At 45.1% G+C, this 140,915-nt stretch overlaps 4 protein-coding genes and 2 long non-coding RNA genes across 18 annotated transcripts in view; 4 read left to right on the top strand and 2 right to left on the bottom strand.

Moving 5' to 3' along the window:
• BCAS3 (BCAS3 microtubule associated cell migration factor) overlaps positions 1-1,743 on the bottom strand; it is a 293,578-nt gene extending 291,835 nt beyond the window's left edge. For 4 of the 8 annotated variants that reach the window (XM_050981767.1, XM_050981769.1, XM_050981768.1 and 1 more), the window contains exons 1-2: positions 1,546-1,688; positions 60-146 (exon numbers count right to left, since the gene is read on the bottom strand). In XM_050981767.1, coding sequence (XP_050837724.1) covers positions 60-130 — 71 coding nt within the window. In that variant the 5' untranslated portion in view covers positions 131-146; positions 1,546-1,688. Of the gene's footprint in view, positions 1-59; positions 216-1,545 lie in introns of all 8 variants that reach the window. The other 4 variants (XM_030232183.2, XM_030232185.2, XM_030232182.2 and 1 more) reach the window with 3 other exon arrangements.
• Positions 1,744-1,932: 189 nt separating this feature from the next.
• Positions 1,933-4,308, top strand: LOC108962727 (uncharacterized). Its single transcript, XR_001991420.3, has 2 exons — positions 1,933-2,265; positions 2,424-4,308. It is a non-coding gene; the product is annotated as an uncharacterized LOC108962727 (long non-coding RNA).
• Positions 3,801-23,144, bottom strand: PPM1D (protein phosphatase, Mg2+/Mn2+ dependent 1D). The gene is made up of 6 exons (XM_030232476.2): positions 22,545-23,144; positions 18,159-18,387; positions 15,485-15,609; positions 9,402-9,592; positions 8,280-8,519; positions 3,801-5,240 (listed from the first exon to the last, which is right to left on the bottom strand). Exons 1-6 carry the CDS (start codon positions 22,981-22,983, stop codon positions 4,695-4,697), a joined length of 1,770 nt encoding a protein of 589 aa, XP_030088336.2. The 5' UTR covers positions 22,984-23,144; the 3' UTR covers positions 3,801-4,694.
• Positions 23,145-31,099: 7,955 nt separating this feature from the next.
• On the top strand, positions 31,100-53,844 carry APPBP2 (amyloid beta precursor protein binding protein 2). The gene is made up of 13 exons (XM_009094821.4): positions 31,100-31,272; positions 39,935-40,023; positions 40,718-40,869; positions 41,397-41,520; positions 45,582-45,750; positions 46,412-46,501; positions 46,953-47,020; positions 47,100-47,205; positions 47,495-47,619; positions 47,714-47,799; positions 48,142-48,332; positions 48,728-48,893; positions 49,081-53,844. The coding sequence occupies exons 1-13, from the start codon at positions 31,132-31,134 to the stop codon at positions 49,332-49,334; spliced, it is 1,761 nt and encodes a 586-aa protein (XP_009093069.1). The 5' UTR covers positions 31,100-31,131; the 3' UTR covers positions 49,335-53,844.
• A 19,004-nt stretch (positions 53,845-72,848) lies between these two features.
• USP32 (ubiquitin specific peptidase 32) lies at positions 72,849-136,016 on the top strand. 5 transcript variants are annotated; one of them, XM_050981765.1, is made up of 34 exons: positions 72,849-72,968; positions 92,009-92,136; positions 95,630-95,735; positions 96,243-96,361; positions 99,253-99,412; positions 106,591-106,722; positions 107,975-108,082; positions 108,836-108,951; positions 109,747-109,809; positions 111,279-111,362; positions 113,741-113,802; positions 113,913-114,015; positions 115,288-115,333; positions 116,915-117,090; positions 117,786-117,926; positions 119,586-119,745; positions 121,928-122,082; positions 123,340-123,421; positions 123,912-123,986; positions 124,493-124,631; positions 124,890-124,995; positions 125,392-125,565; positions 126,042-126,216; positions 126,835-126,986; positions 127,528-127,684; positions 127,882-128,093; positions 128,392-128,576; positions 128,928-129,014; positions 129,937-130,057; positions 130,730-130,921; positions 131,472-131,763; positions 132,184-132,593; positions 132,890-132,982; positions 133,627-136,016. In XM_050981765.1, the coding sequence occupies exons 1-34, from the start codon at positions 72,911-72,913 to the stop codon at positions 133,798-133,800; spliced, it is 4,743 nt and encodes a 1,580-aa protein (XP_050837722.1). In that variant the 5' UTR covers positions 72,849-72,910; the 3' UTR covers positions 133,801-136,016. The 5 variants fall into 5 exon arrangements, with proteins under 5 accessions (XP_050837722.1, XP_030087797.1, XP_050837721.1 ...); XM_030231937.2 differs by having other exon boundaries at positions 115,288-115,480; positions 119,586-119,703; positions 127,573-127,684; XM_050981764.1 differs by having other exon boundaries at positions 115,288-115,480; positions 119,586-119,703.
• Positions 122,089-122,570, top strand: LOC127060270 (uncharacterized). Of its 2 annotated transcripts, none has more exons than XR_007779086.1 (3): positions 122,089-122,204; positions 122,267-122,327; positions 122,510-122,570. It is a non-coding gene; the product is annotated as an uncharacterized LOC127060270 (long non-coding RNA). The 2 variants fall into 2 exon arrangements; XR_007779087.1 differs by lacking the exon at positions 122,510-122,570 and adding an exon at positions 122,388-122,448.
• Positions 136,017-140,915: the final 4,899 nt, after the last annotated feature.

Below are 140,915 nucleotides of genomic sequence, written 5' to 3'. Positions count from 1 at the left end.
TCTTCCCCAAGAAAACCAAACCCTTTTCAGTAAGGGCTGCTCTTCTAGAAGGTTCTTACGTGGCAGCTTGAGGGCGAACCACCACTCCTCCAGTGCAGCGGCTGGGGCGGCGCGGGGACTCCGTGGCCATCGTTCCGGGCACACACCTGCAGCAAACACAGCACTCTCACTAAAACTGCCACAGCACTGGTTACTCCACAAGTTCTTCGTGTATCCTTCAGGGTGGTAAAAGAGAAATTTCACTTACACAGACCTGCAGGACTCTTTACAGCACTTTTTATAATGAGAAAAAGAAAATCACGCATCAAGCGGGCAACTCATTTAATCGCTACAGCTCCTGGAATGTTTGGGAAAATAAAAAAACAAACCCCACAGAGCTGCATGATAAAGTGGATAATTATCTCAAACTGTACTAGATGATCTTTAAGGAGCCCTCCCACCCAAGCCATCCTATGATTCCATGACTAAAGATAGTGGTACAGGTACACAGCTGTCATCAGCATTACACAAACCCACTATTTCCTAATGGGCTGCTGTCTCAGAAACAATTACATAAAAATAACGTGCAATCAGAATTGCAGCACACTGTACTCTTGAAAACATGGGTTACATTGCAGCTCACACGTTCTACTGCTTTATGTCAGCTTTTTGTGCCATCCTCAGGCTTTCCTTCATGCTTCTGTCCTCCAGGGGAAATTTCTGTGTGACATTCCTAAAGGCAGAAAGCACTTGAGGAGCACCCCAGATCCCAGCCAGCTCTTCAGGGAACCCCCTCAGCTGCTCTGTGGTGTCCCCCCACCCCAAACCTGTTCACAAAGTAAAAGAAAAAGCCAAATCCCCAAGGTGGTATCAGTTATCAGCATCATTTCACGGCAGGCCAGACTCTGCAAGGGCCAGCCCATTAAGGGAGGGAGGATAACCACTCGGAAATCAGCCGCAAAATAGTAATTAGTAACAAAACGTTCAGCAACACAACAGCAGCCTGACACACGCGCCGAGGAACCCTGAAAGGCGAAATGTCACGGAAGGGATGAAATCACCCCACGGACACCCGCCCCTGGAGTGCCCTGAGTGCCAACACCTTGTGCCACCCCAGCCCGAGGGGAAGCGAGCACCGGGACAGTTTCAGCTCCGGGTCTGGGCCTCGGCACGGCCGCGCCTCAGCTCGGGGCACCCGCGGGGCCGCCCGACCCTCCGGAGCCGGGACAGCGGCCGGGCCGGCCTGGGCACCCTCCGCCGCCGCTATTGAGCAACTCCGCACCAAACACCGCGACCTGCCCGGCCTCTCTCCCGCCGCCGCCCGGTGAGCGGGGCCGCGGCCTCCCGGAGCGCGCCCACCCCGTCGGCCGCCCCTCGCTCCGCACCCCGCGCCCTCCGCCCGCAGCTGCCGGGGGTCCCCCAGGCCTCAGGGGCGGGCCTGCCCTGCCCGCCGCCCCCCGCTCCGGCCGCTGCCCGGCCTGGCCTCCCCGCGGGGCCGCTCCGAGCCGCCGCGGAGCTGCCCCGAGCGCGGCCCCGCCGCACGCCCCCTGCCCGGGCCGCCCTCACCTGCCGGGCTCCCGGCGCCACTGACACTGTTTGGGACCCCCCGGGCAATGACACCCAGCGCACCGCGCCCGCAGCCAATCGGAGCGCTCCGGGGGCGGGCAGCGTCCTTCTCTCAGCCAATCGGCGGCCGCGCTGCCCGGCGATGGGCGGGGCGCGGCGGGACGCGGCCGGGGCGGCGAAAGGCGGGCGGCGCTGCCCCCCCCGCCGCGCGCCCCGCGGCTTTGTTTACATCGGGGATCTCGCGAGAGCCGCCGCGCGCCGGGGCCGGCCCCGCGCACGTGGGGCGGGGAGGGGCGGGAGGGGGAGGCGGGGCCGGATTGGCCGGGAGTGGCGCGGCTCCCGCGCGGTGACGTCATTTAGAGGGCGGGGTTTGGTGGGCGGGGCCGAGAGCGGCCGTGAGGGGCCGTGAGGGGCCGTGAGGGCGGGACCCGCCGGGGGCAGCCGGGGGAAGGTGCCGAGCGAGCCGAACTCCGCAGGCAGACAGTCCCTGCCAAGGGGGAAAGGCTGCGGGGCCGAGGAGTCCCTCAGCTGGAGCGTTTCCAGGCTGCAGAGCTCAGGGACAGCGCAGGTTCCTGAGGGGCAGGAGCTGCTGCCCCTCAGAGCTCGGGTGCTGTGACAGCGCTGGAGACGCGGCTGAGGAGCGGCCTCAAAAGCCCCAAAGGGGCTCCAAGAGCCATGGAGAGAGACTTTGGACAAGGGCCTGGAGTGACAGGACACAGGGTATGGCTTCACACTGCCAGAGGGTGGATTTTGATTATAGATAGAAATCATTCCCTGTGAGGGAGGTGAGACCCTGGCCTTGGAGCAGCAGTGGGAGGTGTCCCTGCCCATGGACAGTTTTCCTCCAGGCCAGCCCAGTGTGTGATTTATGTTTACAGGTGTCCAGCACTGCCCAGATGCCTCAGGGTGACACAGGAGCGCTGGTTCAGGTTTCCAGACAGTGGCACCAGGTCAGGAGGGGGTGACCTGCTCTGGGAACGCGCCTGACTCCTGTGACAACATCATCCACATACCAGAAGAATGAAACAGTGACTGAAAACCTTCATGAAGTGCCTGTGAGCAGGTTTGCACAGATCACAGCTTTATTTCGCAAGAAAAAGTTGGAACTTGGGTTTGATCTTACCAAAGGAGCCTCGGTGACCTTAGCAGGTGTAAATTCCCCTGTCTCAGCTTTGAATATTCATTTTAGAGAAGTCAAATGATAAAAGAAGTGGGCAAAGTATACCAAGGAGTAAACTGCTGCCAGTTCTGTCGGCAGGGAACTTTCTGTGCAGTGCAGAGGAGCTCTGGCTGTTCAATCCTGACCATCATCCAGCAGCTTCCCCAGGAAAAACTGTGGGGTTGGGTTAATTCATAAAGAGTAAAAGAGAAAAGCTGAAAGGGGGAAAAGCCCAAGTTCATAACTGCTTGAGGAAACCTCAACGAGACTCACATTTCTGAGTGCAGCAGAACTCTATGGAAACTTAAATTTTGCTTCTGTGTAGAGCAAAAACCTGGGAAATTCACTATAACTCTTTTTCCTTTTGCATATTTCCCTTATAAGTAGTATTACAGTCATCTAACCGAGGTGTTAGTCACTCTTTGGAAGGTTCAATGCAGACTAATTGAAAACAGGTAATTATTATTGTTGTAAAGGTTGTTGCCAGGCACTTGCCACGTGCAGCTGTGGCTGCTGCAGCCTTTCCTCCCCATCTGGGGCAGAATTCCAACATCACAGCAAAACTTTAGGAACTGAAGTTGCTCCCCACATCCACAGAACTAAATCCTTGCAGGATCCAATTTGGACAGGCTGTTTCTTTCATCTCCTGAGGCAGTGCTGTGTTCCCAGCATGGATGAAAGGGAATATTTTCAGGAATAAAATCCCCTGGGATTTCTGTAACCATGGTAACACATATAGATAGCAGGCCTGCTTCCAACCCAGGTTTTATTGTTCCAGCAGTAAAGATCTGGGTCCTACAAATAACCATCCTGGAATAAAGTACTGCCCTTTTGCTTTCCCATCAAAATAAAATTTGAAACATTTAATATATTGCTACAGTTGAACATTCAGGATAAAGTGCCAAGATCAGCTCCATCAAATCTAACTGGGATGTCTCATTGCCTAAGCCACAGTGAGAAAGGGGAGAGTATTCAGACACTTAATGAATACCAGGTAAATATGAATATTTTTGTAATAATAAATTCATATTTCACTGCTGAATAAATACCAGAACTTAAGCCTGAAATAAAAATTAAAAAATAGAAAGCATCCCCATCAAATTTTCATGTGTTTTATTGAGGTGAACATACACATGGTCCACATAGTCAATGAAAATAGTCATAAAATAATTTAAGAACTTGTGTTGAAAGGTTTTAGCAGCACCATTGGTATTGGAATAGCAGAAAACACATCTCAGGAGGGCAGTGATGCCTGGATCAAATGCCATCATTTGGAACAGGGATGGGAATGGCTTTGTGGGATGCTCTGGGGAGTTGGGAGTTTTTAAAACACACTTTTTTTGCTAAATACTTTTGACGATTATTGTTACAAAAAATACAACTAAATAAGATACTGCATAGTATTTTAATTAACATGAAATCGACATTGAGGTGTGTAAAGCAAGACTCAAATCTCTGCTTCCACATACATTTCATTTCTGAGTAGAGAAATCTAAAATTTAAAACCAAAATATAGACCTAGTGTATTCTCTAAAAGACACACTTTAGGTGGAACATATCAGACTACGAAAATACATATCTTCCATTCTGTTTAATAATTTACTTTAGTTAAAAAGTTGTGAAATTCTCCTCACAAGAAGCGTATACAAATTGATGACTTTAGTAAATTAACAAAAAGGATTACTTTTTGTTTTGTTTTTGTTTTTTTTTTTTTTTTAAACAAGGCTTAGCCCCGCAGTAACAATTATACAAGGAAGAAAAGAGACTACATTTATATGAAGGAATACAAATTTACACACATTTTACAGTGACTTATACCCTACACATCTACAAAATTCACAGTTATAATACAAGCAAGTACAAGGCTGGGATAAAGCTGTCGGATACCAAAAAAAGTTCCTACTTTAAAAAAAAAAAAAAAAAACAAAAAACAAAAAACCCAAATCAACGGGAAGAGCTTCCAACTTGTGCAGCCACTTGCAAAGGAGGCTCAGCAGACGCACACGGCTTTCCGGGCCGGGTGGAACAGGGAGCTGCTGAGCTTCTTCTGCCCGCGGAGGCTGCGCCGCATGGCCAGCCGGGAGGGGCTCCGCCGCTGCGGGGTGCCGGCCGCGCCCTCGCCCGGGCCCCGCGCCAGCCCCCGCCGCGGCTTCTTCACCGCCGGGCCCGAGTTGGATTCCTCCAGTGTCCGCTTAAAGCTGGCCGGGGGCGTCCTCTCCGCGTCCTGCGCCTTGCTTGGGCCGTTAGGGGACACCTTGCAGCCTTTTTGGTCCGTGCCTGAGTTGGCCGAGTTGGAAGGGGAGAGGCTGACCGACAAACCATTGCTGTAGGATTCCTGCAGCCTCAGCGCCAGGGCTTTGTTGCACTTCTCCTCCTGGGGGGCCGAATCCTTCGGGGTTCCTCCTGAGGAAGGTAAATTGCTTTTGGCAATCTCGTTTGGCAGCTCCAAGTATTTTTCTGAGAGCATGTTGCTGTGCAGGAGGGGAGGAATGGGCTCAGCAGAGTTCAGTCGTGGCCAGGGGTCATCTTCTGTGAGCTGAGGGAAAGGAAACAAAATACTTAGGAATAAATATAACCACAGAATCACAGAATGATTTGGGAAAGGACCTGCGAGATCACTTATTCCAAACTCTGCCATGGGCACAGACACCTTCCACTATCCCAGCTCCCCGTCCCACCTGGCCTTGGACACAGGGACAGACTTCATCCCAGGAGGGCACAGACAGTGTGTGGCACTTTCAGAATTTCCCTAAACCCTATCAAAGGCAGGAGAATCCTACTCCACAGCAGGCTCATCTTCTCTCCCTGTTGAGAGGTGGAAACAATTCCAGCTGGGGCTGTGAACTGCAGCTGCACAACCCTGAGGGATCTGCAGGCAGCTGCTGGGAACTCAGGGGAAAAGCAGTGCCTGTAACCTCTGTGATCTTCAACAGCATTCCCAACACTCAGCCAGGACTTCCCACCGGACCCTGACAGAGGCACTGCCCTCTGATTTATGTGTGGCCAGTGGCCAAAGAGCAGCAAGAGGCTCCTGACCTTTGTCATGTCCAACATGCTCAGTTACTGCATAACCAGGTTAGCAGGGCTGGACAAACTCCTCCTCAGCTGTCCACACAGAGGGGCAGTGTCAGCCATCTACAAATATTCCTGTTTGCTGTGCAAAGTGACACTTTTTATTGCCCATGGATCCCTCACAGCACATCCAGCCTCTCCTTGGGAAGCACAGGCACAGAGGTGCCAAGAACCAGGCACTTCCTAAACTCTGACCCTCATCTCTTCTGTGGTTTTGCCTCATTCTCAGTTTTACCAACAGGAAAATGGGGACAATACTTGCTCTCACTATCCACAGGGGGATTATGGATATTAGTGTTTATGCAGCACCCTGAAGATAGGAATTCTGACCTTATTAAAGATTTAATTGTAAAGTCGTCCCTGGTTACTTGGGGAGTCCTTCAAAAGTAAATTTCAAGGCCACACTACACTCCCCCAGTGGAAGGCAAATGGCAGTTATTATTTTAAGAAAATCATGTGCTGCAGACTGAAATGCACCCAGCTGAATCAGTCAGGGACACACCTCAGGTGAATAAACAGATGCTTCTGAAGCCACAACCCAGAACAACTCCAGGTTAATAAAACACACTCCAAAAGAAGATAATCAGGATTATTCCCAGCATCCACACTGGTTTTCCACTCCTCTGTGGCTGCCCATGTGTAGACAAAACCATTTAGATTCATTTAGCAACACAAGAGGGAAGACCTTTATGAATGGAATTTCAAAGGTTATTCTTCATCTCAAGTTGCTGCAGAACCCAGAAGGACACCAGATCACACACAGAGCAGCTCTGGCAACGCTCCTTCAGCTGCTCAATTTAATTCCTGACATTGTGTCACATAAAACTTAGTTTTATGGTTTTTTATTGTGCAAGACATTTAATGTTGTGGCTCTTCTCCCCAGCATCTCCTGCTGGTGCAAACAGCTGAGACTGAAGGAGGCTTTGGGAAGCCAAGGAAAGGCACAGGAGGGACTGCTGGAGAGTGATGGAACAAAACAGGAAAAACAAACCAGGAACCACCAACTGAATTTCTCAACAATCCAATCAATCTTCCTCACTGGCCTCAGGAACACTGAAATTAATTTGGTATTAGTAATTGCTGCCAGAAGGACAAGCAATTAAGAAATACTTTTGTTTAATTAAGAAACTTTGGTTTCCATCTATTTCCAAATTAATTGTTTTGGCAGGTAGCAGCTGTCAGGCATCAAGGCCATCCCTGCTTCTCTCACAGAAACTTTTTTTGTGATTGAAAACTTTAGGAGCACTTACAATTTGATTTTTTGTCCTCCAGATTTTGCTAGGTTTAAAGCTCTTTCCATGGATTTTGCTCCACAAGATGAAAGGGGAGGAGACAAAGTTGAAGCTTGCCATTTTATTAGCAGCTTGTTTCTCCCAAGGGAATGTTTAAAACTCCCTTTCTAATTTCTGCTTTCTTTTTCCTTTGCCCAAAGGACAATTATCTGAAGATTCTGCAGAACATCAAAGGACAGTGACTTAAATCAGGAGCAGCTGGTAATTACTGAAACAAACAGCCACTCATAACTACACTCCAGTTCTTAGAGGGGGGGAAGAAAAGCCACAAAACAACAAAACAAAAACCCTCTGAAGGGCTCTGCTTTATGTTAACAACTCAAACTTGCAGCCTCCAGAAAGACCTTATGTTATGATGTCTCTGCTTCAACAAAGAACATCAAATCAACCAAAGGAAGATAATGAGATCTCCCAGTACAAAAAGAAAATGTTCTTTACAGCAACACGTGTTGGAACAAATTTACCCTTAAAAAAAATAAAATTATAGCCCAGCACCACCACAACCAAACAAACCCAAATCAAAGCACGCCCTGCCAGGAACAGGTTCACAACCTGCAATCCCTGGGCTGGGCAAGCTGCACAAGCACCTGGCAAGGCAGGAAGAGAAACTGCAGCCCAGCCTTGTTTTCTAAGAGGGTGTGTTGGAGGGTTTTTCAATACCTCGGAGCCCCACTCCGCTTCCTCTCTGTCTCACAAGGCTGCCTTCAATCTTGGGGAGGATCTCAGAAAGCTTACTTTGAGAAACAACGCATTTCAAGGTTCATCAAGTAACAAGTACTAATTTCTTCCACATTAGGGAGGGAGCACAGATCAACAGCCACCAATAAACAACCAGCAGCAACTCTGAGAATTCATGCATTGGAACAGTAAAGTGTTGAAGTCTTTTAATCAACATTGTTAAAAGTTGGTCCAGTCCTCAAAACCTTTGCAGCTGGAAGTATGGAGGATATAACTGTAGCTTTCACAGAATATCCAGAGCTGGAAGAGACCCCAAGGGTCATGGAATGGCAACACCATGTTACTATATATATATATATAGTAATAGATTATCTAGACATAAAAAGTAAAAATTCAAAATTAAAACCAGCAACATGAAATAGCGATGCAAATTGGCAGCTCGGGAGTTTCTGTGAGTATTTCTGAATCTCTGGCCGTGCTCTGATCCCCCCAGGGAGCCGGGGGAGGCAGAAGGGGGCACGGAGAGCCCTTACCTTGAGGGAGGGTGTGCAGCAGCGGGAGGGGGGCAGGCTGCTGGCGTCGGGGCTGCTGTAGCTGGGCCCCTCGGCCAGGTTGAGCACCAGCTCCTCGTCGCCGTCCCAGCGGCCGCGATCGCGCAGGGGCGCGATGCAGATGACGATGGCGCTCGTGTTGTCCGCCCGCAGCATCCGCTGCCTCCAGCGGCCCAGGGCCCGCCCCACCAGCATCCGGGCACAGGACTGCCGTGCCTCGCCCTGGGGACACGGGGGACACTGTCACACAGAGCATCTCACACACAGAGCCACCCGGGCACAGGACTGCCGTGCCTCGCCCTGGGGACACGGGGGACACTGTCACACAGAGCCACAGGACTGCCGTGCCTCGCCCTGGGGACACGGGGGACACTGTCACACAGAGCCACAGGACTGCCGCGCCTCGCCCTGGGGACAGGGACACAGGGACACTGTCATACAGAGCCACCACAAGGCACCTCATGCCACACACATTCCTACAAACCATGCCCCACAGCAGCTCCAGAAATGCTAATTAAAGCACGTCTTCCTTCTCAAATCCACCTTTAAATCAGTTTGTGGCATGTTCCACATACACACAGGGCTTTAAACAGCACAAAGAGCTTGTCACACAGCAGTAGCTGGTTAGAGGCTGGAACACAACCTACAGGCTTCCCAAAGTCCCTCATGGGGCTTGCAGAGTGTTTACTCTCTGATTCTCCAATATAAATTCTCAACTGTTTTGTAAAATAAATCAGAGAGTAATTTAATTCAGTCTAAACAGTCTGCATTATAACATGCACCTTAATGTGCAATAAATTTAATGTTCAGACAGCATTTTGTGTAACTTTCTTAGAGAAGAAACACATTAACTCCTTTATTACTCACAGACAACACCCTGCCAATCAAATTTCCCCAAAACACAAGGCAAATCATTTAAGCTATGTTATCAGCCACGGTATTTAATATCAGCCACATTGTAACAACTTTTATGTTGTGGCAAAACCATCAATCTGCCTCAACCCCTCCAACTCCGTGGGGTACTTTTCATCCCTACCAGGCTGAACAACTTTTAGAGGTAACAAGGATGAAATCTCCACACTGACTTGTGGCCACTGCTCTCACCGTGAAATACTTCTTCTCCTCGTGATCCTGGCACATGGAGATGGCATCCTGAGGGGGGATCATGTTCCAGAGCCCATCACTGCCAAGGATGATGTACTTGTGCTTCTGGGGGTCAATCGTGTGCACGCTGGTGTCGGGCTCGGGGGACACAACAAATTCCCCACTGTAGAAGTCGTAGCTCCAGAGATCACCTGGCAAGGAGAAAATGGGTTGGAATTGTTACATAACATGTGAGAAATCTCATTCTTGGAAAATAGAGAAAAACATTCTTTCCCCAGAAATCCATCACCATCAGCCTTGAGTCAGCAGGAACATAAAGAAATTCCAGCCAGTCACTGCTCAGCTGCTGCCACCTCCTAATCCTCTTTAAACTAAACCAAGCTGTAATCAGAGGTGTTCTACTCTATTAAAACAAGTATTTGTGGGAAAATGAGAAATGAAACTGATTAATACCTAGAAAATGGTGAAACCTTAGCCACTCTCCAAACTAAAACCCATCCAAATTAACTGAGCCCTCCCTAAACAGAAGTGAAACCTGGCTTTGTTGATCCCACACCAAATGTGCAAATATTTGTGTGTGCAGGTGCCACAGGGAAGGGACAAAGCAAAAACCAGAGGAGGAGACTGAAGTCTTTTCCCTGCTCAATTCCTCTTGCCATTCCTGTCCCCCCACAGCTCGAGCATCCCTTGCAGAGCCACGTGGGGCTCTCTGCAGCTGAACACCCCGTGCCAAGCCTGGGAGCTGGACAGAAGCCACAGGAACAGGGCACTGCCTGGGCTCCAGCAGGAGGGCAGCAAAGAAGAGCTCAAGCCTCTCCCCAGAATGGCCTCGTGCAGGGAACATTTCTATTTTTAAATCTCGCTCACTGTGTGAATGAGTTTGGGGTCACCTCACCAGAAACAAAGCTGAACAATGCATCAAATCATCCTCTGGTTCAAGAGCTCACTCCAAACCATCCTCAAGTAAAAACCACTCCAACAGAAAAATGCATTTCCATATCCATTTACTTCAATTCTATTTATCAAGTACACTTGAAAAATTAAAAACTTTTTCTAAGGCTACACCTTCAAATCAAGAACAGTAATAATTTGTCCTAACACCTCTTTTAAAAATTTATTTCTATGTTCACAAACAGCTTCCTGTGGTGATAAGTAGCAAAAAGTAACATTATTATTACTCACAAGCACTGGCTACATTTTTCTGTGCCGAACACACAGCTTTAAAAGCAGAAATTAATGGAACTGTCAGAGCTGAGCAGCAAACAGAAGCTCAACTACTCAAGAGCAAGGTTTTGTCAGGCTCTTTGCTTTCTGCTGGACAAAGCCTGGAGCTTCTTCCACATCCATCAGCACCCTTTTAAAGACAATAAATAAGCTTTTTGTCTTCCTCCTTGCCTCCATTAGCTTTGCCTTAAGCTACCAACCAGTTGAAAAGACTTTTCCAGAGCCAGGAAAGGGAATACTTCAAGTCAATTAACCCACTCCACCGCAGCCCATCCTCATTAGAGCCCCGATTCCAGCCCCACAAGCACAGGCTGCTAATGAGTGCTAATTAAAAACCAAGCCCGCTCCTACAGAGGTGCACTCGGCTGCCACAGGCTCCCGACAAAGCCAGCTGGCAGAGAGATCAAAATAAATACTGTAACACGAGAGCTGAGCAATGACTGCATGCGAATTGCCATGGTCAGCCCACAGCAGGTAAAACCAACATGAGCAGCATCAACTTCCAATATATCCAATATTTTTACACCTCCATTTGCCAGTTTGTTCATACTCATAGAGGAGAAATGACAAAATATTATTAGCTGAATCGGTTTTTTAATTAAAAACACTGTGCTGGCTGATAAAAATAACCTGATGTTCATTAATTTGGGTTCTTTAACACGTGTGTCACCGTGTCCATCTGCTCCTTTCCCGAGCAAACAGCCAAGCCATCACACACTGACTGCAGGGGATCTGCTCCAAGAGAAGGAGGCTCCTCACAGGGATGACTGGGAATATCACCACGGGCAGCTCCAAGGACTGCAAACTTCTGGAGGGCACAGAGACTCCACAGACCTTCAACCCTGAGCCCACCGAGGCCAACCCATGGGGAGAAGGACATTTAGAGGTTGATTTCATTTTTTCCCCTGAAGGGCAGAGCTCCCCAGCCTAAGGCAAAGCTTTCTGGAGCTGCTGCCCAGCTGTGCCCCCCTCTCCCTGCCCAGCTGGAGAGTTTAACACCCAGCAATACCAGCCTGCAGAGGAATTTTCTGTGGCAGCCTCTGTACAACTCTGGGAAGGGAAAAGGGAGAGGAGAGCAGCCAGAGAGCAGAGAACACATCTCCCTGAGCATTTCAAAGTGCTCTGAAGTCTTTAATTGTGTTCCAAAGCAAGCAGACAGAGCAGTGACCCTCTGGCAGCCTGGGAGGCTGGGATGTGCCAGAGGCTGCAATGCCAGGCTCTCAGGCTTCCATTTGAGAGCCAGACTATTTTTGTTCTGAATTAAAACCCAAACATTTACTAAACTCTTGATAATCTTGTTCTTTAAAAACTTACACACTGGGAGTATTTCTTTCAGTGTGAGGTTTGCATATTTCTTTTCCAAACCAAAAGAAAAAAAAAAAAGTGATTAATGTAGTTCCTTCCGTATCTTCCAGAAAAACCTGTTTCTTAGTCTTGACTCAAACCAGAATAATACAGAGAGATCTACACTGCATCTCACAAAATGAAACAGACGTTTGAAATCAGATACTAAAGGAGCAGGAAACTAATTTATCTGCCTGTAAGAATATATCAAACTCTGCACTCACTGTTACCTTATAAAACAGAACAACAAAGCTACTTCCAAGTCAAGTGCTGCCAGGGAATAATGCAGCTACAAACAAAAACACCCATCATGTAAGTGGGCTGGATTGGATTAAACCCAAAGCCTTCTTAGAGCTAAAGCATGTCCAGAAATTATATAAATCAAGTCTTTCATTTCAGTTCCTGGAGATGCTGTTTTGCATATAAAAAGGGCTTTTGATTTTAATAGAGGAAAGAAAACTTTACTTTCATAACTCAGTCCAAAATAAAACCTCAGTTTGATTAATCCCAGAGCTTTTTAAATCCAAGTTTTTCTCCACAAGGAGCCACAGGTGCCCTCCCATGATGTTTGTTACACACAAACCCCCAGAGCAAAGCACACACTGCATTTGGCACTGCACATTTACTATTTTGTCTCGGGGCTGAAGAAAATTGTACAAGCTACAGCAAGATATCCTAAGGACAAGAAAAGAATCCCAAATGCACCCCAAGTTTGTCTGGTTTCATAGAGATAAAAAAGAAAAGTAATTATCAAGAGAAGCTGGAAATTGCTGTAAATACAACTTGTACAATTCCATGTGATTCAGGTTCGTGGCCTACAAAGGAGCAGGAAGGAAAAACTGAGTGGCAGCTGTGCCCACTCTGTTTGATAATTTATTTTAAAAACAGTTAAATGCATGTAAACAACCCTCAAATCTTACACAGCAATTTCCTCAGATCAGTTGAGGTCAGCCATAGCCTCTTCTCCAGGATTTCATGGAATGTGCATTCAGAGAGCTTCACAAAGCAGCCCTGGCACCCAGTCAGATGCTCTGGAAAACAGCTTCCCTATCCCTGTCAAAGACTCCTGCAGCAGCTCCACGTGCATGCCCTGCTCTGGTACAGAACTGCTCCTAGAGGGCAGCAGGAAATTCCTGCATGGTGGAGGCTGCTGCACCTGAAACAGGGGTGAGCCTGTTCTATTCCTACAGGGGAGAGCAGAGTTCATGTTCCCACAGGAGGGAGTGGTTGAACCAACGCTCCTGGCTCAGGTTTCATCATTCATTCATTTAAACAGCTCCAGCAGTGCCAGGCAATCCCTCACCACAGATTCTTGAGTATCTATTACAAGACAAACCAGTATTAAAAAAAAAAAAATAGATGTTCTCATTGCCCAGAAAAGGTCAGCAGAAGTAGCTGTGAGAACACAGAGCTGCAGCTTGAAATGGTTTATTAGAAGACACAGAAACCTGCTGGATGCATTAAAGCTTCTTAGAGATGCTCTACAGGGACAGCACAAAGCCCAAATATTTCTGACTTGTTATGGGGCTATAAATAAGTCCATCATTATTTAAATACTTAAATACAGCCACTGTGCATACCACAAATGCTTATTTTAGGGCAGAAGGGCACTTCTGACAATCAGAAAGGGAGAGGGTATGTCAACAGAATTCATCTGGCCACAAGGATTTCTTCTGCACCAGGATTTTCTGCTGCCTGAGTGCAACTTTCCCACAGTGCTTTATTCCTGCTATTTCCAAAACCTTTCCTCAACTCCTCAAGAGTGCACTAGACTTAAAGACTGAGGGATGAGACTACATCAAAATATTTTTAAGTGTGGTCAGAGAGAGACACTTAAAAACACCACCTATGATCTAAATTTTAGGGGTTTTAATCAGATAATCTCTCCCATTCTAAATATAATAAATTTCCAACTCAAAGCTTCTCTGTTGAGAGATTCTTGTTGTCCTGCTAAAATTTTTTATCCAGGCTGGGATCAGGCAGGAGGGGAGGCTGTCCCAGCATGGGGTTTGACCTTTCAAATCCCAGAATTGATAAGAGATAGGTGCTCCCATTTTTTGGACCTGAAAACTCTGCATTAATCCTCTCTTCCTGCACTTGCTGGCAAAGAATGCACAGGGGGCTAACAAATGCATGGCTGCTTGAACTCCCATCTGCACACAAACCCCAGCCAAATCCGTTTGTTCAGCTTGCTGGGAGCAATCAGATCAAAGGCCAGCCAGCTCTTTAGACAGGCAACAAACTTACAATCACAGGAACAAAAGATGAATCAAAATTAAGTGTTCCCATTTTGCAATCCAGGAGGAACACCTCCCTGTCCTGCAGGAGGGAACAGGAGTGTGCTGCTCAGGGGATGAGGGTTCTTTTGTTTCTCATCTAGTAGCTCCAAAGAATTCACTCAAACTCTCAAGTCAGTTCTCCTAACCACAAAATAAACTCTATCCTACCTGAAATATGACACACAAAGACTTTCAGATACTGAGGAAAAAGTCCTTAAAAATAAAATTTTTAATTTTCAGGCACCTGTGACTCCTTGCCTGACACACAGCTGACTCTTCCATGTTCATTATCACTGCAAAATTCTCCTGATCTCTGGACAAATCCCTGTGGCACAGCTATTCCTGCCTGTGAAATCAGACACAGCAAGGCTCTGGAATGAGAGCCTGGTCCCAGAACAGCGTGTCCCCATGGGCACTGCCAGCTGACCCAGGAGCACTGACAGCACTGCCATGGGCTGCCAAGCTGCCAGCCAGGAATTACAGCACAGCTCCTGCAGGGAAAACCACAATCCCATCAAACCAAACCCATCCTGGCTATACCTGCACAGAAAATTCTGCACTGCACCATGGGAAAAAACATGAACGGCCAAAGATTGGCATTCTGCAATGGAATTTAAGGAGAAAAATGACCAGAAACACTAAAACTCGTGGGTAAGAGATACCCAATAATTCACTTAAGTACTTCCCAAACAAAATTATCACAGGATATATTGCAGGACAATTTCTAGTCCTGCAACATCCCTTTCTGTCCTTGGAATGAGGTGCTCCTCAAAGACAGTTCCTCTCATTTCTACTGCTCCCATAATGGCAAGTTAAAGTTAAATAGATTAGACTTTCATCCCATTCTATGCCAAGTCTTAAAAAAAGATTCTCCACAAAAGAAATACTGAAGCAATTCGTACACCATCCAGCAAAACTTCACTCTGGTGCAAATGGAAATGTGCAAGCCCTGTGTGTGTCCAGGAGGGAAAGCATTTGTCTCCTTCTCACTGAGATAATGGGACTGTAATTTCTGACTAGTTGGTGGTAAAATTAAATCCCATCCTCGTAGGGCTGACACAGAAAACCCTGCATGGCAGAAGTCACGTTCTTCTCTCCCAGTTACAGCACTACTCAAAAACGCAGTATTATTGCATTAAAAACACACTTCCAAGGCCCAGACTTTGAGGAGTGAGGAGAGCCCTGTACACTGTGTGTTGGGCAATCCCAGGGGATGAGCTGAGCTGAGGGACTCACCCAGGGCTCTGGCCACGGCCAGGAAGGGGATCTGGTCGATGACGGTGCTGCGGCGCACGGGGCCGTTGTGGCTCAGCCGGGGCCTCTTCCACACCACACGGTTCACACCAGACTTATTGATCACACTGAAAGCACACACAGGGACAGGGGTTAGCAACAGCAGTGAGGAAAACCAGGGAAATATGCAAATGTGGAGGTAATAACGATGGCAAGTTCCTATTTCAAAACACACGACAGCACTTCGATAGTTCCATATAGAGCCAAGGGGAAAAGGGAGAGATGAAGGGCAGAAGAAAATAAAAAGCAAGGCAATGAAGACCTGGAAGAAATTCTGGGTGGTTACAAAATATGCAAGAGTGTCTTTTTAATCTTGCAGAGAGAGCAGTACTGGATTTGCCTCCCTCAGATGAGGGCCATCAACATCAGCTCACTCAGGTGTAAACTCCACACAGTTCCTCCTTCAGTCCTCTCCATCTCCCAAAGTTTGGCAGGACAGAGCAGCACGGCATAGTTGAAACAACAGAAAAGAAAAGAAAGGAGCAGCCTCCTGAAAGGATTTGCTTGATGGAAGGAACACCAAGAGGAGGCAGATACAAAAGAGGAATTGTCCCGGGCTGGTGTCTGCAGGAAGCAGGAGATAGGGAGAACAGCTCTGCATTTGCATGTGAACACCTGCTCTGAGGCACTGAGCACTGCTTTAGCTCTCCCAGATGGCACTGGAGGGTCAAAGGAGCTACAGAGCAAATAACTGGGCAGCTGTGTCAGGCAGGGAAGAGAGAAGAACAAATATAAACCATCAAGGAAGAAGAGCTAATGAAACCAGGAACTAGCAAAGCTTGGTCCCAGCAAAGTTAGGAACTGGATACTTGAAAGTTCCTTTCATCCAAGGAACAGCCATTGGTAATTAGAAACTGAGCAGCTCTGGAACAGCCTCAAGATTCCTCATGCTGAAGCCATTCAAGATGCACTTCCTGACACTTCAAAGGCCTTAACAACAAGGGCATGTTCTGCTCCATCCAGAGCACGGCAAAGTCACAAACACCACATCCTAAAACCTGATCTCATCCACTTGTACAGCTAATGACCACACAAAGCTCACTATTGGGGAAAAAAAATCATCCCACACTCAGACTGTTACTGGGAAAATGGCATTTTAATGGAAGACTCCCTCATGCTCTCTCATTAAGTGTTCCCAGTTTGCTCTCATGAAAGACGAGACATTCCCAAGCACAGCTGCACAGTTCCACCTCACCCCCACCACATGCTCAGAGCCAGCCTGGGAAAAACAGGAGGAGCACCAGTAAAAATAAAAATAAAAAAAAAAATTAAAATTAACCATTCCTGTCAATACTAAGTTTCAGGGAATGGTTTTCTGCACCTTCAGAGACTTCCAACTTCTGAGAAACAGCCTGGAAACCTACAGCAAAACAGCCCCTGATTAACTCCCACCTGCCAGAGACACAAATATCTGCAGGTTAATGGGCTGACAGGGCTCCCAGATGAATGATGTCAGCAGGAAAACCTGCAGTGATCCCTGCTCGAGGAGCAATCCATGCCCATCCATCTGGTGCAGCACCAGGAGGACACAGAGCTCCCAGATCCCAGCCCTGGGGGTTGTCTGCAGACATTTGTGCCACCTGACAGAGCCCTGCCTGCTGCCCCTCAGTCCCAGGGAACACACCCAGCCCAGCTCGGGTGTGCCAGCATCTGCCAGGGAAGGAATGGCTCCTGCAAGGACAGGTGCTAAACTGTGGTGTTAGAACAGCAAAGAGAGGGTTTTGTTTCAAATCCAGGATTTTTCTCATGTTCCCTAGGCAGAGGCTTTGAGGAGTCTATTCAACAGCTGCCATTGTCATCTCGGGGACAATGCAGGATGCCTGAGAAATCAGTGCTGTGACAAACTGGATATTCCAGACTTCCTATCATTTTACCTTCATGAAAAGGCAATTTGCACAACCTGAAGGTTCCTCAGAACTTAAAGGGAAATAGGCTAAAAATTAACATCTCTGCTTGCAAAAAGTTGTTGGTGAACATTCAGAACTGTAACTACCCCTCAGCTGTGTCATCCACCAGGAAATTAAAATTCTGGATACACCATAAACCACTACCAAAAACCAGAACCGTGTAACAATGGATCCCTGTAATTTATTCCCCAGTAAGCTGTAAGAAAAATTAAGAGGACAAAGGAGAAATAGCTGAGATTCAGCTCCTTGTGTGCCCTCCCACAACAAACTCAAGCTTAGCTCAGTGAAAGCAGACAAACCTACCTGTGGTACTTCCTGGGGTCCCTCATGGCAGGAAGGAATGAGTCTGACTCCACGTTCTTAGAAGGCTAATTTATTATTTTATGATATTCTATAAAAGAATGCTAGACTAAAACTATACTAAAGAAGGATACAGACAGAAGGCTAAAAGATGATAACTAAAAACTCGTGACTTTCTCCAGAGCCTTGACACAGCTCGGTCATAATTGGCCAATAATTAAAAACAATTCACATGAAACCAATGAACAATCACCTGTTGGTAAACAATATCCAAACCACATTCCAAAGCAGCACAACACAGGAGAAGCAAATGAGATAATATTGTTTTCCTTTTTCTCTAAGGCTTCTCGCTTCCCAGGAGAAGAATCCTGGGCAAGGGGATTTTTCCAGAGAATGACAGTGACACCTACCTGCCCCCAAGGCCTTCAATTCTCTCCCTTTCTTTGGGAAGCTCTGGCTTGTGGTCCTGTGTCACCTCCACAGCTCTCACAAAGTCATCCTTGGGGTCGTCCTGGACCCCCAGCACCACTCCTGAGTCGCCCACGTGCGCCACGTACATCTTGGAGCCGCGGATGATCACCACGCTGGCCGTGGTCCCCGACGTGCTGGGCAGGCCTGTCATGGTCTTGGGCCACTCTGCTGCAGGGAGAAACCAGGCAAAAAACAGACAGAAAGCACAGGTTTAGCTCTGGAGAATTGGCAATGTCCTCAAGAGTGTCTCAGAGGTTTGTGGGATGTTACAACAGCCAGGCCCAGCGGTGTCCCCAGGTCCCCCCGCTCCTTTAACATCCTTGCCCAGCCTCAGCCTAAGCTGACACAGGATCAAAGCACCACAACAGGGTTCTAAAAACTGCCTCCTCTGGTTTGATATTCCAAGCATCACTAGAAGAACACAGGGGAAGATGTGCTCCTTGGAGGCTGAACAGGATCAATCAAGTGTTTCATTGAGATTTACTCTTCGCTTCCCTGTCTGAAGAAGTAGAAATGTCCTAAATTCAGTTATTTTGTCTGGATATTTAATTGGCAATCAGGATTTGTGGACATTCCTGATTCCCTTGGAAGGGAGAAAAACTACTTTACTTTCATAGGCTGAACAGCAACATTTTGTGCTGAGTGACATCTCAAATGTTTTACTCACATTTCCCTTGGGAGGGCTGAGTAATTCCGACTATCTCAGTGTGCTCTCCTTAAATTCTACAGGAGATATCCCTGGAATTCAGAGTAATACCACAACTCCACCTGCTTAGGGAAATCTCCTTCCTCAACTGCTTTGCCTTCAAACCACTTCTATGAACTTGCTGTGACACCACTGTCTCCAATTACACCCCATCCAAATTTCTCTTTCACTCCTTTCCTGTTTTTGTATCTACACACACAAGTTGATCTTTCCTCAAAAGTGCACGAACTGATTGAGACAACTCCCCCATGGAGCCACACCATCCTCCTCCCAGCCAGCAGCCACAAAAGCAGGCTCAGCTCCCAGTTATCAGCTGGTTCCAACTGCCAGCAGCAAGCTCATGTTTCTCCTTGGCTGCACCCACTCAAGTCTCCACACAGACTCCAAAGGGAGCCTCATCTCCCTGTCACTTTCTATCTCCTGCTCTTCACAAGCCAGGCTCACACAGCACCACACAAAAACTCCACTGTGACACAAGCTGTTTGCAGGAAATACCCAGCTCAGGCTGCCAAAGCACTGCATCCTCTATTTCTGCCTGTGGCACAACAAACACACGGCAAATAAACACACAAGAAAAGGAAAATACAGTTATACCTCACCTTCTGTGAAAACAGATATTTTAACCTTGTAAAGCTTTAAACAGAATCAAAAAAATGAGGAACTTAAGTTCTAGTGGCACTGAATGACGTTCAAGTGCCTGAGGGAAGAAGATGTGGAAGAGAGCTGATGGAAAAGGAGAATTTGGAGAAGCAGAATTCACAGGCAGTATGAAGATAAAAGTTGCATTTCCTCAGCGTGAGCTACCAAGACATCCAGCACAATTTAAACATTTAAGTTCCAACAGTTCTAGCTTTGTGCTCTAAATACTAAAATGCACTTTCTCCCTGGGAGCAGCTTTATTTCAGGAACACAAACATTCAATCAGCTTATTGGAAGTACTTTGTCTGGCAGTTTTAACTGAGGATATTAAATCTAACACATTCCAAAAGGAAAGCAAACAAGGGAGGGAGCCAAGTGGTAATGAGGACTTCAACCATGCACTTAACAGAAAACAAGCTGCAACTAATGAGTTTCTGTCAGTGTAACAACCCCTGAACAGCAATAAAACGTATTAGAGAGTCAAATCAGTCTTTATGGGGATGGGGAGCAGAGAGAAGGAAATCACCCACTTGTGGGAGAAAGAATGATGCAGCAGCCTCAGATTTTAGGCTCAACAAAACCAGGATTTATCTGCCTGTCATTCAGAGACTGCAGTTCATGCCTTGCTCCTGTTCAGAGATAAGTATTAGATACAGCCCAGTTCTCTCTAGAGATGGTGGCTCACCAGGAACCAGCAGAAGTCTCAAAACTGCTGGGTTTTCTTCTGAGCTCAAGCAGTAAAAATCAAATCCATGGACCCAACTCCTCCACGGATCAGGAGCATCAACAGCACATCTTTGTAAAAGATTTCCCCTCCTCTATTTGAAAACCACTGCCCTTCACACTCAGCTTTGTAACTTTGAACTCATAAACTCATTCCAAAATGAACTCCTACTCCAGAAGACCTTTGGCATTCAGAGGATTTTATTACTACAGAATTAATGCCAAAAACGATCACCAGTGCCAAACAGGCATTTTTCTGGTACTGTCATGATCAGTATGGTTTGTGTCTATCAGGGGACACCCACAGAACTTCCAACAACCAAGAGAGGAGCTGAGTAGAAGCTTCCCTTCCAACAGCCAACTGGAAGCAATGAAGACTCCATCCTCCACCCCAAAATTCTCCCACACACTTCAAGATACCAACACAGCCAGTCTCCATTTCGTGTCCTCAGTGTCACCAACACACAGACAGAAAGCTGCTTTACACGTGGTAATATGGAAAATTATTGCCTGTCAGTAGAATTCCCACTGGGACTCCATCACAGGATGAAGTAATAAACAGAGATAATGATGGGCTTGTCCCACAGAACTCGGGCTGTGAAGCACGTGCAGCAGGAATCAGGAGGAGCAAACATGCTCTGGAGTTTACTAAACAGCCCACCTCGAAGTGCCATCAAAGGCTCCCAGCCAGAGCTGTGCTGTTTCTCACAACAATTTCAATTGCTTCCACAAGCCCGGTGCTGTTTGCTAAACACCCATTACTGAACAGAGCTTCCTGCACTCTTCTCCTCCCTGCCTTGGTGCTCACACAGAGTTCCAGTGACAAATAACACACCAGGGACTCACAGCCAGAAAACCGAGCTCCTTATCTGCCCCCACCCCGTGCCATGTCCCCCTGTTCACACATTTTGCTCCTTATCACCCTGCCCTGCAGCCCAGGAGGCTGCACACCCCATTGCCAAGGATGTGGTCAAGTTCTGGTGCTTCTAAAATTCACACCCTTCCCTCTGTACCCTCAAACTTACTGTTCCTTCCCCCAATATCTCCTCAAGTATCTGACATTTGCACAACTTCTCTATTTTGCTATTCAAGAAAAAGGAAAATGAAACTGTTTTGAAACTATAATTACCCCACACCCCTCCTGAATCACCCACTGAAAGACAAGGGTGCTCTGAGTGCAATTCTTGCTTTTCAGGTTTCCCTCCCAAGCCCAGCTGTCAACTGTCACTATTCTGGATCCAGTTTTACCATGTTCCACACCTCCCTTCACACACTGAACTCTGCTCTTGCTTTTTCTCCGAGGCTTTTGAATGCCTAAATGCACAAACAATACACTCACATTCTACACATTCTATATAAACAACCACACTCTAAGTCAGAACCTTCACCTCAGGAAGAAAAAAAAAAAAACCTTTCAGAAACTCCAGCTGCACCCCACAAGACCTCGGGAGAGGGATGAGTACAGGAATAGTGACTGTCACTTGTCTGGGCATGTCCTCTCCTCAACACTGACTTATTTACAGCTTCCATGCTACTGCAATTAAACAACTAAACAACTAATACATACATAAATACATAATGATGTTATATATACATGTATACACACACACACACACATATATATATCAAAACCATCCTCAGGATACTAAATGTGTTTTCTATTTGTCAGGGACACTGAGTTTTCCCCATGTTCACACACGAACGAGTTATAAACCAGACACATTTCAATTCTTCCATGAGGACTCACAAAAACAGTCGGAAGCACCGTTAAGGAAAAAAACACCGTTGCCAGCCCATTTCAGTTTGTTAAAATTACTTTTTTTTCCCCTTTTCATGACGCAAGGGAAATCTAAGGGGGAGTTCAGGGAGATTACACAAGGCAACAAGATGAAGACCTTCCCAATGAATCGAATTTGGAAATTGACGCCTAACACCCCGAAAACAAACGGCAGCCCTACCATCGCACCATTCCCAGCTACGTAACACAGCAGCGTATCCTCGCCCTGTGTTTACATCTCTCTTCTCCCAGCGTGCCCTCCAGTGTTTCTTGTTCTCCTGAATTACTCGGCTCGGCGGCCGGGATGCCCTCCCGCGCTCCGCCGCGATTCCCGGCGCGGGGACGGCAGCGACGGAGGGAGGGAAGCAGGGAGGGAGGGAGGCACTCACAATAGTGCGGGAGAGGAAAAGGCGGCCGGGAAGCGGCGCGGCGGGGGCGGGCGGGGGCAGCGGAGGGTCCGCGGCGGGCGCTGGCACTTACGCAGCTTTTTCCACATGGCGCGGTGGCAGGCGATGAAACCCTTGCGCAGGGCCGCGCACACCTCGGCCGGCTCCGCCGAGCAGAAGCCCTTCTGCTTCTTGATGAAGCCCCACAGGTTCTCCCGGGCGAACTGGGCCGCCTCCCGCCCGCCGTGCCCGTCGCACACGGCGAAGAAGGCGACGGAGCGGCGCGGCCGCCGCCCGGGGCCGGTGCCGGGGAGCTGCGCCCCGTCCTCGGCCGCCCGCGGGGTCCCCCCCCGCCGCCGCCCGCTCTCGGCCGGGGGCTCGGCGGCGCTGGGGCCTGCGGGCGCCGCTCCGCCTTTGTGCGCCCCGGCCGGCGGCGGCTCGGGCTCCACCACGATGTGGGTCACGTCCTCCATGTATTTCCTGCCGCCCTGGTCGGAGAACACGCTCACCCCGAGCGCGTACGGCCCCTCCATGGGGAGAAGGGGCGGGGGGGCGGCTCCGCGCGGCGCTCCCGCCGCTGCCCACCCGCCGACGACTATTGCTGGAGACGGCGGCGCTCGGGCATGTCCGCGGCGGCCCCGGGCCGCTCCCGCTGCCGCTCGCTGCGCCCGCCGGAACGGGAACGGGCCCGGCCCGGCCCGCCCAGCGCCCCCTGTCGGCCCCGCCGCGGCGGAAGGGGCGGCGGGCGCGGCCCGGGCTTCGCCGCGCCCCCTGCGGCCGGCGGGTGGGAGCGCAGCGGCCGCGGAGATCCAAAACCGCGACAGAGCCCGGGCGGGACGGACCGGGACCCACCGGGACTCTTCGGTCCTGCTGCTGTCCCTGTGCTGCCACCACAACAATCACCCCTAGGCATCCCTGGCAGCGCTGTCCGAACGCTCCGGGAGCTCCGGCAGCTTCGGGGCCGTGCCCGTTCCCTGGGGAGCCCGGGCAGTGCCAGCACTCCCGGGGAAGAGCCTTTCCCTGATCTCCCGCCTGACACAACTTCAGGCCGGTCCCTCGGGTGCTGTCGCTGCTCAGCAGAGAGCTCGGGGTCTGCCCCTGCTCTCGCCCTTACGAGGAAGGTGTAGAGAGCCATGAGTGTCCCCCGAGTCCGCTCCACCACATGCGCTCCAAAAAAGCTTCACACAGAGCTCAGCCCCGCAAGTAGGATGCAGAACGGAAAGCACAAGATTGCTCCCCTTGCTCCAGGAACCCCCCTGGCTGTTACTCATCCCTCCTGTCCCTCCCTGCTCAGGAACCCCACTGTTACTCAGACCCCCATCTTTCCCTGCTCCTTGCTTTCGTCCCTGTTTTCCCACCCGATTCCCACCGATGACCCCTCTGGAATCGCACATCCCGGCACCGTTTTGTGCTCGTGACCATTTAAGACGTTTCCTTCACACTGTAGGGGTTTGTGCATTTCGTTTTTATAGCTGAAATTCCAGCCATGGTTTTACTGCCAGCTCCCAGAGCCCCTTCATACTACAGCGAAAATCACCACGGAATTTTGCAGAAATACTTGCCTGGAGATAATTGCTTGGCTTAAGGACTGCAAGCCCTTTGGATTTCTTTCCATCAACCACATTAAAGTCAGCAGTATTTAAAAAATAAAAAGGATATCATCGAAGCTTTGGGTTCCTGGAGAGCTGAGGGATTTGCAAACCTGTTACAACCATTAATGAATTAATCCTCACTAATCCAATCAGGTAAGGATCCCTTCCTACTTTACAGGTGTTTATACCCTCAGATCAATCACCAGATCATCAACCCCAATATAGAATTGCTTTAAAAATCTGACCATGAAGTTTCATAACAGTATTTTATATAAGTATATTGGGCATTTCAACAGTGTGTGAAGGAGACAAAGAGCAATTTGAGCTTTATGCAATCCCCAACATCACAATGTATCACTATTTCCCTCTGAATTAGCATAAAACCACGGGCATGACACATGAATTGCCAGGCCTGCACTGCCACCCACATTGCAGGAGATTTTTAATTACAAAATAACCAGAAAACAAACAAACTGCCTTAAAACTGTCAACCAAAAAAAAAGATAAAATAACATTGTCAGACCAGTGCCATTGCAGGGACAGCTAAAGCTCTTTGCTTCCAAAAAAGTGCAATATCCCTATTTCATAGGTGGATAAATGTAGCCAGAGATGTTGTCATGTGAGGAGCAGCCTCATTCAATAAAGGCAATGCTTTCCTAAATAATTTTGAGTGGAAAAAAAACCACAAGCTACTCCAGGAACAGAAGCACACAGACGGGCTCCTACCCCTACTCTTTACAGAAACATCCTTTAGGTAGTCTGGTAAAAAGAAGGAAACAAAGGAAAAAAACCCAATTATTATGGAAGAAACTCCTTTTCAAACCCTAAGGTATTTCTGTCTTTTTATATCCAAGTATTGCTTTTGCCTCCCAAGTGAAAAAGTGCCTCATTTCTGTCAATACTCCTACAGTCAAGACAACAGCCATATAAATCCTACCTACATTCACAAATGCAATCAAATTACAATACATTAAAGATGTTTTTGCCTGCAACAACTACACTCTCCAAACTGCTGTTGGAAAAGCAAAGTGCTTCAAGATTTACAGGGCACACAACCAGCAGATCCTGCAGCAACTCAAACCATATTTCCTCGTTTTCTTCTGAAGTCCTTCAGCTCACAAAAAATCCCTTCAACTACACCAGACCCTCACAGAAATAGGAACATATAAAAGTCAAAGATGTAGGGAGAAAAATTTCCAATAAAGATGAAGTTTGAGGCATGGAGAAAAACTTTGAATAAAGATGAAGCTTGACAGAAAGTGCCACTGCCATTTCCAAGCCCCATGACCTAAGGAACAGGTAATAACTGAAGGTGAATTTAGCAATTTTTATGCACCCTTGATGCTTTTATAAAAACGGGGAGTGCTTTTCTTGGTTTATGATTACAGGAAGCAAATGCTAAGCAGAAACTGCCCGTGGTTCCTCAGCTATGTATTTCTGCTGCAGAAGTCTGGTTAAACCACTCACAGCTAAAAGCTTTTTTTATGTAAGAATTAAATTAATGTCACATAAAATGTTTCTAACCCAATCACAATCAGATACTTACTTGATTTAATGATACCTTATCCTCATTTTGTCTAACAGCTGCTGAAAAAAAATCCACCTCAGAATGCTCTGACTTAAATCATTTCTCAAAATTAAAGGCAATGATTCCTCTTGTGATGAAAAGTTCAGTTTTTCTTCCAACTAGGGCTTAAAAACAACCCTCAAACAGGCTTAATTTAAATTAGTTCTATTTTTTACAGAATTCTATCTCCTCAGCTGCATCAGACAATCAAAAGAAGCAAGCCAGGTACATTTAAATTCTTCCTAATTCCCCATCCCAGTGTGCTGCTGGGTGAGCAGCATCCTGCCCTCTCTTCCCTGGCACCTTTAAAGATACTCCAAGTTATATTTTGCAAAAGCCATGACTCATTTTGTCTGACAGATGAAATATATGTAATTATCAACACGTGAAAATTCACATCAGCTTAATGGCAGCCACAGAAAATTTCATCATTTAGGTACAAAGTTATTAATTATGGGACAGCAAAAAGCAGCAGTGCCCACCTGGCTTTGGCAAACCCACCTTCTTAAAGCCTTTTCCACCGGCAAACCATCTCAGCATTTGGGGACTCACCTTCATATCTTACTGCTTACAGACACCTCAGAATGTTTCTCCTTCCCCCAGCCCCTAATTAAGCTCCTAATTAAGCTCCATCAGCCCAGCTGACAGTGCCCAAAGGTTGTTACACCTCTTGCATAGCCCATGTGAAATGTGCCAATCATCTCAGCAAGGGGCTCAGATAAAGCATGGAAATCTCTTGTAAAAGAGGAAACTAAAAGTGAACAACAGGCACATTTTTAAAGGTTTTTCCCAGCCAGGGAAGGAAGGTGGGACCTGACCCCACAAGGAGTTAACAGCCCTGGGTCTAATGGAAAATGTGAATTTCTCCATTTGCCTTGAGGTCTGACAGCAAGGGCACTGGTTTCACATCTCATTCAGAATGGGACCCTGAACTGATGTATATGAAAACCAGAAATGAAAATGTATTTATCTGTGTTGCAGTAAACATGAAAGGAAAGGAAAAAAATTTTAAAAGATCTGACAAGTTCATGTGGATGCTCTGCATTTAGCTCTTGTTTTAGAGCAACAGTCTGTTATGTTGGCTCCTCTACAGTTTAATGATTTCCTGTTAAGAATTTAAAATTAGAAGCCTCCAACAACTTCCCCATAAACTATTTTCAAGGTTCCTTTAATATCCACATCAAGGAGATATAGTAGGTTCATATGTTATCCATGTCAGTTTGCTTCCTTCCCACTTCAAAATAAGCATATTGTAAGGAAATTCAGCAGGTTTTTATTGTTTTCTTGGAACCTCTTTTTCCACTAACTATGCCCAGCTATAGTAATTTAAAAAATAAAGCTGTCCACATAAACAAGCTCACATTTAACCCATGACAAAACAAGAACTGCTGGTCCAATCAGAAAATCCTAAACTGTGCTAGATAATGATCAAAATCTTAATTTCCCATTGATGAGGTAGCTCAAGTTTTCAACTCCATCCACACTGAATTTCCTCTTTGTTACCACATGAATTTTACAAGCTTTTACAGCTTTTTGCTCTCTGACAAGTATCTTACCTTTGGGGAAAGCATACAAACAACATTTTTTCACTGGCAGCACATTAAATAGATTCCATATTTTTCATCCAGGCTTTCTGGAACCATATTCCTGGAAAAGAAAAACATATAGTGCTTATTTATTTACTAAATCATTTGAGACAGGCCTTAAAGGCAGAGCACCTGCAGGGCTCCCCTCTCAGTTCCTCACTGGGTCAGTGAGAGGGCTCCAAACACAAATCACCACTTCCCTGACAAAAATCACCCCCCAGATCCACCCACCAGAAATGCTCCTGATGGGAGCACTTCCTAACTGGTTCCAGTTACAAACGAGTCAGGTGAAGCTGCAGGTGATTTAACCTGACCTGAGGTCACAGCAGTGAGAACAAAGCAGAAGGAGAGACAATTCTGTTGCTTCCTGCATGGGCTTCAATGAACATGCAGCTCCTAATTTGGCTGAAATATAAATCTGTGAGTACAACAGGGGAAAAAAAAACTATTTTCAGTTTGAAGCTCAGTTACAGAGTTAAAAATTGTGAGACAAAGACAACACTGCTGCTTTCTACAGTAATTTTCAGACCAAATTGACTTGTTAGTGATCCATCCACATCTGGGAAAGAATCATGGAATGGTTTGAGTTGGAAGGGACCTTAAAGCTCATCTCATTCTCACCCCTGCCATGGGCAGGGACACCTTCCACTGTCCCAGGCTGCTCCGGTCCCTTCCAACCTGGCCTTGGGCACTTCCAAGGATCCAGGAGCAGACACAGTTGCTCTGGGCAGCCTGTGTCACCCTCCCAGGGAGGAATTTCTTCCCAAAATCTAACCTAAATCCACCCTCTGTCAGTGTGAAGCCATTCCCTGGGCCCTGTGGAAAGAGTTCCTCTCCCTCTCTCTTCAGGCACCTTCAGGTGATGGAAGGCTGAAGCTGGGTCACCCTGGAGTTTCTCTTTTCCAGGGTGAGCAATCCCAGCTCTCAGCCTTTCACGGAACAGCTTCTGCCAGCAGAGGGGAGCTTCAGCAGCTCACTAGTGTCCAGAAATAAAAACTCAATACCAATACCTGGTGGGGATTTGGGTTTTTTAAGGGTTTTGAGCTTTTTGGTGGGGCAGAACATCACCAGGCTCCACTCCCACTCTCCTGAAACCACACAGCCATGTCTGCAGATGTAAAATCTCTTTCATATGAGCACACAGGGAGCTCTGACAACCCCAGAGGCTGTTTGATCTCTGAGGGCAGTTTGGTTTGGTTTTTTTTTTTTTTCACAATAACCACCATTAGATTTTCTTTCTACATTTACCCCTTGTGATCCTTGCCTACATCCCCTTCCCCTGCAGTGACACCCAGATGTCCCACACTCCAGATTCTGTGCATGTGAGGGGCTCAGGCACCCAGCTGCATCTTCAAAAGCTCAGATGGCAGCAGCCAGACTGACTAAAAGCTTTTCCCCAAACAACATCCATCCCCTCTCTGCTCTCAGACATTGGCAGTGTGTGGAAAAGTCCTTTAACTGTTTCTCCATAAAAAAAAAAAAAAAAAAAAGACAAAAGGAAAGAGAAAGATACCAACAAAGATAAGAATATCCATCAGAAGTTGTGCCAGCAAGCACTGGAAGGATTTTCCAACATCTGCAATGATTAATGAGTGATTGCATTAAAATAATTTACGGATGTGAAAAACACATTACTGAATGGAGCTGCTTTGTTAATAAGCTCACAATATGGTTTAAGGGGGGAAAAAAGGAATTAAACGTAACAGCTAAGGAGGAACCAATTATTCAATAAAATAGTCTGCTGTAAGTCAGTTGTTTTGCTAAATATTATTTTGATGCTTACCTGCTATTTCAACATGGTAACTGAAGACTCCACCTCAGTCCAACTCTCTGTAACACCTTTAACAACAAAAAACTGCTTATGATAAACGAACATCAAATTGGTCAATGTACAAATACAACAAACTATGCAGTGTTAATAAAAAACAAGTGTTTGTATATTTAAATTCTATCCCTATGTAGAGACTAAATTGCTTTTGCCATGAAGACAATTTTTCAGGCTACACCAAAATAAGTTACAGACTGAATACATAACACACTCCAGAGAAACTTTATATACCATTCTTCCTTCACAGATATATTTATTTCTTTTTCTGAAGGGGCACACTCTAGGTTTGTCTGCAAAAAATTGCTAGGCAGTTGAAGGAGCAGCTTAGCTCCTTTTTCCAAACAGAGTAATTTTATCAAGAAGATTAAGTCCATTACCATAGTACTTGAGAAGCATATTTACCTTCACTACTTTTTTTAAGAAATCTTACTAGACACTTTATTTTAAAGTAAAACAAAGGGTATTATAAATTAAAAAAATAACCTTTTTAGTACATTATCAATACTTTTTTCTTCATGCATTGAAAAAAACCCTGTTCTTTCCTGCTTTTAATAAACCTCCAACCTTCCCAAACCAGGCCTCTAAAAATAACTGGGCTAAATAGCCTCGACCCCCGGGAGGGGCTAATTGCCAACAGGATTCCCTCAGCTGTATTCCCTCAGGTGAAATAAATCCTCCTCATTTCAGAAAATAAATTTAAAAAAAAAAAACCTGAAGCCACTAAAAGGCAAAAAAAAAAAAAAAAAAAAAAAAGGACAAAACAATCTTCCATGGTCTGTTTATCTCACATTCCTTTCTCATTCCTTTCTTCCCACCCCATAACACTTCTTTGTGCAAGTAAAGGACAAAGAATAATGTCCTCTCACAAAAATGGGGGAAATAGCAACAACTTGGGTTTTAAAACTAACGTGCCCAAAGCAAAACAGCAGGAGCTCTGCCTCCTATAATTTTTTAAAATTAAAAAGAACCGTAGCAGTCCTGTGTTAGCTAAGAAAACACCAGCAACAGAAATTTCATATATTATATGAAATATTATAATAATGACATTTCTTTCACAGCTAGGATTATTATATCCTGTAACAGCAAACTCCAGGTGCCCAAATAGTGCTGACACGAGCTGCCAACACACCTGGAGGTCATGGAAAGCCCAATATTAGCTGGGTGTCAGCCCAGGTGAGCTGTAAATTATATTTACACCCTGTGAGGAGTTTGGGCTGGGTGGGGCTCAGGGTGTGAGGGGTGATATTTGATCTTTGGTGCTCAGCCCCAGAGGATGAAGCCTCTTGGGTGATGTGGTCTGTGGGGGTCAATCCCACCTCACTCCCCATGGCTGCCTGCAGGGATTCACAGAATCCAGAGGTTGGGAAGGAGCTTTAAAGCCCATCCAGTCCAAGGCAGAGTCAGGAGCGTGTCCAGGTGGGTTTGGCATGTCTCCAGAGGGGGAGATTCCATTTGCTCCCAGGGCTTTACCTCCCTCATGCAAAGTTCTTCCTCGCGTTGGGGTGGAACTTGTGTTTTAGCTTAAGGCCATTGCTCCTCGTCCTGTCGCTGGGCATCACCGCAGAGTTTGGCACCATCCTCTGACAGCTCTGAAAGGCTCATTACGCCTTAACGAGCTCCTCTCTCTGTCTTCTCCAGACTAACCAGGCCCAGCTGCCTCAGCCTCTCCTCATCAGGGAGCTGCTCCGGACCCTCCATAAAACCCCACCCCACAGCGCTCCCCTGCTTTCCCCCTGGGTCTATTCCCTCACGATGTCCTGGCACCGCCGCTGCCGCCTGGGCAGGGCTGTGGGACCGCGGGGTGTGAGAGGGAGCAGGCAGGGAGCTGAGAGCTCCGGGGCGAGATGGAGAGCGGGAGGACAGGGGGATGAGAGCCAAGGGACTATGAGGGGGATAGCGAGGCAAAGTGGGCAGAGCTGCGGGAGCCGCTGGGTGTAAGACGTGCAGGGCTGCGGGCGCCCCGTGAGGCGGAGCGGGCAGGGCTGCGGGAGCCGTGGGGCGCGAGGCGGAGCGGGCAGGCGGCGGGAGCCCCGTGAGGCGGAGCGGGCGGGAGGCGGTGGGGCGGAGGGAGGGAGGGAGGGAGGGGAAGGCGGCTCCGCACAGCCAAGATGGCGGCGGTGGAGCTGGAGTGGGTGCCCGAGACGCTCTACAACACGGCCATCTCGGCCGTCGTGGATAGCTACGGGCGGGCGCGGCGCCGCGACATCCGCTCGCTGCCCGAGAACATCCAGTTCGACGTGTACTATAAGGTACGGTGGCGGCTGAGCGGGGCCGGGCCCGGCCGGGCCTGCGAGACGTGGAAGGAGAAGCGGCCCGGGGGGCGGCCCGGGCCCGGCCTGCCTGGGGGCGCGGGGCTGAGGGGTCTCGCCGGTGCCGGGCACGGCCCGAAGGACGGGCCGGGGGCTCAGGGCCTGTGGGGCCGCCCGAGCTGCGGCTGGAGGAGCGGCGGCTCCGGCCGTGCCGGGGCCTTGTGGCTGCCCCCGGGAGCCGCCCCGAGGCCGCCGTGAGGGGCTGGGAGCCCCCGAGGGGGACGCGAGACGGGGCCTGGCCTTGGGGGTCATGGGGGGAACGCGCCTCTCGCCATCGGGGGGCGGCGAGGGCAGGATGAAGCCAAGCTGGCTGTGGAATATGTTTTTTTTCCTTTTTCCCCCTTTTTTTTTTTTTTTTTTTGTGGTAATGAATTGGATATGGTGATGTCAGTGGTTGAGGGAGCAGTTTGCTGTGGTCGAGTATAAATGAGCTGGTAGGAGCCAGATGGAAAGAACTGACAGTTGTTTAATGCTGTAGTTTTATTAGCATTAAATTATTCCATGGTGAAAGGGCTGTTCCTTGTTCAGCTGCCCCTGAAATATACGGATTTGGTGTAAAAGGTGCACTGAGATGGTCCATTAATTTCTTATTGTCCACTAAACAGGCATCTCATTCATGTGCAGGAACAGCTGGAAATGAGCATTCATCAGGAGAGAAACAATGTCTATAAAAACCCCCAAAAACCTATGATGAGGAATAACCCTCTTTTCCTCTGCCAGCAGATTTCTAAAAATTTAGGTGTTTTTAAATGAAGTAAATCTTTAGTCTAATCTTTATGAACCAGGGGTAATGACCCATCGTATACACGGAGAGTAGTACTATCTGCTGGAGATAGGGAAATTGCTTTTAAGGCATTGAAACAGACATGTACATTTTCTCTGTCCTGGTTATTTCATGTCTGCCTTAGGTGCTAAGAAGGATGGAAACTCATTTTTATGACATGTGAGCATGCTCACAGATGATGATGTGATTGACACATCAGCTAAAGGCTGGAGATATGAAAATGACAATGTGGAAGACTGTTTTGGGGGTGACTTTCAGCTGTTAATAAGTATGACCATTGATAAATAAACTTCTTTGGCATCGCCTATTCTCATGTTCATTCAGGTGAGAGGATGGTGCTCTGTGGTTTTTAAAAGCATGAAGCAAAACTTCCTTCTGATGATAGAAATGTGCAAGGATGTGTTATTCCCAGCTCTTTAAAAACTTATCTGTAGGTGAGCTTAATAGATCACTGACTTTTTATGCTTTTATTAGCACTCTTCGGTGGTTGCTTTGAATCAGGTTCACCTGGAGTTATTCCATGCTGAAGAAGATCCAGCAGCACATCTGATTTCTGAGGAGACTCTAGTGTGTTTCTTCTGCTGGGGTACCTGGGCTTGTTATCCTGCTGGGCAGATGATGATAAAGGTGATAAGTGCCTGTCCCCAAACCAGTGTTTGTGTTCTAGGGGCAGTACAGTTGCTGTTCATGACAGCAGTTGCCTGGAATCACAAACTGGTTTGGGTTGGAGGGGACCTTTCTGCCCATCTCATTCCATCCCAGCCATGGCAGGGACACCTTCCACTGTCCCAGGTGCTCCAAGCCCTGTCCAGCCTGGCTGTGGACACTTCAGGGATGCAGGGGCAGCCACAGCTGCTCTGGGCACTCTGTGCCAGGGCTTCACCCACCTTAGACATCTTTTTCTAATCTAAACCTGTTCTCTGACAATTTGAAGCTTTCCCCCCTTGCTTTTCCTGTAATTTCTGTGCTTTACCAGCAGTTTTTGAACTGTGTAAAGGACACTGGTATTCCTCTTACCAGTTCTCATCTATGGGATGTCCTCACACAGAGTAAACCAAACTGGGCCATGCCTGCAGTGAGTGTTCTGTGGTTGCAAGAGTGGGCTGGGCTTCCATGTCCTCAGTGTCACTTTTTCTGTGGAGGACAACGAGCTTGGCTGGGGCCTGCAGTGACCTGGTCTAGAGAATGGCATCCCTGTCCTTGGCAGGATGGAGCTGCTTCAGTGTCCCTTCCCTCCCAAACCCTCCTGTGATTCTCTGTGTGCCTACAGAACACTTGGTGACTGGTTCCAGGGTCTCTATTTGGACACAGCAGCATCAGAAGTGCCATTTGGGGTGGCTGAATGAGGTTAGGCTGGGGACACATCCCTCTGACAGTGTGTGTGGTGCTTGTTGTGCTGTTTTGGCTTTGGTAGTTGTTTTGAATATTAGGTGGATATTAAATCCCAGTTCATCATGGTGAGCCATATTCCATACATCCTGATCACTGAGTTCTTTAAAGCAGAATTTCCAAAGCTATTAACAGTCCGTGGAGTAAGACAGACTAGAAGACTTCTAAATATTTGTTTGAATACATAGTGTTTGTTGCTGCTGTTTTGGAGGGTGTCAGTTGTTTGTTAGCATCCTGTATTACTTTCATTCTGTGATGAGTAAAAGGAATAAAACATGTTTCCAATCTTTCATGTAACATTGTAAGTAATAGTTTTTTATCTAGGTATTAGTCATGGTTTGTGGTGCTCGAGAAACTGCCACTGATTTTTGCAAAAAAAAATAAAAGGTGGTACCAGTCAGATTTTGTTTTGATCTGTGGATGTTAATTGTCTGTAGCTGTACAAAAATGTTTTCATCATATTTTTTTGTATTAATGCTTAATGTTTACCAGGCTTGCCCAGGTTTGCCAACATGTCTAGGTCGATTTGGAAGCTGGAGGTGAGATACCCCAGCAGAAAAAGTCAATGTGCTGCTATTTAAAAGGGAAAAAAATACCAGCAGTGCCTTGGTGTTGTTCTCCAGGACGCCCTCTATTCCAGGGTTTGGCTCTGTTGTCATAACTTACTGCCTTTATTTTCCACTCCTTAACAAATCCAATTTGTTTTTCCTCTACATCCTCTAGAATTGATAACTCCTGGGATGTGCCTTACAGACCTGAGTGGGGAATGGCTCTGGGATAGCTGCAGGATGTTCTTGTGGCTTTGGTAAGGAGTGGGTTCTGCTGCAAGGTGACAGGAACAGGCAGGTTCCTCATACTGAGCATATTTATCTTTCTGGAGCATTCTCAAGCAGTGACTAAAGCTTAAAACAAGGCACTATCAAATAATCATGACTGTGGTAAAACAACAAACCTGCTCTGCTTCAGCAGAGTATCACTGCATATCTCTTTTTCCAAGCACTCTTTGACTTTTCCTTGCAACCATTAGAAAATTAAGAGGCAGAGCAGGATGCTTGTGAGGATATCCTGGAAATTTCTGAGCCTACATTTGAGCTACAAAATATTTAAAAGTCTTATTAATGACAACTGTATTTTAATGACTATTGTTACAAGTAACACCTGCCTCTGAGGGGGGGGAATAAAAATGTGCACTCATATCATACTTTGTTTCCTTTGGTTGTTTGCCAGGTTTGTTTGTATCCTGGTTGGGTTTTTTCCTAGTTAAACTAGTTAGATTCTCTTGCCTTTTTTTTGTTTTTTTTGGGGGGTGAGGATGAGAGAGAGGGTGTGTAGGTTTTAGAAGCCAAAGAAAGAAATTTGCTGGATCTCACGTAACCCAGACTCACCATATGAACAAAAGGCCAGAATTGTGTATTAAAAAGTAGTGACAGCTGGAATAAACTGCAAGTCAAAAAAAAACCCCAGCGAACCCAACCAACCAAAAAAAAATCACACCAAAATCTCTGAAAAAAATCAACTTATTATATTCTGTAGTTTGTTGGGGTGAGGATAATGTTTTGAGGAAGGGTGTTCCTATAAAGAATCAAGGTTGCTGGCAGAAGTCAGGTTTTGAACTCTCTAGTCAGTGTCTTGTCCAGATTTCATTTTTTCCCCCTGTGCCTCTGCTTCATACTCTTATTTTGCATAATTATCTCATGACTTTGGTTCTCAAGGTGCTTTGCTGCTTTAGTGTTTCTGTCCCAGGTATTTGTTGCAGTTGTCCAGTGCCAGCCTCATCTTGGACTTGGATTGGTTAACAAGGAGTTTCATCCCATGCTCGTTTTCCTTTTGGAATGGCTTTTCTGGATTGTGTTTCTCTTTCATTCCAATTGATTTTTCTTGAAAAAAATTTGTTCTTGGAACATTTTCTGGTGAGGTCATTAACCACAGGAGCAGTTGGAGATGACATTAATTTGGTTTCTGTCACGTTTAGGTATTCTTTGAACCAAAGAAAATGAACAAGCAGGAATTTGCTGACTGTTGACAACAAGCAGCAGAACATCGGTTCTCTGCATTGCAGCAGAGCTTGAGTTTACTGATGGAGAATCATTGCAAGCTCCATTTCTGTCCATTAGAACACAGCAAGCTTGTCCCAAGGCTTTGGTCTCCAGGGGGCTTGATGAGAGGGAGAAGGTGAACTCCCACTGAAATGAAGAGTGGCTGTGCTGCTGCTTCAGTTTTGAGCTTCCCTGCCTGGGGAAGTACAGCCAAGGTCACAACACAGCGTGTGAGGGAGGCAGAGCATCCCAGAGCTTTCTGAGGGGCTTCTGCTCTGACCCCCAGGGTGAGCTCACAGAGGCTGAGCTCCCCTGCTTCTGCTGTGGTTTTGGGGCCAGGAATTAGATGTGTGTGGGGGAAGCAGTGATGACTTCACACATGTACAACCTCTCTGTCACCTGGCAGGAGCAGTGTGCAGCAGGGCTGTACTGCTGGGCTTCAATCAGATCCTTCTAGCACCTCTTCAAATTAAAGCCTCACAGTGAAGGAGAATCATTACCTCATGAGTTTTTGCCAGTTATTAACACATGCCTTATTTCTGCAGTCTAAATTTAGATGTGAACTGAACTGTGTTTCCTTGTTACATCTTTACTGGTTTGAAACTTCTTGCCTTCTAACTTGTACTACTCAGACTGCTTTTTTTTTTTTAACCTCTAACTATGGGCCATGTTTTCTCTTCCTGGTATCTTCCTTACCTTTTCAGAAACCTTGTTGAGTCCGAGACACCAGAACTCATCATAATTGAGATAATGAGGTCACATCATGACCAGAGGTGTTGAGCTCCTGCTGAACAGTAATTCCTATTTCCACTTCATTTCCTCTGGGCTGATTGAGTTCCCAGCAGGCTGGGTTTTCCCAGTTCCTGAGGAGAATCACACCTGTGTGAGGCTCAGACTTTGTCTCCCTTGTGGAACACAAACTCTGCTGCTCAGGCCCAGAGAGCAGAGCAGGTGGGAGCATTCGGGGTATACAAGCATTGGGATCTAGAAATGATCTCTGAATTCATGCTAGTTCAGTAGCAGTGGGGTTTTTTCCTTGGTTATTTACTTGATTGAGGTTTGTACAGATCAGCCTGGTAGCTGGCATTGTGCTTTCCAAGGAAAGCTGGAATTGTCTTTTTTTTGTTAGTGCCTTGAACCATATCCAGTAGAAGCTTCTCCAGAGGGTTTGTAGATTATTTGGAAATTGGTTTAAAAGCATGGAATGTACCTAAACTTCAAACTGATTATTTTTGATAATGAGTCTTTGTCAACAGATTGATTCAGTGAACTGTGGACTCGGGAAAACCTTTTCCTTCCTTCTTGAGTGGGGAAGGAAGATGGTGGTTTCAGCCCAACTTTTTTCCCAAATTCTGCTGTCTGTTAAGCACACTGTCCTTCTCCAGTCTGGCCTGATACTCCCAAGACATTATTAGGAATTACAAAACATCCTGGGGAGCTTCTTGGATTTCCTCTGTAATTCTTACTGAAGTATCCATGTTTTTCAACCCTCTTCCAAACTGGAGCAACAGGAGCATATTTTTCAAGTTGCGTCTTCTTCGGTTCCTTTTCTAGAGGATCCTTGTGCAGCTGGCTGGAATTAACCCCCATCTGCTTTAAAAAAATTTTTTTAAAATATTTTTATTATGTTTAGAGAAAGTTTGGTTGTTTGTTTTTTTTAGCTTAATCTACTCAGAGGGAGAAAGACAAGAACTTTAATAGAAAGATGATGTAATAATAAAGTTACAAGTTAATGTCATTAATATGTTCAGCCTGGGACACCACAATGTGCAGCTCTTGAGACACACCCACCTGGACATGCAATTCAACATTCAGCCTTAGCTCCTAAGAAGGGTTGTGGTGAGTTTCTCACAGCTGTGCACAACAGCTGGATTGGGCATGGCTGTAATAATCCACCTGTATATTAAATTTATACCTGTCCTCATGCCAGAACTCATGGGTGAGCTGGTGGAGTTGGAAGTCACCTTGAAGGCTTTGAGTCATTTTTCCATAGTTAAAGAAAAATAAATCCCTGGTAAGTTCCAAATAGGTTAAGCTGGTGTCTAAAAGACATTTCTCTCTTCAGAACAGAACAGTTCTTTAGAAGTCCAAAGCTCTATGTTCATGTCAGGGCATGTTTTTCTTGAATCACTGTTTTGTTTTCATGTTATGTAGCAAGGCTGTGGTCAGGAATTCTGTCTCTCTGGAGCTTTAACCAGAGAATCATTTCTTCAGTCCTCCCAACTGCTTCTCAATGAGTGTTACTGGATCTCCTGGAATTACTTCACAGTTTGATGTATACTCACTATTTCCATGTCAAATATTGTTTGAAAATATTGCTGTAACAGCCACAACAGTTCCAAGGGGCTTCCAGCTGAGTTAATTCCTCAAAATGTTTGCCAGTATGTTGAGAGAAGGGGTTACAGGGGTAGTGGAAGTCCCAAAGATGTTGTATTTCAAGTTAGAGCAGTAAAAAACTGCAGCTTGGACTTTGGGGCCTGAGCCAAACTTGACATGTGCCCGAAATTATTGATGTTCCAAAACTGAGGGTCCTGTGGGACCTTCCCCCTCCCTCCCACCCCACCAGGCCATTTACTCCTTGGCAGTCTCAGAATCTCTTGTAAGAGGGATTCTCTTCTTACAAGAAGTGTTTATGTAACCTCATAAATATATAAATTTTTCAAAGTCTTACTGTGGTTAATTTTTGATAAACTAGGAATCTCTGGGATTTTGGGTTGGTACTGGGAGGTGGTGGGAGGGAGTGATGATACTGTACTTGAGCACTGTGAAACCTGATGGTGGTTTTGGTTGCCTTAAATCTTGCTACAGTGCTTTGGGGATGTGTCTGAGCTTCCTCCAGAAACGATCTCATCAATTATTGATGGCATGCCCACCTTCACTTTGAGCATGGAATAGCAGGCAATTTCAACAGCTGCGTTTTGGGGTTTTTTACTGCAGCAAGTACATTTTAGGTTTTATAGAGCATTTGCTATGAGACAGCTGTGCTGAAGGAACGAGAACATTTAACCATGACTGTGGCTTTTAAATACAGCAGCCTGCCTGTTCCTTCAGTGCCAGAGAGAATCCAGCTCCAGCAGGGGCTCTGATCCCTTTGAAGTGCAGGGACACGCTGCTTTATCTGAGCAGTAACTTTGCATGCAAACTTGCTCTGGTTTTTAAAAGACTTCTTTTTTTTTTTTTTTTATTTTCCCTCAGCAAAATAGATAAGGAAGAGGAAAACATTCATTTCTGGCAATTGACATTATTAGGTCAAAAATATTTTTGAAGTTTTTTTGTAGGTTGTGTTGTTAAAATAACAAATTTGCTGTGCTCTAGAGTCAGTGTTGTGTGCCTTTATAAGAGTTGACTAGAACTAAATTTCTGGCTGGAGATGTTCTCACGTGCTGTGTTTGGAATATTAATTCATCAGCTCCCAGTGTTTGTGGAGAAAAAGGTGAACCAGGCACCAGATGCTTATCACTGGAGGCATTTGGAGGCATTATTAAAACTGGGAGGAATATGAATGTTTTCATTTGAGCACTGATGGTGCCTGTGGCAGGTGTGGAGTGCTGCTTCCTTAGGTCATGTACCCTCCTGTGCTCATCTGTGGGTCAGGGCCTTCAGGATAATGAGAATTAATAGTTCACAATGGATTTCTCTGACGTTTATTTGCACAGTCCCTTTGTACCTGTGTGAATCCATGGCATTTATAGCCTGACGTGGCAGAACTTAACCATGCACTGCATGGACAACAGTCTGTGGTTTGTTGTGAGCAACTCAGCTGATAAATTTGCTTATCTGCAGGCACAAATCACTGTGGGCTTAAAACAAGCCAGTGCTTTTAATAAATGAATGAACAGGCTCCGGTTTTCCCACTTGCTGGTGGGGGAGTCACCTGTGGCAGCTCAGGTGTCAGTGGGGAGGGGCTGGTGCCTGTCTGTAGTGCTGGCATTGGCGAGTGACCCCTTGCAGAAATTGTGGCTTTGGGTTTATTTTTATCTGACATATTTGCATGGCTGCATCCCAGCTTGTGTGTCATTTAAACATGCTCTGAAAGCAGTTGGTATCAAAACTATCAATGGTATTTTATGCTGACTTCAGTAGTTTCTTGCTTTTTTTTCTTGGATTTGCAGCTCACATGTGGCAGTGTTTTGGTGTTGCAGGGCACAAACACCTGGAAATAAATCCACAGATTAAAAAAAGCCTTGAAACCATCTATGGACCTCTGATAGCCCATTTTTTAACAATTAAATTGTGCTCCTGAGGTGAAATCTTCTGATACAGGAACTTGTTAGCTTGCTGAATTTTGGTGCTTTAAAGTCTAGAGTTCATCTAAGTTGTCTCTGCTAGTAAGCTGAGTTTCCCAGAAAAGCTCAATCTTACCTATTAAGATAAATTTCCCTGTTTTTTTCAGCTTTACCAACAGGGCCGCTTGTGCCAGCTGGGTAGTGAATTTTGTGAACTAGAAGTTTTTGCAAAGGTGCTACGAGCTTTAGATAAAAGGTGAGTATCTTAATAGATCAATAAATCTCATTTCAGCTCTCAATCTCTCCATCTAGGAAGAGATATTAAAAAAAGACACAAACAAGAAAAAGCAAACGATGCAAACCCCCCCAGCTCCTCAACACTGGAGGTCGTGCCCAGAGTCCCTGGGAGCAGCAGTCACAGCACCCATTTCCTGCTGATTCAGCAGATCCTGAGGGAAGCTGATAGGATTGCCCCAGTTTGAAGAGTTTTCCTGTCATTAAATATTCCAATTTGTGGAGTTACAGAACCTGACTGTTTTAGATCAGGTTCTCTGTAACCGGGATGAGCTTTGAGGCTTCAGCCGCTGGTCCCGCCCATGGCGTGTGTGATGTTAATGGAGCCATCGCTGCTCGTTTGGGAGGGATGGGGGAGGGATGGACGGTCTGGGGCCTCCTCCCTGGTGGCCCTGAGCTGGAAACGCTCTCTCCAGTTTTGATCCTGTGAGGGCAGCTTGTGTTTGGCTCCCAGGGAGGGTGTCCCTGTGGAGAACTTGGTGTGGATCACCCAACGCCTGGGATCCATCAGCTGCAGCCTCACAGGAGGGCTTGTACTGATCTGCTTTGGGTTTGAGGGGGGCTTGGGCTTCATTTCTGTCCTTGGAATTCATGAGAGCCAACTGACTGCTTTCAAACCTTTGTGTGTAACCTAACTGTGCTTCTCTTTCCTGCAGACATCTGCTCCATCACTGTTTCCAGGCTCTGATGGACCATGGGGTCAAGGTTGCTTCTGTCCTGGCCTATTCCTTCAGCAGACGGTGCTCCTACATTGCAGAGTCAGATGCTGCTGTGAAAGAAAAAGCAATCCAGATTGGCTTTGTTTTAGGTAACTGCTGCTCAAGGGCTCTTTGCTTTCTCTTTTGCAAGTTTCAGTTAATTTTGCATTAATTTTTTCCTGTTAAAGATAGGCCTTTTAAAGTATTGTGTGTTTTGGAATGGAATTTTTAGAAAGGTACTTGGTGTGTTACAAGAAATATATTGAATTTTAATATCTAAGAATGTATAGACTTTTTAGTTCAAACTGTTTAGGGTTAAAATTGCTTGGCAGATGTGGAGGAATTTGCATAATTTTAGTGTAGTTAAGTTCTGGGGTTTTTTGACAGAAATCTGTAGGAAAACTCTGTAATACCAAAAAACCACCCTAAACCCAAGTATTATTTCCTTCAGCTGTAGGAGAACTCTCTTCTTACATTTCATCCTTTCCAGGTCAGGAGGGTTTGACCTTGACAGGATTTCTGTCTGTAGAAGCAGGTCCATGAAATAAGTGATCATCTTGCAAGACCTGAGCAAACCCTTTTTCTCTTGAAAATGTGTCTTGCTCTTCAAATTGCTGTTTGTTGCTGCTTTTTTCAGGGGGGTTCCTGTCAGATGCAGGCTGGTACAGTGATGCTGAGAAGGTTTTCCTTTCCTGCCTTCAGCTGTGCACCCTCCACGATGAAATCCTTCACTGGTTCCGTGCTGTGGAGTGTTGTGTGAGGTGAGCTCACCTTGAATTCCCAGGAAACCTTGGAGCCCTCCAGCTCCAGATGCTCCTTCAGTGTTCTGCTGCACCAAAACACTTTTCTGGCTAGAGCTGAAGATCAGGAGGTGCTTGTTTTACACTAATCCCTGGATTTTCAGCTTCTAAGTTGGCAGCACAGTACAATGGATTAAAAAACCCAATGTTTTGCTGTCCTGTGTAATCTCTCATGGGTTACACTGCTGGATAATAAAAGTGGTCCAGCAGTTCTTGTTTCCCAAGGATTTTTGCACGTGAAGGAATGTTCTGAGTTGGACTTTGCTGAAGTTCTATTCACTGCAAAGAGAATTTGCCAAATCCTAATGCAAACAGCGTAGATACAATTGAGCAGAAATAAAGGCAGAACTTAACTTGCTGGACCTGGAATCAGGAAAGGTTTCTTACTCCATGCTGAGTGCTTAGCTCTGGGCCTGGGTAAAGATCTGGGTGTCCACTTCTGTGGGCACCTCTGGCCACAGCTGAAAACATTTGGAAAAGTTGGGGTTCTTTTTGCTGTTAGAGTTTTGAAGCTGCCTTGTTCCTCAGGGCCTGCAGAGGTTCACATTTCATTGACAGAGGCCTCTCTTGCTCTTCCCCCTGTGTGTGGAGGTGTGATGAGCTGCAGGCAGGAGCTGGCTGGGTTTTGTTGCTCTCACCATGACCAGGCTGTTTTTGCCCACTCCAGATGTGCCCATGGGCACCTAGAGGCTGCTGGGCAGAGTTAAAGTAGGATTTTTTTTTAACTGTTCTAACAAACAAAGCATGTGCTGTATTTCTCTGAATCTAGAGCAAAACTTGTTTAGAAAGCCGCTCCAAAAAAAGCCCTGCATCTTGTTTATGGTTGGGCAAACACGAAGAGTAAAGAGGCTTTGCCAAGAGCTGCTGCTGTCCTGTGCCAGCCCCAGGGCCATGGCAACGCTGCTCTGCCTGGTTCTGCTGGCTGGCATTCCAGAAATGATGCCAGGAGCCTGGGCACATGTATCCAGCTTCCTAGAACTGGGGAGTGATGGACATAGAGCCACGGTTACTGCTTGGTCCTTTGCCTTCTAATTAATCTAAAAAAAGTTTTCTTGTTGTATCAGGCACTTTGGCAAGCTGGAGAAGTTGCTTAAAAATAACTGTCACCTTCTCCAAATAGAAATGAAAAGAAGGGAAAGGGAGGGAAAAAAGGGAACTGTCTCTGCTGGACAGTAGTGTGGAAAGAGATTTTCATTCTGTGCTGGAAGAAAGCACCCTGTGTTAGAATGAGCCCTCCTGACCTGGGGTGTTGGCTCTGTTCTTAGAGACTTCCACTGTTCCCTGGGGAGCTCTGCTGGGACATCACCCCTCTGGGCAGCAGGGGCAGTGGGAAATGTTCTGGCATCTCCCAAACCCTCAGCACGGCTGCTTTGGAATTGTATCAACCTGAAAGAACTCAAACACTTTGGGAAGGGCTGAATCTGTAAAATCTGAACACCTTTGTGTGGCACAGAGCAGTCATTAGACTCAGTTTTCTGCCTTTCAGCTTGAGAGTAAGTGGTGTTGTTACCACCTGATCCCAGGGCAGGAGGCTCTCACACTGGGCTTGCACTGGAGCTGGGGGGAGTTTCAAGGAAACAAAATTCAAGTCCAGCTTTTGAAAGTATGACACTTTCTTTGGCAAGTCAAAGCTCTGGGAGTTGAATTAATACATTGCAGAATTAATAGAACACAGTTTAAGAACGTGTGGAGTTTTGTGTTATTTAAGCACAACTTGGTATTTCATTGTCCTGGCAGTAGTAAATTCTGTGGAGAGGCTGGGAAGGTGTGAGGTTTCTCTGAGCTTGTAGCCTGCTTGTCTGGGAGTGTGGTGCTCCTTTTGGTTTGCCTTCTCTGATTATTCTGTGTTTAACAAAGAGGTGCAAGTGCCTAACACAAATACGTGGTTCTCCCACTTCATTGTTGCACATTTGGCTGATTCTTGGATTGTTTTCTTCTGGTGGTTTTAGACTTGCTAAGCTGCTGTGTTGGCTCTGAGAGACTGAGTTTGTTGGGGGAGGTTAGTCCCCAAAAGCTGTTATTGCAGACATCAAAGGAGGTTCAGAGCCATTAGCATAAAAGTCCTGAGGCCTTTTCTCTTCCTCTTGGCTTTATCTCCTAAGATTCCCCTGGATTAATAAAGGATTTTTTGTTACTCAGAACTGGATCACATAAACTGTGCTTATCCTAGAGGATTGGCTTAGGTTTAGCTTGGGTTTTGGGGAGATTTCTTTGTTTCTAGACGCTATCACTGAAGCATCCAGACACTGGATATGATCTTCCCCAGGAGCTTATCTAAATTGCAGTGCTATCCCCACTGGCTTATTCCATTACGTGGGATTTGGGCTCCGTGGTTTTGAAGTTGCAGAGCAGTTCCCAACTGAATGGTGTTGGCAAAATGGTTTTTTCTCTTTAGGAAAACTGTTTACTTAATTTTTCTCTTGTTTCTTTATAATTCCTGTCTCTTGTTACTGGAATGTTCCTGTGACCAGGCACACAATACACTTGTACCTCGTGTTTGGTTCTGAGGCTTTATTTAAGGAAAAATGTGGGTGTTGCTTTTTGCTGTCTGTTATTGAGCCACGGTGCTGTTTCCCACTGGAGAGCTGGAATTTGTGTAGCTTTTACAGGGTTTTGAAGGGCTTTTCTTTTGATGTTCTCTTTGTGCAGCAAATCCACATCTGTCATGTGCCCGCCTTCAGGCCCTGCTTAGGAAAATGGAAACTTTATTTCCTTTCTTGTTACTGTTGGAGTTTGGTGATGCATTTGGGTAGGAAACAGGGAGAGTGTTGGACAGGCAGCTCTTAGGATGAGCTGAGCTGTATCACTGGAGGAATGGCTGCAGTAGCTGAAATCTCTATTTGGAGCAAGTGGAAACAGGAAACAGGTTTAGAAAAGAAATTGAGCAAAAATTTCACTGTTCACTCCTTCCTCTTTAACAATTGATTGGAAGTTTTATCCCAATGTATGATATCAGGACTAAAATGCAGTTCTTGCACATTAACCCACAGAGTCAGAGTTTGAGCCTCTTTGCACTGCAGCTTCACTTGGTGCTTCCCTTCCCTCTGTGCAGTTCTCCCTGTGCTGTGTTGTTCTGATTTCCCAAGCCTTGCCTGGTGTGTTCAATCTGTTACTCACTGTCTAATGACATATTTCCAGCAGGGACAGTGGAGGTTAATTCACCAAAATTCCATGTCTGCTCACTGGCAGGTGTTTGCCATGGAGCAGGAGCAGCTGCCCTGGCTGGGAATCCAGCTCTGCCCTTGGGGCTTGGAATATCAACACACACCCATTCCAAATGTGCCTCATTAAAGCCAGTGAGCGTCAGCCTGCCCTGCACAAATTCTTTGGTTTTCTTTGTAACAAATGCCACAAACTGGAACTGTTACTTCTCTGGAGAAACAGGAGGAGGTTTCACCAGTACTTGGGTGTTACTGGCTGTGTTTGGGTGTCAGTCCTTCAGATGGGAAGGCAGCAGGATAGGAGAGGGAAGAGCAGGGGATGTTTGAGTTGTTGTGATCAATGAAATGGTCTGTCCTGGTAGAGCTGGTTCTCATGTGGAATGAATGGCTAAAGCTTACATGAAGACCTCCCCCAAAGCACAGAAATGCCCACTTGGAGCTACTCAGGATTTGGAGGAAAGTGCAGGGATGCAGGAAAATGAGCTGTGTTGTACCTACTGTGGCTGCTTGAGGCTCCACTCTTTGGGAAGGAGGTGGGAGGGATTTCAGGCTGTGTAGGGCGCGGCTTTGGGAATGGAATCTCATCAGTATTGGGAAGAATGGATTTTATGGAAAATAACACACCAAGGCACCACACCAGAATGGTTCAATGCAAACCTGTATCAATAGGTAAAATCCTGTGGCATCTGCAGCAGGAGAAATTCCTGCCCTGTGCCCAGCTGTGTGTGACTGACCCAGGCAGGGAGGTCGTGCTGGGCTGGCAGAGCTCCAGCCCTGTGAGTGTCCCCTGAGAGATCCCCGGTGCTGCTGCAGGCAGAGCTTTCTGCAGCTCCCTCAGCAGCTCTCTGTGCATCCCCCAAGGTTGCTGCACGTTCGGAACGGGAACTGCAAGTACCACCTGGGAGAGGAGACCTTCAAGCTGGCGCAGTCCTACATGGACAAGCTGGCCAAGCACGGGCAGCAGGCCAACAAGGCGGCGCTCTACGGGGAGCTCTGCGCGCTGCTCTTCGCCAAGAGCCACTACGACGAGGTGAGGCCACGGGGGCTCTCCTGGCACTGGCACCTCCTGGTGTGCCTCACTACTCCTGGTTCTGCTCTCCTTGGCACCTGTGTGGCACTGCCACATTCCTTTATCCACTCTTGTTTTCGTGGATTGTTCTGTGTTAGTCTATGAGCTCTTCACAGAACTTGGGCCAACAGGAGCATATGGGTGTTAGCTTGTCTATATGTGTTGGTCACCTGTAAATGAAATATCATAAAAGCTTATTTTAGTAATTGAAAATTAATAGCAGAACCTGGTTTGTACTTCTCTTCACTCTGTGTGAAGTGTAACTACTCTATAAACTGGTTTTCCTTTAACCCCTACGTTCACTGTCAGGGTGTTGTCTTGCACATTGGGGATTGTGAGGATTGCTTAAAGATTATAAAATACCTTGTTCTGTCTGTAAAACTCATCATAATGTAAACCTTAGGTTAATATAAAATACTTACATATTCACTATTCACCTTAAAAGTGGTTTTTAAGTCTGTCTTTTAAGACATAACGGGACAGTTCATTACATGTAAGCACTCAAACTGTGTATTTTAAATTTTAGAGGGTAAATGACCAGCTTTTTAGAGGCAGGTAATATTTTAATGTTCCAATGTTGTGAAGTTCCAACTTCCATTGTGTTGGTGCCTCTGTCCCACAGGCCTATAAATGGTGCATAGAAGCCATGAAGGAGATCACAGTTGGGCTGCCTGTGAAAGTAGTGGTGGATGTGCTACGACAAGCCTCAAAGGTGAATCTGAAATCTCCCCGTCGCTTTGGGTACTAAATTACTGCCAAGAATGGCTGAGGAGAGGTTGTTACCTCCAGAATTCTCCTCAGGGGCCCTAAGGATTGTTGTTTGTGTTTGTCTCAGAATGGGTGGGGGAGTTTGTTTCTGTTTGTGTCTTTCTGAAATGGAGTTAGAGCTGCACAGGGGACCATTGTGACAACCTGTGAACTTCCCTGGAAGGGCTCTGATCCCTCATTGGTCTGGACTAGGTACAGCACAATCCCTTCAGTCAGACAGGATAAAATAAGAAGTGTATTAATCCTGTGCTCCTTTTCCTAAATAACCAAAAAGTCCTTTAATAGCCACAATGGTATTTTGAAATGAAAACCAAGAGTAAGTGTGGCAGTGTCTGGGGGGGCTGAGCTGTGAGGGCACAGCTGCTCACGTGCTTCCCTTCCCTTCCCCTGCCCAGGCCTGTGTGGTGAAACGGGAGTTCAAGAAGGCTGAGCAGCTCATAAAGCACGCTGTGTACCTTGCCAGGTAAGGGCCATTGCAGAAAAAATCCTTCTAAAATTGTACTCAGCTGGCCTCAGTTTGTAATGGAGGTATGTTTGTGCAGGGAGCATTTTGGAGCCAAGCACCCCAAATACTCTGACACGCTACTAGACTACGGATTTTACTTGCTCAACGTAGACAATATCTGCCAATCTGTTGCCATCTATCAGGTAGGCAGCAGGATTTGTTTCTCTTGATGGTTTTCATCTCTCAGATGTTGTAGTTAATTTATGGAGATAGAGAATAGTTGGTTTCATTACTGCAGTTGTGTTTTAAAAAACCCCAAACACTGTCAGCTGTGGGGTTTTGCTTTCTTTGTCTTTCTCTGACTCCTGTCTTCTATGTAACTAGTGTCTCAAATATGTAGAAAATTCCAGAGCCAGTAGATTCATCATAAAGATGAATTTGGGGTTTTTTTTCTGTGTTAATGATGAAATTGTGGTTTTGGAACCCTTGCAGACAGCGCTCGATATCCGGCAGTCGGTATTTGGAGGTAAAAACATCCATGTAGCTACAGCTCATGAAGACTTGGCTTATTCTTCATATGTTCACCAGTACAGCTCTGGGAAATTTGACAATGCACTGTGAGTACAACACACAGCAGCACAGTTAGTGCTGTAAATGAAGAAGAACATTCATTGCATTAATATTTCTAATTTTTTATTTTAACTCTCCCAGATTCCATGCGGAACGTGCTATTGGCATTATCACTCACATTCTCCCAGAAGACCATCTCCTCTTGGCCTCCTCGAAGAGAGTGAAAGGTAGTTGCCTTTGTTGTTTGAATCATTTGGATGTGCACATCCTGATCCCTCCCAGGCAATGTAGCTTGAGTTTTCTTTTTCATTGGAGGAGTTTGTAGTCCTTGGTGTCTACAGTACACTCATAAAATACAAAAAAAAAAAAAAAAACCAAAACAACCTTAGCCAGATGAGTTGGAGTGGGGGGGTGAAATTAAAGAATATAAAAATGTATTGGGAACTTGACACAGCAGTGTGACAGCAGTTGGTGACAGGCACAAAGCTTGGTGGGCCGTGTCCCCAGGTGGGTCCCCTGGCTCTGAGCTGGGTGTGGGCACAGTAACAGTTCCTGTCTCCTGCCCCCAGCACTCATCCTGGAGGAGATTGCCATAGATTGTCACAACAAGGAGACAGAGCAGAGGCTGCTCCAGGAGGCTCATGACCTGCACCTCTCCTCGCTCCAGTTGGCTAAAAAAGCCTTTGGGGAGTTCAACGTGCAAACAGCCAAACACTACGGCAACCTGGGCAGACTGTATCAGTCCATGAGGAAGTTCAAGGTAAGACTTTACTCCTGACCTAAAATCTGCACAACAGCTGAAATCTGTCACTACATGAGGGGTTTCAACGTCCACAATTCCCAAGTTCAGTTGGTAGTCCTGTGCTTGGAAAACTTGTGCTTTATGTTTCACCCGAAAAGCTTTGTGCAAAAATAATCCATGGAGATGGATGATGCCCTCAGAGGGTGACAGAGCTTGGTTGCTGCAATCTGCAGTTCCGCTTCACTTAAGAATTTGGAGAACTCGGTTTATGTTTGGCTTTGTTGCTTTTTGGCTGTTAGAAATTGCTACTGTTTGAGCTGCTACTTAGTTAAGTTTATTTAAACTAACTGTCCCCTCTTTTTGTGGGGTGGTGAGTGGTGTCTGACTGACCTGTGTGGATCTGGCCCTGACAGGAAGCAGAGGAAATGCACATCAAGGCCATCCAGATCAAGGAGCAGCTCCTAGGGCAGGAGGATTATGAAGTTGCCCTCTCCGTGGGCCATCTCGCCTCCCTCTACAACTATGACATGAACCAGTATGAAAATGCTGAAAAGCTCTACCTGAGATCCATAGCAATTGGTAAGTGACTACAGGAAACTTAAGGTTTTAGAAAATAACTCAGCTGTCCATCTGTAGACAACATTCTGTGGCTAGAACATGAGTGGAGAGTGTAGGCAAATTTTGTAGGCAAAAATAACCTGATAACTCAGATGCAGCCCATGGAGATCTTACCTCTCAACTTGGTTTTTCTCTTGGGTTTCTCTAGGAAAGAAGCTTTTTGGTGAAGGATACAGTGGACTTGAATACGATTACAGAGGTCTCATTAAACTGTACAATTCCATTGGCAATTACGAGAAGGTGTTTGAGTACCACAACATTTTGGCCAATTGGAACCGGTTGCGGGACCGGCAGTTCTCGGTCACGGATGCGCTGGAGGACGTCAGCACCAGCCCCCAGTCCACGGAAGAAGTGGTCCAGTCTTTTCTGATGTCTCAGAACCTCGAGGGACAGAGCAGCTAAGAACTTGGTCAATTAACCAGTTAAGGTTTTTTCCCCCAGGTTACAGGGGGAAAAGTCATACTGTGAAATCTAAACCATGTAGTTCTCTGGGGGCTGGAATTTGCGTTGAAACACTGGTCCAGTCTACTGAAGAGTGCCCATACGGATGAATGTGTGTTAAATTCCTCTCAGCATGTGTATGGCATGTTTAGTTCGGCTCACATTTTTAACTTGGTATTCCCAAAAAACCCCCTTCTTTCTCTCTTCTTTCAAAAGAAGCTACTTTGCAGAAAGTCTGCAAGAAAACATTAAATAAAACTGTTTGAGTTCAAAAGAGTTGCATTCTTATTACGGATGGAAGGTTTCATCGAGAGCTTTCTGCTGAATCACAGAGAACAAAAGCTGTACTCTGAGGAGCTGTAGGAGAAAGGTCTTGCTGCTGTATCATTGTAGCAAAGTTCATGGTAAATAGCCAGCAAAGGGAGGATGTGCTGGCCTTGGCTGCTGCCTTACCAAGAAAAGTGGCAAAGACCCACTCTGGAGAGCACCATCCGCTCATTGAGTGCCACCTGTGCTGTTGTGGATGCCCCGAACTGGACCAGTACAGATCCCATAGACCAGCAACCACAGTGTCCTCGGTGCCACCACCAGTGCTCCCCTGAGCAGGACCAGGACACCACGGTGGACCAGCCTGCTAGAAACCGGTTTTGGACCAGTGGCTTTAATTTAATATTTCTGCCCCTGCATTCACTTTGACAGTAGAACTCTCTCATTTAGGTGTCTGATCAGTGCAAATGATATCCATGTGATAGATCCAGAGCTAGGAAGTGAATTGATGGTTTGTCTGTACCCAGTGAGCTTCTGCAGAGATTCCTGGCAGTGCCACAGCTCCACCCACTCTGCTCTGCTGCAGCCACTCCTCCTTCCCTCTCCCACGGGCTCTTTCTCTGCTAACAGAGGCCATACCGTGTTTATACCAGTGAAGAGTTTTGTATTCCAGTTCCATTTTCTGTTTCTGGAGAACACAACTTACTGTACAGGTCACAGGGGTCAGTGGAAAATGCCAAAAAGCACAACAGGTCTTTTTTTTTTGTGATGCTTCATTTCTACATTAAACAAGAGTACAACCAGAAACCGATTCCTTACGTTAATTTACGAAGCAGAGCTCAGCTGTACAGACCCTCTGAGAATGCCTCTCTCACTAGCTTGTCTTAATTCTGTTGGGGGCTGTGTGGGTTTGGGTTTGGCTGTTGTTTTGGGGTTTGTTTTATTTCCTAATGTCGGGTAATATTTGCAAGTCTGTGTGACACAAACTAGAACTGACTCGCTGCTGTTACCTCAGCTGTGCCCTGGATCTGGGATTCTGTGGGTTCTCTCACTTTGGGGGTTTCTCTCCCCCTCTTTTCAGGGTTTCTACCTTGGCCAGTTGCTGCTGGGGCTCGGCCTGCTCTTCCCAAGGGACTGGGACTGGATGTTCTGCTTGGGGTCTGGTTTTTTGTTGGTTTATGGGGTTTGTGGCAGGGAAAGCTGCTGGATGATCTTCAGGGAAGAATTAGAGGTTTTGGACATGACTTGGAGCTTAATGGCTCTTCTAAGAAGTGAAATTTTACAGGCCAATAGTTCATATTCTGGTGCCTTCAAGTGTTTTAATTTTGGGGGGAAAGGCTGGGTAATATCAACTTTAAAATGCAATGACATAATTAGTGAATGCAGATTAATGATTGCATACTTAGAGTATCTTCACTGAGGTGAAAAGAAGTATTTGCATAAAACCCCCTGTGGTATTAGGACTTAACTGCAGTGTGTCTGCAACAGCTGCTCAGTGAAAATCCAACTTAGTTATGTGTGGATTTAAAATGTGATTTATTTATAGCAGTTTTTGTTTATGACTGTGTAGGAGCTACAGACGAATTCAGCTATACAAGGCAAAACCTTCTCCCTGAATGCCCATGGCACTGACAAGTTATAAAGTTCTTATGAGTTCTTAAGTCCTATTATAAGGTATTTAAAGTTAAACAAAGTACATAACAGTGTCAGGACTTGGGCAGGAAAGTGGCTTAAAGCTGTCCTAAAGAACCTGAGTGATTCTGTACTGCAGAAGTGTTGGAGCTCCCAGCTGGCTTCGTGGGTTTACGCTGACATGGCCTGGAGATCATTTACCCATTCTGTGTTCCCAGTCTTGGGGTCTCCAGCTTTTGCCTAAGGAGCCCCAAAGGTGTGTTTGGGATGAGGAGCATGGTTTGACTGACCTGGTTGTGTCCCTGGTCATGGTTTGCCTTCAGGTCAGGGCAGCTCCTGGTGTGGGCAGCCTGGGCAGGAGCCGTGCTGCACGTGCCTGCAGTTGGTTTGTTGGTGGCCCCAGTCCCAGCTCTGGTGGCTGTTCCTTTTGTCCTTCCCCAGAGCTGCCTCAGCGTGGTGCCTGGGCAGGCAGGAAGGGAGGTCCTAAGGCTCCCTGGGAACCCCTTTGGCTGCCCCTGCAGCTCCATGGTGCCAGGGCAGGTCCCTTCTGGAGCTGGGTGGCTGTGGCTGATTGCTGACACTGCTGGGGAGTGGGGGGTTGGCAGGATGATGCTGCAGCTGCCAGGGACAGCTCTGCTGCTGCAGGGACAGCTCTGCTGCCCCCACTCGGGACCTGCATTTGTGGCTGGGACAGCACAGAACTGACCCTGTGGGGGTTTGGTTCCGTGTCTCCCACGTTGGAGCTGTTGGAAGGTTCTGTGTTGGCACCTGGAGCCTGTCTGGGGTGCTGTGCTGCTGCTGCTGTTTCTGTTGCTCTCTCTGCTCTCACAGTTTGATTGGTGCTGTTGGAGTGGGAAGCTGCTGGGATGGTGCCAGAGGCAGGTAAAGGACTCGGGGTGAATCTTGCAGCATGAGCCCAGTCCTGCCCCACTCTGCCCCAGCAGAGCTGGAAGCAGGGGCTGCAGTGCCCTCTGTTCCCCTGTGGGGTTTTCCAGCACTCCGTGGCTCCTCTCTCCCCTCCTGCCCTTGCCCAGGGCAGGTTTTCCATGCACAGCTGGGTCAGTACTGGGGTGGGGGCCTGGCAGGTGGAATGGTTGGCATTTCTAGATCCAGGCAGGAATGGTTGGCATTTCCAGACACAGAACTTGCCCACGCAGGGGCTGTGTGGTGCTGGCAGTGAAAGGGCAGACCTGGGAGTGGCAATCCTGTAAAATGCATCTGTTCCTCGAAGGTGAGTAAAGGAATCATCCCGGAGTCACTGGGTGCAAGTGGTGAACACGGGTGTCACTTTAAGGCAAATTATTTTCACTATTGATGAAGTTAAACCCTCAATATTTTACTTTGTGTGAGGCTGTTTGGGTCAGTGAGGGGGGAGTTTGCTCGAGGTGCCATTGCTGCTTCTCATGGTACCAAATGCACATTGAAGTTCATTCCCTTTTCAGTCCTGAGTGTGGGAGAGCACAGGAGGGAAAATTGACCAAGCCTCAGATTGGGGAAGCTGCAAAGCCTCCCTGGGGTGATGTGGAAGGGCTGGACTCGGGCAGGGCAGATGCTGCTGGTACCAACCTTTCAGCAGATCCTTCCTTCTGCTGCCTGTGCAGAACCTGATTTTTATCTGGGAGTCCTTGTTCCCCCATAAGAATTCCTGGCCAGTGTCAGTTCACAGCTGCCTCTGCATGGTGGGGTGCGTTTGGCACTCCTGGCCTCGGGCCCTTGAGCCACGGGGCCCTGGGAGGGCACTGGGGAGAAGTGGGGAAAATTTCCTTTCTGTAGAAATAAACTCCAATACCTACAGAGAATTGGCAGCACTGGGAATGCTTTTGCCCCTAAATCTCAGGAACGTTTTGGGCAGTGACACAGGTGTCCCTGGGTGGTGTAAAGTGTGTGCTCTAGGGTCTCGTATTCCACTACTCCTTGCAATCCTCCGTATCTATAGCATGAGTGGCCTTAGTGAGTTTGTTGAAGTGCACATTTTTTTTTTCTTTTCAAAAGTAAATTTTAAGATGAAAAAGATATATACTATATAAATATATAGAGATATTTAGAAACTTGGTTTGTGGTGCACAAGTTCAGTGTTGGATCGCTAAATACTCGTCGCAGGTACCATATGTGTAACTTTTCTTTTCTGTATATTCCTTTCTGGGAAGCAATGTTGCCATGGTAACTACAACTTTACAATTTCTTTACTACTTAATGATGTGAATGAATTCTACATTTTATTGAATATTACCAGGTTCAGTACTATTTTTATACTTTGAACTACAGGGGATTTTAATTTAATAGCATTAAAAAAGAAAAAGATGTTGCTTGAACTGTATAACTGTATAAATTGAACTAATTACACAAACCCACCTCTAAACCAGAATCTCCACCTGTAGTGCCACGTTCATTTATATAAAAGTATCTTGCTCATTTCCAGACCTTGCAGCCCCCTCCCTGTGGTGTCAGGACGAAGGTTTCCTGCCCCCCTTTGTGCCCACGGAGCCATCCTATGTTTGTAACCAGAATTGTGATATTCTGTAACTGTATTGCTCAGATGAAATATTGACCTAATAAATGGAGTGTTCCCGCAGCCTGGAGTACCTGCAGTCAGTTGGTTACAGCTTCCTTCCCTCGTGCCTGCCCTTGCCTGGAGAAGGTGGAATCCCTGCCCTTGGGGTAAATCCTTATGGATGGGGCTTGTGTTGGTACCTCTGCAATGTGGACAGGAGGAGGGGGGAACACTTGCAAGATGTGGATCCTTCCAGATCCTTCCCTACTTCCTGGGGTTTTTTTTCCCCCTAAAGTAGCCATGGGAACACAAATTCTCTCCTGCAAGTGTGGGCTGGCAGCACCAAAGCATCTCCTGTGGCTGCCTGAGCACAGAGTGGGTGAAAAGTCAGCATTTCTGGGTTTTTTATTTTTAAACCATCAGGTTTGTGTGACCTGCAGCTCCCCAGCTGTGCAGAGGCCTCCCCTGGTCTCACAGGGCTGAGATTTCCATTTTTAAAGGCAAAATGCCCTGGAGCACTCCCCTGGCTCTGAGAGGGCAGGACAGGCCAGGGCCAGGCTCACGAGGGTGACCCCAGAGTCCCCGGGGCTGAGGCAGTGCCAGCTCTGCTCCTGTAGCCTGAATTCCATGATGGAAATGGATATCCCTGGGTGTCTGTGTGTGCTCCTGCAGCTTTCTCAATTCTTCCCCAGGGAAAGGACAACTGGGGAGTGCTGGATCCAGACTGCCAAGAAAAAGCCAACAACAGCAGACTCCAAAATAATTCTGTTTGCTGGTGTAAAGGAAGAATTAACAGCAGCAACCCTGAAACTTCTGCCCAGGTGAAGGGAAAACTGAGGTATGAATGAGGCTGTTCTGCTGATTTTTGGGGAGAGCAAGTCCAGCTGCCTCTGCCATCTTCTAAAATCCAGCAGCAGGAAAGGCAATCCCTGTAACATTGCATCCTGTAGTTTATTCCAAAGATTTTCTGGTCCTTCTTGGAGCAGGAACCCCTGAAATTTTTCCTCTTTGCCCACGTCACCTGGTCAGGAAACTGAGTTTATTTCTGGCAGAGCTCAGTTTTCCTTGAGAGCTTTCCTGTCACTTCTAAGTCACCTCAAGTCCTACTGGAAAAATTGTGGGATAATCCAAGTCCTGAGCAGCCTTGCTCAGTTCCCTTAAACCAGTGTGACACTTTGAGGGCAGACAGCATTTTCCTAGAGCAGCCACAGGCATTCCTACACTGGGTTCACCTTTAGCTGGAGGCATTATCCTGTTATCCAGGGACAATTCCTCAAGATCCAGGTCTGCAGCACACAAGTGTCTGCTCTGCTGCCCTGGCAGGGTGGGACACAACATCCTCCCACAGCCTCTCAAGGGCAGGGCCAGCACAGCCAGGAATCCCAGGCCCCTGCCAGGTGTGGGATGCACATTTAAAAAGGAAATCTGTTGTCCTAATTCTGAGAATGGTCCCCCAAAGGAATCTGGGAGGGTTTTTTCTTGCTTGGGTTCAGAGGTGAAGGCAGTAACTGAGCCCCCACCCAGCTGTCACATTCTAGCATGTGGGAGTGAAGGATCTCTGGGGGTTTTGCTGGTCAGACTGGAAGATTTCTGGGGTAAATTATTGATATTTCTGATGTTTCCTAAAGCCTGGATTGAACCATGAATCAAATGTGGCCAACCCCAAAGCTCAGAGTCATTCAGAATCCCAGAACCATTCAGGTTGGAAAAAACCTTTGGGATCATCAAGCCCAATGGTGACCCAGCCCTGCCAAGTCCCTGGAAGAGGAGTTTCTGCCCCAGCAAGGAAAGGAGCAGCTCCAAAAGCTGCTCTACCATGACTGGGGCTTGTACAAGAGGAATGATGGACTGAAGGTTGGTCTGGTACTTGCAGAGCCTTAACGCAGTCTTGGTGTTGATGCACAACTCTCAGGGATCTCCAGGATCATCATAAATAAGATCCCATGGTCTAAAAGAACAGAATTTTCATTTGACTGGGCTGGAGCTTGTTGCTATGACACTGCAAGTACTGCAGGACTTTGTGGTTCTGGGAAACCATGGAGACAGTCTGGATTCCCTGCTTTTGTTCAGGTGAGGATGCTGTGCTGATTAATTTCCATTGACCTCCCCGATGGTGTCTGGGAACCTGAAAAACCCCTCAAAGTATCTGGAAGGCAGAACTGATCCTGGTGAGCCCGGTCTGTCCCCCGGGGGTTTGGCTGGGTGGCTTCTGTACGTGGCTGCCTCCCACAGCTCCCTTGGCACCAGGAGGACGGGGAGCAGCAGGAACTGCGGGCTGCTCTGCTGGCCCGGCCCCAGGCTCTGGGCAGGGAGCAATCCCAACCCCAGGGGATGCTCCTTGCATTTCAATTGCTCCGATTTGGGGCTTTTCACGCGTTTTGTGTCTCTGGTGCCTTTCTCTCCGCAGGAATTGGCTGGCTGGTGTTTCCCCAGCCGGGCGGGGGAGGATGGCCCGGAGCCCCGCAGCCGGCAGGGCACCGAGGGACTCCTACTCAGCCTCCCGCATCTCGTTGTCTGGCAGCTCTTGGGGTTTGACTTTTAGTTAACCTATTTATATTTAATAGCTCCCTCTGAGCTGTTACAGACCAGATTGGACATTTCAGAGGTAAAGAGAGAGTGAGGAGAAAAGAGATGAGAAACGAGCTGGTTCTGAGTGCATGAGAACTCCCACAGGACATGTGGCTGTGTTTTAGCAGCTTGAAAATCGGTTTATGTGGGACAGACCCTCCTACCGGGCAGCCTGTGGCACCTGTTTGTGGCAGAGCCGGTGCTGTCAGCAGCTGCCTCTCCCGTCCTTGTCTCATTCCACCTTTGGGGTGTGCAGGTGCTGGAGGAACCAGTGCAGGGACTGGGAGGCACAAACACCCCTGCTACAGGTCGGGCTGCATTTTTGCTGGGGAAGACAAACGTGTGGCTGGGCTGGGATGGGCCCAGAGCAAACCACAAATATGCTGGAGCATCCAGATTGCAAGGTAGGGACACCTTAATTACCAGCAGCTGACAACAAAGCGATGGCTCATTCCTCACTCCCTCCCCGGCTGGAGCAGCTCCTCCAGCTGCTGCTGTCCCTGCTCCCGTGTCTGGGACAGCAGCTCAACCTGCCCAGCTCCTCCAGCACTGATCACATCTGCACCTGCTCATCCTTCTGTACAAATTCCAGGTGTGAAGGCTCTGTGAGCAGGAAAATGTTCCCCCTGCTCGGTGGCAGTGTGACAGTGGCTGTGTGAGTGCCTCACCTGTCCCTGCTGGGCGGTGAACTTGCAGGAGATGGACGTGACAGTCTCTTTTACCTGGCTGTTCCTTTAGGTACAACCGGTTTAAAGCTGCTTCAGAGTCTTTCCTGTGAGTTCTGGAACCAGCTCGGGTTTTCTGAAGGAGAGCAGAATTGCTTAAACGAAAAAGAAGGAACATAACCCACATTCAGAGGTGTTAACGTGAACGAGCACCACCGGCTGACTCATGCTTGGGCAACAGCTCTTGCTTAACCTCGGCCCTGTGGCCCAGCAGCAATGAGCTCAGGGGTGACTGGTCCCGTCCTTGTGCTGGGCTTGTCCCTGCAGGGGACCCGGGGCTCCATGCCGGTGCCAGCCGTGTGGCAGTGCTGTCCCTGCTCCCTGGGTGCCACCCAGCCCGCTCTGCCCAGGGCCCTCCCCGCGCCTTCCAAACCCAGACCTTTCCCGGAACAGGGAATTGGCATTTTCCGGGCTCTGCGGGAGCTGCTCGGTGGCTGCGCTTCAGGGGGGGGGTGCGGACGGGAGTGCGCTGCCACTGGATGTCACTGTCGCCGTGTGGCACTGGGAGCAGGCGGGGGTGGCGCTGGGTCCCTGCGCTGAGCAGGGTGGGATGGGGAGCTGCGCTTCCCTTGGGCAGTCCCTGGGGATGAAGAGGTCACGCTGCTTGGATTTTGGTTTTTACTCAAACTCTTTCAGGGTCTCCGCGAGCCCAGGAGCCTGATTTCTATCCCAGAGCAAGACGTGAGGCTGATTTCTGCAGCTTTCAGCCTCGTACAGGAGCCAGGAGAGGGCAGAGGATTCTCTGTTCTAGCTCGAAGCTGAGAATTGGAGCTGGGATTTTCACCGAGTGGGAAAACAGAGCTGGGACCAGAGTTTAAATCCAGATGTGTGTGGCTTTTTGGTTTATTAGTTTTATTATGAAATTATATTAACACCAATTTGAATTTTTAATTAAAAAAGCCTAGAACCTGAAAGGCTGAGCAAAGGGGATGTAGATCCCTCATTTTAGATGACAGATGAGCAAGGCTGGTGGATAGCTGCCCACTGGCCTCTCTCCTTAACAAAACCCTCAAAATTATCCAATGACCGTGCTGACAACCTCAATCCCTTAAAATTAAATATTGATTCTGTATTTTTCTGTTGACTCATCCAAATCAGGAGGCGTTTCCAAGGCTTCTATTTCTGCTGCTCGGAGCCTGCCGGTGCCCCCCGGAGCCGTAGCCTGTTGTTTGTGCTCGAGCAGGGAGTCGAAAATGCTGATTTTTCTCCCACTTGTCTTGCATAACAAAAGGCATTTGTCACCCGTTACATAACGGCGGGGTTTGTCACTGCCCCCGCTGGCCTCTCCCGGGCCAGCACAGCTCCTGGATGCTCCTCAGCATCCCCGGGGTCCCCACGGGGCTGATCCTGCACCCAGCCCCTGGCCCGGCCTTTATTCCCTTCTTGTACGAGAAGATGTGGAGCTGTGGGGTTTGCTGGTGGCTTTTTAGGGGACCAAAGGATTGGGAAGGTGTTTGGGGGGATTTTTTGCTTTTTAATACTTGTTTGAGGGGGCAGTGGGGTTTATACTTAGCTGAGGTTGTGTCCCAGGCTTGCAGGAAGGGCTGTGCTGGAATGGAGCTGGATTTCCTCTCTGCAGCCCTCCCAAGTTTCAGGGAGCAGGAGCATCTGTCACCACCTGCCTCCCTGGGCTGCCAGTTGCTCTTTTAGTGCCTCTCCTCTAATCTTGGGTGTCTCTGCTACCAGCAGGAATTTGGGTTTGGGTTTTCCTTTACAGTAGGTTTGATTCCCTCCTGGATGGAATATCTTCTTGGAGCCTTAGCAAGAAAGAAATGGTTTTGTTTCCCCAGGAACTAAAAGCAAAAGCAGGCTGGCTTCCCCTTTCTCTCTAGCTGGAGGAGAGAGCTGTTTACCTGTGGCCTCCCACTTTTTTGTGGTCTTATCACTGCCAGCTATCAAATGACCACAGCTCCCTTCTGAATGTGAAGCAGGCAAATGTCCCAGTAACCCAACAAAGCAGTCTCTGTTTTCTGGTTTCCTCAAAACAGTTCCTTAGTTGACACTTTTTTTTCCATGTGTATCTGATTCTAATTATTTTTTGATGAACTCCCTAAAGTCCATGTTTCTTGCAGACCTTTGAACTTCCTGGCACACCCAGCCTTTGCTCAGGAGATATGTTTATGGTTGGCTCTGAGTTAACCCTTTGGAGTCTGTGTTCTCAAGGAACTGGTGTACTTTCCTTCCCTTGTACAGGTGATGCTCAGGCACAGATACCACTGCTGGCAACCCAGGCTGATCTTGTGGTGTGTTTCAAAGTTTAATTCTATAGAATCAGATAAAGCTATAGATCAGATTGGATCTGTAAAACTTGACTGGAAGCATGGGATGGGCAAACAGCTCTAAAGACTGTAAACAGCACTCAGCCACCCAGAGCAGCAGGGAAAGTACTGCTGATAAACAGATTTCTCGGTAACAGGCTTCTCCTTTGACACAGATCAAGCCACAGATGCTGCAGGGTATGGTCATCCCCATAAATCAGTACAGCAGGAACATCTTTTGGGGATTAAATTTCCCATTTTCTCATCCATTTGCTTGTTCTTGATGTGCTTCTACAGATTGGGCAGTTGCTTTGTGTCCATCCTGAGAAGAAGGAGACAAATTCCCCCCCAAAGAACAGAAAGCGAGATGTGGATTGTGCCTGTGAGTACAAACTCCATCTTCTTCCTCCTCCTTCTCCCCAACTCTGGCTTGGGAGTGTAACCACTGACAGACCCTTTGCACAAAAATAAACTTTTATTCTGATAAGGGAAAAAACCTTTTGGTCTGATGGGGAACAGGGACTTGGGGCAGCTCTTAGGGAGATGTCACCTCAATTCCATCCCAGTGTAATGGGAATTCAGGGTTATCTCCTTCACAGGTGATGGTGAAAGCCAACAGCAGTGAGATTTCTTTCTCCTGCATGGCATCTCTCAGTAAACTGCCCTTGCCAGGGAGAAGCCTGGAAAGGCTTGGAGTTAAAGGGATTTTGTTTTGGAAGTTTACTTCCAGGCGAAACGCTTTCACAGAGAGAACTGCCCTGTGCTGCTGTCATGGCCTGACCAGTCAGACAAGTGCAATTGTTGTGTCCCTGGGACAATTGGTGCAATTGCTGCAGCTGTGACTCAGCTGTGCTCCTGTGCCAGGTCGCTTCTGGCACCCTCAGTCATCCCCAGGCTGCACAAAGGCCTCTCTCTCTCTCTCTCTCTCTCTCTCTCTCTCTCTCTCTCTCTCTCTAAGGTCTCTCGGGCCCTGCTGTCCCAGCGCTGCTCCTGGCAGAAGTTGGGATGATCTTGCTCAGGAATTCCTTGTGCAGCTGGTGGTGCTGAGCTCCTGCTGAGCCAAATGCCCACAGCAGGTATCACCTTGAGAAGGCACCTATGGGTGGGTCTTGAAACAAAGGCAGATTCTTGTTCTCAGGCTGTCTTAGGGAACTTTGGCTTTTACCCATAGCTGGATTCAATAATGACAAAAATCCATTAAGACAAGCCCTCCCCCTTAAGATGCCTGTGGCATTTTGCCTCCTGTGTCTGCTTTCTTCTTCCCCCTTGTCTGAATTTTGCTGTCAGCTCTGGATGCAGGAGCCTTTCTGCCTGCAGGTGCTGAGCAGATGCAAAGGGAATTTCTTGCTAACTTTGCAGTGAGGTTTGCTTGGCCCATCTGAGGTAGATTACAATTGTTTAACCCAGGCTAGGATTTTACAGGGTTAGCTGTTGCTTTACACAAGACAATCTCTGCAGAGGGAAGCAGAGGTGATAGCTGTGAGTGCAGCTGTGCTGTCTCAGCCTGGTTGTTGTGACGACTGTTAGAAGTGGTTTGCTTGAAGGGGGTGTTGAAAATGCAGTTGATTTCTCAATGTCTGTTCCCAACCACCCTCTTACTGTGCCTGCTGCCTGAAGTCATGTCACCTGTCCCCACTGTGACAGGCAGCTCCTCTCCTCCTCACCTGCAAAGACTGACACCAAGGAGTAGCCAGCTTATGTCCTCACCTCTCCAGTTGAGGTGCCAAAGGGTAGCACGTTTCTGGCTGATCAGAGCCAGGAGAAATGAAGCTTCTCCAGCACAAGCTTTCACCTGCATTAGCAGCCAGATTAAAGCCATTTAGGAGCTCCAGGGACACAAGCTGGATGTTAGCACAGGCATAACCCATATTTGCATGGCCATATCTGTGTCCTTGTGAGATTATAGCTTCCACATGGCATGTGACTGCAGCATGGAACAGCTCTCCTGGCTTATCATGTGTACACTTTGCTCTGCAGAGGATTGAGAGGGCCTTGAGTTCCCCTTGCAAATCCAAGGCTTTGTTCTCCCTTTCAGTGCTGGCTGCACTCAGAGCTCAGCCAAAGCCAGGGATATGCAAGTGGGAGGCACAGATGGACTTCTCTGGCCAGCCTTCATCTGAGGATCTTGCTGTATTTAGAGGTTGTCCATCAACCTGGTCCGCTCCTGCGAGATCAGGCATGAGAGAAGCCTGTGGCTGTGTCCTTCCCCCTCCTCTGGGAAACAACACTGCTTTCTCCTGGGAAGCCTCTCCTGCTGGAAGGGGCCATAAGACAGACCACATCTCTGGAAATCTATCACATTATCCTGCCTGCCTGCAACAGGAATGCTTTGAAAGGATGTTCTAATTGGATGGGGAAAATCAGAGTACAAACAGATTATGCCTCTCCTGTTTCTCCCCATGAAGGAAAGGAGCCCAAGTGCCAGTCAAACAGACTGTACTGAAACAGTGCACCTTAGGGAAAACTCTTCCCCTGACAGCTCTCCTGTGAATATTAATTTCTCTATTTGAGTGCCTTCATCTTCCAGGAGCTGTGCAAGTGCAAACATTAACTAACTCCTCTGGTGCAGCAGCTCTTGCAGTGCAGAGCAGGCATGGAGCCAAAAAGGAAGCAGTTGTGAAGATGTTGTGTGTCTGCTGCTGGTTGTTATTTGCTGCTTTGGGCAGATTTACCATGATTACCATGAGTAATGTGATGAACCTGGTCTATATAATATATGCAGGCATTTGATATGGTATTAATGTACTGATAGGTCACAGGAAGGAGAACTGATAAACATAGATAAATGTACAGGTATTCTGCATTGTACTTAAACCAACTGCCTGTACATGTGGTTTAGTTAAACATCAACCCCAAACACTGTTGCCAGATGCACTGCAGTGCAATGCTAAATAAGAATTGTAATGAGGAATGTTTTCCAGCAACCTGTTCTTACCAGGAGGGTGGTGAATGCTCCATTTGATGGAATGATTAATGATACTCAGCCACTGCTCGGACTATAGGGGTGCAGGCTTTGCTAACTCCATCTGGAAATTCCTTTCCTGGTGCTTGAGAGTGATGAAGATGATCTTCTCCCTACAGCTGGGTGCCTATTGGCTCCAGTTACCAACTCTTGTGTCAGGGGATGGGATCTGAAAGAGAATTTGGGCCAGTTACTGTTTCTGTGTGGCATCATTAGAGGCATCTGCTCTGCCAGAGCAGTTCCTCTCCAGTACCTGTAGGGAGTTGCTCATTTAACCACTTGTTTACAATTAATGTGGTCTAAACACAAGTGTGATTGGTGACCAGTGGCATGGGGAAACCAGAAAACATCTGCATCTTTTATCCACCTCTGGCACAATCAGGTGTGTTCCAAGTGTTCCCAGACTGGGAAACACAGGCAGCCAAACCCTCCAGAGTGCCCAAAGGGATAAGTGATCAACCTCTGGTGCTGGTGCTCCTTCTCAAGAGTTGTATTTTCTGGTGTTCCTGAACTATTTCAGTTCTCTAGATGTTTGTCTTCAACTTCTCAGCCAGCTGTCTGTGAGCTGATTGTTGGTGTTTGCCCATAGTTGCTTGAAGTCCTCAGGAACTGAAAGAGCATTATCAGCTTCCTCCACACTTCTTCAACTTGCAGCCTATGAGAAACAGGATAGTTAGAGGCTTTTGTTTTTATTGTGCTTCGTAAGTTTTTAGGGGTTTATGCAAATTAAAATAGGCATTATTAATGAGATGTTAATGAGCCCATCCCTTAGGTGCTACTTATAAAATCAAATCTGTAACAAATTAGGTATCTCTTTGTACTGAAAATAATTTGATTTCTTTTGGTAATCTTTTGGAAGATGAAATATGAACTCTCTAGGTGATACCAGCCTTGGTCACTTCCTCTCCCCAATGAATCAGAGAAGCCTGGAAAATGATGAGCCTGGTACACATTTCCCTGTTGGTGCTGCCTGGGGAATGGGGCAGGGGACAGCAACTCCCTCTCTGAGCCATGGCACCTCCAATTTCACAGCTTTTCTTGGTGGCAGAGGCTCTCAGTTCTCTTTATCTCCTTCCCCTGCTCCTTTAGAAGATGTTGGTGCGTGTCCCAGCAATGTTCTTTGTTTTTGTTTTTTGTGTCCTGGGGTTCCATGGGGTAGTGAAGTTCAGGCTGGTGGCAGCATTCAGGTCTTGTCTCTGTGCTGCCACTGCTGCCCTTTGCGTGCTCATCCTGCCTCTCTCCTCTCATACCTGTGCCTCCCATCCCACTGCCCTGTGCCTGACCCTGGATGCACAAAGGGTGGCTGCTGCTTGGAGTGCTGCTGAGTTCCCACTAAACACTGACTTCAGTTCATGGATTCTCTAGAGGAAGTCAAATTTTGGTTTTCATTATATTTTGGCTTTATTCAAAGGAAAAAGCAAGGAAGTTCCCCTCCAGCCTGCAGAATGCAGCTGTCAGGAGAAGTGGCTTCATTTCTCTTTCTTAAAGCTTTGAGTAGCCTGTTATTCTTAAAATAAACCCCAAAAAGGGCAGTCTTCTTTACATTATGCTTTGGGTCTCTTGTATGGTGGTGCAGGGGAGTAGCTGTAGTGAAACAGGCTCTGCTGAGATTGGCAGGAGGAAAAAAAAAGCAGAGCATGGATTTTATTTCTGTGATGTTCTGATTCCCTCCTACCAGCCTGGAAATGCTGAACGTGAGCCTTTGTCTGGCATATGGGGATTTGGAGAACTGTTGCTAATTACAGCAGTTGTGCTATCTTGCTTAAATGGCTTAAATAATATATTAAGTGCCTTTATGATCTCCCACAACATGCTGGAATGCAAAGAAGTGCATATTCTGCTGTTTATAGCTTATGGCAGGAGTAACTTAGAGAGCATTAATCTGCCCAAAAAATGGGGTTTGAGGATTTATTGCTTGTGTAACTCCCCGTGGGGTCTCTAGATGCTCAGATCCCCTTGTGCAGGGTGTTATCCTGAGGCAGGGCATGAATTTCCATCTTGGAAGGTGAAGTTTAATCAAAAGGAAAGACACTGTGGATGGCTGTAGGGATGACAGGGAAGAGTCATGGCACACTGCTGGTCAAGCATTGTGGACTTAGTTTCATGGCAAAGGTAAAAACTGTGGGACCTGGAGGAGACCACAGAAAGTCTCATTCTAACTTATTTAAGGAGCTTTCCCATTATTTTCATTAAAATCTAATTTGAAATTAGAAACATATTACTAAGCATCATGTCTAGAAGTGGGAGTGTTCCAGGGTCTAGATTAGTGCTTATCCAGAAAAAAAAAAGGTATTCTGTCTGCTCAGGAATCTTTTTTTTACCCCTTTTCATGTTTTTATTTAGCAAAAATTCTGTTAGTCATCTGTTTCTACCCAGATTCCTGTGTCTCTTGCTTCTAAATCTCCAATTTCTATTTCTGCTGTTGTACCTAATGTTTAGAGAAAATGTGAGAAGAACGTGCTGTGAATGTCTCGTTGCTGGATCTGGTGTGAGGAATAACTGTGGAGCAGCTGAGCAGTGCTAGCCAAGGGCTCCAAGAACCTGGGAGGGCACACATTGAGGGGGAACATAAACCACAAAGTGACAACAATGAAAAGATTGGCACATTCTGACCCTTAATCTGGTTTACTTTGACATAGCTCTCTGTAAAATCACAAGTTCTGTTCGAATATGCTACTAATTAGCAATATTTCACCTATCTGAAATTAACAGGCTCTGCAGAGTAGGAAAAAAAGAAGTATTTTTGTCTGGTTTTGCTTGCTAGTAGCTTGAAAACAGGGAGGTGAGAAACTTGTGTCAAATCTTGAAGTATAATTTTGCAATTAAAAGACTGAGGAGAAAGTGTGATCTGAAGACCTTCAGTTTCCTTGCCGTGACATAAAATTAACAGCTCTCTTCATTCTCATTCTGGTTTAATATTCCTGCAGAGAAGGAAACAGAAAGAACTCCCTGGGCTGGCTTCAGTGGAATGGAGGAGCTGTTACTGAGGCAATAACAGGGTACAGGCTGGGAGGGGTTTGGGCAGGCATTAGCTGGGTAATGTTTGCACAATGCTCTGGATGTTATAATGTGATATATATCTAAAGCTAAAAACATAGAGATGCTCTCTGGGAGATGGGAAACTGTTTGAAAGCACCTCCTGATTGGCTTTCCAGAAATTTTCAAGGTCGTACATGCACCAGCTTGCAGGGATGCACAGCTGGCACCTCATCACTAAAGCCAGAAGAATCTCAACTCAGAGGCTGTTAGTGAACTATGTGGGTAAAAATAGAAGGATAAATTGAAACTACCTGAAAGTGGAAGAAACAGCTGGGAAGTGATAAGAGAAAGCAAAATGAGTGAAGAAACTCTTGCCCATCATTGTGGTGTCCAAGTGCTTTGTAAGAACTTCAAATTGCTCCTTCCTTGAATATACCAATTTTCTTTTTCAAACTGTGACAACTTGGCAACCTTCATCTACCCTGAACTTGTCTTCTATTGCTAAGAATCTGCTCAAGAGTCTACTCCATACTGCAGGCCTAGATTTTATTACAATTGCTGGGTCAAAAGCTCTTCTGGGAGTACCTGGACTTTTACCCAGAGGCTGAGTGAGTACCAAAGGCTTTTATGGATCAATTAACCATTTGTTTTATAAAATAAATATACATGCAAATACTTAATATGGCAGGCAAAATTCTGATTAACTCCTAATGCTCTACCTTGCTGCGTGTGCACACTCAACCCACAAGAGTGGCAAAGCAAAATGTCAGAGCTACACGTCCAGCAGTGATCTGTCACGTTTGGGTTTGGGACCCATCTGGAACACACAAACAGGCACCGAGTGTTCAGCTGAAATGACAGGAAAACAACCTGGTTGTCAGTCCTGCAGTGGCTCTCTGCTGGATTCAGGGGGTGGGGTGGCTTGAGCAGATGGCAACTCATCAGACTGTTTTAGTTGCCTTCTTGGCTTGATCAAACAGTTTTTCATTGACTCTGATTACAGGCATGATGCCATCTTAGATAATGCCTCTTGATAAAGGACTTTAAGATCCTTAATTACTGTTATTAGACATTTGACACCATAAAATAGAGGTCTGCTCTTTTAATGCCTGTTTCACCCCTGTCTGTAGGGTGTCTGGAGCCCTTAACAAAAACAGGGAGGTGGAACTTTTAGAACCTGATCAGAGGTAATATGTGCATGCCAGCATAAAAATGTGTGTGTGCACATTTGGATATGCCATTGTCCAGAGCTCTTTCACTCTGTGTTGGGAGAGCACTGAACTGAGACATCAGCCTGTTGGCAGGGGCACGAAGGCTGGCAGGTTTCTCTGTTTGGGGATGTCCTTTGTTCAATGTTTGAATCGTGTGAAACCTTAATTAGCAAATAAGAAGCTTTGGCCTTCCCTTGCAAGTTCTGAAGCAGAATTAAGGGAAGTGCCAGGATGTGCCAAATGACACAACAGTTCTGGCTCTGTGGCTTTTGTTTTGCTCTGCTGCCCTGCTGTTTTGAGATGCGCTTCCCACTGTATCAGCTGCTGGCAAAATGTTCCCCAAGTTGGTCCGTGTTTGATGCTTTGGTGTCACTTTCTCTGTATGCAACAATCAAACTGCTGCAGTGCTGGGGACGCTGTGAGCAGCAGCCTTTGAGCTGAGAAGAAAGCAGCCCTTTCTTTGTAGGGGAGAGGTGCCCCATGGTGCGTCCCTGCCCGCTGTGTGCCATGCTCTGGGGGCCACACAAACTCCTCTTTCCACGAGGCAATCTGGGCCTTCCCAGAGCAGAGTCGACATTAGTCACTTCTTGCAAAGCCACTCCTTTCATTTGATCTTCTGCTATTAATTATTTGCACTTCCTCTTGTCACAACGCTGGTGTTTTTTACTGCCCTGTACAGAACTGCAGAGAAATCCTTTACCTCCATTCCAACACCACAGTGGTTTCTGTCTACAAGGGAGCACAGAATTGCTTTCATCAAATACATTTCTTCTCCCATTGTTTCCTGATGACAGATACTACTCTTAATCTACACAGAGACAACACTTTGAAATGGGAGATCTCTATTCCCATCAATTGTTGGTACGTTGATAAATCATAGCATGTCTCATTTTCTGAATGACACGTGTCTGGATTGCAGTCTGCCTCTTTTTTGTCACAGTTTTTCAGTGCTAACAACAGTCTTGCCAAAGCTCATCTGTTCCCTTAGTGTGCACTCCAGCAGGCTGATTAATTCTGTCACACTTTCCCTGTATAAGGCATAATCAAACAAGTTGATAGAAAAGCGGGAAGGACGTGATATTTTTATAAATATCCAAGGCATTACACTTAACTGGTGACTGCCATTAGCTGTGGCACCTTGTTACTCCTGGGTTGGAGGAGCAGCAGCAAAGTCTGCCAGGAAAGAGGAGTTTGTCACTGTTCTTTGTGGGCCTCAAGTGTGATCGTGCCACCCTTCCACGCACAGGGAAGCCTTGCTTAGGAGAATATCAAGAGTGGAGGGTGCCTTATGGTGTTTTCTTCTCTGTCTTTCAAAAGCAACTGCAGGAAAAGTGGGGGACCACTTACCCACAAACCTTAAAATAGCTGTGAACGTGTGTGACGTGCCTCACTTTCCTGGGTTGTGGAGATCCTACTATTAATAACAGGAGTGAAATTATGGATTGAGCAGTAATGTGAGCAGCACTTCTGAGCAGGGCTGTCACGGGCTCCCTGAACACAAACATCCAGGGGTAAGTGGCTCAGCAGAAACATTCATTAATTCTCTCAAAGGGGTGGCAGAATTAAACAGAGGTAGCCCACAGGTCAGATGAGGTCTGAGGGATGCTGCCACTTCCCTTGCTGCCTTTCCTGGAGCCTGGGCAGTGCCATCCAAACCCTGTTCCTGTATCTGCCACAACCTGATGTACAGGTCAGGCGTTTGGCACGCGTGGGTGTGCAGAGCAGGGCTGTCACTCTTGCCTGCGTAGCAGTGCTGTCACCCCCACACTGAACTGTCACCAGAGCTCAGCCCTCTGGGACAGAGGGACGAGCTGTTCTCTCCCGTGTCTCCGCCCCGCTTGGAACTCACCAGGAAAAAGGAGGGGATGAGGTGTCTGCTGCTGCCGGGAAGCAGCCGGGGATGATGCCAGGGCAAGGGCCTGGCTGCTGGGACAGAGGCAGCTGTGTCAAGAGGGTGGAGATGGGCAGCTGCTCCAAAGAGTCATGAGAGTACTGGGAAGAGGGGATCTCTAGGGCAGGTGTGAAAAGAGAAGTGCCCTCAAAGTGGAAGTGAGGGAAAAAATCCCAGTCATCTCACTCTGAGAGTCCCCTGGCTACAACACACTGCAGCCCTGGTGAGCACTGCCTTCATCAGCATGTCCCTTCAACAAGGGGGATGACTTTAATTTCATTTTTAAATACTTTTTTTAAATTACATTTTTCATTTTCCCCTGCAGTATTCCACTACAAAGTTCATACTGGCAATAGTGTGGGAGTACAGCCTACATGACAACAATAGGAGGGACCTGGTAAGAATCTATTCCTTTTATTTCCCCCTGAGTTCATATAAATGTGTCACCCTCTGCTACCACTCTAAGCCACTTGTTTCCTAGAAAATGTGGGATGTGATAGAAGTTTCAATTTGAATATTGTTCTGTTGTTCTTTGAGGAAGCCTTTTGTATTTCCTCCCTCTCTGATAACATCAGAATCAGACTGGCAGATAATTATTCGGGGTATTTTTCTCATTCACCAGTTCACTGTAATTAGATATGAAACCATCTAGCTCTGACCACTGCAGATGTGATTGAATCCTCTTATTGCATCCTGATCTCTCCCACTTTCTACTCTTCTCAAATATTTGGGATGTGCTCTGCCACACTCCTGTCAGGGCTGTCTGAAGTAGGAAGGGGTAAAAGTTGTCCCGTGTTTGTCCAGTGCCAAGAACAGTCCTTAAAAAAATAACAATATCCCAGGGTGGGGAGCCAGGTATTGGGGCAAGAGGCACAGATTTAGAGGCCGGCAACAAAGTTACATTTTTGGCTTCTGTTTTAGTGAACATGAAACAGAAAATCCTAAGGCCTTACAGTGCTCTTCTCAGAAGTGTTTTTGAGTTGCTGCAACAGCTCTTCTGTTGTTTGGCTCATCCCTTTTGAGTTCAGGCCTCTCAAGTGCAGCTCTAACCCCCTTCTCCTTGCAGATGCCAGCTGTGGCCTGAGCTGGAGGCTGTGGATTTTCCCCTGTTCCTTAGCCTTGGACTGCAGCATCCTCGCAGAGCCCGACAGCTGCTCTGCTGCCAGGCTCCTGCTGCTCCTGTGCAGCAGTAAATACCTGCTTTGCCTCAGATCCTTGACAGTGATGCAGAGACACTTAAAGATATTTGCTAAGTGCTTGTGAATTAGTTTTTGATTAGCGAATAATTAAATAAATTCCAGCAATCCAAAGGACACGTGCCCAGTTCGATTTGCATACGTAGCACTTCTCTGTGACAAGAGAGGAGCTCAATTCATCTAATGCAAGTCTAAATTCACTGTATCTTCATTTGATTTACCTTTGACACAGCATTTAAATAGCAGCAACATCTAATCTTGTGCTCTCCAATAAGGCTTCTGTAAAAACTTACTGCCAGATCTAATCCAGGGTTAGCACACACAGCCTTATCTCTGGGTTCTTGCTTCAGTGCCTTTGAGAACATGCTTAATTTAATCTGAACAAAGACACTGCCATCGGGAGCCTCCAGCCTGGCTTTCCAACCCAGAGTATCTTTGTGATTAAATTTGGTGCAGGCCACCGTGTGTACAATGGATCCAGTAAATGATTTTGAAGCGCTCTTCAAACGAAATTCTGCTGGTTCTTGGACACTGTCTGTACCTCTGGGACATGAGGGATGCTGCTTTAGTTGGGTTTTTCCTGAAGTGTCCTACCTTTTCTTTGGAAAGAGGTCTGGGTTTTTTGGTTAATAGGAAGTGCTAGCCATTATTAAGAACCATCACTCCATCCCTTTTCCTTCCCACAGTGGAAGCAACTCCTCGCTAGAGGGTTCTGCTTCCTCATTTGCACCAAATACCCAGTCAGCTGTTTGTGACTATAACCTGGTGGCAGGATCTGATTTGTAATTATAATTTCAGTCATTCATTTTTCTCATGATTTAGCTGTTATTAAACCCCCCATACTGCCTGAGAGCAGGGTTTGTGTGAACTGTAAGTAGAGATTCTGTCTTGACGTCACAGATAAAAATGGAATAACTCTGCAAACTGTGGTGGCTGCAGAGGCATCAGGTCAGAGCTGTCCTGGCATGGTCCATCACTGCTTGGTGTAGACAAAACAGGCCTGGCAGTGTCGTGTCAGGTCTCTGGTGAGCCTTGGTGCCCAGGGGCTGGCTCTTGCTCTCTAGTAAGAGCCTGAGGACAAACAGTCATGGAGAAATTGGCCTGAAAACCAGCAGGAATTGGTGTGGAGTTGCCTTACCCCAGCGCTGAAGCTGCTTCCTGCTCTAATTGCTTTCTCTAACTGCTCTGCCAGTTCGGGGCTGGCTGTGTCCCAGTGCTGCTCCTTCCAGGCAAAATGGGACTCGGTCATTATCTTTGTAATTCAGAGGAGAAACCAAAACATTAAAATGTTATTACTGGACGTAAGGTCACACAGGAACACGACAGAGAAGTCAGGAATTAAACCCCATCTCCTCAGCTGAGAGTGAATACTTTAAGAAAGGGATCCATCACAAACAGAGCATGGCTGTAAGAATTCCATGGAATATTTCTCTTAATCACAAGATAAAACAGATTTCTCCAGCTGTTTCTGGTATTGCCAGCTTAGGCTTTCGATTGACACATTGCTAGGTTTGTTGAATTCATTCTCAAATGTTTTAAAGAGTTTATTTTGTATCTAAACTGAAAGCTGCTTGGTGAGGAACTATGTTGAGAAGAGATATGTAAAGTAGGGTAGGAATAAGAGAATATAGATATATCAAGGCAGCTTATATCCTCTTATTCTTCTGCTACCTTTACATTTACCTTTACTCTATAAATGATAAATACATAATCAGTGGCTGATGGGTGAAGTATATTGCCACCAATTTAATTTATATTTTTAAAAATCACTTAAGTTCTCCCCCTCACCCTCATAAGAGAGGTAAAAGGTCCCTTTGTGGCAGATTTTATGCTTAAAAATTATCTGGGTTTTTGATATGCCACAAATCTAAGATAAAAAAAAATTCAGAAAAGATACAAGGAGGCTTTATGGAGCTTATTTCATTTGTAGTGTGTTTGCACTTGGATTACACAAGGAGAAATTTGGCCTTGGAGCCTGTGTCTCTGTAAGCAGCATTCCTGGCTTTGCATATCAGATATGAAATTTGTTTGGAATGTTTGCTATAAAAATACCTACGCATGAACTTACATCAGCAAGAAAGCAACTCCGGCTTGACCTTTCTGCAGCTCTGATGTGGCAAGATCATTCCGTGCAGAAACAGTAACTCGGGGAATGACTCGCAACTGGTGTTTTCACAGGCTTTGTTTCAGGGCAGGAACAATCCTTGGAACAAGCTGCCCTTAGAAATCAGTGTTTTCTTTCAAACTCCTTATTTTCTGCTCGGGAGTGACCCAGGGTAGGTTACCAGGCTTAATGTTGTAACAAAGCCATTTGGGAAATCCTCCCATTCTGTCTCAGTCCTGGGCTGAATACTAAAAGCAAACATGCTGGAGAACAGCAAAGGGCAGGGGTGGTTTTGATCCTTTTACAATTCAGCCCGTGTTTCTGTTTCAGACAGTGAAAAGACATTTTAATGGAACAGGAACCTCCTACTGTCACCCCATGCCTGCAGCCCTAAGACTTAGAGGACTTTTTGAGGAGAACCACCGTGCGAGGTTTGAGGGGGCTGAGGGGCTGCTCCCCCTGAGAGGCTTTGGGGGCTGATCCCGTAAGGTTTGAGAGGCTGCTCCCCTACTATTTTTGGGGGGGCTGAGGAGCTGATTCCCTGTGCGGTTTGAGGGCGCTGAGGGGATGATCCCTGTGAGGTTTTGGGGGGCTGAGGGGCTGATCCCCTGTGAGGTTTTGGGGGGCTGAGGGGCTGATCCCCTGTGAGGATCGAGGGGGTTGAGGGGCTGTTCCCTGTGCACTTTGAGGGTGCTGCGACTCTCACCCTCCCACAGGAGCGAGCTTGAGGCTGTTCCGCCGGTGGCCCCATCGCACCGCAGCCTTTCTCCTCTCGCCGGTACACCCTACGGGAAGCGCTGACAGCTTTCGCAAGCGACACCTTCCGAAGCGACTGTGCAGGGGTAGAGCCACGTCGTTCCTCGTCACAGCTTCTTCCTCTGCGGCCGAGGAGCGAAGCCGGAGCCGAGAAGGCACCAGCGCGGCCGCAGCGCTGCAGAGTCCCGACCGCTGCCGCTGCGGCTCCCCCTCAGCCGCCCCTGAGGGGACGCGCGACGGCGCCGCCGGGCGGGCGGGCGGTGGGAGCGGGGGGTCGGCGTTGGCCAATCACAGCCCCGCCCCGGCCTCGCCGCGCCCCACGTGACGCGGCGCGCGCGCCCCACGTGACCCGCGATGGAGGCTGCGGCGGCGGCGGCGGGGCGGGCGCGCGGCCGCCGCCTCCTCCTCCCCCCGCCCCCCCCGGGCGGCCCCGCCCCCCCTCCCCCGTCGGTAGCGGCTCCGGCGGGCGCCGCCGCGGCCATGGACTGAGCGGCACCATGGGCGCCAAGGAGTCCCGCATCGGCTTCCTCGGCTACGACGAGGCCCTGCGGAGGGGTGAGGGAGGCGGCGGGGAGGACGGGAGGGTGGCTGGGGGTTGGCGGGGAGGGGTGCGGGGGCCCCGCGCTGCCCCCCGCCAGCGGGCGGTGAGGCGGCACCTCCATGACGGACCCCGCGCGGAGGCACTTGCGCCGTTCGGGGGCTCCTTCCCCGCAGCCTTCGCCCCTCCACCCCGGCGTTTATTTATTTATCTTATCTATTTATTTATTTATCTCTCTCCCCTTCTTGAAGGCGGCCCCGGCAGGGCCCGGTCCCCGCCGCCCCTCGGCCCAGCCTCCGCCTGTGGCCGGCCGGCATAAACCGGGCAGCGCTGCCATCCCGGTGTGACAGGGCTGTCACACGGCTCCCGGCTCCGCCGTCCCTCCCGCTCCTCGTGTTTACTTCCCCGTGCTCGGGGATCACGCATCTGCGGCTCCGCATGGCAAGATGGATGTGGCGTGCGTGGCTCGGGCTCGGTGTCGCTGTTTTAGCCCGGTTTAGGGTCCTCCCGGAGGATTTAAAGAGCAACTAGCGAAGGGAAAACATAAACAAGCTGAATGGTGAATGCTCGCAGCTGCAGGGCTCCAAGGCGACGGCAAGCTACACCCTGGGAGCTCCCTGGCTCTGGAACTGATAGCCAAGTCCAAGGACAAAGAGGGACAGGAATTGTCAGCAGTAAATGGTTTGCAGGGAGGACAGGTGTTTGTAGTTGTTGCCCTATTGTGCCTTCACGTGATGCAGCGCAGGTAAAGCAGCTCACCTGTTTGATATTTAAAACCCTGATAAAATTCATAAGCTCGAGCCAGTCTCTGGCTGCCCTTTTTATTCCTGCTTGCATGTGAGAGGCATGTCAGGAGTGATAAGGGAGAGCTGGGAGGAACCACTGGGTGTTAACTGAAAAAGAAACAACTTGACGTGAAATGGGGTTTTTGTTAAATATTTTCTTTCTTTCTTTCTTTTTTTTTTTTTTTTTTTTTTTTTTTTTTCTGGTGGAGCCTCTGAGGGATGCCATGTCAGATAGGAAATGGAGCAACGTAGTGTCAAGCAGGAGAAACAAACGTATGATTCAAAGTCACTAGTTACAGATTTTAAACATAACAGCCCTGAAGGATTTTCACTGCTAGTGAAAGTATGGGAAGTCTTTGAAAGCTCTGGTGCACGTATTTTTAGAAGAGCTGGAGTTATAAATGCAGCTTGGTAGAGGTGTGAAGTTAAATATATCAGGGAGCGTTTGAAATAAGCTGTTTGGTGGAGAATACAGTCATTTGGTCACAATGTATATTCCAGAGTTCCTAAATAAGAAAAAACAAGTGGTTTGAATTTTAAAGTTAGATTTAAACTCTTACGTTGCTTCCAAATCAATGCAGTTGATCTGGATGCTTCACAAGATTGATTTCTTCTTAATAAGAAATTATTTCTATGCAGTGAATATAATACTTTTCTTTGTTATTTTTTTTTGGATGTTTTTCTTCTCTATATGAGACCTTCAATACTGTTTTTCTGTAGGAGACCAGAAAGGTTGTTTTAGGCACTCTGTTATAAATTGATGTTTTGCTAAATAACTATGTTGTTTACTTAACCAGTGAATCACTGTATGTATAAAACAGGCCAGTTATCAAAACATTGTTTGTTAGACCATTCCTATTCCACAGAATCTTGCTGGTACTTGTGGCATTTCTGTGGACACAAGCAGAGATAATGGATGAACGTAAATGTTAAAAAAAGAAAGCCAGATATATTTATCTCCAGTTAGATCCACCTTCTCTAACACTTTTTCCTGGTTCTTAAATGGTGAGAAAGTTTTGTATTAGGTGGTATTTGTACAGATTTTTCTGCTGGGAATTCTTTATGAGCAATCAGTACTGGTTACCTGTACTTGTGGTAGTCATTCAGAATGCTATGATTGTATTTTTGAGTCACCAATTTGAATTTCAGTTGTTCAGAATATCTGGAAAAATGCTGCTTCTGTCAGCTTCAGAAAATAAGGCTGACTTCTAAGCAGTTTCATTTATTGCAATTCCATTTTGGTAGTAACCAAAGGTTGTGAAGGTGAGGGGAGTTGTGGTTAAAGGCTCACAATATAAATAACTGTAGCTAAAATGTAACTTCTGTTCGAGGAGATGAAAGTGCCAGAGCGGCCTGGTGCTGGTGGCCTTTCCCACCCTTGAACAGGAGACACTCCTGCTGGTTTATTTTCCTCTTTTTCCTTGGCACAGGCAGCTGACACTGCTGTGCATGGGCACGGGGAGGTTGTCCTGTGTCCACCAGTGCAGGCCACAGGAGTGTCATCAGCCTCCCTGAGATCTGTGTCTGCCTCAGCAGCCTGGCAGTGGAAAGCAAGGGATGCTATTTTAGACATCTCTTTTTATGAATTTTGCCAATTGTGGTCATCTTATTTATAGTAGCCAGAGGCACAAAGTGGTGTTGCTGTGGAAAAGGTATGAGATGAGAAGTGAGGAGAGCTATTCCTGACCCCTCAGACCTCCTTCTGAGGATGGATTCTTTGTGAGGAGATGAAATCCTTGGGCAGGTCATTGGAGGTGAAGTTTGAAGTGCTTTGTTCCAAACTGAGCATAAAATTGTCAGTTATTTTATCAAACTGAATTTGTGGTGGCATGAACTGGTACTGTGGCTCTTGAGCTTGCTGCTTTTTTCTTCAACTTAAGCTCCAGCAGCAATTTTCTGCTTAGGGTAGTGCTGCAAGTCAGCCAGTGTCTTGTTTTGGTGGATTTTCCAATGTTTGTCCCTGATTTCCCACTCCTCTCCTAGCACTGTGTCCATCAGGCTGCCTGGGTGCTCTGGCCTTGCCAAGGAGATGGTGCTCTAAAGTCTGCCTTATCTTTTAGCTCTCCTGCTGCCAGTCTTGAGTCCCCATTCCTCAAAGGGCTGTCTTTGGGCTGATAAAACTTTATTTAAAAAAAAGAACCTTTTATCACTATTGTATTAGCTCCTGCACTGTCCTGTGTTGTGTAAGGAATATTTTAATAAGAATTCTAGGAAAGAGGTTCCTGTGTGGTATTGGTGGCCAGTTTATTTCAGATCCCTATGGACTGCATTTTCCAGTGGCTGTTAATGTGTTCTGCTTCAGTAACTTTGAGAGGATAATCGTAGTCTGAGCATAAATTCATGTAGGTACTTGTGAATTATGAAACTGTAGAATCTGTAGTCAGAGTTTCTGTGAATGCTACTTAGAGCAGGTGTAACTCAGGCCGTTTCCAGCTAAATTTTCTATGCTAAATATTGAGTCAGGGAACCACTTAAAAGAAATGTTGGTGCATAATCATGGATGTGTCAAATTTGGGCCAGAGAGGAAGGCAGAGTTTTCCTTCTGCTCAAAGCAAGGTAAAATTTTTGTTTCATGAATGCAGGATGGAAGAAGGGGAACTGCCACAACATCAGCATGGTCAGTGAGCATAGAATTTGGAGAAATGAGTGACTGCTGATGAATCCATTTAATTGTGTTTGGTCCTGTGCTCAGTGATCTCTGAGAAAAAGAGCAAAATGAAAGCACACAAGTAGTGCTGTTGTTGGAAAATGTACATGCAGTTAAAATGCCAGCTAACAGCAAGGCAAAACTTGCAGGTGTATCAATTCCACAGGTTTTGCCTCTGGAGAGTTCATGGCAGGGTGATTTTTAAAGGCAGTTTTCTTCCCTGGTTGTGTGTCTGAGATGGCACCAACTGGAGAGCACCAAAGTAACAAAACCCCTCTCTAACCCACAAGGAGCTTGGTGAGTGTGTGCAGTAATGACTAATGTGTGATGGGCAGAGGATAAATCTTGCTAATGACCTTTAGTGTCTTGATTGAATTTGAAAAATAGCCACATTTGTTTTATTTAAATCAAGGCAAATATATCTGGTGTCTGATCATTAACATCCTCAAGCGTACAGATGTCATAAATCTGACAAGAGGATGATGGAAAACTTGTGCAAATATATCATCATTGAGTTGAGGCTGTCGATCTCAGCCTGGTGACAAATCCATGGACTCAGCCCTTCAGCCCATGGAAAACTGCTTTTTATTACTCCAGATTATGAAATTAACTTTCTAAATCCCAGCCATCTTTTAGGAAAAACAGTCAGGAAACCATTTTAGTAGTTTATTCTCTTCTTTCTGCATTCCATGAAGGAAAGTGTTCTGCTTGATTTTCTCTCATAGCTGAAAACCAGAGCTTGACCATGATAGGGAGGTGAAGGTTCTTTGGGATATGTTATTTTCTAAAGGTACAAACCTGTGCTTTTCTGAGCCTTGAGTTTCAGAGGCATGTGCTGAGAATGCCTAGAAGTCTCTGAGCCTTTTTTTTTAAGCTATCAGAATGAATAGAATCCACTGTGGAGACAGTCTAGATTCTACAGCGAGGCTTGTTCTGTCAGCCAGTATTTGATGGCTTCAGGGCTCTGTCATATGATGAAAGCAGGTATGAATGCAGAGCTTCACACTTCCTGTTTATAAAGCTGCAGAGCTGCAAGTGGCCGCTCAAATTCACAGAGCAGTAATTATTTCACAACTCTGGCATTCAGTTGTGGTGCTTGTTTTGGGAGGGCACCTCAGCAGGCTCTGCTGAACATGTATTTCAAAGGCAGGAGCGACTGGGGGAACTCTACTGGAACTTCCATGAACTGATGAGAAGATGCTCCTTAGAACCATGGATGGGTTTGGGTTGGAAGGGACCTCAGAGATGATCCTGTTCCTCCCCCCCTGCCATGGACACCTTCCCTGAGACCAGGTTGCTCCAACCTGTGCTAGGGCCTCACCACCCTCACAGGGAGGAATTTCTTCCTAATATCCAGTCTAATTCACTCTCTGTCACTTCGAAGCCATTCCCCCTGTCCTGGCACTCCAGGCCCTTGTGCAAAGTCTCTCCTTGTGTTTCCTCTCAGCTCCTTCAGGTACTGGGGGGGCTGCAATTAGGTCACCCCAAAGCTTCTGTTTTCCAGGCTGAACCATCCCAATTCCCTTACCCTTTCCTCCCAGTAGAGCTGCTCCATCCCTCTGATCCTCCTGGTGCCTCCTCTGGACTGGCTCCAGCAGCTCCAGGTCCTTCTGGATTGCCCCTTGGGGCTGGGGGCAGCTCTGCAGGTGGGATCCCAGCCCTAGGGGCAGAATCCCCCATTTCCTGCTGCCCACGCTGTGGGGTCAGCCCAGGACACAGGGCATGTCCAGCCTCTCACCCACCAGCACTCCCAAATCCTTCTCCCTACAGCTGATCTGTTGGAAGGGAGTTGGGTTTTCATCTGTAATTCTTCAGCTGCTGAATGGCAGCCACCACTTTCTCCTTTACCTCAGGTTCCAACTTTAGGGAAGTGAACTCAGGGGATTTCAGCCTCTTGCTTAGGACTCCCCATGTTATTTCCTATTGGAAATGAGGAACATTGGTGGAGTGAACTTGTCAGCTAACGGTAAATTTCCTTTCCTGAGGTACCTTTTGGGTCTTTAGAGGCTCTTTATGAAATACCAGTTGAAAACTTACAAATTAGGGGCAAATATTGCCTCCTGCTTAGGCTGCTGCAAGTGCTGTGGTTCTGTGGGAGCTGATTGCATCCTTTGAGGAAGTTTTTAGTAATTCTTAGATGGTTCCCAAGCACAGCAGAAACTTGGTGATTGCACAAGTGTTGAATGTCCAGAGAGTGGTGCAAGTCTGAGAAAAGAGGATTTAAGAGCATAGGTGTTTCATAAATAAGAAAAAAAGTTGATCTTACAGGAAAAAACCCTCCAAAAGTAGAATTATGATTCAGTAAATGTTGGGAATCCTCTGGTTTCTCACCTCTCAGGTGAATCATGTCTCTAAATAGGAGCAGGCTCACAATATTAGCTGCAGTTTTGTCCTGTCAGCGTGTTACTGGAGACTCCAATCAAAGCAGGCAGGAAAGCTGCCAGGGGAGTTTAAATAGATATCATTCCAGCCACGGGGCTGGAGGTCACAGGATAAGCTGGACAAATCCTCATTTTGAGTGTTAAATATCTTGATATAAGTGAAAAGACCACTATCAGGCTATTCTGTATGTAATACATTTTCTTATCTTGATGTAGACTGAAACTGAGTCCTCAAAACATTTATTTGGATTATAGATTATATGCCTGTGTATCTCCAGGTCATAAACCTGAGCTTTATTTCTTGGATTTTAATCAATGACATCAGTTATTTTGTAGTGTCTAATCAGTTTCTGGTTTTTCCTTCTGTAACACCAGGGGTTTTTTATTATATACATGCCCAGAGAAAGTGAACTTTCATCCTTAGAGATTTCCAAGCCCTGCCTGGACAAAACCCTCTGGAAGCTGGTTTGAGTTCAGCCTTGACCCAGTTTCAAGCACAAGGGTGAACCAAGTGACCTCCTGAGATACTTTCCAACCTGATAGATTCTATAAAATATTTCTGTTCAGCTTGAATTTGGTGAAGTCGTGTTTTGGTGAAGTCCTAAATCTACCTGACAGTGTCCTACAGAGGAAAAAAAAAACAAAAGGACAAAAATAGAAACAAGGAAGTTGTTCAGTGTGAGATGAAGCATCTCTAATGAAATGTGAAAGAAAAAAAAATAAGAGGGGACTGCTTTGGATCCTGTTTACTTGACTTGTAACAGTTTCAGGCTTTCTGGCTGCTGGCACTGGCAGGAATGAGTAAAACAACCCTCACCCCTTTGCTCTGCTCTAGGGAACTCAGCCCACTGTCTCCTTTCATAAAATAAGCAAGGCATTCAGCTCTTTAGTACTCAAGAAAATGAAATCAGATTCAAAAAATGGGCCTCAGAAGGGATGACAAGCCTGGGAGAATGAAAAAGAACACAGCATCACCAAGTAATGTGATGAGGTGAGGCATGAAGTGTCTATTGAATTCTCTAAATTAGGATTATTGTACAACTCCTGCTTTGAGGTAGGACTGGGTGGGATTGTTCTGTATTTAAAAATCCAGATGTTACTAATACCTGTCATTCAAAAAGTGTCACTATCTCCTGAAAATGGAGTGTATCCTTGGTTAGGTTGTGAATCATACAGAGCTATAAATCATTTGCTCTCTGGGAGGTCTGATGAGTCCAGAGCTCTCATGACATCTCCATGACTTAGTTATGAATTCTTATTACAATAATCCTCCTCTGTTCTGGCCCAAGGAGAAGTTCTAAATACTGTGAGCATACAGAAAGCTGCTGGAGGAGGGGTAGGACAAGTGTGGCATTTTCAGACAGCAGAGTTGTTTCTGTCCACTGACTTTGGTTATTTCCAAGCCTGATGTAAACCAGACCTGCCCAGCTGGGGTTTTTAGGGCCTCCTACAGGGCTCCTTCAGGGCTCCTCTTTGCCTGATGGTTTCCTAGTTTGAGTTTCTGTATAGAAAAGAAAGTTCTGTGGGTTAATTCTAATTAAGACTTTCAATTCTTAGTCATTTAAAACCAAGTTATTTCTTAATTTGTTCCATTCCTTGAAGCAGGTGCTTTTTCTATAAGTTGTACTTAGTCTGAATTATTGTGAATGTCCATGTGATATTTGCAGTATTGAAGAACTACAAAAAGCATCTTTAACATTTAATTTTCATATGAAAAGGTCATTTACATAATGAGACAATGAAGCCTTTGGGCAAAGATGAATGTAGAAGAAAAATCCATTAAGGTAGATTCTGCCTAAGAGTTTGAAAGGGCCTAATTCACCAAACTTTGAATGCTGGATTATTGCTGGCACTTACTGGAATAAAATTCCCTGCTTGCCTAAAAAGAGTGGCAAAATCCTAATGCACATTTTCTTTTGTGATTTCTTTAGGGACACCTTGCCTTTGTTGGAGATGATTCCATATCTCATAGGCTGTGTAGCTTTAATGTTTGCAGCTGAGCTGTCTGATAATAGTTTTCATTTCTTTTTTTATATAATGAATTGGAACACCTCTGAGAAATGGGGGTTTTTATGGGGTTGTATTTACAGCTGAGCAGGGCTGACATGGTCCCTGCAGGTGGGGCTTGTTTGGGAAGTGCATCACTTTGAAATGCTGTTTTATTAAACTGATGTCAAATCTCTTCTGCATTTCTGATTTTTAATGGCTGTAAACTGAGTTCAGATCTTGGTTTGGCACTAAATGTGTCTGCAGGTGGGTTTTGTAGTACTTCACCAAATCTGCTTAAAAACTGATCAGAGTTATAATCAATCAGAATTTTTCTATGTAGTTTATTAATTGATTAATTAGAATTAAAGGAAATTCCTTCGTTATTTTGGTGTATTACTGGCATGTGTGAAGTTCTAGAGATGTGAGACTCTTGGTTTAATCATCTAAAAGTTTAACAAAAACATTTTTTCTCGTAAAAATAGGGTAACATTTGCTGCAGGGCCTTTATTTGGTGTTGAATAAAAGGAGCTGGCTGAGAAAGGTTTGGAGAAGGGCTAATCAGGCAGTTTGTAGTGCCCAGGGTTAATTTCCCATATAAATGTTATTTAGTGTGGGACTGGTGCAAGCCCTGAAATGGTTCCTCACTGAATCATTGCCTCCCCTGTGCTCAGCTGTCACAGGTGGGGTGACCTGGCAGGTGCAGCGACATGTCCTGATCTCCAGGGTGTTTAAATCCTCCTTGAACCTGGCACAGGCCAGGACAGGCCTCTCCCACCCCATGGAAATGTGGTTTTGAGGCAACCTGTGCATCCCATGGGTGTGTCTGGGGCAAAGCAAGGCATTAATGGTGGTGCTGATGAAGTGCCCAGGTTCCTGTGCCCCCCACCAGGATTCTGTGCCAAGCACAGTTCCTGGCACAGGGGTGCTCCTGAAAAACCAGCAGGGCCAGCCCTCCCTCGTGGTGGGAGCACTGGGCAGAGAGGACATCTGGCTTTGTCAGAGCCTGTGCTTCTGACTTTTGGAGTGGTTTTAAATAGTCCCTGAGACAGTCTGTACCTTCCAAAGAGCTCTGACTTCCTCCTGCTCAGGCTCTGCAGCCACAGGGCCAGGCAGGGGCAGCTGCTCTGAGCCTGCCACTGCTTCCAGCAGCAGCTACAAAGGCAAAAGGAATCTCTAATGTTTATTTTGGTGATTTTTAAAAAAAAATGTTCAAATCCTTTGAAGCTGTTTCACTTAGTTTAGAGCCTGAACTGGGCCCACAAGCTGTGAGAGGCAATGTCATTGGGCCAAAATGAGAGAGAATTATATTCTGTATAAAAATGTAGGCTTCATCCTTTGGAAATAAAACCTACTACAAGCCCTTTGGAATTCTTCCTCAAAACCAGTGATTTTATTCACATTCTGTCTCTCATTTTGTCAGCTGGTCTTTCAGTTGTCATCCACTCACAGTTTAATTTCATGTTGAGTGTTTAATATAGAATGGATGCTTATGTTTCTTTTGTGTTTGAATGGATGTTCCTTATCTCAAATCTGGTGACAATGGCAGTGCTCCGGGTTTGTGACAGATTCCTGAGCTGAAATATTTTAACAGGAATTTCTGTCTGATTTGAGCTTGCCCTCTTCCAGTTGGAACCCATTGCTACCACCATGGTTCTGTTGAAGAGTCCTTCTCCAGCTTCCTTGTGAGCTCCCTTCAGATGCTGGAATTGTTTCAGATAATTAATTTTACTCCATTAGTTTGCAAAATTTGTTCTTTTAAAATTCTGAGACCTTGAATGAAATAAAAAAGTGAAAGAAACACAGAGCCCTAAACAGAACAGGAAGTACCAGATTGAATAAGTCTGTGGATGTGGGGGAAAAAGAACTGAAAGTATTGGGATAGTAATTATGAGAACTTGAGTTTTGCAGATTGAATTTGTTCTAAAAATGAACTTGAATGTGGCATCATGAATGTATTTTGGGCTGAAGAAGCACTTCTTTTCAATCCCTGTTTCTAGCTGTTAGGTGTTATCCAGAAGCAAAATCTTCCTCTGGAAATTTCCTAGTCTTGTCAGGATTTCTAGCACGTTTTCCCTGGTGATGTGATACAGTTAAATCCCAGATTTCAGCTTAAAAATTGAAAAAGTGGATTTGCACTTTGTTCAGCTGAAACAGGAGTGCTTTGGGATGAATGAGCAGCAGCTGGTGCAGTCAGGGCAGCCTGGTCTGTGTTGTGGCAGGATTTAGGGAGGGTTGTTATCAGTGCAACAGTAATGTCAGAACTTTTTGGTCCCTATTTTCCAATCCTGCAGCTAACAACATGATTTGTCTTTGCCTAAAGAATTATAATTGATTTTTTGCCATTAACCAATTCCCCACTTTTTTTCAGCGTTGTCTTCTGCTCCCCCTGGTTAAAGAATTGTGGTGTAAATGTGTTGTGAGAACTAATGTTATTTTTAAGATAGTGAGTAGATTGCAACATTGATAGGGCAGAGGAGGAAGAAACCACAACATGCTTTAATTCCAGTGCAGAACACAGGATAAATATCTGCAGAGGCCACAGTGTTACAGGGAGAGAGGTTAAAAAGCAGAATAGAAAATATTTGATAAATATAGAATCATAAAATGTTCATAATTTATTATGCAAATGTACTGCTGCTAATGGAGACTGTGATGTCCTTGAGGATATCTTGTGAGTCTCTCCAGGGATTCAGAGAGAGATCCCAGCTGCTGCCTCTCTTCAGGACACCGGGGCTCTTTGGTGAGAAGCCATTCTGACACCTTTTCTGTTTCTGTGGAACAATGGGCAGGGTGTTCAGAGCAATCTCTGGAATTGGAGCCATCCCACCCATCCAGGCTGCTCAGTGCCCCTGGAGCTGCTCTCCATGCAGCTGTTGCAGGGTGGCTCTGAATGTGCTGCTTCATCCTTCCCATGGATGCCTTGGGAGAAATGTTCAGCTAATGCTGAGTATCTGCAGTGAGGAGCTCTCTAATGTAAAACCAGCATGGCATCTTCCAGGATAATCCTAAATATGAATCCTGGGATGTTTATTGAGGATTCTCTTAACAGGAGATGCAGCAGTGGGGATGGAGTTTGGAAATAGTAATGCTAATTGTTTGCAATTGTCTGGTGAAAAATAAAGCTCTGATTCAGTTCTTGGTGTTCTACCAGCCATGTAATGGGGTCCCAGAACCAAGCACGTGGAGGTTTTCATTTCATTTCTTCCCTCCCTAGTCCAGTGGCTGTGTTTGTGATTGTGCTGGTGTTTTTCAGCCTTTCACAGGTTGTGTGTCAGGCTTGTCATTATGTGTTTGTAGCAGTGTGACAGGAGACAGCAGTTTGGGACCTGACACTGAAATATTCCCTTTACAGCTGAGTCTGAGGTGCTGTTTTAGACAGATGTGTCCCCAAGAGTTGGGAATAGGAAGGCTGGAAGCAGAGAGCCTTTTCTTGGCCATAGGAATACACACGTGTGGAGTGTTTGTGCCAGAGCACTTGACTTGCAAGTGAGTCATATTTTTCCTCTGACTTCAGAAATTAAGATGTAGCAATGCATAAATCTGATCTGAATCTTTTATTCTTCGTGTCACACTGTGTCAGTACTGTGCTTTACTAGAGTTGGCTCTTTTAGCTGCCAGAGGCCAACACTGGAGTGAATATTTGATCAAAACTATGCCAGCAATCCCAAATTAGAGCTCCTTCCTTGCCTCTCTTCCTCACTGAAGGTGATGGGAAGCTCTGCCTTCCTGTGTAGAAGTTGTAGCTTCTGTTTAACTTTCAGGCTCAGACTATAATTTTTTATTTAAAGAACAATTCATATTACAGCTGTGTTTAGTATCTTTGGCACTGTTGGGAGACAGGATATGAAATATTTGTTATATTTCAATTTATTTTGTAGCACGGGCCTTATGTGGTGTTTGCATTTACATAGTTGGCACTTGCTTTTCATTTTAGCAGGGTGTTTATTTCTTGGAAATGAGTTTTATATTGTAATTTTGTGAATCTTAACAAGCATAAATGTCTCGATCATTTTCATGGTGGTAATAAAGCAGAAGCAGCTTTTTTGAATTGTGACAGAAGCTGCTCTGCTCACCTAAAACAACACAAACCTTCAGTGTGTTTGCCAGGAAAACTGATGAAGGGACAGCTCAGAAAAGCAGAGTTAAATTTAAATTTCCAATCTAAACAGGACTAAACATTAATTCTAAAAGCTGCAAAGATTGAGAGCTAAAACATTCACCTGGGAAATCATGGACAAACCACAGCTCTGAAGGTGCATGAGAGGAAAACAGCAGTGGGAAGGGAGAGCAAATATTGGGAACTCAGGGCAAGATGGGGATGCCAGACTCCTGATTAATTGTTAGTCCCTGTTATCTCCAGGAGGGTAGTCCAGGGTTCTCAGTGCTGCTGCTCAAGATGGTGTGTGCTCTGTTTAAACCATTTAAACTTGTCCCCCTTTTGCCCCTTTCCCAGCCAGCAGAGGACAGGAGCCTGGGGGTGGGACAGGTGACATCCTGGGATGGTCCAGGGCTAGGAATTGCTCCTGGAGAATGAGTCCACCAATTCTTTACTTGATAACAGCAATCCCTATTTGTCCCTAATATATAATATTGCAGCTGATTGTGCTTAAATTTGCAGTTGTAAAAATGGTAAAATAGATTTTGCTGATCTGCAATGTCTTGTGAATTTTCAGGTTCTTTCAGGTTTATCCCATGGCTCATGTGGATGGACCAGGGAGCTCCTTTAATTCCTGAGGATCTAAAATATGGCCAATAAGATTTCCATGCTCAGATAGTGGGAGGATTATTTCACTGCTGTTATTATTATTATTATTTCTCTGGCTGTTATGTACCAGTTGCTCTCCACACTGGGCTTACTGGGAGAGTTAATCCAAACAGCAACGTGCCCTGATGAAGATGGAGGAGGATAAAACAGGCTGGGAATGCTGGCATTCTTTTGGGAATGGGAACTGGGAGGAGGAAGCTCTTTGAAGATTAAAAGCATCACATAAATGCTAAGTATTGGTGTTACAGAAAATTGGCAAATCCTATTGTAATGAGTAAATCTCCTTGCAGCGCCTGCACAGGAGATGTTAAACCTTTGGGATGCATTAGGGGAAGGTCTGATAGAAGCAGGGAAAGCTTTATCCACAGGGTGAGCCACTGCTACCAGAAACAAAGAATAGGTGGGAGGAAAAAAATACAGCTGGACTGAGAAATTCCTTTTTCTTTTCCAATGCCCAAACCATGGTGTTGTTATCCTTAAATTCCTGTTACTGGTAAATGTGTGGAGCCTTTGTGGAGGTGCCCTGTGCAAACTGAGTGGTGCCATTTCTGATATTCCACTCATGAAACATTCCTTAGGAGTGGGTTCATTCTTCCATTAGGGAAAGCAGGAATTTTTAGTCTCTGTTTTCTCCCAAAATATTCCCAAATGGATTCTTTTTGAGCAAGAGTGTGTGGGTGTGGAGGTTGACTTTTTAGTCATAGCTGGTTCATTTATCTCAATTGTATTTTGCAGTGGGTTCCTCCAATTTGGGGTTGTTCCCAAACACACTTTACTTTCACTTGCACATTTTACCTCTTTGAAGCTTTTTAGTAATTGCTTTGGTTCTTGACAACTTCATAACCACAGCCATTAAGTCACAATAAAGACTAATGAAAAAAGTAATAAAATTTCCATGTATAACTAGGATGAAGATTCCTAAGGGAAATATTGAGCGAGTGATTACAGGGAAGATAATTGTCTGGTTAGAGAATTATATGCCCTGTGAGTTTGATATTGAACCTCAAAAATTGTCACTTAAAAATCAAAATATTAGAATTATGAAAAAACCTGAGCTAGAAGTGAGGAAAAACTTGAGACAGGTGATTTTTTCCTTGCTTTCTGAAGGATGAGCAAGTTGACAGTTGTATTAGAATTCAGATTTGCTTATTTTTAGTAAAGAATAAATGCAATGTTATGCTGATGGTTGCAAATTATTGCTTGCTTTGTGTACTTGTGATGTGCAGGGCTGGTGGGATTTTGTTTTTGAAGGCACTGACTTAGCAAGCTGCTTTTCACCCAGCAGTGACATTGGAAATTCAGATTTTGGGATGTGTTTGAAGAGTATTGGGGCATTTTGATGCTTCCATTTCTGGGGGAAATCACCAGTGCTTCAGTCAGAAGAGCTGGAAAGGTTCTTGACCCTTCACCTTGACTGACCTTTTTATCCTGTGCTTTCTCCTCCTGCTTATGCAATGTTTTGTTTCCTGTTTTGACTTTCAGCACTGTCGATACGTGGTGGTTTTCTCCCTTGCTTGGAACCTGTGAACCAATAAATCCTTTATTTTCACATGGTCTAATGAAGTATTTCAGGCTTTTGGGACAAAGATCAGCTTTTTGCTGTGGGTACTGCTGCTGCTCCTAATGACAGTGATGGTTTGCAGGGAGCTTTTGTGATTCTGGAGCTGTTTCTGTGTCCAATTAGTTCTACCTGATGTTAATTGGTCAGTTTGTAGTAGCCAGGACAGATTAATTCCACTTTCCCCTCAGTTAAACACTTGGAGTTCTGCCCTTTTCACTGATTAAATCAGCTTTTTAGTAGTAGCTTGTAGTGCTTTTCCACAATATCTTCGCTCATTTATCACACATCTGTCTGATGCAGGCTGGAATTTCTATCCATTGCAGAGCTGAGACAAGACATGGAGAGGTTAAGTGTCTCTTGCCTGCATGTCTCAGGCACTACTGAGAGTTCAAATGCTTTTATTTGTCACCTTTGCTCCATCAGACAAGTGGCTGCTGTGTTAAGCTGTGTTTTGGCTCTCAGCCTCTGTTTCTCAGCATTTGACATCCGTGTGCTTTAATTTGGAAGGATTGGGGGGAAAGTGTGGTAAGGAAAGGTGTTTTTGTGGCTGGCTTGACTTTGCAAATAAATACTAAATAGGAATTTTAAATACAATAGGAATTTTCAAATACATTTAAAATAAATGTATTTTAAATACATGTATTGCTCTTGATGCATATATCACAGGTGAGGTGTATAAATTTTTTTCTAAGCTGTAATAACTCCACTAAGCCTGACCCACCACTCCTTTTAACCTTTAAGCAGAGTGTGTGGCAGTTTTTATATTCCTTATGTTCAATAGTTACATCATCAAAAATATGTATAATTAAGGAAGATTCTAAGTTCCTTCTTACAGTATTTGAATAAAACACTTTATTGAGGTAATTTTTGCAAACCTTAGCTCAGATTCAGAGGCCTCTGAGGAAGTATCACAGAATATGCAGTGTAGTGAGGAATTGGCTTTGATGTCACCATTTTCTCCTCTCTCTTTTTCCAAAACAGGATGTGAAAAAGCAAAACTATCAATATTACTTGTATTTAGCCATGCAGTTATATTTTTATGATGACTCTTAATAATTTTTCACTAGCAGCCTGGTAACAGCAGAGCAGCTTTTGCTGAGCCAGGTATTTGCTGCCCAGTTTTTGTTGTCAAAAATTGTGATTTTTGGAGGGGACAGAGGTGGTGCCATACCCCAAACCCTACATTGCTCACAGGGTATTTTAGAACCTTCCCAGAAGGTGGGGGTGGGATTAGAGCTACAGGATGTGGAAAGAGGAAAAAAAAAATTTCAAGTGCATAGAGGTTCAGAGCTCCACTGGAAGGGTTGATTTCCTCCAGCTTGGTTTGAGCAGTTTTATCTGGGTGGCAAAACCCCAATAGTCCAAGTCTAGAGTTGGATTTGCATCATCTGAGCTTCAGCTTTAGTCCAAAAGGAAAAGTGCAGGATGACTTGGTGACAGATATGTGAAAGCAGAGCAGAACCAGGTGGTTTCCAGCAGGGGCCAGGTTTGGAAGGTGCTGCACATTTCATTACCTGGATAGATGGGAATGAAAACAAAAAATGTGGAATAGTGCATCCATATAAACAGCCTGAAGTTTAAGTAACGCTGGGAAACTAAAAATACCCTCAGCAGTTGGTGAGCTGAAGGTTTGGTACAATTACTTTGAGCTGGGTGACATTTTTAGCTGAGGTTGTGTGGTTTCATTTAAACTTTATTAAACAAATTGGAGCTGGAATATTCCCTGGAGAGCTGGATGCAGCTCTAATCTCCTGCTCAAGTGTCTGCAGCTTTGCTCCTGCTGAGGTGGCACAGGAGCTTTGTGTTAGCACAGTTCCCATAGGTGACAGGCTGGGACTTGGTTTCACTGGTGCTTTTTGGAAGTGGGCAGGGAGATTTTGAAGGATTATCACACAGTGCCGAAGGACTGAAACCTGCTTTTGTTACCTTGAATCAACCTCACAGTCAAAAGGTCACTTGTGTGCTCTGGAGGTGCAAAGAATGAAATGTGCAGCTCCAGTTGAGTCACTTTCCCTGCAATAATATTGAGGTTTTGCCACCTGTTAGTGGCAGGTGGGATGTGAAGATGCTTTTTGCTGTGCTCACTACCACAGACTCCTCCTGGGAAGTTGTCAGGGTCTGTTTTCCCCTGTCAGGCTGTGAATCCAACAAGGGTGCAGCCCATAGTGTGGTGTCTGTCTCCTGTGTCTAATGACAGCAGCCTGTGAATGCTCTTCTCAGAGGTGTTTGTAGACAACTGGCTCCTGCAAGTGTTTGGGGAATCTGTGCCTTTGGAAAAAGTGAATATTCCTAATGAAAGGACTTCAGTCAGTGGAGGAAACAGTGTAGGAGACAGGCTGGTGTCTAAAGGCAGGATGAAAAACCCCTCTGTGTTCTGTGGTGCTTCCTGTGTGTTGGGCTTGTGGAACTGAGAGAAAAAAGGCAGCTTCTGGGGATGTGAGTGTTCTAATTTCTAAAATTATTATCGTTATTATAGTAATAGATGTATTGCTTCTAGAAATGTTCCTTTAATAATTGAAGACTTAGTTTTATTTCCTCTCAAAATGCCATCGTGCTCTATCTCTGTTGAATAATTGGTGCTTTGGTGTTGGGATTTTGAATTCAAATATTTTGCCTTCCAGACTCATAGTAAACATTGATAATATCTTTGATTTATACTCTGCTCATTTCAGTTGTACTTTCATGTGCATGGATCTAAATGTATAATGAACTTATCTTTACAAAGCCTTGCAGATGATTTTAAATGGGCAGCATCAGTCATTTTAATGGCTCCTGGGGAAGGAATGGAAGTAATTACCTTGCCTGTTATCCCATGACCTTTTTTGTAGTTTCTGTATGCAAACAATAATACTGAGTGGGCTCTGGCAATAATAATTTGCTTTTGAAATGTTACATGGACTGGCAGTATCAACTTATCACCCCTGTTAAATAGACTGATGGTGCAGTTCTTTGTGAAGATCTTGGGAGTATTGCTTGACAAGCCTTGTTCCCAACCTTCTCCTCCCCTTGGCTGGCACTCCAGTCACTCCCTTGGATTATGGGAGGGACATTTCTGTGGGATTTTCCTGCTCCTGAGCACTGCCTGGAGTGCACCCTGGGCAGTCAGGGGTGCTGTAAGCATCAGCTTAGCAAATGTTTGTATAGAAACTTCTGCCAAATAACCCCAAAGCTGGTTGGATGAAATGGTGGGGAGATCAAAGAATTAAGAGAGGGAGAAGAAACCAGAGCACAGAGTTCATTTTTGTTAAAGCTATGTGTGTATGAGCAGGCGTATAAAAACTGCAAAAAATGAGAATAATTTAATCCCAGAACTGTTGCTGGGTTTAGTCTGGGATCCAGGCTGTTGGCTTTGCTGTGCCCAAAGTACAAATCCAGGAGCTTCCCCTTTCCATGATCCCTGAGCAATCCCAGCACTCATTGAATGTGGGGAGTTGTCCCTGGTTGTGCTTAAAGGTGACTGGAGGTGAAGCACCTCCCTTCATCTCCTCCTGGTTTGGGATGTTAATGTGGAATAATGGAATTTAAACACCTTCTATCCAGGTAACAGCATGAGACCAACATTCTCCTGCCATGTAATTAAAGCAGGCTCGTTTCAGTCAAACAAGAGATGTGCTCATGATAATCACCACTGTGCTAATTGATAGCTCTGCTGCTCTGTGGGTCACACTTGAGGTTTCTCTCTTAGATACTTGGATTTTTTTTTCTTTATGGTTAGAAATACCCAGAATCTGTAATAGAATTGGAGAGGGAATGGAACCCAGTTTATGTTTTTACACAATTGTTAAATGGAGCTAACATCTGTTTCAGTGTTGACTCGGATTAAAATGAGGGAGGAATGTTTTAATGTGATTTACTTTTAAGGATTGATTTCTGCTTTTGATGAATGAATTAACTGACAAGTAGAAGTTTTACTGAGAGCTGGGTTAAGCCCTCAAGTGCTCTGTTTTATTTTGGCTGACAAAAAGCTCCACAAGCCTTTGGCCATGGCAGTGTTGTTTGTGTCTGGCTCGTGATAGCAGGGTAAGGAAAATGCTTTGCTATAAATACAGTGACACAGCTCCCGTGTGCAGCATCATTTCCCTGGGCTTCTGCATGGTAAATTGCTTTTTCTGCAGCACTCAGGAACTTCCAGGGGGTCCTGTGCCATTCCCTGCAGCCTGGCTTTGGACAGAGGGTTTGTTTTGTTTCATGAGATCCTTCCCTTCTTGAACACTTTCTTAGAAAGTTGCTTTGTGCTTGTAAAATCTGAAGGCAGCCCAGCTTTCCAGGGAGCTCCCAGGCCAGGGTGAGCGGGATGTCATCACATTTTCCACCTTTGCAGTTGTGAACAAGTTTGAACAGGTGTAGCTGGCAAGCAGATTTTGGCTGTGCAAGGGGATCTTGGGTGAAGAATTACATGTAGTCCAGCATTTTATTCCTGTTAAATCACACCTCACTGCACTGTCTCATGAACTTGTGGTGATAAAGTATTTTATTTGTTTTAATACAGAAAGGCAGACTGGTTAATAGAGGAAACTGCTTGAATGATGTTGCTCTTAAAAATATTCACCACTGTTGGTTGCAGATAATTTCCCTGGCTTACATGCAATGCAAAATTGATCATAAAGCTGCCTCATTTTCCTTTGTGTGACAAGAATGGTGCTGAATTTAGAACAAATTACAATCCACTATTGTAGTCAGAAAACTTAGCAGTGAGCTGTTGTTCCCATTGATGGTAACCACAGGTCTGCTTCCCTTGTCTCTTTTCAAGCAAGATTGGATGATTAGATCTCATTTTCCCACTCTTTAGGGGAAATCATGCATTTAATTTCGTGGTGTCTTTTTATTGTGAAGGTAAACGGAAGGAGTGGAGGATTTTGAGATTCCTTGAGCTGTTATCTTTGTAACATCTTCATTGACCAAACGTTTTTTTCTTTCCTCTGTTCTCAGTTACAGACATAGAACTGAAGAGGCTCAAAGATGCTTTCAAGAGAACTTGTGGCCTCTCCTATTATATGACCCAGCAGTGCTTCATCAGGGAAGTTCTGGGTGATGGGGTCCCTCCCAAAGTTGCTGAGGTGAGCTGGGAATTGCTGCTTTCCTGGGAAGCCAAAAGCAGGGGACGGGGGGCAGCTGGATCTGCTGTGCACACACAAATGTTTCTGGAGTTGATTGAATTGTTTCCCATTTTTTATGCACCTTCTCTGCCTGGCAGTGGTGTTCCAGACTTGGATCCTGGGTGGTCAGGGAGGTGCTGGGCTGAGATGTGCTCCCAACCCTGTTAATACCTGGTAGATGACTTGGAAGTAATCCTGAATATCCAGATGTAAATTTGGGCAATTAAAAGACTGGGAATTTGTAACGAGACCATAATAACAGATTTTATTTACTCCAGAGATGCACTTGCTGTTGGTTCCTTTGAGATTCCACTGGCTGTTACTTTGTTTTCCAAATATGAATCTTTACAAGCTCTTAAAAATAAATTTGTTCATAACAGATGTATGAATGAGCTGAAAAATAGCCAGAATCAAAATTTGCAACATGGATATAAACATATATCTATCTAAAAAAAAATAGCAATACCATCCTACACATTTGCATGTTTAAAAAGTTATTTTCTTTTATAGAGTTGCCCCTTTCTTGAGAGAGATATCAAAATATTCTTGGTAGAGAGACAGATTAGGCAGACCTTTCAAATGATCTCTTGCTCCATGTCATTCCTAGTCACAGCCTCTATTTTTGGCATCCTCAGAGCTGTTGACCTCAGAGGATGGTGCAAGTCCCCCAGTTTTATTTAGATAATGTGAGTGCTGAAGTGTTGCATTGCTGAAGGTTTTACACTCTGGCAGAGTTCCTTTTCCTCAGCTTAATCTTTCCTCCATTCTTTTGCTCCCCTTTATTCCTCAATTTTGGCCAAGAGGATGATAATACTACTTTACTTCTGTAAACAGTTGGCTTTTTATGTGGGTGTTTAAGGCTTAGCAGGAGAATTTGCAGTGGAAGAGGAGGGGTCTGATTTGCCCAGAGCTTAAAGCCTGTCTTCAGCATGAATTTTTGAGTTTGAGAGTTGGTAACCCCTAAGATTAAAAAAAAAAAAGTATCTTTCACAATGTGTGATTGGTTTGAAACAGTATAAAGTATTGGCAATTTTATATTCTGTGTTAACTTGTACCTTTATATCCCTTTCATGTCAGTGTTAAGGGTTAAATTACTGATGTGGTCACAAATAGAGATTCTGGGATGTCTAATGTCTGCTGCCTGGTTTTTCATTTATTTTTTAAAAAAATCTGTCCTTAAAGACACAATTTTGGTGATGATTCTCTCTTTTAACACTCATGATGGTTATAGAGCAGTTCTTGGTTTCCAGGTGGTGAAATAAAATTAATGGAAGACTCCTAATTGGTTTTTGATGGCTTCTCATCAGAACTCATCTCAGAATTCGAGTACAAATTATGATGTACTTGTAGCATTCATACTCAGGCAGTGCAGCATCAAATCTGTGAGCCTGGAAACTGTAAATGGGGCCAAAATTGGGATTTCAGTCAGGGGAGGCTTTGTAATTCCTGGCTTCAGGATGGGGAGAAGCAGGCAAAGTCATTAGGCAGCTAAAAGCCCTGAGTTTTCAGCCTTTCAGTCACTAGAACAGATCATTTGGAGCCTTGGAGCTGGGCTGTGTGCTCTGCATGCTGTAAATAATGGGTTTGCATATCTGAGACCTTCGGGAATTTGTTAAAACCACAGGAGTTTTAAACTGGACATGAAACAGAGAACTGAAACCAGTGAAACTTTAATCCAACTATTTGTGGGATTGTCCTGTACACAAAACTCTAAGTGTTAAGGACAGTAATGTTCTGGGAGGATCTCTTGGGAGATTGATTAATAAAAGGAAATTTAGAGATGTGTCTGTGTTGTTAAACTGCAGGAAAGCTGCTCAGGTGGTGAGAAGCATGAGCCCAGCTTTGGTTTTTAAATCTTGTTATGCTCCTCAGTTGCCCATGAAACAGAACATGTCAGGCTTAAATTTTATTTTAAAAGTACTCTGTGCCTTATAATGGTAGTGAATTTTACATTCTGAAATGTAGATTGCTGTCATTCTGCCTGGGTGGGGCTGGTTTAAGTAAAGCTGCAACAGCATTAAGTAATTTTGGAAGACACAAAATTGCATCACATTTTGATGGTGCATGTTATTAGAAGTTTTCCAAATGCCACACCAACGTGAAAAAATGTGGAGAAATTGTGTGTTACATGACTAAAACACTCTTTTATGAGTGTTTATAAACTCTTCCCAGGAATGACTGAGCAGCTAAAGTCCAAGCAGTGCCAGCTCCTGTGGCTGGAATTCCATATATTAAATACTGATACATTGGACATTATCCATAAAATTCCTTTCCTCTGTTTATCTCATGAGCAATCCTTGGGTTGTGTTGAAACAAAGTATAAATGTAACGTTTGGTGCTCATCTGGTATCACAGCTGAGATGTACAAAGTTCAGCAGGAGTGAGTGGATGTTTCAGCTGCATATTTAAAAAAAAATGAGGATTCCAGTGGAATATGAAGGTGAATTGCTCACATGGGCAGTGTGGCCTTGAAGGCATTTGGTGAAGACAGAAGGATTAGACATAAAAAGTGTGGAATTCAAATCTCTGCCTTGAAGCCTCTACAATTGTTGTGTCCAAATAAAGCACAAATTCAGTTTTAATAATTCAGCCCTTCAAGCATTTGTGCATGGATTAAAGTTGAGCAGCAGAAGGGGCTGATCTGAGCCCTGTGGAGATGGAAATGTTTGGGTAATGCTGAGTCTCAGGGTGGGGTGGGAGTGAGGGTCAGGGTGTTCTGTGGGCAATGAGATCCTGCTGTGCTTGGATCGACATCACCGTGCCTGCAGACAGATTTTAGTACTCCAGAGGGATGGATGGACAGACAGACAGACAGACAAGGAGAGGGTTTCTGCAGGTGGCACAGCACTGCTGAGGTGTCTGCAGCCAGGCTGCAGGAGCAGCAGTAAATCTGGAGTAGCCACTCTGTGTCAGGTGTTCCCTTGTCACCTTCCTGCCACCACAGCACTGGGTGGCTTGGCCAGGTCCAGCCTTGCCAAGCCCAGGACTGGTTTTGTTTGGGCACTCCCAGTCCTGGCTTGCAGTGGAAAGCACCCTGTGGTGCTGCAGTGACTCACAGGGCTCTGGTGTTCCCCTCTCTGCTGCCAGCCTGCCTTGGGGATTCCTGCTGCATCCCCTTGATGCCCTGGGGATTATCAGAGCCCAGCCTGGGGCAGATTTCAGCCCTGATGAAGAAATTTGGGGAAACACCAACACGAGCAAGTGGGAAGTGTCTTCACTGGAGGGTTCTAATGTGGAGTTTCTATATTGCTGTACCTGTGTTTCACTAAGTAAAGGCTGTTCAGTACCACAAGAGCTACAGAAGGGCAACACAATTAATAATTGAAGTGTCTTTAGCTGAATGTGATTACCCTAAAAACCACATCAGATGGAGCCTCAGTGTAAGCTGCTGGTTTTGCTTCTGGCATCTGTGTTTGCCCTGGTTCTGGTTAACTTCTCTATTTCATTCTTCTAGGTTATCTACTGTTCATTTGGAGGAATATCCAAAGGGCTGCACTTCAATAACTTGATCGTTGGATTAGTTCTACTCACAAGAGGCAGAGAGGAGGAGAAAACAAAATGTAAGTGATGTAACTTAGTAACAACGAGACAGTGGGCTGGGAGTGTAAAATGTGACCATTTTACAGTGAAGATGGGATTTTTGGAAGCATTTTTAGCTGTATTTTTGGAAATTAAGTGCACTTTTGTTTTCTATATTCATCAAAATGAAATATTTGCCAAGTCATCATGAATATCAGTGTTGGGATCCTACAGAAAGCCTGATGGTCTCTGTGTGTGGGCAGAGGAAGGAGAATGGCATTGATATTTTTCAAAAAAAATAGAAAGCATCTGCCTACTGACTTCTGTTGTTTTGTCTTCTCTGTTAATCTCATTTTCCTTTTGATTACAATGGTAAAAGAAAAGGAAGGTCTTGACCTAAACCTTGTGGACCTGTATTGAACTTGGATCAACCCAAGGTTTTAGTCCTGTAGCTGTTGCACAGCCTTTGACATTCTCAGCCAGTTATAGACCTTGCATTTGAAAAATGTCACTGCCATGGATGTTTACACATGTTTCTATTTCCCCAGATATTTTCAGCCTCTTCTCTAATGAATCTGGGAGTTATGTTGTCCGTGAAGAGATGGAGAAGATGCTGCATGTGGTTGATGGGAAGGTCCCAGAGTCACTCAAGAAATGCTTCTCTGAGGTGTGTCCTGCACCTTTCCTCCTGCTGCAGTGACAAAAAAGTCAAGATTACATGAAGCAGCTTCTTTTTCTTACTCATGCACCTATGGGAACAAATTGGCCTTGTTTAAATGGGGTAAAAGCTCAGGGGTTTTGTGCTGTGGTAGTCCATGTAATTTATATTGATGGGGACAGTGTTTGGTGTGTAAGTGCAGGCATGCTCTGCTCCTGTATTCACTGTGCTCCTTGGAAAGAGATCAATTCCCAATGGGAATCATCTCATCAGGTGAATTTAAATACTAATATTGCTGCTGGGAACTTAGTCATTAGTGTGAACATTTTATTGCAATCAGGGAAGAAATCTAGAACACAGAGCTGAGAAGAAAGAAAACCTGCACCCTGGATTTAAAAATGCCTGACAGCAGTGCTTGCTTCAAAATAATAGTTTTATATTATTGCTTTTGTATCATTTTCCTGCCAGGAGCTACAACATTTAATTCTGCTTTAAGTTGTTTGAGAGATGTAATCTTTTTGGAGCTTGCTGAAGTCCCCCTCTACAGCAGGGCATTGGTGCTTTCCTGTATTCATTGATGATTGTTTGACTCCAGGGATCCTGATGAATTTTCAGGGTTTTTGCTTGGGTTGTTATCAGATGACTGTGACCAGCAAAATGGAGACATCATTGTACATTCCCCTGGCAAAAGGATTGACCAGATTGACTGGAAGCTTTAATTGTGCCTATCAGGTTACTTAATTACTTCAGATTTTATTATTCTGTGCTGGAGATAGCTCTGGTTGTGGGCAGTGCCTGAGCCAGGCTCTGATCTGGCCCTGGTGTCCTGTTGGCTTTGGAGGCAGTGATTGCATTCCTGAGTCCTGGCTGCAACCATAAATCCTGAGTCCACTGCCCTGCAGCTTCTGGAGCTGACCCCCAGTGCCATTTCCTATTTCTAATTTCCCATCAGTGTGCTGTGATGAATTGCACCCTACAAGTTAATGGCACACTGTCCAAGAAATCCAGAAATTCTTTATGAAGCCTTGCAGGAAGATGAGTATCAATCTGGGCTTCAGAGCATTTTCCTGTTCAAGAAAATGCTGCATATTGATTTTTGTTTTAAAATGAAAATAGTGTAATAACCCACTCAGCAGGATTTACTGGGCTCTTAATCATCCATGGTCATTGCTGGAGAGTGAGAAAGTTTAATGTTCCTGCTGTGGGCCTTCCTGCCTGCCTTCTGGAGGATGCCTTTGATTTCAAGGATGATGTTTATAGGCACTTCTGTTCATCAGGATTATTGCATGTACTCAGCTAGAAATAGAAGCTTTAGAATATATCTGAGCTTTCCTTTTGTTTCTGAAATACAGGGGGGAAATTCAGTGATAACTGCATTGCTCAGGTTCCACCATAATTCAGCTGTCATCATTGTTTGATTCAAATGCTTTCTTCCTCCTGTCCAGAGTTTTTCTGTTCCTCTTCACTGTCCTTCCAGGGAAAATTGGAGTTTTAATGACCCAGCTCTTGCTGCCTTTACAGAGAGCAGTGCAAAAAGTAGAGGGAAAGGCTGGAACAGAGAGTGAGAAAATGTTCTTTTCTCTTGATCCAAACTGTTGGAGGAATGGAAGAATAAGAAATCAAAGTGAGGGTGGGGAGGCCCTTGCACAGGTGCCCAGAGCAGCTGTGGCTGCCCCTGGATCCCTGGCAGTGCCCAAGGCCAGCCTGGGACATTGGGAGGTGGCCCTGCCCATGGCAGGGGTGGCACTGGATGAGCTTTAATGTCCCTTCCAACCCAAACCAGTCTGTGATTTGTTGGATGAAAATATAAAACTCTTCAGTCTAGAAACAGAGGCATAAAAAGAATGAGTGTCTGGAACTGAAACAAGCCCTGCAATGGGAATAGGAAGCAAATGTTTCAGCAGTGCTGGTGATGAGAGATTGGAGCAGCCTGGCAAAGGGAATATAGTGAATTTTCAATTTTCTGCACTTGGCAGTTGCAGATAGTCCGTGGCCAAATGCAAATTGCTGGATTCTGTAGAGATGTAATTCAGTGAAGTTTAATGGTCTGTGATATGAGGGGAGTTTAAATAATCAATGACTTGAAACCTCTTCCACTTTGCAGACCCCTGTTTATTTCCCCTGGAGATGAGAATCTCCATATAATGAGTTTGTCTACTGATAATGGGTTTGCTTTGATTTGAGGTAGTTTTGTAGGTCCTGTAGAAATTAGTCTGCTGATCCCTATGGTTTCATGGCCACAGCTTGGCAAGGATCCAGATAAATGGTTTAAACAGCACTGGAATTCTGTCAATGTCTAGTTTTAATGTGTTCCTGAGCAGGGAGCTCCAGGAGACAGGGAGTGAGGAGATCCTGGGAATGTCATGTTCACTTTTATGCTCCAGTGTGGATTTTGGTCAGTAGAGGCAAAAAAGTCCACATGTTCCTGCAGTAATTAATCCCAGCATCAGTTATTCCCAAATCTGATTTTTCTGTGTTGTCTGTATACCTGCACAGATAGAACAGAATGTTTATGATTTTGTGATTTTATAGCACCTGGTTTTTGGTGCAGCAGAGCTGGTATCTATAATAATACATTTAAATTCATCAAAATAACCTCTGCTCTTCTGAATTGCAAGTAACCATTTTTCTTTTCATCCCTTTCACCTGAGGTTCAGAGTAAATGAGTTTCCAAAGGCCACATTGAGTAGGTGGCTGAAATGCAGAGAGAACTTAAAGTTAATTTCCCTCCCATTGCTGTTTCAAAAGGAAAGGGAAAAACAGGCATGGCTCCAAGCAGAAAAATTACATTAGCACTTATTTTTCTAGGAGATTGTCCCCATTTTTTGTTCAAACAGCTGGATGGTTCCTGTTTACTGGCAGTGAGAAAAACAGCTCCCATTTTCTGGTTTTTCTTGCAGGGTGAGAAGGTGAACTATGAGAAGTTCAGGGTTTGGCTGCTGCACAACAAAGACGCTTTCACCTTCTCGCGGTGGCTGCTCTCAGGAGGGGTCTACGTGACCCTCACTGATGACAGTGACACCCCAACCTTCTACCAGACCCTGGCTGGAGTCACACACTGTGAGTAAAGGTGCTTCTTGTCCTGCACATCTCATAAAAAAAGCCCTGTCAGAGTTCACAGGCAGAGTTGTTGTTCATTGAGTCTCCCTGCTCCGCCACGCTGGGTTCAGCGAGAGAAATTCCTTCTCTGAGCTCATCTCTTCTCTGCTGCCTGTGCTGGGATGTAAAATGTTGTGTGCAAGGACACTGGGTTGTTATTTTTAAGAGATAATAATGCTGAGGCTACAACACTTCTAGAGAAGTTTGCTACCAAGCAAGCTAAAAAAAAAAAAAAAGTGTCTTCTGAAGTGGCTGGCTGGTAATACTGGGTTTATTTTTGGTCTTTATAGTGGGTTGTAAAACTACTGAGAGAGTTGAGAAAATAATATTTGTTTCAAAAATAAGTGTTACCTCTTAATTTGCTTCTCCAGTAAAATAAATAATATTCCTGGCATGTGGTAGAATTAACTAAAGAGAAGCATCCTCAGGAATTGTCTCCAGAGAAGAAGTGCCTCCTTATGTCTGTGCTAATGTAAAAGAAGGAACAGCTGCTTTTTAAATTAAATCCAAAACCAAAAGGCTGATAAATAACACTTGATGTAGCAGTGTAATGCAGGCATGCATTCCATCCCTGAGGAGCCCTGGCACGAGGGAGTTGGTTGTGGAGGTCTCAGGGATTTTGATGTGCTCTCGTGGATTTTCCTCACAGGTGCCAGTGGGGCATTTAATCCTCTCATGGGTGAGTGACTTGAATAAAGCAACACACCCTTCTTATCCTCTCGGTTTTAAATATGGGCATTCAAACTCTTTTCTGACCATCTGAAGTGAAAATGCATAATGAAGTCAGGAGTTTATGAACAGGTAATTTATTTGCATTACATGAAAGGCTGAAAGGAGACACTGAGGTTACAGAAAACCACCGAATATTCTGAGGTCTCACAGACAAGGTAGAGAAAGAGGAATGTGAAAAAAACCCCAACCCTCTGAGTGCTCTGGAGTTCAGCCCTGGGAAAGATCTTGACCTGTGTCAAACTGAGATCTGCTCTTTTTTATGCTCTGAAATGGAAACTTTCAGAACAGTTTTTACTGGGCTTTTCACAGAAAGTTTGTTTATACTGAAACTCAGATGTGGAATTTAAAAAATCATTTAAATGTAACAGCTACTGTTTTAATAGATTTTATTTAATATTTGTGGTTGTTCTCAGTTCTGGTTTTGATATCCCTGTCACTGGTACCATCATGTCAGAGCTGGGATTGAGCTTTTCAGTGAATTCCAGAAATACATGGAGGTGATGTGCTTATTGTCCACAGAATTGGGAAGTTCATGTGACAGTTATGTTTGGACCTCTAGATAAAATGAAATTTTACTGAATTCCCTTGTGATTTACGACAGTGTAGGAATCTCATCCAACAGATGCAAAACCAAGGAAAATGTAAGTGCTTGAGCACTTGGAAGTAATTTCAGCCTAATCAGGTCACTCCAAGGAGTAAGAAATTCAGTACAGAACTATTTTTAACACAGCTGAATGTGTAAAACACTGAGAGCTGTTGGAGGCTCGTTCTTAGTGTTTTTCCTGGGAGAATGGTTGCCTTTGGAAGGACCAGGAAGCGAGATCATGTTTGGTAAACTGAGGCAGACACCACAATACAGAGAGAGAGGGAAAGGTTTCCACTTTGTTCTGTTATAAAATGCAAAGTAATTTGTGCCACTCCCTGGTGCAATCAGGAATTTCTCAGTCCTGCTGCATCTCCTGGCACAAGCCCCAGACCCCCTCCCCAGCCTTACCTCACACTCTGCTTCCCATCCAACTTCTGGGGAAATGTGTCAGAGCCATAAAAAATGGCAGTGATAAAAGCAGGGCAAGTTTCTCCCTTTGATTTAGGAACAGCCCCCATTTCATGCAAGGCATCAGTGGCTCCATTTAAATTTGCTTAATGAGCCAGGCTATCAGGGAAACAAAGGAATACTAATTTTTCATTTGTAAATAGCATTTGTTTTTGGTGTGCAGATGACTTTAATTACATTTCTCAACACATAATTAGAAATGAAATTTTAAAGTTATAGGAAGTTGCACACACTTGCTGCTTTTAATCAAATTTTGTTCCGTTTCACTTAAATCAGAAATGTGAATAATTTTATTTGAAAGCTGCCAAAATAAGTGGCCTTTGTTCCTAAAAAAGCAGTTTCAGGGGTATGGATTTGTCTTATACCTGAGGAGTGACCAAGCAGCAGTAGTTTGGATTTTCTCAGTTCTCTTGTATGATCATATGCATTTAAATTCATTTAATTTATATTTTTTTGAAGCCATCACATTGAACAGCACTGTGGTGGAGCCTGCAAATCCCACATTTCTGTCACACTGACTCAGGGGACACCTCACTGATTTCCTTCATTTAGCTGGAAATGTTTTTTCTGCTGCAGCATAGGTGCTGGTTGCCTTTTCTATGTGTCATTTTGGTGTGACTCAGTGTCATGCAATGGGCTTAGACACTCAGGTTTCCAGCCCTTTTCCATGGGAAAAATAATTCTGTTCATCAGGTTGCTGGTTTTGAGCTGACAGAATGTTTAATTTGTACTTCTTTGTCACCCAGTTCTTGTGTCACTGAGTTCTGATTAGATAACATCCAAATTCCCCTTTGAATGGGGGAGACTCCTGTGATGTCAGAGAAATTCACCCAGTTCTTTCTGAGAGCTCTCACCCTCCCAGGGGCACTTATAACTGCAATCAGCACAAAGAATTCCATTTTAGAATATTCATTTATCACTGTTTAGTCCAGTAAATACGAGAGGAGCCCTGGCTGGGCAGGCAGGGTGGCTGAAATGGGAGAGGCACTTTTGGAAACAGCCCAAAATCCAAGCTGGGATTGTCAACTCTGGGGGAGCCTGAAAGCCAAGTGCAGTCAGGGGATCCCTTCCTTTTGCTGGCATTGAAAGGCTGGCTGCTAAATCCTGGGCACCCACTCCACAGCAGGCAGGTGTGGAAGGCAGTGCTGGAGATTTGGGCTCTGTGGAAGCTGCTCTGGAGGGCTGGTTCCATTCTGTGCTGCCCTGTGCTGGGAGAGGAGCTCCTGACACCCCCCTGCTCCCACCTTGAGGCACTGCTCACCCTGATTCTGCTGGGTGGCCATGCCTGACACACACAGGGACCTCTCTTGGCTGAGGTTTAGCTTCCCCTTCCCTGTGGGTTTGTTTTTAATCAGGAAGAGCACAAAGATGAAAGTCTGACAGCAGCCCAGGCCAATAAGTAAAAGCCTCGGTGTCACTTAATCTGTATTTTGCCACTTGTTATCCTCTTAGTTCCAGGCTATTTTATGTCTTGCAAAGCAGCTCTCAGTCCCAGAGTCTTCTGGGGGTTAATTTGAAAGGCACAAAGGAGAGTTTTCAGTGAGAAGCCGTGTTTGGTGTCAGGCTGGGCTCCCTCCCTGGCAGCAGGGGCTGGGGGCTGCCTGGAGCACGTCCTGGTGAGCAGGGAGCAGCCCAAGTCCTGGTAAAATGGTGGGAATATGGTATGTTTCTGCTGCTGTCAGCCAGAGAGGATTGTACCCATAGGTGGGTAAATATTGAACTTCTGTCATGTGCTGCAATGCTTGGTGAATTCTGGTCCTAGAAAGAATTGTAATAAGCAGTGGCTGAAATGAAAACATGCTTTTAATTTTGTTTTCTAAGGTAGAAGATTATTCCTGGCTTGGTATCTATGGAATATTTTAGAGGAATGGCACTAAGATGTAACCTGGGGGTTTAGTGTTTGTCACTGCCATGCACCTGCCTGTTGATCAACGTTCTAAATTAATTTATTTTTAGTAGTTTTACAGTTTTAGATGTTATTTTGATTGACAATATTTATTTGTTCTTCCTTTACAAGAAGAGGAGTGTGTTTCAGTTCTACTTATTATCCCTCTGATTATATTGGTCTAATTCTTAGAGAATTCAACCAAAAAAAGTATTCATAGTTGTGCAGATCTGCAAGCTTTTCATATTTCTAATGGGCAGGTGATGAGGGAGACATCAATCAGCATGTGGTAGTAAACTGCTTAAATTTCTCAGGTGCATCATGTCCATGTGACCTGAAATAATATCATGTATTTAATTCCCTAAATGAATCATTACTTGGCCTAGAAAGCCTGTGTGTCCTGAGGTTTTGGCCTATATTGTGTATATAAAATACACCCTTCTAAGTAATCTGAGTGTAAGCCCAGTTTGCAGTTTGATGTGATTTGAACAGACATTAAGGAAAAAGTATGTATTTTGAAAAGATAAAATCTTTTATCTGCACCAAACCTCAGTGGAATGTGGTGTTTTGTCGTGCACCCTGATGTGTTTGGGTATGGAGTGTGGTGTGCCTTTCCCATGCCTCACTGAAGTTCAGTAACAAATATGATTATGTGCAGAATCAACTGCCAGAGGTTTCTTTGAGCTTGCACTCATGGAGGAATAGATGGTGCACTGCATATCCTGAGACTGATTTACAAGATTATGGGAAAACTTAGTCTGGAGAAATCAAATTATGCAACAGCTGCTGCTCAGCTGCAGCTGCAGCTCCCTGTGCTGCATCCAGGAAATGCTGCTCCCTTTATTCACTGCTGCTGCACTGGGCTGCAGTTTGTTGTAGCTGTCAGTGAGAAATGTTCTTTTGTCACATTTTTACTCCTGGTTAACCTGATTTGTGGAAGGCTAATCAGTGCTGAGAATGTTATTTACTGCATGGTTTTACTTTCTAAAGTGCTTGTGCAGAAAGTCAGGGCATTTGGGCTGGAATCAAAATGTAACACTTGTGCCAACACTTAGCAGCTGTTCTTTTAAAGGTGATTATTTGAAAATTCGCTGTCTTTGAGTGACCATGATGTCAGTTGATGTGAACACAAACACAGCCAAGATGCTTTGTGATAATCTTTCTTTTTTGAGCTGAAATAACAAAACAATGGAGGCACCACTGTAGAAACATCTGTGAAGTACAAAAAAAAATCAGAATACACCTAACTTCTACTGCAGGTATTTGAGCGAGGTTCTCTGGCAAAATTTAACATTTCTGCAGCTCTTAATTACTAAAGATAAACATTGCACCTGCCAGGGAAAGGGTTCTGCAGATTTACTCTTCAGTGAGGACAATTGGAGCTTCCTGCTGGCTTTTGAATATTCTGTGTTGCATCACTTGAAGAATGAAGTGCAGCTCACACATTTGTTATTCTTCCTACTTACAGAGGTGGATTAAAAGGAAGCAAAGTGATTTACATGGTCATGCACAAGAGAACATAAATAATCTTTTGTGTTTGCTAATGAGAGCAGTAATGTGGAAGTGGAATTCCTGTAACTGGCAGCACAAGCTCCCCTCTCCCATTGTTGGGGAAGGGGAAGAGCCCTGGGATTCTCCTCACATCTCTGATATTTCTGTGTGCTGAGCTTTAAAGAAATAATTCCTCAATTCCTCTTTCTTGATTTCTAGGGGAATAATATTCCTTCATAAGTTTGGATTGCTGCTTGCTCATGCATTGGGGCAGACTTCCAGTGGGTGATGGGACATGGGGAAATGGGTTTAAACTCAGAGCAGATGTGAGGCAGAAAGTTTTTGTGATGAGGTGGTGGATTCCTCATCCCTGGAAAGCCCAGGCCAGGCTGGATGGAGCAGCCTGCTCCAGTGGAAGGTGTCCCTGGAGGAGGTGGGGGTGACCTTTAAAGGTCCCTTCCAACCCAAATCACTCTGGGATTACAGCCCAGCCAAGAGCCAGGGGTGGTAGAGCAGACCAGGGGGTTGGTTGGTCCATCTGGGAAGGAGGGAGAGGAGAAAGGAAATGAGTTTTTCTTCTGGATCAGCTCTTCTCTCCCTGTGTGCATGCCCAGGAGCTGGCAGTGATGCCCTGAGGAGCTGGGGAGGCAGGGCTGGGGTTGTCACCTCTGTCACTGCTCTGAAGGCACTCAGGAAAGGGCCATTTGTCACTGATGGCACTTCTCCAGCTGGGCTGTCTAAAAACACCTTACAGGAAAATGCAAACCCTTCCATCCCTCCACGTCCAGATACTTGATTCAGATTTCTCCACTCTTTCTGCTGCTGAGGGCAGGGTTGTGTGAGTTTTGGTGCATCATGTGATGCTCCTGCTGGGCACCTCCAACCACTCCATACTCACTGCAGCTTACCTAAGCCACTATTTTAAGTAAATTACTGCCACTAATGACTGAAAGGGGCAAAGAAATCAATAAAATTTCAATTTGACACAACTTTTTAGGTGGAGCCCTTCAGTTCTTAAGCCTTACAGGATTATTATTGTTTCTGTGGACTAAACCAGGCCAAATAGCTCAAGTTAAACCTATTAGAAAACTGGCATGGGTTTAAGGGCTCAGAACCATCTGGGAATGAGATCACACGTAGTGCTTCTTAATATAGACAGCTTTGTCATTACAGATCTATTTGAGAACCAATTAATTGGCACTGACCTCAAGCACTGTTGTGACACACTTGCATATGTAAAAAGGTTAAAAGTATTGTTGGGCAGAAATTTAATCTTGTTTTATATATATATATATATTTAATTTCAAGGATAAAGCATAAAGAGAGCATTTGTATAGAATGTTTTGAAGGAAAGCACAAGTTCTTCCTCTGGCTATTTTTATCCATCCTTGCACCTTGTTTTATTTCTTAGGTTTGGGGTTTTTTTCCCTTTTTAAATTCCTTTGCATTGTAGGTTTGTGTGGCCATTCCCCAGTGTTTACTGGGAATTAAATAACTATAAATAATTCTATAGTATAAATAATAAAGTGAAGCAAACTATTTTATATTTGGAAAGAAATAATGCTGAGATACAACATTTATATGCCACATTAAAATTTAGCCTTTTTACTGTATACAAAAGTTAAAAATTTCAAATAGCAGTTTTTTAAGGGGCAGCCAAGTACTGCATCATTCTTTTCCATAAAAAATCTGGGTTGTTTTGGTTTTTTTTTAATGCTACCTCACGTCTTTTTTGAGGATTTTAAGTCTGAATACCCTTGGAAAATAAACCACTGCAAATACAAGCTGCCTGTTCAAATCACAAACAGAAACAGGTGGGAAATGAAGAGGCTCTAAGAGCGGGAAAAGTTAATTTCTGGGTTTCTACACACTTGTGATGATGCTGTTGATGGTGAACTCCTCAATGGTGAGAAGGTTCTGTGGCCAAGGAAGGCAATTTGGGTTTATTTGTTGGTTTCTCTTGGTTTGGTTCTGCAGTGGAGGAGTCTGACATCATCGACCTGGAGAAGCGCTACTGGCTGCTGAAGGCTCAGTCACGGACTGGACGCTTTGACTTGGAGACTTTTGCCCCCTTGGTGTCCCCCCCAATCCATCAATCCCTGAGTGAAGGTATGGAGGGAGAGCAGGGAGCAGCCTCTGCTGGCTCCCAGCTGTGATGCCTTTGGGAGTGTCTGCTCTGAAATGCCCTTCAAGGACAGAATAACTGCACTGAGTTCTGGAAAATGGGAAAAGGGAAAATGTGGGATATGCTGGAGGAGGTGTTGCATTGTTATCAGTTCAGATTTTATGTAGAACTTGCCCTGTAGTTGCTTAAAATTTTTTCTCAAGATTCTGTAAAGAAACAAAACAAACTGCTGGGCCTGAAGGAGAGAAAACTGAGCATTTTTAAACTGGCAAATGGGAATTTCATCTATGAAATGGCACCTCAGTGTGCGAGTCAGCTGTTGTATCATGCAGCCAATGAAACACTCCTCCCTAAAAAGTAAATTAAGGAAGATTTCATTCAGGAGGCTCAGGAGATTTGTAGGTTGTTATTTCTGCTGACAACCAAACTGGTCTGTCCAGTTGGAGCCACTCTGGTAATAACTGGAGCTGTCCCATTGCCATTTGCTGCATGACATGGGGACATTCAGGGACATTCCAGCTGCACTCCTGTTCTGGTCTGCAGTCCTGGAGTGACAATTTTATTATTACCAAAAAGTTGGCTTTACTGATAAGTGACAGCAGTAACTAACAAATGGGAAAGTCATCTGCAATGGTAAAAAATCAGAATTTATCTCCAGTTCTGTAGGGATGTATCCCCACATCCTTTTTTTTTCCTGAGTGTCTTTTATCTTCTTAGTGGTTTAAACTTGCACAGCTGCTGTGGGGAAACTTGAATGGTTTCTGGTCATTCTTTGCCTTTTGTAGAGTCATTGTTGCTAAAAAAAAAAAAAGTGATGGGATAAATAATGCTGAATGATTTGAACACTTAAATGCTTTGATGGCTGGTAGCTGTAGCTCTTAATTCAGGGCCAAATTTGCAGTGCAGTTCAGTGATTTGCAGAGGAATTTCTGCCAGGCACGTGGGAAGGTCTGCCCATGCAGCTCCAGCTCCACTCTCAATCACTCATTAAAACAGGGTGTGAGGAGCAGGCGGCTGCTCCGAATTCTTGATTCCCTCCCCACCCCTGGCTGGATCAGCCATCCCTGAGACATCTAATTCACCTTTAAATGGCCTTAGTAGTGCTTAATTACCTTTATTACACTTAATGAGAATAAATGACAAGTGTTTGTACTTGTCCTTGCCCGTGAAGCCCTGGTGGAGGTGCAGGGTGGCTCTCTCAGGTGCTGTAACAGGAGATGCTTTTGTGGTTTGCAGGTTTGTTTAATGCTTTTGATGAAAACCGAGACAATCACATAGATTTTAAAGAAATTTCCTGTGGGCTCTCAGCATGTTGCAGGGGACCCTTGGCAGAGAGACAGAAGTGTAAGTATGCAAAATTTAACTGTTAATTTGGGAGCAGTTTTTCAGTTTGAACAATGAGGTTTAGTTGTTTTTACTTTTTAAGATTCTTTTCCCACTGAACAAGTCTGTGAAAAGTGACCTTAAAAGTTCAAAAAATAAAAAAAGAGGAATTTAAAATATCAAGCTTTCCTTTTATAAAGGCTAATTAAACCCAATTCCATGTATTCTACAGCTTATCAGTAGTTCCATGTAAATTATCTAACTGGGGAAAACTACATTTCAGAAGTTATTTTTTCAGTGTTCTGCATTTTGAGGCAGAAGTGTGTATCTCAATATAGAAAGTGCAAACACTTAGCTACTCATTATCTCTAGTAGAAAACAAATGTCCTATTTGATTGTCTTGTGGTAAACAGCGTGTTGTGGCTTTTCACTGCCCCATTCCCAGCTGGCTCCCTGCAAGGTTCCTGTGTTTTGAAACCCTTTTTGTTCCCTACTTCTCCAAAACCACATTGTTGCAACTTCCAGGCTGTAATTCCCTGGAAATTTCTGGATGCACAAATGGTCCCATGAGCAAACCCAGCAGCCAGAGCATTGCAGGGATGTGGATCTGAGTTGGTGACACACAGCTGCTCCATTTCCACACCTCCACACCTGCATCCCCCTTCAGAGCTGTCAGCACTGCATCAGCTGCTCTGCAGGCTCAGGGGCTGCAAGGAACAAAGAGCAAGAGTCCTGCAATGGTTCTCACAGCCAAGTCCTTCCCTCTTCCCCCAGTTTGCTTCAAGGTGTTTGACGTGGACCGCGATGGGGTCTTGTCTCGCACCGAGCTCAAGGACATGGTGGTGGCACTTTTAGAGGTCTGGAAAGACAACAGGACAGACAAAATACCTGTGAGTGCTGCCTGGGGCTTGATTCTCTTCTGTTTCCTGAGCCATCCTTCCAAAGGAGGAATGTGCATCTTGTTTGGGTGGGGGTCACTGAGGTACAGGCTCCTCTGAGCCCCTCAGCTGGGGAGGGGACAGGGGGCTGTCCCTTGCCTTGCAGAGCTGTCACCTGTCCCAAGCACAAGGCTGGGTTAGAATGTGTGTTCTGAGCTGCCCAAATCCCAAGGTTTGGTTAAATGTGTGTTCTGACCTCTCCAAATCCCAAGGTTGGGTTAAATGTGTGTTCTGACCTCTCCAAATCCCAAGGTTGGGTTAAATGTGTGTTCTGACCTCTCCAAATCCCAAGGTTTGGTTAAATGTGTGTTCTGACCTCTCCAAATCCCAAGGTTTGGGTTAAATGTGTGTTCTGACCTCTCCCAAATCCCAAGGTTTGGGTTAAATGTGTGTTCTGATCTCTCCAAATCCCAAGGTTTGGTTAAATGTGTGTTCTGACCTCTCCAAATCGCAAGGTTTGGTTAAATGTGTGTTCTGACCTCTCCAAATCCCAAGGTTTGGTTAAATGTGTGTTCTGACCTCTCCAAATCCCAAGGTTTGGGTTAAATGTGTGTTCTGACCTGCCCAAAGCTCTGTCTGTAATGTGTGTTCTTTCATATAAAGAAAGGTACAAAAGCACAGATTTTTAGTCTGGGAGCCCTTGGTTTGAATTACTGAGAGTTTCCAGCATTTCTAACAGTTTTATTTTTATTCTGAGCACATCCTGCTGGGAGACTTTAACTCTGATTTCTAATCCTTTTGTTGAAGGAGTTGGACATGGGTTTGTCTGAAATTGTGGAAGATATTTTACATGTGCATGATAACACCAAGGTAGGAATTTGCTCTTCTTCCCTTGGCATTTTTATACCCCAGTATCTTCAGTTTATTTATAACTAAGTGCTTTCTTTAGAGCAGAGATGTGTCAATAAAAGAATCTTTTTCAAGGAATGTCAGTTTTCCATTAAAATTTACCAGCTTGTTCTGTGAAAGAAAGGATGTGTTTGAATTTTATAAGCCATTTTAATCTATGAAGCTAAACCCAAAATAACCAGGTGAAGTTCATTGGAAGCCTGCACTGTTTGCAGGGCTCTGCTGTGCATAACTAACATCAGTTTTGGGGAAAATGTTCTTTGTTTCCTGATAAAATTGATCTTGAGAGAGAGTGCAGAAGTTTATCTCATATTTTATGCTGTGTCAAGACACTTTATCCTCCTGTGGAAGCATCTGTCATGACACAGCAGAAAGTCCTGGTAGTTTATATTGTGCTTTAAATGTAGCTGGGTGTAAATCTGTAATTATCTGTAATTCTCCTCCTTGCTCTTTGGAAATAGGAGATTTGGAGATAGCCACAAAAAATATTGTTGAAGTTGCTTCCATTATTTCATCCTTTGCTTCACTAATTGGGAAGAGTGTCTGGAAATTATAAATAATTTATGAAAAACGATAAAGAATGTCTAGAAATGCTTAATTATGTGTGTGAATAGTTGTCTTGCCTGCTTGTACTTCAACAAAGTGGTGGGCAAATACTTCATTGTAATTCTTTAATTGCCAAAGCAGTGGAAATTGTGGCTTCTCTCTGTTTCATCCTTTGAGGTTTTTATTGTTTGGCTTCTGGAAAGAAAGGGCAGTTGATAAGCAAGTGTACAGAATCCTGATTGCACAAAGAGTTAAAAAAGGAGACTTCACTCTTCAGAGGATTTTTTTAGTGGCATCATCAGTGTAGTGCTGGAAAGAGCTGATGGTGCAGTAATTCCATAAATTATTTAACCTCTTTTCATGTGTTAGCTTTGACCTGGGTTAACTCTGGAGAAAATGGTCTGGAAGGAGAGGCAGAGCACCTGGCAGTGCTGCCAAATTGGCTCTGAATTCTATTGCCAGAGAAAAAACTCAGCCTGATCCCTTCAGTGGATCAGAGATCCCTGCCATGGCCAGTGTCACACTCTGGGGCTTGGCAGGGGATGAGGAATTTGTGGGATTTCTGTTGCTAGCTGAGATCTCTGGTGACCCAGACTGGTTTTTCCTCCCTCCGAGGAGGACGTGGGGGTGTGAGGGGTGCAGGGATGGATGGGAGTGATGGAGAGGTTCCACCCTGGGCACTGCTCACCCCTGCACTCTGAGCTGCTCAGTTCTCTAGGCTCCCTCTGTTATGGATCAAATTTTATTTAAATAGTGGTAGATGCCAATTTTAATCAATTCCCTGGTTTTGTCCTGCTTTGTATCAGACAGGTAATGAGCATTTTCCCAGAACCAGGTTCATGTTTTGATGGTTTTTCCTTCCCTTTCCTTCTCCTCCCTCACAGCTTGGACACCTCACTCTGGAGGATTACCAGATATGGAGTGTGAAGAGTGCTCTTGCCAATGAATTTTTAAATCTGCTTTTTCAGGTGTGTTCAGGGGAAATCCAAGGTTGTAATTTACAGTAATTAACTGCTGAGCTTTCTGCATGGGCACGAAGTGCAGCATCAGCATGTGTGTGCACAGGAGGGGATGTGGCTCTGCAGCTCTGGGCTGCCTGGCCAGGGGGATTCTCTCTTTGCTTCTTGTTCTTGCAGTGCTTGGAATGCCCAAAGCCTCCTCTGCTCAACACAGCCTGGTGCACTGCTCAGAAAATGAAATTTCCAGTGCATCAGCAATTATGTTTTCCATTAGACAAAGGCTGTGCTTGAAATGATTTTTGTGGCAAATCTTTGCCAAGAAAGTAACCCAGGGAATGAGAAAAAAAAGTCTCGAATTCTTTCCTTTTTCATTTTACAGCCAGTTTCCCTTTCCATTTTCTGTTAAGGCCCTCTAAGGTGCCTCTCATTGCTTCCTTAATGAGGCAGTCCTGGAAAGCTGGGATATCCTACCACTGCTCACTTGCAGAAGCTGAGGATTAAGTGTGTGCTGAATTGGGTTTTAATTGAGCTTGAATTGGATTTCTCTAAATCCTTGAAAGCCACATTTTAGCTCTGGCTCACTTTGTGCAGAAAATAACCCTAAAGAGTATTTTCATCCACTGCAGTTTGTTCCTTACCTGTTTTCCTTTGAGCTTGATACTTGGAGTTTGAAGAATAGTAATAGTAATAATAATAATAATAATAATAATAATAATAATAATAATAATAATAATAATAATAATAATAATAATAATAATAATAATAATAATAATAATTGACCTGTGACTACTTTATAAATTGCATTTTGAATACTTTCCAAAGAGCTTCAGGGTGACTGAGTGAGAGCATCCTGAGGCCACCAGCTACACCACAGCTGGGAAGAATAACCCCAGAAAGTTCTTCAAATTCATTTTATCTCTAATTACATCAAGTTTGCTGAAGTTGCAACCTTCTCCAGAAGGGCTGTCTTTAGTTTTGGCCTGTCTGGCATCAAAAATCCCCTCATAACTAAATATTGATGAACTAACAAATATCCCTGCAATCTTGACAAAGAATGAATGAAGATGTAATAAATCTGTCCTAATGCTGATTACACATCACCAATGTTGCACATTGCTCATTGGAAGTCTCATTTACAATGTTTTTTTTTTCTCCTGGCATAGCTGCTGTGTTTTCATTTTAGATTTTAATTTCAATTTTTTTTTTTTTTGATAACTTTATCACGTAAAGCACAGGGCAGAGTCTGCCATTGATTTATCTGGGCATTTATTTGAGGTGTCATATGCCTCATCTGCAGACAGAAAAGCCAAATATTCTGAGTGGAAAGCTTGTCAACAAATGGGTTTGTTTGCAGAGGGCTTGGTTTATCAGAAGAATCTCATTTTAGCTACACAAATTTAAAAAGAAACACCAGGCCCAGCTGTGTTGGGTGTGCTGGAAAATCTGTTGCTCCCCCCTGGCTAATGGCCTTTGTTTCATTCAGAATGTGAAATGGTCTCTCTCACTGTAATATAAATTTAAATAAAACATCTTAGCAGTGATTAGAAATCTCCAGCTGAGATACAAATTGATGGCCTCAAAAGAGACCTAGGGAGAAGGCTGTAAATCATGGGGGGAGCAGCAAAACCATCTGGGAGGGTCCAGAGCTGCCCCTGCTCTCCCTGGCAGCTCCCTGAGGAGCCCTTCCCTCCTCTCCTGTCCAGCCCTACTGGGAAAGGGGTGAACCTGACACTGGTTTGTACTGGGAATGAAACCCCTCCCAGGCCAGGCAGCTGCCCAGAGATGGGGCCTTTCCTTGGAGTTCAGTTCAAAACTGAATTTAAAGAGAAAGAAAAGGAGCAGCAACCATCCAGAGAATGGAGGTGGATCCAAATTTCCCTGCACTTTGCAGAGTGCTTCTGGCTGGGGTTTGGGTTGGTTCCTCTGCTTTGAAGTTCTCCCTCAGCCTCTGCAGTTCTTGTTTCCCTTTCAATCCCATCTAGAACCATCATTCCCCCTTTCTTCCCTTTCAATTCCTTTTGAACTTTTAGTTCATCCTCTTCCAACCACTTGCACTCTCCCAGTTCCTCATTCCCTCTCCCCAGCACTCCCAGACTCCCTAATTTGTGTGTGTGATCCACTGCAGTGCTGGGATCTGCCACAGCCTGAAAAGGATGAGAACTGCTGTTCTCTTCACCTCAGCATTTGTCTGGGGCCATTTGACTTTCTTGGTGCCTTTCTCTTAACTGTGGGAACAAGTTGGGCATCTCACAGCTCAAAAGACTTTTTCATCAGTGATTTATTCAATTTTAAGTAATCTTGCTCCATTATAACATGATGAAAAGTCTCATCTGAGTCATTTATTTGCTTTTATTTGCCTGTTAATCAGAATTTCTTTCTTTTTCCAGGTGTGTCACATCGTTCTAGGACTGCGACCTGCCACCCCAGAGGAGGAAGGACAGATTATTAGGTGTGTGCTCTGCTCAGAAGCTTAAATGCACTTCAGATCCACCTTTGAGTATTTTCAAAAGATCTGGAAATTCCCTGGTTGAGCTAAAAATTCCCATTCTCTCTGTGCAGAGGCTGGTTGGAAAGAGAGAGCAGGTATGGCCTCCAGCCAGGGCACAACTGGTTTCTCATTGCTATGCCCTGGTGGCACCAGTGGAAAGAATATGTCAAATATGTGAGTAAAATAATAATAATTATAATAATCTATACTGAAGAAGTGATTGCTTGTCTTTCTGAATGTGTTCATGGGAAAATCAGTGTGGAGGAAATGGCTGCTGAACCAATAATGGTCAGAATTGAGCATCTCCTGTCTCTTGGTGGAAAATAATTGTTCTGCTGAATCACTGTTATGTGGGGAGCTTTGCTCTGTAATTTCATTACATTCTCATCTCTTTCATCATTCCTTCATCTTAAGATTATTTTTGAATAAAAACCATGCTCACAGGAGCATTTATTTCACATTTTCTGATCCATCTGATAGTAAAGCTGCCCACTTTGGGTTTGACTTGGCTTGGGCCACTCTGAATTTTCTGGACAAAGGAGGAGATTGCTATAATTTGCTTTAGAAGCAATGACAAAAAATAGCCTAATACCCAATCCAAGAAGCCCTACTAAAACTTTTTAGATACAGGGTGCTCTTCAATACCTTTTATTAAAATATTTAAGCTAAAGCACCACTGAATTGTACAAAATACAGAACAGTTAATAAAATGTAATTGGAGATAAAGATTATTTGCAGGCTAAACAAGTGAAATAAACCTCTCAAAAGAGTTTTTATGCCCTCAGAAGGAATCATATAAGTACTTGATTTGTTTTACAAAAACCAAGAGCTGAAAACTGCAATGTGTGCATTAATAACCTGGTAAAGACCATCGTTCTTTGTGCACAATGAATTGGCCAAAGAGGGTAGGAATGCCAGGAATGCCAGGTAATTGGATCCTTGCCCTGGTGTGAGTGCTCAGATGTGCTCAGGATCTCATCCCTCATCCTTTGCATGATGGCACCAGGCCAGCACTCACTGCACTGCTCAAGCAAGAATCAAAAACCACCAGAATTTCTGGGAAATGCTGCAGGTCTGAGGGAAAAAGTGCTTTTTGTTGTTGTGCTTGCTGCTCTCATGTAACCAAATGAACTTCTTCCAAGTCTCTAAATATTTACAGCCTGTAATTACAGCTGTTTAAACCAGGTATATTTTTATGTATCTAGGTAGGGGAAATAATTTTGGAATTCTGACTCTGTGCAGGAGGGTTTATTTGATTATTTTAACAATTTTAAAGTGGATTTCAGCTGATATTTTCTGTTTGTACATGTAGAAGGCATTTTTCCATCAGCAAATCTTGTGATGTGCAAAAGCAGTCACAGAACTGTGAATTTTTGGTGGCTGGTTTGACAGACACATCTTTGATCTTGGCTCATAATTAACTTTTGTGTTCCTTCCCACCCCTAGGATGCAAACCCAGTTGTGATAGAGCCTTCATCTGTCTTGAGTGGAGGTAAGAATCCCCTGGCAGCTGCTGCAGCCAATACCCCAGAACAGGGAGAAGACAAAATGGGAGGTCTTAATGACTCCAGTGCTCCAGAAGAAAAGTTTTCAGATAATATTTCCACTGCCTCAGAAGCCTCAGAGTCCACCAGCAGCAGTAAGCATCTTATTTCCTTGGAGGTTTAATGTGGAACAGCTTTTGGGAAAACTGCACACTGCATGGACCCCTCCAGCCAGAGACATAGCACACCTTGGATTGCAGGCCGGGTTAGGGCTTTATTAGGATGTTTTTATGACTTTTTAGGGTGTTTTTTAGGGTGTTTTTTAGGGTGTTTTTAGGATTTTTTAGGAATTTTTAGGGTTTTTTTAGGTTTTTTTTAGGGTTTTTAGGATTTTTTTAGGGTTTTTTAGGGTTTTTTTAGGGTTTTTTTAGGGTTTTTTAGGGGTTTTTTAGGGTTTTTTTAGGGTTTTTAAGGGGTTTTTTAGGCTTTTTTTAGGGTTTTTAGGGTTTTTTAGGGTTTTTTTTAGGGTTTTTTTTAGGGTTTTTTTTAGGGTTTTTTTTAGGGTTTTTTTAGGGTTTTTTAGGGTTTTTAAAGGGGTTTTTTAAGGGTTTTTTAGGATTTTTTAGTCTGTGGTGGCCAAACACAAAGTCTTGTTTAACAGCAGTTCATCTGTTATGCTGGGATTCATTTCCAGAATTCTTTTCAAGGTATTTTTTTGTCCTATGGTTTATTTTCTGAGTGGATTTTTTTCCCCCCCACTTTCACATTGTTGTTTTAAGCTGATTGATCCTGTACTCTGCCATGCAGTGACAGCAAAAAGGGGCAGAAACAGCAAAAAACCACGAGGAAAAGCACAGTTGTAGTTTTACAGGGCATGTGATTGAAATTGGAATGAGTTTGTGCAGATCCTGAGAGCCATCTTTGTGAAAGAAGAGATTTTACTCCTGATTTTCAAGGAGTTCTTGTGAGAATTGAAGATTTTTTTTCTTGTAAGGCAGCTGAAGGTTGCAGCTGGTATTTTAAAATCATAATTTCAGTTGAAATGAAGTAAATTACTGTGATGTTTTTGGTTATAGGGGTCAGGGGACACAAAGGGCAGAGAGACAAAGGATCTTTAATTTTATTTCTATTTTAATTGAAATTTCCATTTAGTTCTGCATGACCAAAGTAGCTTCCATAAGAATAAAACCATTTGGGTTTCAGGGAAAAATAAACCAAGGCATTATTGGATCTGTCTTCAGTTCTGCATGTGAGTTTTTTAGGAGTTGGATATTCAAACATCCAGATAACAAAATGCTCACCACATTTGCTCATGCAAAGCTGGTTAGGCTGTTTCAGAGCTGTGATTGTGTGGTCATGATGTAAAATATATCAAATATAATATAGAATATAAATCCCTTTCTGAGAGACACCGGATTTATCCCTCTGGAGGTGGAGGAGTTGCATGTTTCACTGCAGGAGGAAGGGCAGCAAAGTTGATATTTTTTAAAACAAGGATCCAAGAGTGTAACTCATTCCTTTGTGGTTTATGGGATCAGGAAGTGAATTATTTCTAATTATTTCTGGTTTTTCTCCTGCTTTGTGCTCAGATACTCTGTACCCTGGCACCCCAGGCTCTGAGGTGAGCTTTGCAAGGCAGCACAACACTTCAGACAATAACAACCAGTGTTTCCTGGGGTCCAGTGGGAATGCTCTGCTCCAGCTGAACCCCCAGAAACCAGGAGCTATTGATAACCAGCCCCTGGTGACCCAGGAGCCAGTCAAGGTAAAGGCACCCAAGGCATAGAGGAAAAGCACATTTTAGCTCTCTTTTATCACAGCTTTTTTCTGTTGGTTTTTTTCAGCTTAATTCTGAATCAATGCTGCTCTGTCACACAGCAAAATTGAGGTTTCTTCCTCTTATTCTAAGAGGCAAAAATTGTCTTCTGCTTCTACAGCTACTCTTGTGTTTTGTGAGAAAAGAAACATTCAAACTATTCTTCCAGTTGGACAGGCATTTCTGAAAAGACAGCTTGCAGCATTCAATGTAAAATACTTTGATAATCCAACACTTCAGCATTTCCATCTCAATATGAATTTATTCCTGCTGCATAACAATCCAGTAAAACAAAGCTGATGGTTTGTGCAGTGTGGGTGCAATAGAACATCAAACCCAGAGCAGCAGCATCAGTGCTGAGCAGAGATGGGATTTTCTACCCAGAGATGTTGGAGTAGGTGACACAAGAAACAAAACACATGAAATTTATACTGCACAAGCTTTTAGAGAACCAGTAAATACTGAGACTTGAACGTTAATTACTGATACATTTAACTACCATCTCTGTGTGAAAAGCAGCTGCTAATTGTTACTTAGAAGCCTTTTAATAATTAAAGAGTGTTCAGTGTTCATGAACTAAAATCACTGGGGCCATGTACTCATTTCTCCCCTTGAGATGTGACAAAAGCTCCTTTTTTTTGAAGGCTGCATCATTAACCATGGAGGGTGGAAGGTTGAAGAGATCCCCACAGCTGGTGGAAGGGAAGGACTATGTGATGGTGCCAGAGCCAGTTTGGAGAGCACTTTACCACTGGTATGGAGCAAACCTGTCCTTGCCCAGGCCGGTGAGTTGTGATTTTAGACACTTTTTAACAAGCAGATTTGTCCAAGGTAACTTCTTACAGTCATCTCCCACTTCATCCTGTGTCTGGAAGAGCAAACTGGGAGAAAGCAGCCTCCAGGCTGGCCCTGGATGGAAAATTGTGCTGTTTAGCAGGAGGTTTGCAGCACAATCCCAGGGCTCTGGCAGCAGGGCAGAGGTGCTGCCCAGCTGCTGCTGTTTGCTGAAGCACACAAAACTAAGCCTGAGGTCAGTTTAAAAGGCTTGGCATCAAAAGTCTCATCTTGAAGGCTGAGCTAGAGTTAAAAAGCTATAGAATGAAAAGTGGGACACCTGCACTCTGAAAACCTGTTCCTTCTCTCTGACAATTTCATCAGGTGGGGGGAAGGCAACAATTGCTCCTTCAGGTTCAGCATCACAAACAGCGTGTGCAGGGTTTGGGGGAGAGCTCAAAGCAGCTGGCAGTAGGTGGGGCCAGGACTCTTCTCTGTCAGAATGGCTGCTCAGGAGCACCTGGGAGCTGGAGCTGCAGGAATCTGCTCTCTTGGAATTGTTGGGAACTTTTTCTTCAATTTCTCTTGAGCGTATTTATTCCACAGAGTGGTTGCTTTGTTCTGTGTCAGGTAGTCCCTTGTAGGAGATGCACTTAAAAAAGGATTTGAGGGGGTTTTTGTGCTGGTAGCAATAGATTTTTGGTGGTTGATGTCACAAACATTCAGTGTCACAGATGGGAGAGGATTATCTCTATATTTTTGACAATTTGGTCTGTTGGCTCTAGTGCAGACAATTATTTTACAGGGAAAAATCACTGGCTTCTTACCTCCTCCCACACATTCTCCATGGAAACAAACACCTTTCATGATCCAGAAAAGGCCACATCACTTTATACACAAAGTAATGTGCTTTTTTCCCCTCAGAAAATGTCATCACCATTGTTTTTGTTGTAGCTGAAGTTGAATGCTGTGGCACTTGAGTGTGGTACCTTCCTTCTCACAGCTTGAGCCGTTTTCTTCTGCTTCACGTGGTCACAAAAAGACTGAAGATTCCTTCCATTTCTGGCTGTATATTTGGACAGATCTAAGTGGCAAAATCTTTGTAGAAATGGTGGATGAAAAGCTGCAAAATATGTTTTGGGGTAATTTCAGCTTTTGCTGTCGATGCAGAAAATGCAACAAAAGTAGGTTGCAGCCTGTTTGTACAATATGAGGGCTTTAAGTCAATCCTGTGCTTCACAGAGTTCAAACCAAATGTCTTATCCTGCATTTGTCAGTTCTTTCAACAGCTGTGAAACTTTCATGTGGAAGTATTATACACTGAGTGGAATTAATGAGGTTCATTGTGGATTCACATATATTCCAGGAGTTAGAAAAATATTCTTTCCATGGTGTGGTGCAGAGAGTGATGCTGCACTAAATAAGGTGTTTGCTTTTGACAACCTGCAGCTAATGAGCTCCAAAAAGTGCTTAGGAATCAGGAAATTGTCATTCCTGGGGATATTTGCCTAAAACCCCACGAGAAATTCGAATTTTTTGTCTCCTCATTAAAGAGTTTGGCTTTTTAATAATTTAATCACTTTTTAATGATCGAATCACTCCTGTTCCTTTTGCTATTCCCTCCACACTTGCAAGGTGAGTCTCTGAAATGTTGCTCACATGTTCTGCAGGTGATCAAGAACAGCAAGACCAACGTGCCAGAGCTGGAGCTGTTCCCTCGGTACCTGCTGTTCCTGCGGCAGCAGCCGGCCACGCGCACCCAGCAGTCCAACGTCTGGGTCAATATGGGTATGATGAGCCTCAGAATGTTCCCTCAGCATTTGCCCAGAGGTAACTTAAGAATGCAGCAAGAACCACCATCCCCTGTGCAGTTTCTGGGCCAGCCCAGGCTGGGGGAGCTTCCTGTGCTGTGCTTGTGCTCCAGCTCGATCGCCCTGCGGCGCACTCGGGAGCAGCCAGGGCTGCCCTGCCCTCTCCTCCAGGGAACACTTGCAGGGCCTTCCCCTGCCCTCTCCTCCAGGGAAGAGGCAGCAGGGAGCATTTGCAGGGCAATCTGTTGATTGCCATGTTTATGGGTGAGCTGGGGGTGAGAAATGAGCACTGCAGAAGCTGAACCGATCAGGAGAGCCAGAGCTGGGCATTCCCATTTTGGGAGTGATTGCTGTAGCCATGGAATAGGTGCCTCTGTGCCTCTCTGATAGTGCAGTGGCACCATAAATTCAATTAATGCTCAGCCAGCTGCTTCTGAGTTACTTGGGCAGCTGGGCTTTGATGCCCAGAATTATTTAATGCTCTTTAGAGAGCGATGAAGTGAATGGAATATGAAGACTATTATTTGATGTAGTTAAAAAGACAATTAAATACAAAGTATAAACACCCAGCTAAAATCTATTTGCCATTATTGTGGTGCTAATGCTCACCAAAAGATTGTACAAGAGTAATCTTTAGCTTGTGGCTTCACATTTCAGCTGAGGTGTTGCAGGATTTGTCCCCAGTTCCCAGTTTGCCTCGCACAAGAGGCTGAAGGAAGCCCTGCACTCCCACTTGGACACACATTTGCATCCACAGTAACCTGGCCAAAAATGGGCTCACCTGACTGCTGCCAACTCAGTCCTTGAGCCTTGCCAGTGTCAGGATGTGGGAGGAGCCCTGGTGCAGGTCTCAGTTTGTCACTGCTCTGGGAGGATCTCAGCCCTCTGTGCAGTCAGCAGCTGCCTGTGCCATCGAGCTGTGCTGCACAAACTGCCTCTGCCCAAGCTCAGCTTTCCTGCCTGACCTAATCCAATGGAAACTGCTTGGTTTGGACATCCTAAAATGCCCAAATTCCAATGAACAGAATCTTCTCATGTGCCAAATTTGATCTTGATTTGGAATTACTTTGCACTGCACTAATTTGATTGTCCAATCTGTTATTAATCTTGTGGAGTTCTCCAATGTGCTTTCTTGCTGTAATCTTACAACTAATCCTCTGATCCCTAATCTCAGGAAATGTTGTTTTCTTTTAAAAAACCTGAGTACTTTGCTTGGTACACTGAAGCAAGATTGATGCTTTGCTGATTGATAAGGTATCATTTACTCTCTTGTCAAGTTGCATGTGATAATATAATACACCTTTTCATCTTGTACTGTTTATTTTATTGTATTTACTGTTTATTTTTAACCATGAAAATAGAATTGTGTCACTTCTCAGGCTACTTAAATATTGCAGTTGCCCAGTGTGGGTTGGGCTGGATAATAAAAGCTTTTCATGTTTGTAAGCAGTGGGGAACTTCTGAATTTTCAAACAAAAAAAGCTCAAGAAGAAACCCCCCCTCTTTAAAGTTGGTCTCAATTGTAGTGCAAATCTTTTATTTAAAGATGAGCTCCCATTAAAAAGAGCAACAATCTCAACCAATTAATTTGTTGTTGCAAGTGTGAACTTGTTGAGAAATTTTGGTGGAAATCCCAGGTGTCTTCACAGAATGTTTTGAAGAATTTAGTTTTAAGAAATTTAGTTATTACAGATATTTCTGTTGCAAGCTGCCAGGCTGATTTCATGTGCCCAGATAAGCATTCATCCCCACAGAAGAGCTGAAGCAAAGTCATGCTACTCCCAAAAATAGTCCAACTGGTTTTTGTACCTCATATTTTACTTACAACATTCTCTCTAAAAGGAAATCCTAATGAAATTTTGGAGTCCTTTATTTTGAAAATTCCCTTTGACCTCTCATACTTTGTCTTTAGGAGACAAAAGGAATTGTGAAAACTTGTAAAACTCTGTCAAATTTTTTAATTTCCTATGAGAATCTCAGAGAAGCAATTTTCTAACAGGTTTTGCTAAGAAGGGAGGTATTTTACCTGCTTTGTGACAGCAAATTTGTTGTCCCCAAGGGTCAGTAACAGCTGCCTTTCCACCTAACTGACAAACACAGGCACTACAAGTGCACAACGCTTTTTACAGAGAGTATTCCGTGGATAATTCCTGATCTGGGTAAATGCAGTCTCTTTTCCTGCTGTCCCACTGTGAATGCAGGCAATGTCCCCTCCCCAAATGCTCCTCTGAAGAGGGTGCTGGCTTACACAGGCTGCTTCAGCCGCATGCAGACCATCAAGGAGATCCACGAGTACCTGTCCCAGCGGCTGCGCATCAAGGAGGAGGACATGCGCCTCTGGCTCTACAACAGCGAGGTAACCCTGCCCTGAGCCTGCCTTCTGTGCTTTGGGGGGCTTATGGCTCTACAACAGCGAGGTAACCCTGCCCTGAGCTGCCTTCTGTGCTCTGGGGGGGCTTATGGCTCTACAACAGCGAGGTAACCCTGCCCTGAGCCTGCCTTCTGTGCTTTGGGTGGGCTTATGGCTCTGCAACAGCGAGGTAACCCTGATCTGAGCTGCCTTCTGTGCTCTGGGGGGGCTTATGGCTCTACAACAGCGAGGTAACCCTGCCCTGAGCCTGCCTTCTGTGCTTTGGGGGGCTATGGCTCTGCAACAGCGAGGTAACCCTGCCCTGAGCCTGCCTTCTGTGCTTTGGGGGGCTTATGGCTCTACAACAGCGAGGTAACCCTGCCCTGAGCTGCCTTCTGTGCTCTGGGTGGGCTTATGGCTCTACAACAGCGAGGTAACCCTGCCCTGAGCCTGCCTTCTGTGCTTTGGGGGGCTTATGGCTCTACAACAGCGAGGTAACCCTGCCCTGAGCTGCCTTCTGTGCTTTGGGGGGCTTATGGCTCTACAACAGCGAGGTAACCCTGATCTGAGCCTGCCTTCTGTGCTTTGGGGGGCTTATGGCTCTACAACAGTGAGGTAACCCTGCCCTGAGGCTGCCTTCTGTGCTTTGGGGGGGCCTCTGGCTCTACAACAGCGAGGTAACCCTGCCCTGAGCCTGCCTTCTGTGCTTTGGGGGGCTATGGCTCTACAACAGCGAGGTAACCCTGCCCTGGGCTGCCTTCTGTGCTCTGGGTGGGCTTATGGCTCTGCAACAGCGAGGTAACCCTGCCCTGGGCTGCCTTCTGTGCTTTGGGGGGGCTTATGGCTCTGCAACAGCGAGGTAACCCTGCCCTGAGCCTGCCTTCTGTGCTCTGGGGGGGCCTCTGGCTCTACAACAGCGAGGTAACCCTGCCCTGGGCTGCCTTCTGTGCTCTGGGGGGGCTTATGGCTCTACAACAGCGAGGTAACCCTGCCCTGGGCTTGCCCTTGGCCCTCATTCTGTGCTTTGGGTGGGCTTATTCCTCTCCACAATCTATGAACTGCACATGCACAGAGAAATGAGGCTGGCCATAAAGATCCTTTACAGTTAAAGGCTCTTGCTGTTTGTTTTGCAGAGGTTTTTGTGCTTTAATTCCCATTGGAGGTGAGAGGATCCTCAGAGTGCAGAGGATCCTTTCAGTCCATGCAGAGGATCCTCAGTACATGTACAACTCTAATTCTATGATGTCTTTTCTTCTCCTGCAGAACTATCTCACTTTGCTGGATGATGAAGATCACAGACTGGAATACCTTAAAATCCAAGATGAGCAGCATTTAGTAATAGAAGGTATAAAAAGGATAATTGACTGTTCTTCTAAAAATAGGGGTTTGCAGAGGGAACCTGTGGGGAGGTGGTGGCAAAGCTGATTCAGGAAAGTTTGCATGTATTTTGTCCCTGTTTTGAAATACATTTGGATCTTTTGTTGGTTTGCAACGACATAAAATAATAATGGTGGCTCATGAACTGATTTGTTCAGAGCTGGTGGATCTTTATTGAAAATCAGAATAAGCACTGAAAAATTTGCTATTCAACAGCAAAAGCAATCCCAAGGCTGCTTCCTAAAGATGTTACTGGTGTGGTTGGAGGGTTGCCAGTGTTAGAATGAGTTCCAATAATGATTAGAAACATTGAAATGAAAACTAGCCAAAATAATAGCTAGAAGTAAGCACATTTCTAATCCCAAATATTAGAAAATTTTAATTAAACCTCTTCAGCTGTGTAAGCTCTCTGGAGTAAGTAACAATTTTTAAAAGCCCCTTTTCATGTTCTTTTCTAGTTCGAAACAAAGACATGAGCTGGCCAGAAGAGATGTCTTTTATAGCAAACAGCAGTAAAATAGACAGACACAAAGGTGAGTCTCTCACAGAGTCACTGGATTATGATGAGAAGAAAAAGCCAAGAAAACAGTTGAAATGTTGAAACAATCCTTTTAAACACAAGTCCTGTTAACATTGGGTGAGGTCATTTATGCTGCTTTGCTTGGCCTTTGTATGAATTTAAATGCTGGAAATGTGGGAGGGTGGGATTTTTTGTTTATTCCCTTGGATTTTGTTAAAGCAAGGAATAATTAAGATTGTAACAAACATATCCAGAGTTTTCAGTACCATAATTACCTGTAAACATTCTGTGTGGATTGCACTGCTGTCTGTGCTGCATCAGATCAAGAAAATACCTCAATTTCTGTGAGGCAGAGTTGAGAGAGCAGATATTTTAAACATCTGCTGCATCCATGGAGTGTCAGAATTGGGAGCAGGTTCCCTTAAACTGCTTACTGTGAGAGGATGCTGCTACAACATTCTGAATTTCCTCCTCTGCACTACTGCTACAATGATGGGGTTTTTGTTTTTTTTTGCTCAGTTCCTACTGAGAAAGGTGCTACAGGCCTGAGCAACCTGGGCAACACGTGCTTCATGAACTCCAGCATCCAGTGTGTCAGCAACACTCAGCCCCTGACCCGTTACTTCATCTCAGGGAGGCATCTCTACGAGCTGAACAGGTGATTCCTGGGGGACAGCAGTGGCACTTGGGGTGCTGGAACATTTATTCAGGGCTGTCTGCTTCTGCAAGCTGAAATTCAGTGGGAAGGGATGATTTAAATTCAGTGTTAGCAGCTCTGCAGCAGGTACTACTTTAGAGGCATGGAAATACAACCTCTTGTTGCTGGGAGCAGGAAGCTTTTCTGCTTCCTTCCTCAGCTCCAGCCTCGAGCTGTGGTTCCATTTGAATCTGGCATTAACTCCTTTGTGGTTTCCAGGACAAATCCCATAGGAATGAAAGGACACATGGCCAAGTGCTATGGGGATTTGGTGCAGGAGCTGTGGAGTGGCACCCAGAAGAACATAGCCCCCTTAAAGCTGAGGGTGAGTTATCCTGGCGTGGCAAACAGGGATTGCCTGGAAAAGCAGAAAAGCAGAAATGCAGCAACTTCCTCCTGCTGTTACCTGTGTTGTAGCAGTTTGCAGACTCAGAGTTTTCCCTAGGAGGAGCCAGTGTTAGCAGGCCTGGTGGAATTTGTGGTTAAAGGCTAAAGGAGCACAAGTTGTGCCATGAGAAGTGGCTTTTTTAGCCCTTTTTAGGTACAAAAGGTGATGCATTTGCCTGTAAATGAGCTTTTGTTCTGAAAGCAAATGGGCTCCCCTCAGCTCTTGGCAGTTGAATTTGTGTTCATTGACATGTCTCATCTACGATATTTTAATGTATTTTTATGGTTTTTACATGATATTAAATAAGTTTCTGCTGTTTTGGTTTTTTTTAAGTGGACAATAGCAAAATATGCTCCAAGATTTAATGGCTTCCAACAGCAAGACTCTCAGGAGCTTCTGGCTTTTCTCCTGGATGGGCTCCACGAGGACTTGAACAGAGTTCATGACAAGCCATATGTGGAGCTGAAGGACAGTGATGGCCGGCCAGACTGGGAGGTGGCAGCAGAGGTAGGGCTGCAGTCCTGGCCTTGGGGGCTCTGCCTGTGGTTTTTCTGTTCCTCACAGTACTTGGCTGAGAAATTGTTGATAAGGCTGCCTGTGGCAACGTTTTGGGACTGTAGCACCTTTTGGATCTTGTCAGAGCTGTGTTTCACAGAGATAATTTCACCTTTGAGCTGAAAATTAATTATAATTGTTGTAATTAAATTATGAAGATGATACTTGACAACAATTTTGAACAACTCAAAATTAGGAAGTATCAAAATGTTTCAAGATGCCTGATGATCCCCTCAGAAATCTTAAATTGTGTCATACCTTGATTATTGTGTGGAGAACTTTACTTGTTCTGTAACTAAATTTATTAGAAATTAGGAAATCACTTTTGTGGAAATACTTTGACTCCCATAGGCCAATGAAACTTTGGAGACCAATGAAGTAGTGTCCAGTTTCTAACTTGGTATTATATTTTTTGTGCTTCATTTCAGGCCTGGGAAAACCATCTGAGAAGAAACAGATCCATTGTTGTAGATTTATTTCATGGGCAGCTGAAGTCACAAGTGAAATGTAAAACTTGTGGGCATATAAGTGTTAGGTTTGACCCTTTTAATTTTTTATCCTTGCCTTTGCCAATGGACAGCTACATGCACCTAGAAATTACAGGTGAGTGGTGGAAATGTGCCATTCCTCAAACAAAATCTATATAAGTGGAAGTGCTATAATATAAAACATCAAATTCTGCTTCTGTTTCTATTTGTTTAGAATAATACAGTAATTTTAATATAAGAGTGCAAGAATTTTCATTGGAACACAGTTAAACCAAGACAAAACCTTTAGAAGCAGAAAAGGATGGCCCATTTTTAGTCTTGATTGAAGGATTTCATATAAAATCTTTTTTAAATGGGAATTTTGAGAATTTCCCTCTCTTGTGGAGGTTGTCCTAAATCTGCCCAGAGGAAAAACAGGAGCTGGGGGTAAAATACACTATGGGTGATGAACTGTGCTCTGAAGGAGCTGTGGATTGCTGGCAAAGGGGCAAAAGGAAAGATGATAAAAAAGTGAAACAAATTTTGAAACCATTTTTTACTGCCTATGCAGCAAGAGAAATTCTGACATTGTGACATTGCCTGCAGACCTTAAAAATTGACTGGGAAAATGAAATAAATCATCTGTTCAAGTTGGGGGAAAAAATATTTTCCAAGAAGTGGAGAGCTGTAATGTGTTATTGTCATTCCAACCTGCCTGGGTTGCTGACCAGGGTGTTTCCTTTCCCCTTTACAGTAATTAAATTAGATGGAACCACTCCTGTTCGATATGGGCTGAGACTGAACATGGATGAGAAGTACACAGGCTTGAAAAAACAGCTCAGTGAACTCTGTGGCCTCAAACCAGAGCAGATTCTGCTCGCAGAGGTGCACAGCTCCAATATAAAGGTAAAAAGAAAAAAAGATTAATTATTGTGGCAACATGTTGTGGGTGGTTTTGTTCCTTCTTTATTTTTAACATTTAAACTTTGCTTACAAGAGCTGTGAAATAATTTAACTAAAAGAATGGAAAAAAATCAGCTGAGTTATGTCTCTAGATGAACTTTTATTTCATTCTCAAACAGTAATTTGGCTTGCTGTAAATAGATTAAAATTGGTTGCTAAGTATATTTTTAGGGGGGAAAATGATCTTGAGGTAATAAATGTCAAGTTAAGGTGCTGTGATGAGTTTAAACACTGTCAGGACATCAGGACCAGAAGTAATGAGTGGCTTACAGTGGGTGGGTATTTCCAGGGGGATTTTTTTGCTGTAGATTAGAAGTGCTGGAAATGAGATGCTCTGGGTTTAGAGAAGCCTTGGTAACTCCTGCAGAGGGCTTGGGCTCCTTTCTTCTCCTGGAAAGGTGTGAGGAGGCAGATGGGAGGGAGGGAGGGAGGGAGGAGCTGCTAAATGCAGCTTGCAGAAGAACAGAAGACATTTTGGTCCCAGATGAAGGTGTCCAAGTGCCTGAGCAGCTTTCCCTCTCTCCTGAAGAACTTCCCCCAGGACAACCAGAAGGTCCGGCTGTCCGTCAGCGGCTTCCTGTGTGCGTTTGAGATCCCCATCCCAGGCTCCCCCACCTCAGCATCCAGCCCTGTGCAGACAGGTGAGACAAAACTCTGCTTTTCCTGCTCTTTTGAGCTGCACACTGTTGAGAAGCTCAGGACTAAGTTTCTCATTAAGTGAGGATTACAGAAAGGACACGGGAGGGTTGTGCTCAGTGTCCACAAGGAACGGAGGGGATAAAACCCTGGTGAGCTGAGGCTGCTGTGGATGATTGATAATTGATTTGTCTGCCTGCAGAGACCTCCACTGGGCCATCAGCCAACGGAGCCCCCACCATCCTGATGAACGGGGACATCCCCAAGCCAAGCCTCATTCCCAATGGGATGCCAAACACTGTGGTGCCATGTGGGACCGAGCGCAGCCCGCCCAGCTGGACCCTCAACGGCCACGTGCCCTCGCTGTGTGACAGCCCCTGCACAGGCTACATCATTGCAGTGCACAGGAAAATGGTCAGTGGCCTTGCACACTTGGGAGAAATTGGAAAAAAGCAGATTTTTTTTAATGTCCATTTGATAATTATACACATTGATGTGTGGTGTAGCCTCGCCATCGTGTCATAAAATAGAAACGGTTTTCAAGTCAGTGATCCAAATGTCCAGTATTTAATATTGGAATTAATTTTAATACACTTGCTGATTAATTTTAATTGCCAAGGTCTGAAATAAGTCCCAAGGCCAGCAATCCAGGTGATTATTGCACTGTGAGTTAATGCACCTTCACAGCTGACTCCTCCTTTTGCTCCCACAGATGAGGACAGAGCTGTATTTTCTCTCATCTCAGAAGAACAGGCCCAGTCTCTTTGGAATGCCCTTGATTGTTCCCTGCACAGTTCACACACGGAAAAGGGACCTCTATGATGCTGTGTGGATCCAGGTTTCCAGGCTGGCCAGCCCCCTCCCTCCTCAGGAAGCCAGTAACCATGCACAGGACTGGTGAGTTGGGCACCTCAGCCTTGCATCTGACTTCCAGTGCCTTACACTTGCTTGCAGGATTGAAAATTGTGCTCATTTGGTTTCTCACAATAATGGCAGTAATTAAAATTAAATTCTTTTTAGTACAGTTAAATGTAGCTGCACTTAAAATGTTGGCTTCGTTCTTATCCAGTGATTGATGATTATTTATATCTGATGAATTTAAGCCATGGAAAGGCAGCTTTTAATAGTAAATTGTAACCAAAATTATCATTTTGAGGGTTTTCTTTAAGTAATCATAAGAAGGCCAGCGAAGGGAGGTAATTGCAGTGAGAGTGCTGCTGTTTGATGTTGTGTTCTCCTCTGTTGCAGTGATGACAGCATGGGGTATCAGTACCCCTTCACCCTCAGGGTAGTTCAGAAGGATGGGAATTCTTGTGCTTGGTGTCCATGGTACAGGTAAATTGTCCTTTTTTCCATTTGCAGCAGGGAATCACTCCAGCAGAAAGGTAATTTATGGTAATGGGTCTGTGCTACATTTCAGACTTCAGAGGTAATATCAAACAATAAGAACTGGAATGTAATTTCACCAGAACTCTCTCCAGGCAGACTTGCTCTGCAGCACAGCTTTTATGACTTGTAGAGCTGAAAGTTCTGCTGCCACAGAAACTTTAAATTAGGAGACAGAAATGAGATGATCCAAAACCTGTTAACCCCTTGCAATATTCTGTGTCTGTATGCAGCCTTGGATGTCCACAGACTTGCATGGTTTGGGGGGATTCACACAAACTCAAATTTTTAGATGTAATTCATCTACCCCTGTGAGTTCCTTGCCATTTGAAGGGTAAGATCTAAAATGGGCAATGAGAAACTCACTCTGGAAGGATGCTTGGAATTTCCCATTAAAAAGACTTGCTAATGAAAATTCCAGACCTTTGCTGGAAGGTATTCAGACCACAAACTAATTTTTTAAGAAGTGTTTTATAGCTCTTAGAATTAGGTATCATGGTGAAAATAGCTTGTGGAGACAGAGCAGTGAAGTTTTTGGGGTTGTAGCTGGGCTTGGCCTGCACTGGATCATAATGGAATGGAAGGGACCTTAAAGATCATCCCATTCCAGCCCTTCCATGGGCAGGGACACCTTCCAGTGGATCACGTGCAGGCAGATGGTGGAGCTCACCCTGCTGCTTCCCTTTCCCACTCTGGTCAAGTTTTGCAGTAAAAACACAAATAACCCTGAGCATTGCTGCACAAAAATGTCTCACACTGAAGGCGAGGCCTGGAGCTTGGAGGGTGCAGAGGAGCCAAAACAGGAGCAGAACTGAGCAAGTTTAGAAGTGTTTGGAGCCTGCACTGACCACACCCAACGTTTGTGCTTCAGGTTCTGCCGTGGCTGTAAGATTGAGTGCTCAGAGGACAGGGCCTGTGTGGGCAATGCCTACATTGCTGTGGACTGGGACCCCACGGCGCTGCACCTGCGCTACCAGACCTCCCAGGAACGGGTAAATCCCAGCAGGAGCCCTTGGTTCTTTGCTAGCACCTCTGAAACAAACCCCTGCAGCCCTCTGAGTTATCTGGTGCTGCTTTTGTCCCTTGCTGTTAAACCCAAGGCAGCAATGGTGGGGCAGTGTGTTCTGGATAAATCGATGGCTTGATGTTAGAGCTCTTCTGTGGGCTAATGGTGTGGAAGGGAAGCTTTTACAGAACCACAGCAGTGCTTTTGCTGTCTGCTGTGAATTGCTTTTAAGCTAGTCAAGATATAGAATAATATATTACATAATACATTAGAAAATATCCTAATTTGATAAATTTTCTGTAACTATAAACAGTTATGCATGTGTGTAAACCTATTTCTTCATTAAACCAACAAAACACATCTGAAGGTGAGCCTGTAGCTGGGTGAATGTGGAATTACTGTTCCAATTTGTGAGTTTTATCTATAAAGTTGTGCTTTATGGATAATTTATAAGCAGAGCCCAAGTATAAGAACAGTGAATTATTTTTATCTGCCTCTTCATAGCTGAAATGAAATTCCTGCTAAAACTTAATACATGTCATTTTTATCATTAATTCTGAACAACCCAGCAAAGTTATTGGTGCTGCTGTGAGGAGAGCCCTCCTCTGAGCAGTGTGTGTTACATTTCCAAGTCAGAGACAGTTTTCTCTCCCTTCAGATCGTGGAAGAACATGAAAGTGTTGAACAAAGCCGCCGGGCCCAGGCAGAGCCCATCAACCTGGACAGCTGCCTGAGAGCCTTCACCAGCGAGGAGGAGCTGGGGGAGGATGAGATGTACTACTGCTCCAAGTGCAAGACCCACTGTCTGGCCACCAAAAAACTGGATCTCTGGAGACTTCCCCCTATTTTGGTAGGATCTCGTGTCGTTTTCCTCCTCAGCAGCAAACCCAAAGCACGTTGTTCCCAAATCTACCAAGTTGCCTTGCTCTGAACAAGATGCTTTGCTTTGTTCACACTCTCAGGTGGGGCACTGACTGAGTTTGCAGGCAAATAAAGCAAACCTCAAATCCTTTAGAATGTTTTTAGCTGCTGCCTTGCAGGAAATGGTGGTGGTTTGTGCTCAGTGTCAGCTGCTCAGCTCATGCTCAGATGGTGACAAGATCTCCTCTCTGCTTGTGGGACACCTGCAGTTCTTATTTTTCACATTTGGTAGCTTATTCAAAACAGACAGTGCTGATCACTGAATTGATGCAACCTTTGCCACCATTTCCACATGAAAATATTAGTTTCATATTTTACCGGCTCGATCCCAAAATCCAAATTGTCACACAGAGCATGATTTTTACTAGCTTAGAATAAAATGTGCATGTTTTGAGAAAAGCTCTCTTTGAACACTAAAATTACTCACTGGGATGTCACTGCCCCCCTTTAATAATTTTCTCTACCATGTTTCCCCTTAGATCATTCACCTGAAAAGATTTCAGTTTGTTAACGGCCGCTGGATAAAATCCCAGAAAATTGTTAAATTTCCCAGAGAAAACTTTGACCCAAGTGCCTTTTTGGTACAAAGGGATCCAAGTCATTTCCAAAGGAAGCAGCTCACCCTGCAGGTTGAGAGCCTTCCTGAAGCACGGCCTGGCCAAGGGGACAGCAGGAAAGCAGATGTGCAGATCACTGGCACAGCAGGAGAAGGGGACACGCTGAACAGGAGTCCATCCTCCCTAAACACTTCTGTCCTCAATAATGTCAAAGGTAGGGAATGACTGGGGAAAATTCCACTCTGTGGAATTGGGAAGGGAAAAATGTTATGTACAAAATTTTAATGTTTGGGGTTTTTTTTGCCAAAGCACTACTCTTGGAAATGTTCCTTAGTGAAGCTTTAGCATAAAAAGTGAAAGAAAATGTAAGAAGTTGCTCAGTGACAACAAATATTGGTACTTGTGTAAGTGGGCTGGAATTAGTGAGGCATGTGCTTCTGCATAACAGAATTAAATTTCAGTTTTTAGGTGCGTGGATGGGTGTGCACAAAGATGGGGTTTTATTTCTATATATTACTCATGAGCTGCAGTGAAACAGTGTTTGGTAATGTTTGGTTATTCAAAAAAATCACTTTAAAAAGAAAACTAGATGTGTTTGTACTCATCTTAGTAATCTCTATGCTTTCTGTCCCAGCATCTCCATCCTTGGGGAGGAAAAGTGGAACCAGCTGCCCCTCAAGTAAAAACAGCAGCCCCAACAGCAGCCCAAGGACTTTGGGGAGAGGCAAAGGGCGCCTGCGGCTGCCCCAGCTGGGGAAAAACAAACTGTCCAGCAGCAAGGAAAACCTGGCTGCAAACAGGGAGAACGGTGCTGAGCACGAGCAGGGGGATGCCCTGACTAAAGGACAGGCTCTGGGGGGCAGCCAGAGCGAGCTGTACCCCGGGCAGGACGGCGAGGGGGCTCTGGCCAACGGGTACCTGTGGGAGCAGAGCTCGCTCAGCAACGGGCAGGGCGAGAACCACAGCGAGGACGACACGGCCGACGACCAAAGAGACAGAGACGACGTCTGGGTGAACCCCATCTACAACCTATATGCAATCTCGGTAGGTGGCTGCTCCTCTGCCAAAGTGCCTCCTTGGCACACTGCTTAACCAAAGGCCTTCCTTGGGTTTGTGCCAGCACAGGGATCTGTAGGGAAGGAGGGCAGAAGTCAGCGCCATAAATTCACTGTAAAACTGGGGATGAATCAGGTGTCTGCTAATTTGTTCTGCTTGTGTGTGTAAAGTTAGTCAGCTCCACCTGTCTGGGTTGTCATGATGGCTCATTCACAGATAATGAACTTGGGAATCATTTACTGGATGTTTGATCCAGGATTTCTTTTCTCCTTCATTTTCCTCAGTGCCATTCAGGAATTATGGGCGGGGGTCATTACGTCACTTATGCCAAAAACCCGAACAACAAGTGGTACTGCTACAATGACAGCAGCTGCAAGGTAAAGCACTTCTTTTCCTCATTATTGCACAAATAATTTTTGCCTTGGTTACCCAGAGCTGAAGAAATTTAGAATTGGAAATTCTAGCTAAAGAAATTTTAGAATCACAGAATAATTTGGGTTGGAAGGAACCTTAAAGTTCATCCCATTCCACCTCTCTGCCATGGGCAAGGACACCTTCCAGTAACTCAAACATTTGTGGAGAGCTGCTGTTTGAAATCAGGAGCATCTCCAAAGCTGCACCAGATAAATATTAAAATTATTAACTGAATTGTACGTGAGGTTTTTTCCCAAGGTAACATCTGTTCATCAGCTGCTCCCACAGTTAAGGGAAGATGCTTATTTTGTACAAAGATGGGAAAATGACTAAGAATGGAAAGCCAGGAATACATTTCCATGATGGCAGCAGTTTGTATTCAATTGGTGAATAACTCAGCTCTGACACTTCTAAGTACTTGCATTCATCAGTATAAAATTGTCAGAGTTCCCAAGTAATTCATGGAGTGAGATAACAAAGAGGGGAGACAGCACATGGGATTCCTTATGTTGCACCCAGTTAAAAATACCCTTTTTGGGGCAGCAGGGTGTGTTTGAAGTGCAGCAGTGATCCCATGGGGTTTTTCTGGGTGTTTTCCCTGTGTCAGGAGTTGCACCCGGACGAGATCGACACGGACTCTGCCTACATTCTGTTCTACGAGCAGCAGGGGGTGGACTATGCCCAGTTCCTGCCCAAGATCGATGGCAAGAAGATGGCAGACACGAGCAGCATGGACGAGGACTTCGAGTCCGACTACAAGAAGTACTGTGTGCTGCAGTGAGCTGAGCTCCACGGGCTGAGGGAGAAACCCTGGGATGTGCCCCTGGGGAGGCCGTGACTGAGACAGAGAGCAGCTTGTGGTTGTCGTTGTCCCCTGTGAGCTGAAAGCACAAAAAGAGCCCCTGGTTAAGCAGTTAATATCCAGTAGTATTGTTTTGTTCTGTTTTCTCACTACATGCTCGAAACGTTTCTGATGTTGGACATCTGAGACTGCCACTGGCCTTTAAATCCAATGGTTTGAGAAAAGCCAACTAGGACCAAATAAGAGCTAAATTAAACATCCAAATAAGAGCTAAACAGAGTAGTGTAGAGTTTACCAACTGTTCTAACACCCCCCGAGGCTCTCGTTAGGTTTAAGGTAACGGGGAAAAACAATTTCTAGTGTTGTCTTTGGACAACATGATATTGCTACCTCCTTTTTCCTGCAGTTTTATTGCATTTTATTGGCAAAACAGGGAAGGCAAGAGAAGGAAAAGTGCGCAAATGGAAACAAATTATTGCCATGGGGAAGAGAAGTTTCCAGTTTTGCCACCACTAATGTGTGTCAGTTGCTTTCTTTCTGTATGTTGGGAGCACAACCAAATCATCATTTGAGAAGAGATTCATTTCTACACTTGAATGGTTTACTATACTTGTGTTTTCTCCACGTGTTGGCTGTGCAGATCAACATGTTTCAGGAATGGCTTTTCTGCCTGAAGAGTGCTGGCTCAAACTTTTTTGAGCTGCCTCAAGAAGAAACTTCAGGTTGGAGAGAGTAGTTGTGATTACACTCACGGTGTCTTAAAATGTGCACATTGCACAGAACGTTCCCAGCTTTTGGAAGGAAAGATGCTTGAGCTTATGTTTCATGACTGGTGTTGCTTTTGAAATTTGCACTTTTGAAAATGCATTCAATTGAAACCCACCGTTTGTTTGGTTTTGTTGTTGTTGTTGTTGTAAGGGCTCTGGAGTGAATGGCTGTGAGTATCCACTGTGTATTTCCAAGGAGGAAGCGTTGGCTGTCAGGTAGCTGTCGTAGCATTCATGGATGGAGGTTTTTTTTACTGGTTTCCTAACTCAGTTTCTTGTTTTCAGAATTTGATTGCCTTTTCAAATTACCTTTTGTTTGTTTGTTTGTTACACCAGGTTATGCAAATACTTGCGATTAAACCAGACTTGCTTTCCATGCCCTTGCAACATGCTCTGTAATTCAAGGGGCTTCTTGCATGAAGGGAAGTGTGACTGAGTCTTAGCAGAGACTGGAAAAAAAGAGGGTTGTTTTTTTTTTGAGCAGGCATTTCTTTAAACATTTTCAGTGTTAAATTGTTTGCATATCTGAATGAAGATAAAAATTTAAAAATTTTCACTCTTTTGGCCTTTTGTTCTTCAGCTGAGCTTAAGCAGCTTATTAATTTTGTCGTACATCATCTTCCCAGTTCTCTAGATTTTTGTACCTTCACTAACAAAACTGTTCCTCACGTGGTTCTCTGCCGTTAATGTTTGGGTTCATTTTGGGGTGTTTGACAAGAATGCCAAACCTTCAGCAGTTTATCATTTCCAGGAGGATCTGGGCTTTATCCATTGAAGAAATGATATCAGCTGGTCGGGCTGTCTGCTCAGGCAGAGCCCTGCCAGCCGTTGGAGGTTGTGCCTCTTTGGGGACAGCAGATCTGTTCCGAAATGAGTCTTGTCTTACCTGTCAGGTGTTGCTCCTTATCCTCTATGGTCTTTTATCTTTAAAGTGGTCTGAACATTGAGCCTAAAGAAAAGCAAACATGACTAGTGAATTTCTAGGTTAGAAGCTTTTTCAAGACCCACTTGTCTACTCCTCCCTCCTCAAACTCCATGAAAAGTGAAAGATTTTCAACTGATTTACTTTAAAATGTTTTATTTAAGCAGGTAGCACAATCTACTAATGTTATTTGATCTTCTGTGTTTGTTACATTGGTTGTAATTAATTTTTTAAATTAAATTAATTCAAGAATTAGTAGTAAATTTATTAAGTTAACTATTAACTACATTCACTTTGTAAATTATTGTATAAAACTTATTGACAATGCACTGACTTTAGAAAGATGTTAATGTACATAAATGCCTTGTAAATAAAATAGTGTTGATGTACTGGAATATGAGCTGTATTAAAACAAAGGTATTGGTAATTGTATATGGAGTGAACCTGTTTATCTGTAACTATATTATTCAAACAAATTAAATACTGTGGATGCAGATGAAGTGTCACTTCTTGTCAGATAATTTTTAATAACTGTTTTCCTGCTTTGAAGTGTCTGTGCTGCTTCTATGGAGCTTAAATGCCTTTGTCAATCCAAAAGCTGAAGCATGGGTGTGCATCCAGCAATTCTTTGCAGCTTCTTCATTGTTTACAAAAGGTAAGTTGGGTATTTTGTTGATAATAATAATAACACTTATTACTTGAAAACAATCCGTGTGAGCGGTGAAGTGATGCCTCAGGTACAGGAAGGCTCTGCTCTGGTGTCTTTGGACAGGATCTGCAGGTACCTGACGTGCAGTCCTGGTGCCTGAGGTGTCCCTGCTGCAGCCAGGGCTGTCTGCCCACGGAGCTGGGACTGCAGGCAGTGCTGGACGCTTCCCTGGGCAGGCAGGGTGGGAGAGCCCTGCTGCACTCCCAGCCCTGCTTTTCCCCAAGCAGGAAGTGGATCTGGTTGGGTTGGCAACCAGACCAAAGTCTGCAGAGAGCTGATGTCAGGAGCACGCATCACCTGGGTTCTTTAGCTGGAAATGAACCATTGTTCTTTTTTTACAGCCCCTGAAGATGCTCGGTGGGTATTTATCCAAGGATTAGCACGCAGCAGCATCCCCAGAGTGTCTCTGGAAGTGAAGCCATCTGTGGCTGGGATGGGAGGGTTGGTGCAGCACTGGCTGGTGACACTTTCCTGGTGATAACTCTCAGAGCACTGGTCATTCTTACTGGGTGTGGTCACCCCAGGCCTCACTGGCGTCACTTGGGCATTTCCAAGGTTGAAAATTTCATTTCAGTACAAAGGAGTTCCTGTCATGAATTTCCCTCTGTTGCTTTGTGGTATTGAAAGAGGAATTTAAAAGGATGAAAAACTCTGATTACTGAGGATGTTCATACATGCTGCTGTCAGTGGTAAAGCTTTTATTGATTCAGTGCAGCAGGGGACATGGAAGAGATGAAGGTGACACATCTCTGCCCAACCTGCAGCCATGTGCTGCTGCTGAATCCCTTTGACTTCCCAGATCAGAACTGTGCAGGTCTCACAGGAGGGCTCAGAAGTGAGCAGAGCCCCTTTTGTGAGGTGGGAGCAGTGGGAAATGGGCTCTGCTGGGGTTTCCCTGCTCCCTTTGAGTGTGTGGAGTGCTGGAAGCACCTGTCCTTGGTCAGCCAGACTTCTGCAAACCTGGGGTGGCTTTTGGTGCTTCTCCTGGGAGGGAGGGGAAGGACACAGCAGGGCCAGCACCTCTTGTGCCAAACCCTCTTGTTCCCTCCAGAGAGGAGAGTGATGGATGCACAACCCTGCAGGGCCCTGCTGCCCACAGGAGTGACCACTGTCCCTTCCCTTCCCTGAATCCCAAATCCAAAGGCATTTTCCATCCTGATCCAAGTGCTGGATCTGTTCTGGAGCTGTTCCAGCCCTGCTCCCTGTCCTCCCCTGGGCTGGCACAGGAGGCTCTATCCCTGCTTTTCTCTGTATCTAAATATCAAAATATCCCAGATTTATCTGTGATCATGTCCTGAGAACGTGCTGGCCTCCAGGCACAGCCGCTGGCCCGGGGCCCGGAGCATCCACGTAGATATTAATGATATTAATTATCCCTTTTGTTACCTTTTTTCCCTCAGGTCCAGTAAATTGAAGCAAGAAGTGAGTAAAATGCAGTCATCCATGCTTGCTGATTTATCGTTTCAGGAAAATAAAAACCTGTCAGGAGCTGGGGAGATTGTGCCTTTTGTTTGGGACAAGCCTCTGGCTTCCTCGATCGTGTGTAAAAGATTTCCTGTTTGTGAAAATGAAAAGCAATGTTTGATAAGGTCCCTTCAGCAAAATGAGTCACAAAGGAGAAAATAGATTAAGGATGCTTCTAGACTTGATAGAAATGAAATTTCGCTGGGAGTTGTGAGCATAGAAAACCAATGAGGAAATCTTGTGGCAAAATACAGATTTTATTTATATTTTGGGTCATTTCAGACACACCTGAAGACTGAACCTCACCCAACTTTTACCAGGGCGTTTGGAACTCGTGATGAGAACACAGAGATGTCCCCAGGTGGGTCACAAGCTGCTTTGGGTGGTCAGAGTTCATGCTCTTCCCTTCCCTGCAAAAAAAATAAACAGCAGCAGATGCTTCAGAGCCTTTGTCAGAGTGTTTGTGAGAGCTGGCCATGCAGCACTCTCTGTACTCTGATATTTTTTATCTCAGTGCTGGTGAAATTTTTTTCACCGTTAGGTTTTTATTGGGTGCAAAGTCCAAATGAGGTGGCTGGGAAAGCTGTGGTGTGTGATAACTTCTTTTGAATTTTGGAAATAGTGTCTCTAAACAGCTGTGGACCTTCTCAGTGTTGTTTCTCAGCTCTGTGTGAGGTTAAAATCCTCTGGTTTTCCCTGATCCTGAACAGGGGAAGCACAGGGAGCTCCTGGGGCCCTTACCAAGGTATTATTTTGCAATGGGCTATTAAATCCCAAGTATTAGCTGACTTTTCTCCAGCTTCTTATTCCCTCAAAGTACCTTGCAAATTACATTGTCTTTACACCATGAATTTGAGAGGTTTTGGTCAAACTGAGGTTGAAGGAAGGAACTAAACCAACAAATAGACTATAATCCACCACCAATGTTTGGAGTCAATGAAAAGGTTTGAGGCAGCAAGTTTGGCTCAGTCTTTACATCCCACAGAAGTTTGTCCAGGAATTGCTGCATCTCTTGGTAATCTGGTTTAAAGTTTGCTGAAATGTGATATAGGTTAAATCTCCTGTATGTTTAGCATGCAATGAAATTGTGCCTTCACCCAACACAGCATTTTGTTGGGGAAAATATTTATGTGTCTTGTAAATAAACCTTGGTCTCCCAAGGAGAAGGTGCAGGAAAGCTGGAGCGTGGGTGTTGGTTGGGAGCTGGAGAAAACAAAGGGAAGCTGCTGCTGCTGCTGCTGCTGCTGCAGGGCCAGAAAAAGGATCCAACACCAGCACTGGCAAATCAAAATCCTTCCAAATGGTGTTTGTACTGTGATGTTTGGAGTAGGGAGACAATGCAAGGAACAGGGTGATTACAGAGCTCAGCCAGGACATTGTGAGGCAGATCCCTCCTCCAGGGCTCCGGTGACAGTGTGACAGCTGTCCCCTGGTGCCTGGGGAGGGCAGAGGACATCAGGGGCTCGTCCAGAGCAGCCGTGGCTGCCCCTGGATCCCTGGCAGTGCCCAAGGCCAGGCTGGATGGGGCTGGGAGCAGCCTGGGATGGTGGAAGGTGTCCCTGCCATGGCAGGGGGGGGATGAAGATGTTTCATGTCCCTTCCAACCCAAACCATCCTGGCATTCCAAGAGAGGGGAAGAGTGGCTCAGCAATGGGGCAGGATGAACAGACCCCAGTGCGAGGCAGACTCAGATATTTAGGAATACTCGGCAGGAGCAGAGCCATTACGTGTGGGCTGTGATGATGTCCCTCAGCTGAGCACTGTCAGGACACAGCTGGGGCACAGCCCCAGCCCCCCCAGCTCAAACCAGCCCCAGGGAATTGCAGAGATCAGGGCTGAGCTGGCTGCAGTTGGAGCTCTGGGCTCAGCAGTTCATGCAGGGATGATTTCAGCCACAGCTCAATGCTGGAGGTTTGTGCTGAGAGCCCCCAGCAAGCAGAACAGAAATGTGGATGAATTTTTGTTCCGTGGTGCTTTCCTTCTGATATGGAATAAAATCCCCTTTAAATCAAAGCCATTCCTGTTGTACCCAAACTCTCCTTGAAGGGCAGGGAAGGATTCCACCCAGGAAGGCCCTGGTGCTGCACACTGGCTGTGAGCACATACTCATATCTGGGACCTTATTCAGGAGCTAACACGTTGGGAATGTTTGTTTGCCATGTGGCTGTGCCTTTTTATCTGCAGGTTTGATTATATAAATGTCCCTGTTTAAGAGACACACGCCAGGGAATAAATCTCTGGGCCCACAGACTCTTTGAGCACAGGCAGCCCCAGCATTTAACTGGTAACAAAGAGAGTTGGAGTGGAAGCTTTTTGATAAAGGGTTGGCAGCATATCAGAGGAGCAGCTTGGCCACGAGATGTGAGCAAGGATGTCACACTGGCTGTTTAAACTTCTTACCTTTCCTTACTATTCCTTTTTATTTTTTTTTTTTCTTTAAGTCATTATGAATGAATTATAAGAGGGACGGTGATTGTTTTCAGTGTGTGTGTTCAGAGAGTGGCTCAGTTAAAAAAAGACATTAACTTTGGATTTCAACAGAATCCAGAGATCTGGCTGCTCTAACTGCAGTTTAATTAGTAAGAATTAAGAGTGACCTGAAGAATGATCAGCTTTTAGCACGAAATCTCTTCTTTAACTGATTTAACTGGGCCCAAACCTTTGGCTATAATTTGAGGTTTTCTTCCATGAGAGTGGCAGGTGTTGCCACACAGCAAAAGCCAAGTTGAGTGTGAGGAAGAGTAGAGTTCAAATAAAATACACTAAGGGATGACTAAAGGGAGGTGGGGGATAGAACACAGATGTGAATTTCCCTTCTGAATATCTTCCCCTGCCTTTGGCTGCCGGGCTTTGATGTTGCAGAGCACAAAGAGACTCCTCCTGTACCTGAGCTCTGTGTTCCAGGCAGAGCCCAGCCAGGTTATAAATCTGTAACGTTGCACTTCACCTTTTGTGTCTTGCTTAATGACCTTTTAAAAATAAATGCAGGATGGCTGAGGGGAGCAGGATCAGTGGTGGAAAAGCTGACACGTCCGCAACCTGAGCTCTGATCCCTCTGATTGCTCCAGCCCGTTAAACAAAACTTCTTTTGCTTTGTGCTTTAAAGAAAAAAAAAAAAAAAAAAGAGAGAAAAGGGGGACAGGGAAGGGTTCTCTTAGCTGGGTTCTCTATCTTAAAATGCAGCTGGAAAGTGCTTTACTGGAGAAATGCTGCATGGAGTTACCTGCCTAAA

The sequence above is a fragment of the Serinus canaria genome, chromosome 19 (genome assembly GCF_022539315.1).
Source record: "Serinus canaria isolate serCan28SL12 chromosome 19, serCan2020, whole genome shotgun sequence".
Lineage (NCBI taxonomy): Eukaryota > Metazoa > Chordata > Aves > Passeriformes > Fringillidae > Serinus > Serinus canaria.
This window is presented reverse-complemented; position numbering and strand designations above follow the sequence as displayed.

What these genes read in the sequence shown, in the direction of transcription:
- APPBP2 (XM_009094821.4), top strand. Translation starts at nt 31,132, where the DNA reads ATGGCGGCGGTGGAGCTGGAGTGGGTGCCCGAGACGCTCTACAACACG. An exon ending in TGCTACGACAAGCCTCAAAG is followed by an intron (nt 46,502 to 46,952) that starts GTGAATCTGAAA and finishes TCCCCTGCCCAG; the next exon opens with GCCTGTGTGGTGAAACGGGA. An exon ending in AATCTGTTGCCATCTATCAG is followed by an intron (nt 47,206 to 47,494) that starts GTAGGCAGCAGG and finishes GAACCCTTGCAG; the next exon opens with ACAGCGCTCGATATCCGGCA.
- PPM1D (XM_030232476.2), bottom strand. Translation starts at nt 22,983, where the DNA reads ATGGAGGGGCCGTACGCGCTCGGGGTGAGCGTGTTCTCCGACCAGGGC. An exon ending in AGGAGAAGAAGTATTTCACG is followed by an intron (nt 8,520 to 9,401) that starts GTGAGAGCAGTG and finishes CCGTGTCCCCAG; the next exon opens with GGCGAGGCACGGCAGTCCTG. An exon ending in GCTGCACACCCTCCCTCAAG is followed by an intron (nt 5,241 to 8,279) that starts GTAAGGGCTCTC and finishes CCTTTCCCTCAG; the next exon opens with CTCACAGAAGATGACCCCTG.
- USP32 (XM_050981763.1), top strand. Translation starts at nt 72,911, where the DNA reads ATGGGCGCCAAGGAGTCCCGCATCGGCTTCCTCGGCTACGACGAGGCC. An exon ending in CTCAGAGTCCACCAGCAGCA is followed by an intron (nt 115,481 to 116,914) that starts GTAAGCATCTTA and finishes CTTTGTGCTCAG; the next exon opens with ATACTCTGTACCCTGGCACC. An exon ending in TGCACAGCTCCAATATAAAG is followed by an intron (nt 126,987 to 127,527) that starts GTAAAAAGAAAA and finishes TTTTGGTCCCAG; the next exon opens with ATGAAGGTGTCCAAGTGCCT.